At 41.7% G+C, this 121896-nt stretch overlaps 1 protein-coding gene across 1 annotated transcript; it reads left to right on the forward strand.

The window, feature by feature from the left end:
* Nucleotides 1–55265: 55265 nt before the first annotated feature.
* On the forward strand, nt 55266–121328 carry Lifr (LIF receptor subunit alpha). Its single transcript, XM_027401338.2, has 20 exons — nt 55266–55533; nt 79726–79886; nt 82469–82583; nt 84882–85012; nt 90330–90493; nt 93048–93222; nt 95109–95363; nt 97161–97290; nt 97676–97845; nt 99383–99528; nt 101112–101274; nt 101566–101636; nt 102516–102729; nt 105298–105477; nt 108349–108450; nt 108997–109164; nt 111064–111225; nt 112324–112417; nt 114349–114427; nt 114827–121328. Exons 2-20 carry the CDS (start codon nt 79748–79750, stop codon nt 115448–115450), a joined length of 3282 nt encoding a protein of 1093 aa, XP_027257139.1. The 5' UTR covers nt 55266–55533; nt 79726–79747; the 3' UTR covers nt 115451–121328.
* Nucleotides 121329–121896: the final 568 nt, after the last annotated feature.

The following is a 121896-nucleotide window of genomic DNA, read 5'->3' on the forward strand; positions in this document are numbered from 1 at the left end:
TGCACACAACTTTGTATCTTGTATACTTGGCCCTGCTTGTCTTCAGACAGTGCTGTCTCTAATTCTGGCAGTCAATGAACTTTAGGGAAAGTTACTGGTCTTTTCTGGCCATTGTTCCCTCTGTCTGCCAAGGCACTAGAGGAAGTAGGTCACCTGTGAGGCCTCCTGCCAGAGCATTCAACAATCAAAATGAGTCAACTGTATGTGTTAACCCACTGTCCTGCTCCCTTCAAATTCAGGTCTCTATCCTGCTAGAAGTAAGAATATATAGGAATGTTCCCTAGGGTCAGGCAAGAGAACAAGCTGTAAGTGTATGGGGATGGAGTAGGTGATAACAGAAAGAAATTTTTAAAAGCGTGAGTGGAAGTGGGAACTTAGGAAAAATTCTGAGGTCCTTGTTTGTAGTGGCAGTCAGTTCTTCAAACTGATAGGTGATAACACAACAATTGCAGCCACAGACCCCTCCCCCCTGACCTCTGCAGGGCTGCTCCTGAGATGAGGACCCAAGGCATGGGGCATGGGGAAGCCATGGGCTCTGATGGTACAGATTGGGATCCTGATCTGGAAACACGTCACTAGATATTCCCAACATGGTTCCAAAAAGAAAGAAAGAAAGAAAGAAAGAAAGAAAGAAAGAAAGAAAGAAAGAAATGAGCATTTGAATTTAAATGCTTGGGTAAGTGTTAAATAACAAAGGAAGGCAGCCCAAAATACACTGATTGTGGTAAGGAGTGGGAAGAACATATTTACACAGATCATTTCTGGAATATTAGCTAACAGTTTGGGAAGTGGGACTGTGTGTGGAGAGGACAAGGGAGGATAGACACACATTGTTCATTGCAGTTAAAAAGAGAATCGTGTCAATTTCATTTTCTAAGGATTGTCAGCACAAATACTGGCTGGCCTATGAATTGTGGTATGTGTTATATGAACTGCTTTCCAACCAGTAAGTTATGGGGATATCCTTAGAAATTCCTAAGTCACACTTGCCCCATGAAAGAGCATGTCCCTTGATAGGGAGAGGTTGCTTGTGGCAGTGGTATAGACCCAAATCTGGAGCCTGGCTCCATAGCTAAAGCGAAGCTATGTAGCACTGAGCATCTTAGTCTTGGATCCTATTTTTCTCAGCAAAGTGTGCAAATGATACCCACTTTGTGGATTTGTTATAGGATGGGACCAGATGACAGGAGTGACAGCATTTATTGAGATTCCATCTCACTCACTCTGAATGGCTATCATAAAGAAAACAAATAATGACAAATGCTGACCAGAATGTGGGGAAAGTAGAACCCCTCTTCACTGCTGGTGGGAATATAAACTAATGTAGCCACTATGGAAATCACTATGCAGTTCTCTCAGGAAAGCTAAAAATAGAAATACCAGAAGATTCACCTATAACACTTCTAAACATATACTGTTAATCTCAAAGATGGGAGGAGAAAGACCATCAACACAAATCACCCTGGCCAAATTAATTAAATAATTAATTAAAGCAAACTTTCTTATTTGTATACATGGGCTGCCTCCCCTCTACGACAGGGTTCTGGGGTCAGCATCAGGTATGAGGAAAACAAGGATTTTATGGTTCAGGGGTGGGGTATTTCCCTATTCTGGCAGGCAAAATGGGTGGAGTTAAGAGGAGTAGGACATAACAGGTGGTCAAAACAAGGCAGTCAGAACAGATAGTCATTAGGTGATCATACGATATTTTAAAACAAAGATAGGGTTGCAAAATGGTTATAAACAACTTTTTGAAATAAAGACATGATTGCCATTCTTGGAACAGGCAGTGCAAAATCATTTGTAGTTAAGGTTACAGGTAGGGTATAACCCACTCTTGAAAAACAGAAATTTAATCATAAACAGGAATGAATATATATATATATATACATATACATATATACATATACATATACATATACATATATATATATATGATGGCCTTTAAGTCTAAGATGGAGGCAGGCTGGCTCTTCAATACCCAAAAGACTCCAAGTTATACCACAGAGATATGTGCACACATGTATTTGTTGAACTATTCACACTAGCCAGGGAATAGAACTGGCCTACATGTCCATCAGTAGATGAAGGATTATACAGAATGTGGTACATTACAGAATGGAATTTTGTACTACCACGAAGAAAAGTGAAATCTTGACATTTGCAATAAAATGAATGCAACTGAAAACAATTGTGCTAAGCAAAATAAGTCAGACTCAGAAAAATAAATAAAATGTTTTCTCTTATAGGTGGGACCAAGGTCTGAAAGTGTGTGTGTGTGTGTGTGTGTGTGTGTGTGTGTGTGTGTGTGTGTGTGTGTGTGTGATGTATTTGAACTTTAAAAGGTTTGGATAAATGTTCAATAACTAGAAAGGGGTGAGGGCAGAGGAAGAGATTATAAGGGAGGTGAGAAATAAAAACACAATGGAATGGTTTGTATTAAGAAAGCAGAAGTGAGGATTAACTGAAGGAAGAAAGGGAAGTAGCTGGTGGAGACAGGGGAGGGGGGTAATGGGGGAGGGGACAAGTAAGAAGTGTGAAGATGTCAAGATGAAGCCATCGCTTTATGTCCTAACTTTAAAAGTTAGTTAAAAATATAAAAATAAGAATCACAACAGCAATGGCAGCAATTTTAATGGCCTAGGTATACAGATCTACACTACTTACATCATCCAGCCCAACATCCTGGCTCTGCCCCAACACCAAAACTAATAGGGATCCATTGGTAGATTAACTGATTTCACAGACACTTACATATTTTTGCCCTATGCCCAGCACTATTTCAAATCCTACAATAGTGACTTGTTTACACCCATTTTACAAATAAGAGATCTGAAGGACATAGAAGTCAAAGGATTTGCCCAGGTCATAAAGAATTCCAGACCATTAAATGAGGACAGTTACTATTGTATGGAATCCACCTCTGGAAAATTGGAAATACAGCCATCATCTTTCAAACAATTGGCTTTCTGAGGAGGAATGTGTTGAGTGTATACCTCAGAGAGGCTTCTTCCCTCCTGTCCATGGCTCTGAGAAGAAAATAGGAACTAGATCACCCTTTGGTTTCTGGAAAGAGACAGTGAATGATCAGCCCCAGAAGCTACAGAAAAACATCACAGAGTCTCAGCGCACAGGATTGCCACTGGTTATGTTCTGCTGCTTCTTTGCAGCCTCAGATGAAGTAGAAAGACCCCAACTGTGCTTGGTAATCACCGGGTGCACTGAAAGAAAGAGGAGCATCTACTTCTGTTGTCCAGGATGAAGTAAGAGGCAGGGCAAATAGTGACTGCATAGGTAAAAAGATGTGGTTGTAGAGCAGGTCTGTTCAGGAGCTGCCCACGGGTAGTGAAGCCTGGGGTAGAATTTGGAAGCATCAGCAAACAACCTATGCCAAGGGGTCAGAAGGCAAATAGTGAAGAGGGATTTGTGCCAGGCATGTGTTTAAATTGTATGTAGTCATGGGCAATGAAAAGACACTGAGCCATGTAGTAAGATTCTCAACTTCTCCCTTGAGAAAGAAAATTCTAGAATAGCTTGGAAGACCAACTTGGAGGCTGCAACACTAGACATAAGTGACTGAGTAGGAAACCACTGATGTGTCCAGGTGAGAGATGACAAGAGGCAGTAGAGAGATTAAATTACAGGTTGTCATAGGCAAATTGACCTTCTGATAAAGGAAGTGGATGAAGTTAAGAGGGCCCCAAGGTTTGGTTTCTGTTAGAATGACAGAGGGGAAGATGGCATTGTCATCCAGCAGAGAGAGCAGAGCATCAAGACTTGGTGTGAAGAGCTCAGTTTCAGCTGGGTATCTGGGGGGCTTCTATAGATGCACTTTCCTGTATGAAGTAGGGGTGGGGGATGCAGATTTGGGAGTTATCAGTCTGAAAGGACCACCTCAAGCCCAAGGATTGGGTGCGATAATACACGGAAATGCAAAGAATGAGTCAGGTGCAGGACCATCGAGAGCAAACCTCAACCAAACCCAGAGGAAGAAGCCAGAAGGTCCCCTGGAAGGATCTAGCAAAGCCTCATGGAAGACCTGTCTGGAAATCAGCACGTACATATCAAGCCTGACTCCATAAGGAGCACACTGACCCAGGCAATGGCTTTGCATCCATCAGAATCAGGGAGAGAGTTTGTGAGATGCCAGCGAATCTCTCTGCACCTGGCCCCTGGCTTTCCCCAACTGACCCCAGTCCTTCAAGACTGTATCCTGTTTGATTGTTCCTTCATCTTAATGCAGGCTGCTATTTCCAAAAGCCACAAGGGCTAGGAGTAAAGCTCAGTGGTAGCGCTCCTTGCAGGAGGTAGGGGGTTCCTTCATGGTTGCATCCAATTCTAGCAGATAACAAAGCACCCAGTTCATAATGTCACTGCTTAAAGGGGTTTGGTTTCCACACATGAATTGGAGAGAGGAAGAGCACAAGCTGATAACTCATTTTTAGTTCAGTTTCTCCTGCGAGTTCCCATGGTACCTTTCACACCAACTGATGTTTGCATCTTACATCAACCCAAGGCCCTTTGTTACTTTGTCCAAGTGTGGCCTGGCACATGTTCCTTCCCAAGTTCCAAAGGACTGAGCTCCAAAAAAAATTAGGACGGATTTCCTGAGTTGAGTGTTAGATTTGGGGTTATTCGTATAGTGGCCACAATTGAGACCACAGATGAGATGTTCAATGTATAATTTGAAAAAGTGGGAGGTGAGGGATGAAGAAAAAACAGGACAAAAATTTGAGGGAACTCAACAAAGAACACAAGTCAGCAAGGAGTCCAAAAACCATCTTCAAAAAGACTGCAAAATCCAAGAGCTACAGATACCTAGATGGAAACAGAAGATCAAAGTGTAAATTGAAAATGATTTTCAAAGTGCTAGATGCCAAAGAAGTGGCACAATAGGCCCAGTGGATGCAGGATTGTGAAAGTCTCTGGAAGCTTGTTAAATAGATATTGCAGTCACATGATGAGTGTGGCAGTCTTACAGTTAGAAGGCAGTAGGAAATCTCACTCGGTAAAAATGATGATGGCAATCAAGCACTTAGACAGTATTTTCAATAACACATTTGCTTCCATTGCTCTTTGTCCATGGAACATTTGAAAAGTGTGCTCTCCTAGAGTCTCAGTTCCTGGGGGATGACTGCCCACTCCTTCTTGTCTGGCCTTAGTCAAGATGAGCTTGAAGACTCAGAAGAGAGGGAACACAAAAAGATCCTATCCTTCCTCCTCTGGAATCCACACACTTTCTCTTGTGACAGGATCAATAGCTAACCCAGAGGGACTGGATTTGACTGGGACATTCCCTCAGGTTTTTGGCGAATCCTTCACGAGGGTCCAGCATGTACTAAGAGTTGTACTGAGAATAAATGCATGCTCAAGAGTTCTCCAAGAACAACAACAACAACAAAACTGGGATACTTTAGCGGAGTGGCAGCCTGTGTCCTAGGATTAAGTCCTCATGCCCCAGGAGTAAGCCACATGGTACTCCAAACAATCATCCTGGGATAAATGTGTTGAACAAAGACAAGTCCAGATAAGCCGAGGAGAAGCAGCATTGCCTGGTCAGTGTCAGGAGAAGCCTTAGGCTGTGGCTATGTCCGCAATAGATATAGCTACAGTAGACAATCCATTGTTGAGACTATTCCTAAGTAATTCTAGGTTGTGTCAAGTTGATAATTAAAGCTCACCGTCATACTATGTATTTTGGCATAGTTGTAGCTAATACATATATTCTTTATTCTTTTCACCTGAATCCAAGTTCCAATTTTTACCTTCTTGGGAGTTATGACCTGGTAACATCCATTCAGAATGAGGTCCAAGGATTGCTGACCTATTCCCACCCACCTGTTGCTGTGCTAGGTACCCAACTTGTCATGTATCACTTTCTAGCTGGATTCCTTCTTCATCCCTCTAGGAGGTAGGGATGCTGAAGAAATCTGTTGGACAGAGATGTTCTAGGCTATGAAAGAATGTTTCTATTGTATGTCCCTAGACAGCAGCAACTCCCTCCCACTCTGCTAAAACAAAATGTGTCCAGGCTTTGAAGTGGCCCTGATGAAGTGTTTTAAGCCCTGGTCCCCTACTTCTATTGGGTAATAGTTGTAACATCTTTTCATCCAAGGCAGTGGTTCTCAGCCTTCTTACTGCTGCAACCCTTTAGTTCCTTATCTGGTGACCCTCCCCAACCATAAAATTATTTCTTTGCTACTTCATATCTGTCACATCGCTACTGTTATGAACTGTAATGTAATTGTCTGATGTGCAATCCCCAAAGGGGTCATGACCCACAGGTTCAAAATCACTAATCTAAAGAGCAACACAACCCTGGCTGGAAGGAAGTTAGGCAGGAAAATCCTTACCTCTTGCATTGCAATCCTCTCACCCTACAAGCATTTTCTGTGTCTTTTTGTTATAGAACATTGAAGTCTCCATCCCTGGCCTGCTGGTCCTAAGTTGATAATCTCATTAGGACTAATCCTGTTTACAGCCATTCCCTTGGCAGAAAAAAATCATGTCAGGACTGAACCTCTTTCCTTGCCACCCACAGTTCTGGTTGCTCCATTGTTCCTGGGGATCTGGCCTGGCTGTGGGTTAAGCTTTCACTGATAGGGTTTATCCTGTTTACAGGGTGTCTGCAGAAGGACCTCATCAAATACTTCCATCCCTTCCTTGAATAAATGGTTCCCTTTGATCTGTGCAGGGCAAAATAGTGTTTATCAAAGCTTGGCTTCCTCTAACTGATGTGGGGACATCCTGTCCCAGAATGCCTCCCCAAAATAACACTTTCTAAATTTCAGAATATCCACAGGTTCCTCTTTCTTCGTAAGCATTTTTTCCCCTGCACACTATCTTTTAGGGCAAGCAAAGGAAGGGCTGGGTTTTAGTTTTTGAAGCTGGAAGTCACACGACAGTTTGCTGTCACTGCCAAACAAGAGGACAGGGCTGATATAATGTAAACATTTGGAACCAGAACAATATCCACAATTTCATCCTGGCAAGGTGAAATTCCCTCGGGTATTGTCCATTTAAAATGACAAGTTATCTAACAAGGTGAGAGAAAGGTCATGGTTGTTAGTCATCTGAGTAGCAGGGCAGTTGGGAGCCAACTCGATGATGCGTGTGAGCAAGTAGGATGTTATCGTTTAAGATGTTACCTGGAAAAGAGAAGCATTTTAAACCAAGTGTTTCCCAAAGTGTGTTCCTGGGTCAACAGTAAGTCCAGGGAACTCCTCAGAAACATGGGTCCTCAGACCTTACGCTAGGTACTTAGTTGGAAACTCTGGAGTAGAGGACCAGGTTTATTACAACTAAGTAGAGCCAGTCAAGATAGAGTCCCATCTACCATGAACCCATTGTCTCCTCCACAACATACTCAGACAATTTGTAAATCTCTTTCTGAGAGAAAGTTTCCCCTCTGGCTATCCAAGGCTTTAGACTTCCTTTCTCTATACATGAGATTCCTGGGAGGCAAGGGGAGTTGGGTGGGGGAGATTCCAGTTTCTTAGAGTCCATTGTTTCAGTGGTCTGATAATCAAAATGAAGGGAAGGAGTGTCTGTTTACATTATCATTCCTGCCAGGCCAGTTACAATGACATACAGTTACAATGAGATAAGTGTGCTTGACAGAACCCTCTAGGTGATATTGACACTCTTTCCCCACCACTAACAGCATTCCTGCTTCCATGGTCCGCAGACCCCCATAATCCTCAGACCCCCATAGTCCTCAGACCCCCATAGTCCTCAGACTCCCATAGTCCTCAGACTTCCATGGTCCGCAGACTCCCATGGTCCTCGGACTCCCATGCTCCTCAGACCCCCATGGTCCTCATTCAGACCCCATTCTGAAGAAACAGGCTCACTTGGTCTAAGGTGGACTTCAACAATGTGTGTGGGTAACCAGATGCCAAGATGACTCAGAGGCAGGTGGACAGAGACCAAGCTTGAGAAGGCCTGGCCTATTCCGAACATAGTAGAAATTTTCCATCTGACTTGAGTGCCCTTCTGGATTGACTCCCTCGAATGGCTGGGATTGAGTAGATATCCTAATTCACAGCTCCCCTCCCACTTGTTCTGTGAAGCAGGCTGCTAAGGTTACCTATTGTGGCAGGTGATTCTTTTCGGGATTACTAGAAGGCTACGCTGGCCCCAGCCACTCCTCTCACAATGACATCTGAAACACATTGCTAACTCCTAACCTGGGCTGGGTACTAGCTGATGGCCTGGAAGGCAAAGCTCTTTATCCCATGGCTTGTTCCTTGAACCACAATCCAAGACTCAGCTTGGTTTTCCCAGGAGTTTTGTTTTGCATAGCTGATGCATTCCAGTCATTGCTGGGATGTGTTTCCCTTCTCCCCTTTCCCTCCAGCCTCTGGACTGTGACATATATACAGCCTGCCCGTGTAACTTACTCTAGTCCTTCTCCTCTCCCCAACTCTGCCTGGCCTGCAGGATCCTAGCCTTTGCTGCACAGAACCGGACTGGCTGAGAATCCCAGCAACGCCAGACCCCAGCTCAGAGAACTCAGCCTGGCAGATGTGACCTTCTAGGTATGGTATCTTTGCTTCTGTTTTCCTTTGGGCTTCCATCTACACTTCTTGCCAGCTCTAGCATCTCTCAGAGATTGATGGTGGTTCTTCTTTTGTTTTTTTTGACCCACAGAACAGTATTCTTTGTGGGTATAATGTTGTTAGGCAGCCCCTTTCTCTAGTCATTCCTTGGTCTCCTACAGAGAATGTCACCGAGTGACAGCTCTAGGGTAGAGACCTTCAATAGTAATATGGGGGAGTGGGTGGTCTACATACAGTTTTACAGTCTGTGCAGTGCACAGAGAGTTCAGGGGAAGAAGAAAATGGGAATGACATTCCAGTGTTCATTCTGCTCACAAGGGTGAGTGAATGACACGATGGACACCTGCAAGCAAAGCACACTATTTAGTTTTGGTTTTTTCCCCCTCTGACAAATATTTATACAACTGTAAGTAGTAATGTTAGGTTATCAGTCGAAACTGAATTACTGCATCTTGCTGTCATGTTACTGTTTGTGCAAACGTGTAAATTTTAAGTGCCCAAAAGTATTTGATGGAAACAGTTAAGCCATTTGTGATTAATTAGATTACTTAGAGCAGTTTTAGCTTTTTAAAAAAGAGAAAGGGTAGAAAGAGCCATATGTCCTCATCTGCCCTTCCACCCCACCTCAGGAACCTCTAACTATTCATGACTTGAATCAGTGTGATACAGTCATTGCAGCTGACAAGTCAGCATTAGTGAGGTTATTGGAAATAATGACCACAGCACACATTAGGATTCATCTGTAAGGTACGTTCTGTGGGTTTGGATACATGCATGATAGAGTGTATGCACCATTACTGAATCACAGGGAGTAAATCATACCCTAAAGATCCCTTTGTTCCACTTAAGTCATCGTTTCCTTCTTCTTCCTTCTTCACTCCTTCCCAGGTCCTGCAACCACTGATCTTTGTACTGTCTCCATTATTTTGAGAAAGGTACACTTTCTGTTTTTCAAAATGAGTATCTACCATCCCAAATGCCAGGGATGCTTCTGCCTAGAGGGGCATCACTTTTAAAGATTTGCACAAAGACTTAGATAGCCAAGGCCATTATTCCCGGTCCAACCCAATTCAGGATCTTCCTAGGGATCAATCCAGCATAGCCCAAGTCTCTTACTCCCCTTTAACAAGTACAGCCTTTTCTTGCTAAATGTTGCCATCCAAGTCTGAAATGCTTGGTACAACAAAAACATCAGCTTAATGACTTACACAATAACCATAGTTCTGAATCTTGGAGGTTCAAGATCAAGGCACCGGAGAGGTTCGGTGTCTGGTAAGGGACCTGCTTCCAGGTTCATAAATGGTCATCTTCTCCCTCTGTCAAAAAATCATAGAAAACGGAGTGAGGACATTCTCTGAAGTTTCTTTTATGATGGAGCAAATCCTCCATCTCATTTAATCACCTCCCAGAGGTCACCTCCTAATACCATCACATGTTGGCAGTTAGGATTCCAACATGTGATTAGGGAGGCACGGTCACCTTATGCACCCCATCCATGGGCTTCTCCTTCTGTGCCTCTCCTTTTCTCTAATGCCTCTCCTAGGTGACTCCCTTAAAGGCTGAATCTTTTCAACATCTGTACAGTCCAGTGTAGCAGCCACTAACTACATGCAGCTTGTGTGATAAGAAGTGAATTGCTAAGTTCTATGTCATTGTAATGACTTGAATCTAAGTAGTTCATGTAGCATGCAGCTGCTCTATTGGACAATTCAAGCTTTGTATTTTAACTATGCCATATCCCTCATGGTGCTAGAATTCACAAACCTCCCCCAACCTTCATATTTGATCTCCCCCATCTCCCTCGAATCTTCCCTATTTAGAAAATACATGATTGCTCCCGACTATCGTAAAAGTATTCCCCATGTTTTATTTTTATAACAAATGGGCAATGGGCACATATACTACTATCTCACACATGGTAATGTGTCTTATAAGGTTTCTTTAATCTGTGAAGCCAAACTTACTTTTCTACACCTGTCTTATGTTTTCTTCTGTTGAACATTTCTATTCAAAATGCTATATCACTAGTTATATAACTATATTTGTGGGTCATGTTACTTAATCATTGGGGGACTCAGCTTTACCCTTTATAAAATGCAAAGTTCTGGCAATACACATATATTTAGTCAACTTTGGAACTCTCCTGGGGTCAAAGGTGGTGTTGAAAATAATGAGTCAAACAAAACTAGTTAAAACAAACTTTGGTCATACAAAATAGCTCACATAATCCCACCCACGCTCGCCACCCCTTCTGCCTGCCTAGCAGTGTTTGTGAGGAACACAGCAACTTTCCTGAGACTAAAACCAAAACAATATTTTAAGAAGCAGCAACATCCAGTTTGGAGTGAGTCATGGCTTCTGACTCTGGTGGCTACCCTGGCCACAGACATTGGTGAGGAGGCTATAGGGTGCCCTGGAAACATCTGCACAAACCTTTTATTTCCAAAGCTTTGAACAGAAATAAACACAGTTGGTAAGCCAAGCTCTCCATTCCACAGAGCAAATGAGAAGTTAAAGCATAACTCGAGCCCACAGCTCGAGTCCACATGCCTGGCTCTGGCCGGCATGCCTATGTGGGCTGTCAGCTCTCTGCCTTACACAAGGCATAGGAAACCTGTGCACAGGAGAAGTACAAGCTGGGATAAAGGAGACAGCATTCTGCAACTTTTGCTGTGCCACTGACTGCCCCTTCAACTTTTTATCTGAATGATTCACTAAGAGCAGCCAAATGTGACAGCCAAACTGAAATAACTAATTCCTGACTTTGGAGGGTTTGAGCAACTGTCACTGATTGCGTATAAGGCTTCATCTTTCTCTCTCTAAGACTTGAGTCTCCTGCCCCTGTGTAAAATAAGAGCAGTGTTATTATGAAGATAAAATGAATCCAGAACAGGTTCCTTACCCACTCCACATATACAGAGGTGGGGCTGGGGTGGGGGAGCTGTAACCTTCAGCAGCCCTGAAGGTTAAACATTTATTCATCCTCCATCACCTTTTGAGTACTGTCTGTCTTTGATAGAGTGGAGATTCCCACACAAACAGGAATTATCTCAGCATTTTTTCAGCATTGCACCCCTGTCCTCACAGGACCTGGCACATAGTATGAAGCAGCAGAAACCTTTGAATGACACATATCAGACATTTACACTCACTGAGTTTGGCTCTTTCAACAAATAACTTTCCTCCTCATGCCCATCTTTCCTCTTTCCTAAAAAGGTGACATCCAGTTGTTTTTACAATGGCACATGGGTCTCTAGAACACAAGGAGAATTTGTTTTCGTTGTTTTTTAAGTTATTACATCATAAGGGCTTTCTTCATGTCATTTTCCCATAGATTTTGTTCTTATCCGTAGCTCCTCCTCCACCATCCTCCCCTGTTCTCCTGAATCCATTGTGCTGATCACCCTCGTCTCTGCAAGATGCCTCCTATCCACTTTCGTATTTACTAATTGCACATGTAACAACTTTTAATATTTAGAATACATGAAGAACTGCAAAGCTAAAACAAGCAAGTCAATAAAATGGCTTAGCAGACTAAATAGGCAACTGTTAAAAGTAGGAGCACAAATGGCCAAAAATACTTGAGAAGTGTTCAATATCCTAAGCCATTAGGGCAATGCAAATGGAAATTGCCTTGAAATTCTATCTTACTCCAGTAAGAAGAGCTGTCACCAAGAAAAAAATAGCCAACAAATGCTGGTGAGGATGTAGAAAAAGAGGAACTTATTCATTGCAGGTGGGAATGTGCTGCTGTGGATAAAAATGAAATCAATATGGAAGTTCCTCAACTGAAGTCCTTAAAAACACAGAACTGTTATACGATTCACCTGTAACATTCCTGTTTACATACCCAAAGGACTCTAAATCCTATCACAGACACATTGAGCACCCATGTTTACTATTAATAGTCGCTTTAATTAATAATAATATTTGCTGAACTATTCACAATTACACACAAAAAAAGGAACCAGCCTATGTGTCTACCAATAGACGAATGAATAAAGAAAACATGGTACATATACACAATGGAGTTTTATACAACCATAAAGAAAAATAAAATCTGGACATATGCAGGAAAATAGATGCAATCAGAGGCCATTATGTTGGGCAAAATAAGCAAGACTCACAAAGACAAATACTGCATATTTTCTATGAAGATTGAAATGTTTGTGCATGTGTGTGTGTGTGTGTGTGTGTGTGTGTGTGTGTGTGTGTGTGTGTGTGTGTTTAGATTACGAAACTAGAAAGGGGATCTTGACAGGGAAGAAGAGACCTTAAGGGTGGGGTGGGAGAAAGGGTAATGAGATATGTGTGGTATTTCAAGCTGTTTTCGCTTCCTCCTCATCCCTGTGTTAGCTTGTCATACTTCCCCTCTCTCCTGTCTCATCCTTTCCACTCTCTGACCAGTCTTCTCCAAACTTCCACAGTTCATAAGCTCCCTGCAAGATCTGCCACCATACCTCACAGTCAAAGGAGGAAATCTGTTCTTATGTGTATATAATTCACAAATAGAAAACAAATGTCTAAAACCCATCCTTGTATCCTGAGTACAGGAAGGAAAAAAAATCACTCAAAGTCTTTCAGGGTAATTCTGGATCCTGCATGTACAAAGTCACCTCTGGTAAATTAATGGATGAATTGTGTCACCAAAAATCACCAATATCTGAGAAATCATTAGTATGAGTGATACCTTCGGGCTTGTGAGAATTTGATGAGGTAAATATGAAAAGGACCAGTTAAAAGAATTTCTAAACTGTGAAAACTGACAGTCTCTCTGCTCCTACCATGAGAGTTAAACATCATTGTTGACTTAATTTTGAATCACCTAAGATACAGTCTTCTGGGCATATTTTGGAATGTGTTTCCAGAGAAGTATGACAGAGGGAAGGCATCCTGTACCAAGGTAGTACTACTCCAGCTGTATTGCTGGATGGGGGATAGGGGGATGAAGGGAGGGGAGGGGAGAAGAGGAGAGAGGAGGGGAGAGGAGAGAGGAGGGGAGAGAGGAGGGGAGGAGAGGAGGAGGAGGGAGAGGAGAGGAGAGGAGAGAGAGGAGAGGAGAGGAGAGGAGAGGAGAGGAGAGGAGAGGAGAGGAGAGGAGAGGAGAGGAGAGGAGAGGCAGATCAAGGAAGCTGAGCAGCAGTGTCCATCTCTCTCTGCTTCCTGACTGCAGATACGATGTGGTCTTGAACTCCTGCTGCCATGCCTGTCCATGCTCTCAAACCAAGAAGCAAAACACAATCTTCTCTTCTTAGTTTGATAGTGTGGGGCATTTGTCACAGCATCAAGGTAAGGCACCAAAACACTTGTTCTCAAAACTTGGTCCATTCCAGTTTCCAAACTTATCTAAGAGATTTAGCAAGGGACTTTTCCTGTCTCTGCAGACTCCCTTATGAGCTGATGGGTCTGCCTCCCTCTTGGGAACTGCAGAAGAAAGAGGAACTCTCACCCTCTCTCCAGATCTCCTCCCTCCCCTCTCCTGCACTGTCTCTCTTTGCCTCTGACCCTTAGATATGCCTACTCCAACCTGTGAAATAAAATTTATAGAGCTGTGATTCTACTTCAGTATTTGTCATATGCTATTCTTTAATGGAATAAGATTGTGAAATCTTGTGCTTAACCCTGGCCTCACTTTTTAAAAATTTAATAATACCATACTTGAATTTTATAGCATTTTCAGGAACAGATTTTTTTTGGCCTTTTGGAAATGAATAATTTGTCATTTATTTGAGAACTGACTATTGTAAAATTGAATTATCTTTAACATACAGAATTACTTTAACTCATTTAATTGTGTTTTACAGTTAAGAGACAGTCACTATAACCATAGTTCTTTGAAATATAATGAAATGCATTACCGTTTCTTGTTTAAACATGATCTAACAAGATTGAAAGCTAACTTCTAAAAAACGTAAGAGAAAAAGTTAACACTAGAGCCAACATTCCAAAGAACACAATTTTAAAATGGAGATCAAGTTCAGGAGGTCCCTCAATGATAACATCCTATCCTGTGGACAGATCATAAAAATGCATTAGAAACGGTAGTTAGAGGGCTTCAAAAGCAAACAAAGAGCTCAGAGCATTTTTGCAGTGCTTTTTTGGTGGGGGGGGATGGGGGGTTCTTGTGTTTTGAACAGTTTCTCCATGTAGCCCTGGCCATCTTGAACTCAATCTGTAGACCAGGCTGTCCTCGAATTCACAGAGATCTGCCTGACTCTGCCTCCTAAGTGCTGGGGTCAAGGGTGTGCCTTCACCGCCTGGCTTTTGCATTGCTTCTTAAAGCACTGCTTTCTAGTTCTAAAGAAAACTGTCAAGTTCTCATCAGCAGATCTCAGCATGCCTCTTCCCCTGTTGGGAGTGACTCTTTACTGAGTATCAAAAGGACCAGATCCAGACTGGACAGATGGTTCAGCATGTAAAGGCTTTTGCTGACAAGTCTGATAAACAGAATTTGATGTTCTCGATGGTGAAAGAAATGAACCAACTCCCAAAATTGCCCTTCAACTTCCACACATGCACCAAGGCATGACCCCTCAAAACAAACAGACACAATACAAAAAAAAAATGTAATAATTTTTAAAGGACAAGATCTAAGAGCTGCTTTGTTAAAGGATCTAAAGTTACATTAGAATATAGATCTTCTGCTAGAGTTTGTTTTTTACTCTTTTAAATCTGAGTAAAATTAGATATCTTAATAAAAGCTCTAACCAGATGTAGAAAACATAATGGAAAAAAAAAAGTAGAGGAGAGAAATGGGGTTTAGTTGGAACTGAAAAAATGAATTTCCTTTTGCAGACACATTGACTTTTATGGGACTTTTTAATAGTGAGGTAGGTAACCACTCCTGGGAATACACCCAAGGAAATCTGGGTCAGAATGGTAGAGATAGCCCCCACAGCTATGCTCCCTGTGGCCCTGTTAACAGTGGGCAAATCAGAGAATTAGCCCAGATGAAAACATGTGGCATATGTGCACGACACAGCTGTGAAGAAGAATTTGCCATCTACAGGAAAGTGAATGGAACTGGAGATCCTGTTAGCTGAGATAAGCCACATTCAGAAAGACAAATAGTATGTTTTCTCCTATTTACACATCCTAGATTTTATATAAATACATAAAATCATTACAGGCAGTGTGTGTGTGTGTGTGTGCACATGTGACATGGAAACAGACCTGAGACTGAGGCTAGGAAGGGGACTAGTGAAGCAGTGATTACAAAAGGGAGGACATGGGATACATATGGTCAAAACACATATGCCTGGATAAAAATGTCTTCCTGAAAGCCATCTCTGTGTACGATGGGTATATGTCAATTACCAGAAGAGTGTTTAAAGCATAGACAATGACGGTACTATCTCAGATCACCCCAAGAAAAGAGTTTGCTTCGTGTTTAGGGTATTTCCTTCAAGTTCCTTCCATTTCTCAATGTGTTTTCTATTTCCTTTTGCTGGAAGCAGATACTCAATCAGAGGAAACTGCTTAACTGGGAAGCCTTAACAATTTCCCTTTCAGGGAACAGATTCTTGGCCTCTGGCCTAGAACTTTGTACCTGGATAACTTTGGACTAGTGTCTTATTCCTCAGACCCTCAATCTGCTCATCCATACCCAGATGCTGCCCACGGGTTAACACTGTCAGCATTCAACCATCCAATAGGGATTTCTTAGCCAGATAGCTTCCCTTACAGCCCCCACTTGCAAGGAAATGTCACTTTAATACAGTATTTCTTTAGATGAGAAGTAAAATGAGTCTTGGGACATTTGGAATGGGTCAGAAACACAGATTTCCTCAAATAGACAGATAGCTCAGACAGCGACATGCTTGCCATGCAACTATGAGGACCTGAGTTTGGATACTCAACACTCACATAAAAGATGTGCTGTCATGATCCTAGAATCCTAACACTGGGGAGGCAGAAGCAGGAAGATTCTTGGAGCTTTCTGGCTAGCTAGTCTTGCTGAATGGTTGAGTTTGAAGTTCCGTGAAAGATTATAGCAAAAAAGAAAGAAAGGAAGAGAGAGAGAAGGAGGGAGAGAGGGAGGGAGGGAGGGAGGGAGGGAGGGAGGGAGGGGAGGAGGGAGGGAGGAGGGAGGGAGAAAGAAAGGAAGGAAGGAAGGAAGGAAGGAAGGAAGGAAGGAAGGAAGGAAGGAAGGAAGGAAGGAAGGAAAAGAAAGAAGGAAGGAAAGAAAAAAGAAAAAGAAGGAAGGAAGGAATATAGGAAAATGCTCAACATCCATTTCTGGCCCACATAATCACATGTGCACCTGCATGCACACAGACACACACACACACCCACACACACCCACACACACACACACACACACACACACACACACACACACACACACACACGAGGGTACAGATTCCAAGTTTTATAAGGGTCACTACAAAGAAGAGCAGGATTCTTGGAAACCCCACCCCTAGTGTGCATACAGTCACTCTTGCTTCCGGATGGTCCTTCAATGGATATGTTACTAAAAAGGGACCTGGGGGCATGAAGCTGCTCAGACTAGAAGATGGCAGATGTGTGTGGACTAAGAGGAAAATAGTAAGAAGGAATCAAGCCCCGAAGTTAAATTTTCAGTCACTTTAAAATGTTTTCATGTAAAGTTCCTTAATTTCTCAAAATCTGGGTTTAAGTCTGGATATTCTTTTCTCCCCACATACAGCCATCACCAACTTTGATGGCTTTGCTTTGTCTTTAAGATAAAGCCCAAGATCTGGTCCGCACTTACCTCCCTAGTCTTGTCCCCATCTCTTCTCTTAGCTCTTCAGTCCTTCAGAGGCATTACCTGACATCATGACATCTAGTAGCGTCTTGCCCCTCCGCCTATGAGGATTTTTACTATGTACAGTACCCATTTCTCTTTGCCTGACAGTGCTTTGGGTACACGTGTAATGTTTGTAGTGTACACATGTGTTCACATGGGTATGTGTATGTGTGTGGAGGCCTGAGGCTGATGTTAAATGGATTTCTTCCTGGATCATGCTCTATCTTGCTTTCTTTTTTCAGACAGAACTTTTCACAGAATCTGGTGGCCATCTATTCACCAATGGCCAATCTGTCTCTGAACCTATCCCCAGTGCTTGGGTTACAAACACCTGCCTGAAACCACCTGACTTTTTACACATGGATACTGGGAATCCCAATTTACTTCCTTATGCTTGCTTAGCAAGCAAAATATCAGCTGTGTCATCTCCTGAGCTCCTGCCTTTACAACTCTTTATAGCTGGGGTTAACATCTTTTCCTTAGGCCTTTTCTCCCATCCTCATCTAGGTCAGGGTCTCCTACATACACCTAAGTTCCTTTGATTAGCCCTTACTCTATTACAATGGTACCTACTCCATCAGACTTTGGAGGCTTCAATACCTATGATGAGTTGAGACAGGGCTCCCCTAGGGGACATGAAGCCTAGGGTTTTTTGTGACTACGTTCCCAGAGTCTGGCCCCTTGGTGATCCTAGAACTCACTAAATATTTGAAGTTCTTTCATCAGGATCTAACATGAAGGCTAGCAGAGATGGTGTGCACACAGGGTTCAGAAATAACTCAGTGCATTCTGGCTGTTGTCAATAGTACAAAAGCTTATATGATGAATCTGTTCCCTTTCTCTACTGTTTAGTGAGCACGTTTCTAAATAAGAAAGTTAAAGGGAGATGAATACACTGCTTTGCACCCAATTCTTCTGAACTATTTGCATTCTAATGCAGGAGGAGATGAAACAATGTACCCAGTCTAAAATTGGAGCCAGAGCAGAGGATGGCTTTGATGTAATGGGCCCAGTGTAATTGCATGTTTGCAGGAGCCTGGGCCCTGGCTGTGCTCCAGGAGCAAGCATCCATAACCCATCCATCAGTAAGATGTTACCACTTTGGAGAGCTTTTGCTTCTCCATTTTTCACAGAAATAAGGACTATGACTATAGGAACCTGTATACTAGCACTTGGAAAATGATTATGGAAGTTTTATATAAAGCATCATTTGCAAAGAATAATTATAAAATCCACTTGAAAGTCTTGTTCAAATCTTCTACCTGAGTAACCAGAGGCAAGTAGCCTACAGCGAGAATTCTAGGGTAGAGCTTTCATAATGGGAGCCAGGTAATACAAATCTTGGTATAGCAAACTGTATCCTCTTCCATTAATTTGTTTTATAGGAGTGGAATTGAACCTAGGGCCCTATGCATGCTGCTCAGCACTCTATCACTGAGCTATATATCTAGCCCTCTCTTTCTTTTTATTTTGAAACAGGGATTTGTACTTTGCTTAGACTGGCTGTAAAATTTTGTTTATTTTGGTTTTTTTTTTCTTGATACAGGATTTCTCTGTGTAGCCCTAGCTGTCCTAGAACTTGGTCTGTAGACCAGGCTGGCCTAAAACTCACAGAAAATCCACCTGCTTATCTCCCAAATGCTGAGATTAAAGGTGTGAGCCACCAGCACCTGGCTGAACATTCTCTTAAATAATAAACTGAAAATCTAACTGACGTAGGTAGATGGTAAAAATTCTTTTTTTTTTTTTCTTTTTGGTTTTTTTGAGACAGGGTTACTCTGTGGCTTTGGAGGCTATGGTGGAACTAGGATTTGTAGACAAGGCTGGTCTCGAACTCACAGAGGTCCACCTGCCTCTGCCTCCCGAGTTCTGGGATTAAAGGCATGTGCCACCAACGCCCAGCTGATGGTAAAAATTCTTAGTGTTGGAAGAACTTTCATAAGTCAAAAGAACAAAGTCATAATGTTGGTATGTTCTGTGTGAGCACTGATGTCTTGAAATGGAAATTTTGAACTCTATTTTTTGAAGCTCACTCTAAATTGCATGAGAAGTAGGTAATAATGGGGCATTTAAGAAACAAGAAAATGTGAATACCTTCTACCACTCCCAAACTATTACCCCTTCACTGTGGTAGCTGATAATCCTGGCTTTTCTCTGACTGCCCTTGATTTAGCCTCCTTCAACAGATTTGGTGGATGAGGTAGGCATGTGTTTGGATACAAGTAACAGAAGATGCAGACAGCCATGGCTTCAGCAAGCAGGGATTGTGTTTGACACGGTCTGGAAAAGGGAGAGATGGTTGCAACCGTTGTTATAGATCATGCTGAAATCCATCTTTTGGCTGTGCCTTCCATGGTGTCCTATCTTCCATTATGCTTCCAGATATTGGCTCCGGATGATCCTGCCTCATTAAGACAGGAAATCAAAGGCTTATACCAGAACCAGAAGCACAAACCTATATAAGTCAGGATGGCTGAGGAAGGGAACACGTAACTGAACAAGTGTTGAGTGAGAAAATGGGAGGTGCATTGGATGCATAACCAATGGTGATACTGTAGCTGACTTGGTGCTATCACACTCTCCGGGTTGCAGCTGGAAGGTCCAGAAGAGGACTCACTGAACTGGGTGAATAAAACATTCAGTCTTGGTAGGGAGTGAATGAAAAAGAGAACTGACAGGCTCTTTCAGGGGACTTCAAATCCAGTGGATCAGCTAGCAAGAGATCTCATGGGCAATATGTTGCTACAATGAGTAAAGCAGACCAGTAATCAAAGGCCAGGTAGATGCAGGAAGACGAGAGTGGAAAACCAATTTAGTGATTCTCTCTGTGTGACCATGTCCCCGTTCTTTGGAATGACCCAGGCTTTCCTGATGTCTAGGTTGGCACACAACCTTCCTGCCAAGTTGGAACAAGATCTGAAAATCCCTATCCAATTTTTAGGAGCCACCACAACATTTCTTCTTCTGCTGTAATGGGAAGCACATGGAGATCATTGAATGTTGGGAGCCCTTATGTACTTAAATTATGATTTTTTTTAAAGCAAGGGCTATGATAAAAAACAACCTCCAAACATGACCCTGGCAAAAGCCAGTAGCCTTGCTTATTCTGGCCATGTCCCTGATGTGAACCAGGGTTCTGTGAAGGTTTATTTTAACTACAACCTCTTTCACCCTTTCTCTCTCTCTGATACTCATGGTCTCTTACATAACATGTAGTACAGTTACCAAACTGAAATTTTCCTTCTTGAGATAATTAAATAGAGCAATCTGCACTTGGCTTCCTTTCCTTTAGAGGATCTGGTTAGATCAGCATGTGGAATAGTTTTTCTAAGATATATAACTTAAAATTCTTCTTGAGTTTTGGATCTGAGGGATGTGTTTGCTTTTCTGCACCAACAATGAAAAATATTTAAATGTAACTTTTCCTTTGAAATCCAGTATTTGTGACATGTTGCTAATGTTTCTTGTTGTTGTCAGGTTTTGGTTGGCTTTGTCTGTTGAGACACGGTCCCATGCAAATCAGGTAGACTTCTAACTGACTACACGTAGCTGAAGGTGATCTTGAACTCTGAATCCTCTGGCCTTCACCACCGGAGTTCTGGATTACAGACATGCACCATCATGTCTTTCCTGGAAAAAAAAATGTTTCTTTTGAAGGTAGCCATCTCTTCTTTTTAAATAAATTTCATTATTTATATTTGAGGTTTGCAACATGATTATATATATATATATATATATATGTGTGTGTGTGTGTGTGTGTGTGTGTGTGTGTGTGTGTGTGTGTGTTAATATGGTGACTTCAGTGAAACAAAATTAACACATTTATCATCTCACATTGTTGTTTTGCTTGAGAGATGTTAGCAGCTCAAATCTACTTATTTAACAAGATCTATAATATAATCTGATTTACTAACTATTATTATCAAGTATAACATGCTTTATTAACAACAGTTCTCATGCTGTACATTAGCCCTTGACACTTGTTCATCTTATGTCGGTTCCATTGTTTCCTCTGACCTATATTTTCCCAATTCCTCCTACTTCATCCCTTATTCCATTCTAGTGGAATGTTATCTTCTCAGTATGCATGTGATCTTCACATCTCAGATTCTATGTATATGTGAGACCTGATATTTTCTTTCTGGTTTGGTGTGCTTCATTAGCATAATGTCATCCAGGTCCATAGTAAATGACACTTTGTGATATTTTCTTTCTGGTTTGGAGTACTTCACTTAGTATAATATCATCCAGGTCCATCCATGCCATAGTAAATGATAAAATCTCCTCTTTAAAGGGTTAATATTATTTATATATGTCACGGTTTCTTTATCTTTGTCTATGGACACTTTGACTGTTCTTATATCTTGGCTAATATGAACAATGCTGTAATGAACACAGGAATGCAGATCTCTCCATAAGTTCATCACTCTCCACACTTTAGAAGGGGTATTGCTGGGCCATATCAGTCCCATTGTTTATTTCTTTAGGACTCATCTAGTATTTTACATGGCGACTGTACCAATGAGCAGCCCCACCCACTGTTCATCAGCTCTTCTTTTATTCTCATCTTGGCTAACAGTTGACACTAGCCTTCCTAACAGGTGTAAAGCAGTGTCTCAGAGCAGTTTGAATTTGCATTTTTCTAAAGAATAATATAATGTTGATGATGCTGACCACTTCTATAGTTTCTTTGTAGAACTGTCTGCTCAGTTCCTTTGCTTATCTTTTAATTGATTTTCTTTCTGCTTTTGTAAGAGTTCTTTGTAAATGTTGAATATTAACTCTGTATTGGAAATGATATGTGCAAATATTTTCCTAATCCATATGTTGTCTCTTCATGGTGTTAATCCTTTCTTTAGCACTGCATGAGCTTCCTAACTTAATGCAACCTGATTTATTTATTTTTGCTTTTTCAGAATGAACTTTCAGTGTGGACTTTTCCCCCCTCTTAAATATTTTAATAAATCTTTGTGAGAACTGGTTCACTTCCCAAAATTCTTGTATCGAACTTATATTTAACCTTCAGAAGTTCACTTATAGAGTCCACTAGAAAAAAATCCATTCTCCATTGCTCATGGAAAAAGATTGTGTCAGATCAAAATGTGCTTAAAATTGTGCCCTTACAAGCTACAAAATTTACCAACTTCAAGCTTTGCCTTCAGTATAACAGCAGCTTGATGTAAAGTATTAATTGAGTGAGCATGTTACTTCAATGTTGGCTGCTAGCACCAAGTGCATAGAATTAGATGATGAAGTGTCTTGTGTCAATGGACTCTTGTTTCATTAAGAAGAAACAGACACATAGACAAATGCAGGTGATCCCAAGTGCACAATGGGGTTGTGTCCTCCTAAGACCACAATGAGTTGGCAACACATGTAGCTCCCCAACATTGTGCATTGGCCACGTAGTGTGCAGTAGAAACACTGTTGTTGACCTTTGAGATCCACTGGGACTTGGGAATTGTGGTTCACCACCACTGCTCTGCATTGTGATGGTGCCGTGCTGAGCATTTCTATTTGGGGAAACAAGTCAAAATTCAAAATTTTGGGGTGTGATTACTCCTTTTTACATCATCATAATGTAAAAAAAAAATATTCACCAAGCAATCATAAGTCTGGGCTTGTTTGTGGGAAGAGACTGTTGGGGGACCATGACAAAAGGGCCAGAGAGGTAATGCCTGATACAAAGATTTTTGTATATTAAAGGGAGCAGGAGGACATTCAGAGGAAAACCCAGCAGGGGGTTCAGGGACAGTTCCTGGAGGAGTGACAGGGACTGAATGGAGGACCTGCTGGAGATGAATTTGAAGTAGATTGGATGAAAAGCAGAGCACCTCAGCAGTTCCCTGTAGTATTTGCAAGGAAAACAAAAACAACCCAGTTCCCCAAACAAGATACTGGTGACTCATGGAGATAATTTTTATGGTCTTGTCTGTTTCATAAATCCTCTGATTTATAGCCAAGTTTGAATGAACATTGTAAGGCATGATCTGTCTTCATTTGAATAGTGTATACTCCTAGCCCAGGGCTATTTGCATAAACAGAACCTTTCCAAGGTGTTTGCTCTTGGTACATAGCAACAGACTTAAGGGAAAACAAGAAAACGACACTTAACATTTTGTGGTGTGGAGAGAAAGACAGAAACTGCCTTCCTCTGGTCTTCACCTCTCTGCCTGGCCTGAATAAAGATGTGCAGGGTCACAAATATCTGCTGATACAGAAGAGTGTTTCCTGCCTTGTCTGATACAGTAAAAAGCCTAGTTATTCATCCATTCTGTCAACATGTTCTGAGATGCTTGGAACTGGGAAGAGGAAAATCAAGAAGTGATCCTTGCCCACAAGAGAGATGTAAACAGATACTCTTAGTAGAATGTGATAAGCGCTTTATTAGAAGTGGGGCCAGGACCCTGAGCAAATGCAGACAAGTGAGATAACTGTGCCTACTGGCAAGAGTAAAACCTTAGTGTTAGCAGAGGAGGGACATGCAGTGGCGTTTCAAACACAGGGAACTTGGGAAGCTTATTACATTATTGTTCAAAATTATTTCATCCACCTCTCTGTGATAGGTTTAGATTTTCCACCCTGACCAAGGCTGGGGTTGGTCCTGTGACTTGCTTAGGATAAGAAAGCATGAGCTAGAAGAGTTTTGTGTGTTTCCAAGCAAAACATCAAAGTCTACCAACTTTCCAATGTTACTGTTTCCTCTCTGCTATAGAAGTCCATTTCAGAAAGGAGTGGCTCATTATTGCTCCCAGAATAAAGACTCTGAAATAGAGCTAAGGCCAGCCTGCAGATGTGTAGTTAATACAGTAGGAACTAGACCCATATTGTTGAAGACCCATGGGAAGTGAGGATAGTTGTTACAGCAGCATGCCTTAAGAAAGCTGAGTAAATGATAGCTGGGGAACCAGCATAAGATCGAACCAGGCCGCCTGAACGTGGGTGTTATTGGGCGCATGGGGAGTGGGGGCAGTATATGAGTCCTCTAGCAGTGGAAACAGTATTTATCCCTGGTGCACGAATGGGCTTTGGGAGACTCTTCCCTATGGAGGGATACTCTCTGAGCCTAGATACGTGGTGGGGGCACTAGGTTCTGCCCCAAAAGATGCAACCGACTTTGGGATACCCCATGGAAGGCCTCACCATCCCTGAGGAGTGGATGGGGGGGATGGGATGGGGAGGTAGGAGGGCATGAGGGAGAGGGAACTTCGATTGGTATGTAAAGTAAGGTTGTTTTTAATTTAAATAAAAATTAATAAAAAGAAAGCTAACTAAAGCAGATGTGTTATGATAAATCTTTCCACCAAAAGCCGCCTGAGCCCCACCGCCACGTATGTGCTTTACGCCAGCCACCCTCCTGAGTTAGGGCCCAAACGAATACACAGAAACTTGTATTAGGTTCAAAGCTGCCTGGCCAATGACGAGGATTGTCATCTGTTAGCTCAGTCTCAATTATCATAAATCTATATATTTTATAAGACTTATCTTATCGGATGTCTTGTTGCATCCTCCCTTGTTGTTGGCTCACATCCTGCCACTGGAGGAGGAAGGGGCAAAAAGGGACCCTTCCTGTTTCTCCTTCTCTTAAATATGAGTCTCTTGCTATGTCATTTCCTGTCTGGATCATCACTTCTCTACTACATTTCCCAGAATCCTCTTTGACTCCTAGTCCTGCCTAACTTGCTGTTTCATTCGCCAAACAGTATTTTGTTTAACAGTCAATAAGATAAACATACACAGTACATTCCCCATCATCTCCTCTCTTCTGTCTAAATAAAAAGAAGGGTAACTTATCTTTTATAATAACTGAAGAAAACTATAACCATAACTATCTGTCTTCAACTCTATCAAAGACCACAGAAGGAAAATATATAAACTCTAGAATTGACAGGACATCTCGCTACCTGGACCATCACCCAAAGTTCCTCTGTAACGTTGGGGCATCCATCTTCATCCTATAAGCCATGTGTGTCTAGCACACTTCTCCATTTTAACAGGAACCCTTCAGTACTGTCTTGTTTTGTTAGTTTTTACAGCAACAAACAGTCTAGGCAAGAACAGTTTCTTGCTCAAATGGCTAATCTTGCCATGTTGAAAGCAAACTCCATAACGAGTTTCTTCAATGCCCATCCTCCTTTCTGACGTAATTGGTGTGCCAGGAACAGTTGTGTCTCACTGCCAAGAAAAACCCTAAACCATTTAAATGCCATATTTCTGTAGGTCTGTGAAAGGTTTGAAGAATACCTATCCATCTCAAATACATATCTGTAAATCTAGAAAGCCTAACTAACCTAATTATAAGTTCTGACTATTATAGGTAAAAGATCTGTATAAACATAATACCTAAACAAGAGGAGATATATACATATCACAAAATTGACCTTAAAGTTATATCAATAAATGAAAATCTATACCAATGCAAAGTATTCATTCCTATATCATATTCCCCTTTTCTTTCTTTAAAAAGATATTGATTATGCTCATTATCATTTATAACCAACCCCACTTAAATGAAAACAAACACTTATAAACAATATTTGGGAATATGGGCGTCGTTCTTTCTAAACTGCTTCCTGCTGATTAGGGGCGATGTTCATATACCATAGGGATCATGATAAAACATAGAAACCTGACCAAGTCCTTGTTTTTGTAGTCTGTAAGGCTGTATCGTCTCAGCTTCAGGGGGGTCTTGCTTGATCAAACCATATTAGTCTGGAAGGAATCCACAGCTTTTTATTTTCTGTGTAAATACAAGCAAAACCTTTATTTCTAAGTAGCCCGCCCTTAGACTTAAATTTTGAAGTCAAAGCATTTTTAAAATGTATTAGTTGGATTAATTTAGCAGCATTTATAATCAAATGTATTTTAGCAGCAGTAATTCTTTCCTCCGAAATCAAACAATTTAAAGACAACAGTATGGCATTTAGTATCCAGATTCTCTGTGTATTTTTCATCTCTAGGCGGCTTTTTTACTATTCTACTTTTACTTCCTTTTGTTTCTTTTTTTCTGAGACAGGGTTTCTCTGTGGAAATCTACCTGCCTCTGCTTCCTTCAGCAAATCCTACCGGAGTTGGCTACCACAAATGGCTACTCTATTTCCTCCTGTTACTTTTTCTCTCACAAGCCTACATATATTTTTAAATGTAGTGTAAACCTTTAGAGGTTTTTCTTTATCTGGATCTGTCTTTATCATCTCAGAAGTGCCGAGTCTAAACTCCAGAAGCACCAGGATGGCGCCAGCATATGGAAGCTGCTCCGATGCCTCTCAGCGGCCCAACAGGACAGGCTGTGGTGGCAGATTTACCTTTTTCTCTGGGAACCTTGGGGCATGGGGTGATCCCGCTCACTGACACCACAGATGTAATAAATACAAAGGCACAAAGCTAGGGCAGGACAAAGAGTGCCTGAAGACAGTGAGAAATTTGACTGTGGGCCAGGGAATAAGTTTGGTATATAGTAAGTAGGCAGTCAGATATAAATCAGAGGTAGTCTGGAGATAGAATGTTACAAGGCCTTAAAGATCCTGCTGAAGACCTTGCACTTTCTACTTTAAATGGTAGAAAACTAGCAGAAGCCAAGGAATGACATAACAGGGTTTGTGTCTATCGAAGACAATTATAATGGGAGTGAAAATAGACCAGCATGATAGAATAAGCTAAAACATTGTTACAATATTAATAACTACCATATATTACACACATACTATGTAGCCAGGCATTTCATACTTGTTTACCAAAGTAATCCTCTCAACAGCCCCAAGAGGTAGATATTGCAATGTTTCTTTTTCTTTTCAATGTTTTTATTAATTCTTTGAGAATTTAATAGACTATGTTTACATTGCATTTATCCCTCACACTTCCCCCTAACTCCTTTCAAATCCATTCTGCCTCCATACCTACCCCACAACTTCATAACTTCATGGTTTTCTTTTAAATAACCCATCAACTTCATCAACTCTAATTTGTGCTGCACACAAGCCCCTGGGTATAGGGTCACCCACTGGAGCCTGGTCAACCTATTAGGAGCCATACCCTCAAAGGAAATGGACTTCTCCCTCACCAGGAAGTTATCACTTGTCTTGCTGCTCAGGAGTTGGGTGCCATAAAATACTTCCTTCTCTATGCTAAAATATTTCCTTGATCATGTGCTGGCAACCACAGCTGCTATGAGTTCATGAGTACAGTGGTTCTGTCATGTGTATTAGACACTGTTTTGCTCTGGTCTTCTCAGATCTGGCTCATATCATCTGTCTACTGTCTCTTCCTCTGTGGTCCTGAGCCTTGGGAAAGAGGTGTGATGTAGATGTCCCACTTATTGCTGAGCACTCCATTGACACATAGTCTCTGCACTTTAACCAGGTCTAAGTTTCCGCTTTAACCACTATCTGTTATGCAAAGAGACTTCTCTGATGAGGTCTGAGAGTTGCTCTAATCTTTGGATTTAGATTTAGAGGTAAGGTAGATTTAGATTTAAGGTAAGGATTAGAGGGCAGTAGGATACAATGTCCACTTACTACAACAACAGTAGTAGTTTTGCTCCTGGGAACTCAGAGCTCACCAACCATGGGTTCTTGGCCAGATTTGCAGTACTGGGCATGTGTTTCTTCCCATGAAGTGGGCCTTAAATTCAGAGAGCAATTGGTTACATCTATAAGGTTCATGCAACTATTACCTCTGTAGACATATCTTGCCACACCAGTTTTTATTTCAGTACCCAGAGTTCACAGCTGGGTAAGACTACTGATGACTCCCTTCCCCCAACCCCCCTCAATCCCGAAGTCTGTATAGCACCTACTAGTACAGATCCCACTTTACTCTGGGAGCCTGCACAGCACCTTCTAGTACTATGTAAGCTGGCCAGCAGAGGGGAAGGTTTCTGGTCAGTATCAACTTTATTCATGTTCTGTCACCACCACAGGTGCTGTATTGAGCAATAGGGGCTTGTCATCAAGTTCTGATGGACACATGATTTATTCCTTAAGAGATAAGGAAACTGAGGCACAGAGAAATTGACTAATGTTCTTCCTTTCTTATTCCCAAGACAAGACCTCATTCTGTAACCCCAGGCTAACCTCAAACTTGCCTTCTGTCTTAGTCACAGTTCTATTACTGTGAAGAGACACCATGACCACTTCCCTTTCTTATAAAGGAAAGCATTTAATTGGGGCTGGCTGACAGTTTCAGAGGCTCAGTCCATTATCCTTATGGTGGCACACAGGCAGACATGGTAGCTGAGGGTTCTACATCAGCATCCACAGGTAATAGGAAGACTGAGCCTGACTTGGGCTTCTGAAACCCCAAAGCCCACCCCCCAGTGACACATGTCCTCCAACAAGGCCACACCTAATAACACCACTACCTAGTGACCAAGCATTCAAATCTATGAGCCTATGGGGGCCATTCTAATTCAAACCATCACTCCATCCTCCTGCCTAAGCCTGCCTAGTGCTGAGATTAGAGGTGGTTAGTCACCACACCTGGCTAGAAGTTGACTAATGAAGCTAAGCCACACTCTAAGAAGTAGTGAAGAGAGCACTCTGGCTCACAAACATAATGGGTAACAAAGTCTGTCCTTGTAACCATGATACTATATTTAGGACACCATAAAATGGCATCTGTATCTGAACACAAGGGCATGTGGCTCATATTTCCAAGAACACACAGGCTGTTGGGCATACATTGGCACAGGAATGACAGAAGTGGAGGGCCTAGAGATAATGACCAATCTTTTGTTTAAGACGCACAACTGTTAGTAAAACTCTGGTAACAGCAGAAAGAATAACTGTAATTGGGAAACACTGAGGTGAAGTTATGGCATGAGGTGACAATGACCTTGGAATATGGTGCCATAGTTCAGGAGCAACGAGTAGTAGGAGACAGAGCCAACTGAGTAAGATGGCTAGAGAGTGGCTTCCCTCACTATTGCAGAGGCAGAGCATGACATCAGAATATCAGGGACAGACACTGGAGGAACTCATTATTGAAGGATCAGTCAGGGAGGAAAACCCAGGGCAATATTGTCTGAGAGGGTGAAAATTGGTAACAAGACCAAGAAACAGCAGCAGAAATGCTAAGCATCATAGACCTTAGGAAGTAGAGGTGTAAGCAGGTGCTTGAACGGAGGGAAAAGAAAGCAGAAAACTAGCTCCAATGATGTCAGGGGCAGACTTCAGTGTTTCTGTGCCTATTTATAACTACAGAGCTGCTTGTGCATTTTAAAGTCAAGTTTCCCATAAGTGGGGAAACAAAGGTGTGCTGCTTTAATTTACAGGAATTGTCTAATTCCAACCAGAGTAATAAAAAGGATTTAAAAGTAAAATCTTTTCTGGAATTCTCAGTTACCCGGAAGAACCGGCTTTTTAGAGTCACCTCATCTGAGTCTCCATTAACACTATTAAATTTCAACAGCCTGTAGCTAGTTAGCATTATATTAAAGATATTTGCATAGAATTCCCCAGGCTTTTTAGAGGACCTGTTAGAATACTAGATTATTGTTTTTTTTTAAGATGTGACAAACTTAAAGCTACAGTTTGTGATGAGATATCCTATGGGGATTTCTCATATACACACTTATTTGTAGAAGACAGTATTGTGTCTGTAACACAGAGGCTTCCCTGGCTGGGGCAGCTCACCTTGTTGGTGTGTATTAAGATGTTTCTTGGAAGTATCCAGCAGAAACAAACAGGGTACATGGGGTTTAACAAGCTAGTTGTTTTGATTTTTTTTGTTTTGATTTTTCCTTCTTCAATGCAGGACCATGGCCTTTTGTGTTGGTTTACACACTAAAGCTTTAGAGGTTATACAGTGTGTAACTGGTCCCTCACTTACCTACCTGACCATTGATTCCCTCTCTTACTTTAGGAAAAGTCTTGTGATGTCAGTTGTGTGTCCAAAATATTTGTCGCTCCTCCCTGGTGTACCCTTTTCTGTAAATAATGTCATCTATTTTTCCTATTTCACAAGAGTCATCTGACCTAATTTGGCCAGTGTAAGGTGCCACTAGGAAACCTCTGCAATTGCTGAGTAGAAATCTCAAGAACAGTCACTGGCCACCCATCCTTTTTATCTTTTGTTCCAAAACTAGCTGTGTGCAGAAGGAGTTCTGGGTTTTTTGTTTTGTTTGCATCTAGAATTCTGGCACATCCAACAATGGAAATATAAGCATGCCTAAGAAAGAAACATTTGAAGTTGTTGGCCATTCATATTTCGAGTCAGTTGTTATCACAGGTACATTAGCCAAAACTGTCTGTTTTCTAAATGATGAAATATTCTTTCTTTATGTTAGGACAGTGTCCTGACTAGCCTTAACAGTCAACTTGGCATAGCCTAGAGTCATCTGAGGGGAGAACACGCCATTGAGAAATTGCTTACATCAAAGTGACCAATGGGTATGTTTGTTGGGAATTATCTTTGTTCATAATAGATGTAGGAGGTTCCAACCCACTGTGGGCAGCATCATCCCTAAGCAGGTATTCCTGAACTGTATAAGGAGACTAGCTGAGTACATGCTGGCCTGCAAGTCAACCAAGAAATATTATTTTCCATCATTCTTACTGTACCTCTTAGTTGTTAAGTGGAGGTAATGTGATGTAGTATAGCAAGCAGGCCTGATTATAAGCTCTGAATCAGCTCCTGCCCTTGTTTTCCTCAATGATTTGCTCCCTAAGTTGCTTTTGGTTAGTACTCATAGCAACAGAATTAAACGAAATCAGACACTTTTAGGTAAACTTCGAGACAAAGACTAAGCACTTTATATATAAAGAACACACACTTGCACACATACACACATACACACACTGTAATGCTGCTTAAAGTCTTATGTGCCTTGAAGGTACCTGGGATTTTCTCAAAAGGGGACATTCCAAGACCCAGTTTCTAGACATTATGATTCAGTGGTCCTGGAGTGAGTCCAGATAATATGAACATTATTTTATTTAGCTAATTTGAGATAAGATCTCATGTATTTCTGGCTGCTGGTCCCACGCTTGCTAAGTAGCTGAGGATAGCCGTGACCTTGAACTTCTGATCATACTGTTTACATCTCCAGTGTGCTGGAATTATATGTTTGCACTAGCCCCTGTTTATGTGGCACTAGGCATTGAATCTGGGGCTTGGTGTATGATCGGAATGCATTCTACCAGCTGAGTTGCAGTAAGCGCCAAGGAAAGTGAATTTTAAACTAAATATTTTTAACCTGTACAGCTACTACCACTTAAGATTGTTTGTTGAGTACACCTTAGGAGTGTTGTTCTAAAGGCACTCATTTGCTTAATGGCCATAAGATAGCACACATTTGAGAAAGTGTCATTGAATGTAATGAGGCCTCTTCTACACATATAAATGAAATCACTTTAATTGCATTTTAGTTTATATTCAATACATTTTAGTGCAAAATATTTTATCCAGAACATATACCTGTGTTATTTTTTAAAATAGTCCTTAACGCTTTAAAAAAATCAGTCTGCTTTTTAAATTTCTTTTATTTTTAAGATTATAATGTAATTGCATCATTTTCCCCTCTCAAAACCTCCCTTATACCTCTCACTTTCAAATTCATTGCCTCTTCTTTATTATTTGTTGTTACATTCATGTATGTATATACATCTACATTCCTAAATACACCCTGCTCAGTCTGATCAGTGGCTTGTTACAAATGACAAGAACTCAATTCATACTGCCTTAAAAAACAACTATGTGGTGACAAAACTAATCATGCAGTTTCAGGAAAGTGAAGATAGATGGGCAGGGCAAACAGATAAGACCTCCCTTTGAAAGACCTGCCTGAGGGTGGGGGACGCCACCGGTAAGTAAGAAGGCAAGGACGATGTGTAAGTCCTCATATGTGAGAGGCCAGGCAGACATTCATTGCATTACCTGGATGGTCTGAGGATGGGTTAAGATATTATCAAGGTAAGTGATTTGTACTAGAAAGTTCGAGTAAGGTGTGATCAGGGCAAGTCTGGGAAACTGTGCAGGAAGTGACCAGGGCAATGGGGAGCAGGAAGGTAAGGCAGAGTAAAGTCATCAGTAGAAACTAGATCTCCACTTACAGCTGAATCTAAGTAGTCAAAAGATGGCTTTAAGCATCTCCTTCTATCTATTATCCCTGTGTTCTTTCACTAGTGTCATCCCCTTGTAGACTTTCCCATGAGGAGCAAGTGATCCTGAACAAGTCTCACTGTTTTGGCTCAGACCAAAAGCAATCTTGACCAAATCACTAAGGCCAGCAATGCTCTATATATTGACCAGAATTGGGCCAAATGCCAACTACAAACTCAGAAGTGTGGTAATGGGAATAAGAATAACAAAGATAAGGTGTGTTGTGGCATTCTTTTCAGTAGAAAGACTCCTATAGCTTGGATGTAAGTCCCCAAATGTAAATTCACACAGTAGTTTGGGAGGTGATCAGGACAAGCAGAGGCCATGAAGATACATTCCTCATGAGGTACTAGTGACTTTATAAGATGAAGAGAGAACCAAGCTGGCAGTTTGTATCTCATGTGCCTGATGCCTTCTGAGTCCAAGCAGATGCTGATGAGATCATTGTCTTGGATAGTCCAGTCTCCAGAATTATAAGTCAGATAAATTCTTATTCTTCTAGTCTTTCTATTCTTGCTATCAACCAAGCTTAAGCAGTTTGTTATAGCAACAGAAAATGGACTAAGATAGGAGATAAGAGAGAAAAGTAACTGTAGTGTTCTCATTATAGCCTTGATGGTACACCTTCTATCTGGATTAGCGATATGACAGAAAAGCATATGAATGCTATTTTCCAAGAAAGATTCTCCATAAGATGAGTTTTTAAAAGTTATTCCATATTATTTGAAGTAAGAAAATGATCCCACATGCATGCTTGGACTGACCATTTGGTATTGGATATCCAGCTTGTGTGGTCTTTCCCAGAAAGACCATTCCCCTGCTCTCAGCACTCCTTAGTTTATTGTAGATAGAACCCATATATACATTAGGAACATGAGTGTGTGTGTGTGTGTGTGTGTGTGTGTGTGTGTGTGTGTGTGTGTGTGTGCGCGCGCGCGTACGTGCGTGTGCGCGCACGTGCATGTGCATGTAACAGCAATGAATAAAGAAAGAAGCCATGAATTTTGAAAAAAGGAGCATATGAGAGGGTTTAGAGGAAGGAAAAGGGAAGGGAGAAATGATATAATTATATTATAATCTCAAAAATTAAAAAAAGAAAGAAAATGACCTCCCTTTGGGGGAAAGTACCAGAGAAAAATTTAATATTAAAGACTGTAGTTAGAGCTAATTGGAGCCATGTGAAGTTGCATTTTCTGCTTCAGGGTTGCTAATGATTTTTTTTCCCAACAGACACATTGAATGTGTATACATATTAACCTTGTTTTAGATTCATAATGATTTGGTTTGTATGGAAACCAGATTTTCCTCTCAGATGTATAAATGTTAAGGAGCAAAATGCTTGCAACTTCTTCTTGTCCCTTTAAGTCAATTACTAAAGGTCACAATGAGAGCTATTCGCCACCAAGGGTTTTAAAAATACTACCAAGAAAGGCAAACCAGTCTTCATTATGATTTCTATTGACTTCTATGCTTTAGACCAAGACTCTATGTACCAAGTCTCTTTACAGAAAAGCATTTGTAATTTTGCCCAGCCTTTCTGTCTGTAGCCCATGCTTTTCTTACTTGTCACAGTGGAACGAATTTTGGGTAAGGTGAGGACAACTAGAGTCGATAATTAACTAGTGGCTCAGTGCAGGAGCAACTTGCTTTGTATTATTGTGCTTTCACTAAAACTCTGTGGAGTCATCCTTGAGGCAACTTAGGGCTCTGTCAAGATCTATACATTTGAGTTATTTTATCAGCAACTTGGGAAGTTTCATAAAATGAGTTTGTTTGTTTTTAAGGATTTCTTTTCTAAAAAAAATCTTCAAAACTTTAATTGAAACACTGGTAATTCTATATATGTGTATAGCATGTCCTTTTAAAAGGGGGAAATGGGGCTGGAGAGATGGCTCAGAGGTTAAGAGCACTGACTGCTCTTCTAGAGGATCTGGGTTCAATTCCTAGCACCTGCATGGCAGCTCACAACTGGCCATAACTCCTGTTCCAGGGGATCCAATACCCTCATAAAGACATTCATTCATGCAGACAAAACATCAATGTAAATAAAATAAATAATTAAAAATTATAAATAAAAAAATAAAAGGTCTGAATAAACAAAATATACTGCCAAATGTCCAAATACACAAAAATAAAATTTTAACATCACTAATCATCAAAGAACTGTATACTACGGGCCTTAGAGATAGCTCACTGAGCTTGCAACACAAGTCTGACAACTGGAGTTCAAATCCCTGAATCTATGTAAACAGCTGGTTGTGGTAGTTTTCACAAGGATTTCCAGCACTCTTAAAGTGAGATGGGAGGTGAAAATGGGAGAATTGCCCAGAAGCCATGGCCCAGCGATCCTGGAGTATGTGGTATACAAACAAACCAGAAGAAAGAGAGAACTGACTCCTGGAAGTTGTTTTCTGACCTCCAAACCTGTGCTGAGACACACAAGAACACTTACACACACACACACACACACACACACACACACACACACACACAGATGGAGAGAGAGAGAGAGAGAGAGAGAGAGAGAGAGTACACTTTTAAAGGGTAAAAATATCTTTCTATAAACAAACATAAAAGAAATGCAAATTAAATCCACAATGGTATAGCATCTCATCCCAGCATTTGGGAGGTGGAAACAGGAGACTGAGAAGTTCCAGGACAGTCTTGGCTACCGTCTTAGTCATTTTTCTACTGCCATAATCAATTGCCATGACCAAGGCAAACTATAAAAACAAGTTTTATTTAGTGGCTTACAGTTGCAGAGGGTGAGTCCATCATGATTACCACGCTGGGAGGTTGGCAGAAGGTAAGTAGCCATGGCATTGGAGCAGTATCTGAGAACTTACATCTTGCCCCACAAGGATGAAGTAGAGGAAGAGAGCTTACTGGAAGTGGCATGGGCACCTTCTCTAACAAGTCCACACCTCCTAATCCTACTGGAACAGTTCCACTAACCGAGGACCAAGCATTCAAATATATGAACCTATTGGAAGTCATTCTTATTCAAACCACTGCAGCTACATAGTGAGTTTAGTGACCACCAGAGTCACCCAAGACTCCGACAAAGAGGAACTCTTGTACACTGTTGATCAGAATGTAAATTTGTACAGCTCTCTTGGGAAAAAAATGTGATTTCCTCTTTTTAAACCTAAATATAATAGCTGCCTTTGTCAGTGTTCTGAAGATAAAGTGGAACACAAGTGAGGTTTATTTAGTTATTTAAGATGTTAAACTCAGTGGCACACACCTTTAATCCCAGCACTCGGGAGGCAGAGGCAGAGGCAGAGGCAGGCAGATCTCTGTGAGTTTAAGGCCAGCCTGGCCTACAAAGCTACACATAGCAACCCTGTCTCAAAAAAAAAAAAAAAAAAAAAAAAAAAAAAAAAAAAAAAGATGTTAAACTCTCCTTAGTTGTTTAAGTTTCAACGTGAATGTCCAGAAAAATAACTCTAGTGTATACAATCCATACACAATTTGTGTGACCATGCACATCAAAAATTCTTAGACCTTCCCCATTTCTCCCTCTGCAAGGTCACAAACATTCCGCTCATGTCTAAGTCAATGAAGAAAGTATTATGGAATGACTTGGTTAGCGTTTCTACTGCTGCAACAAAACACCATGACCAAAAAGAAAGTTGGGGAGGAAGGGGTTTATTTATTTTAAATTTCTACATTGTAGTCCATCATTGAAGGAAGCCATAATAGGAGCTCAAACAAGGCAGGAACATCGAGGCAGGAGCTGATGCAGAGGCCATGGAGGTGGTGCTGTTTGCTGGCTTGCTCCTCATGGCTTGCTCAGCCTGCTCTCTTATAAAACCCAGGACCACCAGCCTAGGGATAGCACCACCCACAATGGGCTGGAACCCTCCCCCATCAATCACTAATTAAGAAAATGCCCTACAAGTTTGCCTGCAGCCCAATCTTATGGAGGCATTTTCTTAACTGAGGTTCCCTCCTCTCAGATGACTTCAGCTTATGTCAAGTTGACATAAAACTATCCAGCACACAGAAGCAACTAGAAAGCCAGATAATTCTTTTTTTTACCTCCCCCAGCCTACTGGCTCTGTAGAAGTGAGAAAGGGCTACCATCATGCATTAGAAAATGTTCAGAGATACAAGGGGGATCATCAATGGTCCACTCTCTGTAGTTTGTTTGCTGACTTCCTTGCTCTGGCCTGTGAACACATCTTGAAATCAGAATTAGAAGAAAAAAGAGGAAGGTGAGAGAACTGGCTGGATACCATGGCCAGATGTTCAAAAATGAAATCACAATAGTCTTTTCAACTGGTATTTTTGACTGCTTTGGGCTTTTCACAAAACTCCCATAACCTTGAGTATCTGTTTATATCATCAGTGTCAGTTCAAATCATCGATTCCCCTGACAGCCTGACGAATGAGCTTCAATTTTATCTCAGACAAATGCATTGTGGTTCAATCTATTGTTTTGCTTATGGAAGCACTTTGGGACTCTGTCCAGAGATCCATTTCTAGTTAAAAAAAAAAAAAAGTGAGTGTTCAGTGTTCTGCTTTACTATGTTTCACAAGATTGAGCCTTGGGCTACATCTGGATTTTACTTCAAATCTCCCCCCCCCCCCCCCCGCAATAGGCATGCCAGAAAGTATCAGGTAGAAATAGTGGTTACTTGATCTTTTCTTATCACAGACAACTAACTATTGACTATTGTATCCAGATAAGTGTCTGCCGACAGGACAGTACTGTGATACTGCCAACAAAGCTGTCTGATGTCTCATCAATGTGTTAAAAATGATGGCTAACCTGGCTGTCCAGCCTCCTTCACTGGAGACCGTGCTGCATGTTGACTCTTGGCACTTACAGTTGTTTGCTTATTGAATGGTGTCCTGTTTCTATGGCTCCTAGTGCTGGCTCACATTACAGCCAAGTGGAAGCAAGAAAATTCAAGGGAGCCCTGTACGGAAAGATATGCCTGTCGCAGTTTCAGGTTTCTTGGTAGATGAACAGAGCACAGGGCAGTACAAGCTCTCTGCTCATCCCCAGGCTTTGACAGAAAGCTGTGGTGGAGCGAGGAATGTAGGCCCATCATGTTAGAACTGGTGACAATGCTGACCCTTGTCTTTGGGGAAGACGCTGTGTGGAGGCCCTACTGTTAGAAGAGGAGGATGGAGGGTGTTGTACAGACCCAGTGGGAGTGGGGAGAGATAACAGAGGGTAACAATGACTGCAGTCTGGGGCAAGTGAGTGGCGTTGCATACATGGAGTCAGCACCAGGAAGTTTAGATAACTCTGGGCCAATGAATGTCTTGGTAGATAGACTGAAGGTGGCTATGGAGTGGTGGGAAGGAGTAGGGTAGTCAGACTCATGAGAAAATTATGATGGCATGCCTGTACTAAAATGTCATAATGAGGGCTAGTGAGACTGCACAGCAGGGTAAGGTACTTGCTGCCAAGCCAGACACCCTGCATTTGACCCACATGGTGGAAGGAGAAAACTGTTGCAAGCTGTCCTCTGATATCCACATGTTTGGCCCTGGCACACATGTGCTGCCCCCACCCCCCCCAACCCCACACACACACTGGTAAATGAATGTTAAAAAGAAATTGTTCCAATGTCATAATGAAATCCCTTGTTTTGTACTCTAAAAATTTTGTATTTTTTAAAGAGGTGATAGAGTGCAGTAGTAGAGTACTTGTCTAGCTCACAAAAGGCCCTAGGTTCAATTACCGGTAAAGCATGAACATACACAAACACATGCACATACACACACATGTACACACACACTTGGAAGGCAGAGACAGGTGGATCTCAGTGAGTTTGAGGCCAGCCTGGTCTACAGAGCTAGTTCCAGGATAGCCAGGGATGTTACACAGAGAAACCCTGTCTCCAAACAAACAAAACAAAACATAAAAAATCAACAAAGTCATGACATCATCTGATAGGAAGGGAAAGCCTTATCATGGGCCCTGAGCTTAGAAAAAGAACTGTAAAAGCAAAGTACACTGATTAAATACTGAGGCAATCTAGTTACAACTGTGTTTGGGCTAGGGGCAGGAGAAGAAAGGCCCTGTGCTCATCCATGGTCTCCTGCATGGCTATCAGGCCTGAGCTGTCACATGGAACTCATCCATTCATTTGTTCAACAAGTTTTCATTGAGTACCTTAGCCAGGTGGTAACAGAAAGAATAGGTCATAGGTCATGAGAATGTTCAGAGTTGATAGTGGTGGTGACACAGACCAGTTTGCTTTGATATTCACAACCTTAAGCTTGGTATATTATCTCTAAAGTAGAGATGGGGAAGCAGTGGTAGTATAACTGAGAGACCAGGGTTAGGGTATGGGGGGCACCTCCCCCCCTGCATCTCTTCCCCTTTCACATTCCTCTGAACTTCTGTATTCAATGAAGTGACCCCAAGAAACACAGATAAATTCAGGCCAGAGAGATGAAAATGGATTAGCAAGTTCCCCTCCAGTTCTACTCCTCTGACTATTAGGGAGAAAGTGATGACACTGGACCACTCAGGCATCCAAATGCCGTTAAACCGTCTCCCAAGGACAGGATTGGCCTCAGACAAGCTTGTAGTTGGAGGGCTATTGTCTAAGTAGAGATGGCATGTAAGAGGCATGGAGGACAATGCATTTTCTAGCTCAATATACTGACTCATCTCACAGGCCTGAAAAAATTTTGAAATAGTGAAAACATATTGACTTTCTTTGACTATTATTTCTTAAACAATAACATAACAACTATCTTCATAAAATTTACATTGTCTTAAGCATTATAAGCAATCTAGAGATATTAGAGTTCCCAGAAGGAGTGTGTGTGTGTGTGTGTGTGTGTGTGTGTGTGTGTGTGTGTGTGTGTGTGTGTGTGGTAAACTCAAGTTCTATGCCATTTTATAAAAGGATTTAGGGCTCTATAGGAGACATGGGAACCAATTCCTCTCAGGTACCAAGAGATGAAGGTCTACATTTTTCTTGGACATAAATGTCTAAGTCAGAAAGAGCAGAGCTATCTTGATAATATGAAAAATAAATTATTATAGCTAACAATAAAACAATGTGTATAGATACAATAAAAATGAAAGTCAGAATAGGTTCAAGAATGGAAGAAAAATCAAGAGGTCCAGATAGAAAGGTCTACAGCTAATGGTAGAGATGGGTATAGCTGTTTAAGCTAAGGAGAGTGATGGAGGTAGACAAGTATGTTGTAGAAACTACTATGTATGTTGGGGGCATGGTATAAGGCCTAGTAGATAGTATAAGAAGAAGACATGAGTTTGAATCTTACTCTGTCAAATGTGACTATGCACCAAGGGTGTTCATAGCCTGCACTTTATATCACAGAAAGTATAGGCTGTTAAGTAGGTTAAATTTACCCATCCAAGTATAGATTGCATAGCTGCCTCAGTGTAGGGCCCAGGGTAAACAAAAGAGAAAGGCACTTGTCCCCTTGGTTGTTTAGCATGATTTGACTAAAGAAGAATACAGTAAAGAATGATTGTAAAAATGATAAAGGCAGAGGGATTCTAGGAAATGAAACAGCTTGAAGGAATGCTGTGAAGGATGAGGAGTTTAGAATGTACGAGAAAAGAGAGATGTAATAGCCATATGTGGTGACATGCACTTCTAATCCTATAGCTGGGGAGACAAGTGACAGGGAGATTCCTGAGACTGGCTGGCTGGCTGCCATTTTAGCAGGATCAGTGAAATTTGGGTTCAAAGAAAGACCCTGTCTCAAAAATCAGGTGGAAAGCAATTGAGGAAGCCATGTGGCTGAAACTGTGTGAAGGGGGAGACTAGATGCTGGGACAGGCAGAATGTTGAAGTAATGAACTTTGTTTGTATTACTTTATAAGCATTTTAAGTTGAAGACAGGGGGACAGCTGGAGAACGGAGGTGAGTGATGAGAAAACTGGGTAAGCATGAAAATATAGGTTGATTTGTGAATTTGCATTTCCATGTCCATCCATGAATTCATTTGCATGTGCACACAATAGGATGAGGGACTATCAATGAACCCTGGTAATGTTTGAACTTATTTCAGTGTGAATAACTATTGAACGGATGAAGCTATTAACAGGAACCTACAAGATTAATACATCTTGAAAAATCGTGTCTTAAGCTAATTCCCTTTATACTTCTTTTGGTAGATTTCCATTCTAGAAACAATAATTAATATTGACTGCAGGCTTATGGTGCAGTGGACTCTAGTGTAAGCAACTGTCATTTAACTGTGATCACAATGACCCAGAGAGGTAAAGAGTATCATTATCCCCAATTTTCTGATGGGGAATAGACATTAGAAAGTCCATCGGTCTCCTGGCCTGGGATAACCCAGTTAGCAAGCAAAATCAAGATTTATACTTGGGCACAGATTCTAACTCACAAGTTCTCAATGACTACTTTTCCAAAAAGAGGTCACAGACAAGCAACACAAACATCTGGCTAGTTTGAATGAATAAATCAATTGTGTATTACACATTAATCTCTCGTGAGTTGATCTGTATGACTCCATTCTCTAGGGGTCCATTCTCTTCCAGTGAACTAATAAGGCTAGGGTTACAAACAGCAAATTCAGCTGCGAACCAAGGGCTAGACTACAGGAGAATGGTGGGAGTGGAGTCTAATTAGAAAGGAAGCAGAAGCTAAAATATGCAGGTCTTGATAGCAGGCAAATGCATTGAATTGTTTCCTAATGCAGAAGGTAAAGATTTGAGCTCCTTTCAGATCTGCTTAGAAAGTGATGTTGAGGGGTAGCACTTTAATAATGGTTATCAAGTACAGGTAAGAGTTTTATATAGATGGTTTGAATAATTTATTCTCTTTAATAATATAAAAGATAAGGGAGGCTTAAACTATAGCAATAAAATAATGCGTTAGTAGATAAAACAACATGTTGTTTATGAAGGAATATAGACACAGAATTGAACTTGGTCTGTAGTTATCACGGGCAATGCCCTACAAGCACGAGATAAGTGACTTTGACCTTGTCAAATGCTCTGTCTCCCTTTTGAGATGTTAAAATTTCAGAAAAGTACATTAAAAGAAATGCTAATGTTGTGTCACCCCAAGCTTTCCAAAGTTGTTTGATAAACCAACTCTAATTAATACATCATTGTAACATCACATATTCATTAGAAATTTATCATAATGCAATACTGTGCTACAAAATTTGTATTGCCTCATATTTGACCCTGGATTGTGAATAACAACCCCATGGGCAAAGGAGAGAAGGAGACTAGAGCAAACTATTTATTTGTTTCTTGAGAACACTTCTTGTGTCATGGTAACTGGCTATGGATATGGTAAGCAGGCTCTGAACCTGATCATTTATTTTGTGACTAATAATATTTAATGCTCATCATTTGAAGATCAAGTCCCAGCCTGAACCCATGTTCTAAAGGGTCTTGAACTTGAACAACCCAGTAGACAGAGAGTCTACAGATGTGGTCCACTCAAAGAGCACTAAGGCTCATTCATTTAAAAAGTTTCCAATTCTTTGTTTACTGTGTGGCACATAAAAAGACAATTTACTCAAATATCTTTTGAGTAAATTATTAAAGGTATAATTGAATTAATAATTGTGATAATTATCTGTCCTCATGTGAAAAAGTTAATTATGAGACAAAGAAGATGTTATGCCAAATCAGGATAAATTTTAAGTGAAACAATAAGTCTTAGGCACAAACAAAATTCCTTTTTTTGTTCTGACAAGATTTAACAAGTTAGGTCTATTTTTGTCTGAATTATACATACTGAAGGAAATAGCATCTCTTGGCCGAAAAGGATAATGTTATTGAGTAATTTTGTCCTTCAAGAACTTGGATAAGTTAGTCTGGATTAGGCAAGTCACTTAATCTCCTTGTTTTCTTGTCCCCTGGACTAAGAAATCTCCAGGGTTGTTTTCAGCTTGCAAGTGTCTGTGAATCTATTCATTTATAAATATGATGCTTTGTGCTTTTCAAAAAATTCCACATTAGAAAACTGCATAATGTTCATTAGAAAACCAGGTCTCTGTCCAGACGGACAGTGCCCCAGGAAAGCACAGAATTCCAGAGTGTTTTGCAAGAATATCTTCACTCATTAAAGAATGTTCCTGAGAGAAAACAAGAACCCTGCGAACAGATTTCCCCACAGAGCAGCTGTGAAAGGGCCCTTCATTGAGGTCAAGAATCTCAGCAACAAGAGCACTCAGGGTGAGACTGTGGGTGACTCTAGCAGTTGGCAACACAGGCAGCTCCTTTATATAATGAAAGGTTATACCTTTAGCAATCTCTAGGTATAACCATGTTCCAATGCTTGTCTATATGCTGATTAAGAGTAACCACTGCTCTTACTATGAGACTTGGACTAATTTATTTGACCCTGACTGTTATTATTACCATATTCTTAGAGGTGGGCAAAGTGAAACATGTTAAATTTGCTTAGAGTTCTAGACCTACTGAATGATGGAGTCAAATTTTAATATAAATTGTTTGGGTCTAGAATCTTTCCTTACAGTTGCTCCTCAGGGTATCTTCTAGATACTGAACAAAATTGGGATAGCCCAAGACAAGCTGTCATACTGGGAGGCTGCTGTGTGCTATGAGACTAGGGATGAAGGGAGATTAAATAACATGGGCATGTTGCTTCTCTTACCGAACTAACAAGTCACACTGGGTAAAATGCAATAGAGAATCCAACAGAAGCTCAGGCAAAAGAGGAAGACAGTGTTTGAATTGGCCTTAAAGAACAGGACTTGCTAAGTAAAGTGGGAAGAAAGAATCTCAGATTGGACTCTGGAATTTAGGGTGTGCTAATGAGCTTGCCTGTCCAGATTGTAAGACAAGCACTAGGTGGATGTTGTGTGGTCATTAGAAGGTTCTGAGTGCTCTGCTATTATACAGCATGGACTTTTCTGCTATTCTGTGGGCAATAAGGAACCACTTGACTTTGACCACTGGGTGTGACTCTGATGATAGAATATCAGGCTGCAAGCTAAGTGAGAGGAATGAGAAATTAAACCAGGATAGCTTCAGTGACAAATCCAAAAAGTGGCAGTGTGGTAGATATGGGTGCCAAGACTTCCCCTTCAATAATAATGGTCTTACTATTCAAGTCACTGGGAAGGCTGCCAACAAAGATCCCTCAGCTGTCAACTCCCTTCACCCAAGGCCATGCCTTCTTCCTCTGAGGGTTTTGCCAGATGATTGATCACTGTTTGAGGTATGAAGGACTCTGCCTTTCATCATGACCCAGGATAGCTCTAAGGGTCATTCCTGCTGTAAAACTCAAGACTCTGCACATTGCTAATGAACTTTCTCAGCCCAGCCTTGCCCCATTCCCTTCTCCATGACAGACTATACCACACTGGGAATACTTTCTAAGAAACCTCTACACACGCTTCTGTCTCAGAAACTATGTCCTAGGAAATTGCATTTGCCTATGAAGGGTTATAACATGAACTACAGCAACAAAACCCACAGGTGAACAGGCACTAGGCTGGGATGCAGCGAGTGAAGGACGGGATTAATTAATTATGTTGCTCCTCCAAGACACCTACAAAGATGCTCATGAAAACCAACATGATCTCTCCCTCAGACAACTGTGACAGTAACTCATTGGTTTCTCTAATGCACCCTTATAACCCATTCTTCATAGATGGACTAGAGGGATTCATCTTTTGAATACTCCCATTATGCACAGAGAAAATTAAAAATTCTTTTCATGCAAACAATGTTCTACCTAATCTAGTCCCCAGAAATCCCTCAACTTCCCCATGCCTGCTAGAATACAGTTAGCCTCTTCTGACAGGTCTATAACATGCCCACTACATGCTTGCTCATGCTCCAGATAACCCCATGGCTCTTGCTCTCATGTCATTTAACCCTCTCTGCCCCCAACTACCTCATTTGAAACAGCAAGTCCTGCCATTATTCCTTAAATATACTTAATTTCTACTCCAAAAACACTTATTTCAAGTTGACAGTGGCCTGTTGTTCACTTTTGTGTTCATGTGTCTTGTGTTTATTTGTTGTCCATTTCTCTCTAGAACTGGTGATGTACAAACAAGTTGACGAGTGCAAGAACCATGTCACCCCTTCCTTCTTCCATATCCATGGTCAGGTACACACTGACTTCATGAGCCAACAAAAAGCAGAGGCATAGGTGGAGTGTGTTTTCATTGGAAAATGTAATTTCAACTTGGAACCTGCTGAGTCTGAACAGTCTTTACAGCAGGTAGAGCTTTGGGTTACCAGACAGTTACTAGTTCCGGTTGCATGGAAGAGACAGAGTGGGATGTTCCTTAGAGTGAGTAAATTGTGGACTCTGTGGGAGACAATGCACTTTAGCTGCCATTGCTGGCTTGTGCTCTTGAAAAGCTTTTTGAATAAAAAAATGACCATATTCTTTCAATAAAACAAAACCCAATATAGATAGGTTTAATAAAGGAAAAAGTAATGACTTATCAAAAAACAAAACAAAACAAAACAAGCAAACAAAGGAAAATCAAAGACTAAGGGAGGAGGGAGATACGGATCTGAAGGGATTCACTGCTTCATATAACTGCAGTCTGGAGGCTCAGGCTGGATCGCATCCAATGATGACCCCACAGTTTAGCTCTCCACTATTCTGCTCTGAGCTGACTAAGTTATCAGGGAGGCTCTTTCTAGAGGAACCCTATGGCACGTGTATTGCCAGGAAATGCTGGAATTTCTTTAACCAGAAACCTAGTGCTTCTTGCTTTGGGCACTATTGTTTTTGATCAAAGGATGGTTCATCCTCAGATGATAAATGGTCTTTCCAACTTGCCTAGTGATTTCACCTTTGTGGCATGGAGTTAGCCATGACAAGAGTATTTATGCTACAGAAATTGGTCAGTGCTACAAATCAAGGACATTTCCTTTTGGAGAACTTGTCATTGTGTCACATGACTGGTGACACTGGAGAACACATCACTAGTCACATGACTACTACTGAGCCAAAGAAAGAGGGCAGACCTGCCAGAGTTTCAGGAACTAAGAGTCATCCGGAAGGAATGGTCTTTAAAGGACAATGAGCATAAGTTACTTGAAAAATGAAAAAATGGATTTTGGAAAGTGCTCTCCCATGTGCAATATTATGTTACTGTACATTTTATTATTATATAATCTCATGCTATAATCGAAGATCCACTCTAAATTCTGGTATCGAAGAAGCTTTGAATTGTTTTTTGTTTGTGCTCCTCAGTGTTACCTCATCTTCAATAAGAATCTTTTTCTTCATAAAAGTTTGTGTAAGTTCCCAATGCCTTTGTAAAGGAGTGAACCAGGATACAATGATAGAAAAGAAGGAAGAGAGGACAAGTTATTAAAATATACATTTACTGCTGTGTTAGCTTAGTTGGGGGGGGGTTGATTCTGCATGTTTCTTCGAACTTGAATAGCAATTTCAAAATACCAATGATGAGGAAATAGTTGATTTTAAAAATGTTTTTCTATTTTTTTCATTTATTTGCTCTTTCTGGGGATTTGAGTGGTATGCCATGACATACATTTGGTGATCAGAAGACAGCTTGTAGGAGTTAGTTTTCTCGTTCCACCATATAGGTACCCAGGGAATCAAACTCAGCTTTGGTAAGTGGCAACTTTACCAAAGGGTCCATATTTTCAGCACCCAAATACTGAGTTTTAAACCAGCTAATGTGTCTATAAACTTTATTTTAATTTTTAGCCAATGAACAAGGTTTAAAAGCAAAGATACAATAAATTTCCCTTTTAAGAAAAAAGCTAACTATTATCTGTTAATTTCTGATATTTAAATGACCTGTAATTAACCTTGGGTCATTTGTGCAATCAAATGTTCAGGCTTTAGTCATTTAGACCTAAAACTTCATCCATTGCTGACAGGAACAGGAAATAAAAGGACAGTGCTAAAAACAAGTAAATTTAAACTAGGGTCTTCCTCATGCTTATCATGTACTCTACTGACCCTCTATATTTCTTACTTGGACCACATTTTGTTTTTTTGTTCTCATGTAGCCTACACTGACTTCAAACTCACTAAGTAGCTGAGAATGACCTGGATTCTTGACCCTCCTTTATCTATCTCCTGAGTACTTTGGTTACACGTGTGTGCTGCTAACTTGGTCACCATTCTGTGGCTGTGCAGAGACATCATGACCAAGGCAACTTATGAAAGAAAGCATTTGATTGAAAGCTTGCTTGCAATTTCAGAGGGTGAGCTGGCAACCATGATGGTGGGGATCATACAGAAGGCAGGCAGGCAAGCATGGTACTGGAGCAGTGCCTGAGAGCTTATATATGATTCATCAGCAGGAGAGAGAAGGTCTGGGCCTAGAATGGGCTATTGAAACTTCAAATCCTACCCCCAGTGACACTCATACTTCCTCCAACAAGACCACACCTCCTAGTCCTTCCCAAACAGTTCCACCAACTGAGGACCAAACATTCAAATATGTGAGCCTATAGGGACCATTCTCATTTATAAAACATCATAGCCACCATGCCCAGCTGATCATGCCTTAAGAGGCTAGCAATGTAAGAGTGTGGGGGCTTTGTCTGTCTTGTTTACTGTCATATGCAAAGCATTTATAGTATTGAAAACTCAACAAATTTGTTGAATATTGAATTTAGAAGTCTAGTGATGATGCCATGTTTTTATTCTTTGTTCATCCACATGAACATCATCGTTTCTTCCTTGTGTGAGATATGAAACCATTGCCTGTCCATCACAGTTTCTTGGGGTTGGGAACTGACCTTCCCTAGCCTTTCCTCATAGCTGTGTAGCCATTTGGGACTTTTGATTCTTTTAAAGTCCTTCTCCACTCCCTTTCTGTATTTTAAAAAAGAAAAATCAGGGTAGTGTCCATGCTGGCGCATGAGAGGAATCTTCATGGAAGAAGCAGATGTACTGAAAGCTACACTGATCAGGCTTTATTCTTCAACTGAAATTCTTGTTAGTTTCCAAAGGTGAGCAAAAGTGTTGAAAATCCAGTGAGCCATATTCATAATGCCCAATAATCCTGCTGCCAAATTGCTCGGTGTGAAATTAAGATGTAAATACAGAGAATAAACTAGTTCACTACAGGCCAACTTTAGTGGATTTTGAGCATAAAGTATAAAGACACTTTCAAGTTGAAGAAAGGAAGAACTCACCCAAGGTGAATAGCATCCTTAGAGTCCCATGGGGACTCATAGATGGGGAAGGGGGGAAGGTCCTACAGAGAAACAATGCTGAACTCAAAGAAACAGCAGCCCATCTACATTGATGTATAATAATATTTGAACCAGAGCAGGGAGACAATTTAGTCTGTAAAATTCTTGCCAAGCACCTGTGGGGACCTCAGTCAGATTCCTAGCACTCACAATAACAACCCCACTCCCCAAATTACAAAAAAACAGGCATGGTGATGTATAACTTGTAATCTTCCTGCTGAGGGGGCAGAGGCAGGAGGATCCCTGGGGCTCAATAGCCAGCCAGTATAGCCTAATTGACAAGCTCCGATCACAGTGAGAGACCTGGCTTCAAAAAGTAAGGTGGACAGAATGACACCTGGGTTTGACCTCTGTTCTCCACATAATGCACATATACCACACAAACATATAATCACATGTACATACTGAGCTACACACACACACACACACACACACACACACACACACACACACACACACAGCCTGAAAAAGGAATGCACAAAAGAAAGCTGTAGACTATTACCAATAAAGGCCAAGGAAAGGAAGAAAATGGTTTGTGGATGGTTGCCATTGCCAAGTTGACAGAATCTGGAACTGCACTGGAGACATATTCTGGGCATGTCTGTGAGGGAGTCTGCAGATTGATTAACTGGAATGGGAAGGCCTAGAAGACTCACCCTGGATGTAGGCTGTGGTATTCCCTGGGCTTGGGTTTGGGGATTGCATAAAGAGAAGAAAGTGGGGTAGGTAGCAACATTCATCACTCTTCATCCCGACTGTAGATGCAGTGTGATAACTGCCTTGTGCTCCTGCCACCGTAAGTTCCCCACCATTATGGACTGCACCCCCAAACTGTGAGATAAAATAAACCTTTTCTTCCGAGGGCTGCTCTGTCACAACAATTAGACTAGTAACTAACAAGTGAACTACAGAGATGAGCGTATCCTCTGGGGATAGCAAGGGCAGAATCCAACCTTACCTTTATGGGTAGCAGCTTGTGAGAGCCTGGAGAAGCTTGAAAAGCCAGGGAAAGCAAGTGGCCACCCGTAACAGCCATAATTCTACCTCCTGAGATAGAGTCTAGGAGGCCTTGGGAGAGTGAGATTTAGGTCAAATGCAGCAGTTTGGGTGGTTGTTGTTGAATATCTTTACCTTTGTCCCATAAAGCTCAAACAAACAAACAAAACAAAAGAGATGACAACCTTTCTTACAGCTCATTCCAGGGCTAAAGGGTGGGATGAATTGCTACCCAACAGGCCACAAGTGTTGCATAAATGCTCATTATTGTTATTAAATGCTTGTTATTATTATCCAGTGACTAAGGGCCTGAGACCTGCTTTTAGTCAATGTCTTCTAATTTACTGTAGATAATAATGACATTGGAATTTGACTGTTGTGAATAAATCTTTGTCAGTCTATTTCTTTGAGCTCGTGACTATTCATGTAACTATCGCAAAAACTATTCATATATAGGAAAAATGGTAACTATGACAAAAAACTATCGTAGGAAGAGAATACCAGGTTAATAAGCTGTGAACAGTGACCTGTCCCCCTGAGGTCACCCATGCAGCCATTTCTCTTTCCTAAATTAAAGCCAGAGAGGTCAGACTGGTGAGTTGAATGGAGTTCTATGCACAGTCAAGCTTGGTTCACAATTTGAGCAAAAGATTTAGCAATTAAGCAAAATATCTTGGGCATGTCAGAGAAAAGAATTTCTAAAACTACAGATTTTTCCTTTGAGAGCAGTGACCTCAGTTACCTTATGTTCCAGTGGGGAAACCAACAACACAAATGTCCCTGTTTACCAGAGCTGTCATAGTGATGGCCACTTTTGTTTTCCGATAGGGGACCAAGAGGTGTACTGGATTAGGTACCTGAAGAAATCCCGAGGGACATTCCTGCTATTTAAATTAATTATTTAACTCATTCCTATTTTCCAGCTACCCAATGTTTTCAGTGACCTTGAGTCATGCCTGATGGCAAATCTGTAACCATTGCAAAGTCTCCATGGTCAGAAACTGCAAACAAAGCTCATTCTCTCATGGCTGTTTTTGGTTTTACACAGAATAGTGAAGTCTGTGAATTAAGTGTATTAGTTAGAATAATATATCCAGGGATTTAGAGAATTTGGGTCAGGTTTTATACCAGCCCTACTACCTCTCGATGGTCCTCAGCTCAATCCTTTAATCTTCTGGCTTCTTGTTCCATCTGTAAGAGAGATGCCTCTGGCAAGGTACTGAGTGCAGTAGCTGTAGGAATAAATTAAATAATGGACTTAATATCACCACCGAGAATGGAGCAAATTGCTCTTTTGTGGGATCCATTAGCTCAACTGAGAATATTAGCACAGGATTCTGAGTGTATGATTGATGTAAGAAGTAAGATAGCATCCATTTTCATTCTGTGCTTTGCCCCGCTGAAATGACTCTGGGTAACAGATAAAGAATATGAGGGGGAATGGAGGAAGCGAGAACAGAAAAGAGTGCTTGGTAAATGAAAAGGGGGAGGGGAGTGGGGAAAGGAGGGGAGGTATGAGCTAAGAGTGAGACAGGTATAGATGCAGCAGAAAAAAGAAGAAGGAAGAGGAGGAGGAGGAGGAGGGGGAGGAGGAGGAGGGGGAGCAGGAGGAAGAGGAGGAGGAGGATGTAGAGGCAGGCCAGACGTCAAGGTTGCTAAGGAAGAGGAATGCGGAGGATGTGAAATGCAGATTCCAATCAGACCAGGGCTCACTGGAACTGAGAGAAGAGGGGATGGGGACAGATAAGCAGGTTTATTTCCCAAGGTTGTCCCTGTCATCCCGGCAATGGCTTTCTCACCTTTCTCCTTTCCCCCAATGAATCTTAGTCCTAGGCTTCCGGCTCAGAAGGTTGGCTTTCCCAACCCGAGGCTGTCAACTTTCCCCAGGTTAACAAAATACTTGAGAGGGACTGGTTTCTAGTTGCCTCGGGGTGGTAATGAACAGGAGAAGGAAATGTGGGGAGAGAGTGTGCTGTAGGTATTTCACCACACTCACCCAGTCCTCACACACCCTCAAGCTTTGCCTTCTCTGACAAAGGACTGCTCTAACCACTCCATCTATCACCTTTGTGCTCAAACAGGCATATTTATTTAAAATGAAAATAGCGTTGGCATTCATAGCATATATCACTTGCTTTGTGTGGGGCACATATGCCATGTATTTTTACAAAAGAAGTTTGAAGTGGTATACAATAAAGACAATGCATGGTGGGTAGAGAAAAATTCCTGGTCAAGGAAACTATAGCAAAATTGACACAGTAATGTGTGGCTTTATAAAAATTAAGTCACTTGATATTTTTGACAACTTTTTGACATTGTTTCTTTTAGTTACTCTCATTTTAGAAAAGGAAATTGGACAAACTAAGATTTGATCTTATGTCTTTGGTTTGGTTTCAGTGACCAAAGTGTGGGGGTGAGGGTGGGGAGAAAAAAAAAAACTGTAGGAGACTCATTACTGACTTTCAACAATAGCAATTTCAAGCTATTCACCAGAAAGTGTGTGTGTGTGTGTGTGTGTGTGTGTGTGTGTGTGTGTGTGTGTGTGTGTTATACTAATAAAATACAATATTTTATTAGTATATATTTTATACTAATAAAATGCTCAAATGCTGGACTGAGTCCCTCTTAACTTAGACTTTTATGTATTCCTCACATAAAGACCCCCTTTGAAAAGGTTCCTTACAGATTTGGCCCAGGAATAACTTTCTCTTAAATAAGTTTATGATTTCTTCCACTTGACAATGAGAGTTATGGAAAATCTCACTTCCCCTACTTCATTCATGGTTATGGGGAATCTTGAAGTTTAGTTTTGTGTTCATATGCTATTATTTGCCTGAACCAGGTGTTATTATTATTATATTTACACTTCTTAATGTTTGTCTTTCTATGTAAACTGCTTTAAGTCCTTTTTGGAAGAAAGCACAGGATAAATAATAAAAAGGACAAACAAAATGCAATCAAGTCAGGGCCATGCTATAGATGTATAGTGTGCTACGTGACACCCCTGAAATCACCTTATCTGGAAGAGAATACATTACAGAGTTCTGGGAAGATCCTTTCTTTCATGGTGTTTATCACTTTTTTTTTTCATGTCCCTTAAATAGCATTCCAAACCACTTTGGGGAAAGAATATCAAATCTAGAGCACATGAGCTGATTACTCTCATATGTCTTCTTACTGGAATCTAATTAAGGTTTGAATCTTGTCCAAAACTGTGCTTTAAAATAAACCAATTCAAACCTACATTTATCAGTCAGACTTAAAATGGGGATGGTTTCACCCATTTCACCCATTTGCCAGTGAAAAGCTATGCTTTATTTGTAGATTCTTATCTGGTTCCAAAATTTCTTCCAGGAATACAGCATCTCTTATCTTGCTGATTGACAAACACTATACATATTAGGTCATTCATCAAGAGAAGACTTCTGAGGGCCAAGACACTGTGATTCAATAACAACCCTTCCTCCAGCATCTCTATTTTGCTGCTGTTTTCAGCTCTGCAAAGAACAAAGCCTTTCAGGCCCAGAATGCTCATTACGGGGATCATCACACTTTTAAATAAATTCCTATAGAGGAGAGAGGAAGAAGGGGAGGAGGAGGGAGAGGAAAGGAGGAAGAGAAATGAACAAAACAAAAAGGCAAGTAGAATAGACAGCTGCTGGACAGAAGAGTGTAAGTCTTTTTATCGTTATGTATCTTTATGACAAATATATTTTATTTTTGAAATATATCTTGATAAAAGTTAAGGCAAAACATTATAAAAAGTTGTGTCTAAAACATCGATTCCTTTTGAAATGAAGGATACTAAATACACAATGAAGTATAATGTTAAAAAATGAAGAAAATCATACTAATCTGAATTCATCTGAAACACCACACACACACACACACACACACACACACACACACACAAAGAAGAAGAAGAAAATGAGTAACTTGGCTTTACATTTACTCTAAAATGTTAACAATTCTTAAACACAAAGTAATTAAATGAGAAGGAATTCAGGGAGTATTTACACTTCGGCATCTCACTGTCTCATTCCTATTCAATTTCAGCTTGCCATATAACCTACACTTTCACTTCTAAGTAGGTGATTTACCTCTGTTTTATTATTTATTTGACAGACATTTATGGAGATGTACCAGGCTCTTTGTAGTATACAATTTAAGTAGCAAATGAACATCATCAAATTTCATGAAAATGCAAATAGTAGATATTATATGGAGTGGTATTTGGAAAGAAAACTGGTTCCTGAAAAGGTATATAAAAATGGGGTCCATCCATGGCACTTACAATATAAGGTGTAATTCTTTAAGAATTCATACTGGCTAATTTACATCTTTATACAATACATAAAAGGAATTTACTCTGGCCATCACCGATTGCAGAATCTTATCAAATGCTCCCAGATGAGTTATGGATTGGTCATATCCAATATTGCTAGCATATTTTAAAGCAAATATTACCTACTATTTTATATAAATGTAATATAATGTAAGTTAAAACCTGTGATTTCTCACAGAGAAGTGTGCATACTGCAACTCTTCCAAGCATTCCTCAGTGTAATCCAGGTATTATGGTATTCCTAACAAGCTGTGATAAATGCCCAAGTTCTTACCTGTGAAATGGACACACAAGGCAGGTTTTCTATGATGCACAAGCTTGTGGGTAGATTTTCTTGGCCCCTATACAAGAAAACTTTGGCAACATGTTTGTGTGATCATGTGTTTTTGTACACTTTGTAAAAGTAAGATAGTTTAACCACTGTGGGCTGAGACAGAGGTCCCTTTCCAGCTGGATGTCCACTTAGTTCCACCGGGTGCTGAGGGCTGCTGGAGCAGGTTGGACACACTGATTTGTTTTGTTTTGTTTTCTGGTTTAAGAGGACCACCCAAACTGCATAAATTTCAGGCCCCACAAAAACCTGCATCTGCTCCTACATGTGGGAACAGAACCCAGTTCACAGGTGTGCTGTAAGGATTAAATAGTGAATGCATGTGGAGAAAACAAGGCCACAGGGGTCAGCATTTTGTGTGAGGGGAAAATCATGATGCTGTCATGTTGTCTGGGGTTTAAATTTTTCCCATGGAAAAGGATTCCACAGTCTTGGGCAACAAGGATGTGCCATGATTTTCTTAGGCTCTAGATATCTTTTTGAGTCTCTTTAGCTATTACAAATTTAAACATTGTATTTTGTGGACCTTTAAGTACGAAGACAGAAATATTAATGTATATTAGAACACTTAAATCTATTTTCTCTTCTGACTTCAAAACAAATGAAAATACGTTTGTTGGCTCCTAGTTCTGTGAGCCATAGGTGCTGTGTCTAATGGAAAAGACAGGATTTGCCAATAGGAGTAAAAAGTTTCTCAAGCTGTGGAAAAGAAGGAGGATAAAGAAAAAGCAATTATGTTACAGCTTAAATGGGGAGGGGGAAGCACCCAGACTAGAAACAGCCATATGGACAGCAGGAGGCAGTGTTCCAAATAGGCAATTTAATGGAGGTGGCCACTCAGACACGCTTAGTAATCTTTTAAATTTTTTTGGAAGATAATATTGTTTAAGGAACTTATTTTTCACACAGTGTATTTTCAGGTGTTTTGTTGCCCGCTTTAGAGTTAAATTATTAACAGGGAATCTTTTTTAGAAAATAAGTTCATCCTGCCAATTTACAAATTGCTCTAGATTCTAGAGTCTAGAATTTCAGGCAAAGGTCTCTCACAAACTCTTTGGCCTTGGTGCATCAGATAAGTCACAGATCAAAACAAACTCCCTGTGAAAGGTGTGTCTGCAGAGTCTTGTGACTGCGTGCCAGTGGCTCTGTCTGGCACATTTCTGAACTTCGCAAAATTAATTGTGCTAAAGAGAACACCATCAAACGCGTCCGGCACAGAGGGTAAACATCTTCAAACCATGATTCTGCGCTATAAAACACTCTCCTACTAATTTCATTTGGTGCATTACTCTGAAGGAACACCGAGGCCAAGTGAAACTGCGGAAATAGGAACAATGCAGGGAGGAAAAAATCTCACCCCATTAAGGGATCCGTTTCTTCTCTGCACAAATAAGCCCACCACGCCTCGGAGGCACGACTAGATGGCTCCAGGATGTTCTCAGAATGCCCGCGCGGGCCCCTCATGAGCTGAGAGATCCATGCGCCAAGAAGGAAGGGGACCTGAGTGACAGCACCTTGGCCCTCGGGACAGTTTAGGTAACTCACAAAATCGAAAAAAATCTTAGCCAACCGAGGTGCCTTGGGCAGTCATTGGCGTCCGTGTGCATTTTTGGGGTGACCCCGGTTTCCTTCTCCATGCAAGGTTTGCAAAGAACAGTGACAGAGGTATGGGTGCCGGGCTGGTTCCCTCAGGGCCGCCTGGGCTCCGCCGGCCTTTCCTGAGGCTTTGCACCGGCAGGGCCGCCGCGCTCTCTCCGAGGCTCGGTGACCTTGCAAGGCTGGCCGCACGACCCGAGTCTCAGCAGAGGCACCACCCTGGGCGTCGAGCCCGCGCGCGACCGAGCGGCTCCGACTCACGCGCGGCCTCGCGGGCCCGCGCCCCGTGCGCGCGGCAGGGCTGGCGCAGGGAGGGGGTACGGGGAACGCGGGGCGGGGCCTAGGCGGGGCCTAGGGGCTGCGCCCCCCGCCAAGCTTCTTGCTGGCGCCGCCCCCGGGCGCGCAGTCCGCGCCGGAGCGTCTCGGCTGTGGCCGCGGCCGTTATCGTCGCCTGGCGCTGCGGTGGCTCTTGGGGTTGGAGAGGGCAGCGGCGGCCCGTCGTCGGTGGCCGCTGGAGTGGGCCTGCTAGGGGACAGGGACGCCGGAACGGTGGCTGTTGTTGGCCGGCTTCTTCGCGATTGCAGTCCCGGGTTGCAGGGTCCGGGCTGCCCCGGGGCGGTGGCCAGCTGGGATGGCAAGATAGCGGCGCGGGAACGGCGGGTGAGTGCGGGGGCGCGGCGCGGCAGCCTGGAGCGCGTGCGGGGGGCGCGTCCCCGGCTCTGGGGCAGCGCTGCTCGGGCTCGCGCCCTCCCTACCAGCTTAGGGTCAATCCTGGTGCCTGCGTGGGCGCGGACTGCACCGAGCCGAACTTGTGCGGAGCGAAGGGCAGTGAGTTCCAAGGCCAGAGGTTACCAGGGGACGGTAAGGACCTTTAATTCCCCATTTGGAGCTGCGACCTGCCAGATGATTTCTTGCCTCTGAACCTCTGTGCCTCAGCAAAGTAGTTCCTCGTCCTTTCTGTTTTTACGGTGCGTTTGACTGACTGACCTGTCTGTGTTTCTAGTTGCTTGTGTCCGATCGCGCTAAACTTATTAAACCACAAGTTAAAGTGTAGGCGAGCAAAGTTAAGGCTTCCTGATTGGTGGCATTAGTGATGTGTTCTCTAAAAGCACAAAGCTGGGATGGTGAATTCAGACACGTAGAAAACTGCTCAGAATGTGTTGTGAACTTACAGGAGAGCTTGAGTAATGTGATTCTGTCCCCGGTCTTCAGCTGCCAAAACACCAGTCTTTCCTTTACACTTGGGTTATCGTTGTATCCATTTTTGTATGTGTGTTTAAAGCAGTCAGAGATTGATAGGACACGTACACCGTTATTGACTGGCATTTATATGGAAATGTGTTCTTTGCATTTAACTTTGTTTTTCCATAAAGTATATATTGTTTTTATTTTTCAGAAAAACTTTCAGTTTAAACTTTGCCATTCAATTTGTTTTCAGTTGCATATTCAACAAAATTGCTTAGAGTCAAGTTGATGTGATCTATTTAGCCTGGGGTGCAAAAGCGGTGCCCAGGCCGGGCAGTGGCGGTGCATGCCTTTAATCCCAACATTTGGGAGGCAAAGGCAGGTGGAGCTCAGTGAGTTTGAGACCAGCTTGGTCTACAAAGCGAGCTCCAGGTCAGGACTGTTACACAGAAAAACCCTGTCTCAGGAAAAATAAATAAATAAAAAAATGGTGCCCACATATTTAAAGCAACCCCCCACCCCCACCTCAATGAAAAACTAAAGCATTTGTTTATTGCAACTGATGCTCTCCCCCTCTTCCCCTTACGCCATTATTTCTACACGGATCCAAAGTCATACTGAACTAGTCATACTGCATCTAGTCATACTAGAAGCAGAGGCTTCTTCTAGTCTAAGCCTGGTTGAGGAAAGCAGAGTTCAGCGCGGCCTGTGCTCCTTGTTTCTTTCTCGGACTTTTCTGTCTTCCATCGAAGCTCCTTTGGAGGCTTCACTGCAGAATTTTAAGCGCAGTTTAAACAGGAGGCCTGTGCAGCTATTTGCTCTCCCAGAGTTGAACTGAGGTGTATTTGCTTTGTAATAGGTGAGATCACAAGCCGCTCTGCTCTAATTAGTGGAGACTTGGATTCTCTTCTGGGAAATGCGAATCGGGCACTGTGCTGTGGAAACGAATGAAACTTTTCTGACTTTTATAAGCTTTTGCTAATGAAGACTCATCCTTGAGGTCAATGTTAGTAATAGTGTAAACAGTCGTGTGAAGATGTTATCATATTAATTGGGGGATGTGTCTTCACACTGGAAAAGGTTCAGTAGTAACAGGAAAGTTCCCAGTAAAAAACACACCTCTATCCCACCACACCCCCACAGCATCAGTGGGAGCCAGGCTTACAGACTCCTGTCTTTCTCCAAATGTAGCTCAATGCTTTGCAAACATTTTGCTCTTTTGTCTTCTGAATGTCCGGGATACACTGTATGCCCTGTTCTGTGCCAGCTCTGTCGCCTCCCCCTGCAGAGCCCTGAGTCCTGATGGTCACCTTCAGTCCCCAGGAAAGCTGCCTCACTCTCTCACAGCAGCTGAAAGCTCTAGTAAGGACGAACCATGATTTATTTATGTTTCTTTTTCTTGATAGGTATTTACATTCTTCCTGATATCTTGCTGTGAAATTATCATAAAGCACTTTTTTTTTTTTTGAGGCTTTTAAGTGGATTCCCAGGAATCCACTTTTAAGTGGATTCAGTTATTCCCAGGAACCAGAGAGTTGCTTCTTCACATTGCAGGAAGTGGATGCCTGCTCTGCCCAGTGCACATCCTTTGCTTTTATGACTCCTAAGTGACCCATAGGGATTTGTGGCATCTTTGCTGTGAAACGAGAGCTTTGATAGTCAGGACTTAAAATCATCTCCTTAATGACAGCTTGGGCTGAGTTTCAACAACAGAAAGTAACAAATGTGCAATTATAAGAATAATCTACCAAGCCAGGCGCGGTGCCTTAAATCCTAGCACTGAGCAGGCCACAGCAGGTGGATCTCTGTAGTTGTAGTCTAGCCTAGGCTACAGAGTTCCAAGCCAGGGTTACAAAATGAGATCCTATCTTAAAAAAAAAAAAAAAATCCTAAGAGCTTAAATGTTTTCGAGTATGCATTGAAGGCTCATGCCTCTTATTACACTGACAGAACAGTTTTGTGCTTTAGAGAATCTGCTTGCCGTTAGGACACAATCCATGCTTTCTGTGGTAGATCACCACTAACTTCTGCTTCAATGTGAATATATTGCTCTCACACCTTTATAGTTTGGGAAAAGACTATTGCCAACTCTTAGGGGAAGGATGCTTTTAAAAATATTTGTCCTTGGCATCTCTTAGAGTGATTTTTGAAGCAGAATAAATTGTAGTGCTAATGCTAGCATTTGAGCTTTCTGCATTATGTAGCCTGACATGACCATTTGTGGAGGCTGGTTTTTTGTTGTTTGTTTGTTTTGTTTTGTTTTGTTTCTTCCTTAAGCTGGGAGGATCCTTTCAAAAATGTAATTAAAACCCAATGTTGCCTTTTTTCTTTGTTATTCGGGACCTAACATTGAGGTATCAGTACAGAAGTGTTAATTCTGTCCATATTTGTTCTTCATACATAGCTGTTTATCAGTTTTCTGTTACTAGTTCAGGCAATTTTCTGGGAACTGAGAAGCAGTTGTATACAGGATAAAAAGACTAGCTGTCATGAGCTTCCATCTGAATTGTGGAGATGACTAAAAAAAAAAAAAATCAGGGGAACAGTGAAGATGATATCAGGTAGGGGTAATGACCAGGGAAATGATGAAATAGCATGGCTGAGGTAGAGAGGGCTATGGTGAGGATGCTGCCTGAGGGTGGGGTTGAGGTCAAAGAAGCCTCCCTGGGGTAGAAAGGTTGGAGCTGAGCACTGAATTCTTCAGAGAAGCAGCCTTTATATTTTGGTGAATGGGTAAGTGTAGCTCAAGCAGAGGGCACTGTCAGTGCCAATGAGCTAGGTGTGCTGTGTTGATGGAGGAGAAGGGGAGACTGCCAGCATGTGCTGGGATTGGTGTGCTGCCTTTGGTTTAGAGGTGTGGGGCAGATGCAGAGGGTAGAAGATTCTTCCATGGGCTGGAGGGTGACCAGTTCAGGGCTAGGTCTCTGCCTGCTGTGGGCTTTATTTGTTGAATAAATGAGCAAGTTAATAAAGAGTTTAAAAAATAATCTTGCCTGAGTTTTGGTCAAAATTATTATTGGGGAGGGCATGGTTCCAGACAGGGTTTCTCTGTGTAACCAGGCTGGCCTTGAACTTACAGAGATTGGCCTGCCTCTGTCTTCCAGGTGCCAGGATTAAAGGTGTGTACACCACCACCATCCAGCTATTGGTCAAAATTCTTAGTCAGGAGTCTTTATCTGAGATCTCCACCTTGGTTCTGGCCCTTGACCTTACCATGTCTATTACAGTTAACACACTCTCAAATTGTTGTTTTAAGCCAGTTGCACTTCATTCTTCTGTCATGAAATCCAAGTCGGAAATGCTAAAAACAAAACAAAGCAAAGCCCTTTTTAGTAAATCGTAGTGATTTCCGAGAGAGATTTCATCTGAATTTTCATTGTTGATTCCAGTGGACTAGTCATTTGCGTGGGAGTAAAAGTTTCAGACGCCTTCTTGTATATGGATGTTTAGGTTCTTTGGGCATGCGGCTGACTAATGAGCTGTTCAGAAGTGTGTGTTTCTCTCAGGTACTTTATTCTCACAGGAGGAATGTGTGTGTGCCTGCTCTATTTTGGGAAATAGCAGGAACTTGTGGTATTTCCTCTTCCCAACTCCTAATCTGTTTGCCATTCTAAATATATGTTCCTTTATATTAATTGAAAGCTTGGGAAATGGGTTTGATGCCAAGCAATTGTTGTAGCTGTGTAGTAAGAGTCTTGTCTTTCTGCTGATTGACTGTTGGGCTCCTATTCCGGATTAGGAGTTCTGTAATCTTGCAGAATGAGAGTTTGATTTCTTCTTGATTTTTAATTTCCTATTCGGACCGGTTGATACCTGATGATAGCAACATGCTTCCATGTGAGATAATTGTATTTCCCAACTTGGTGTGGTGCAGCGTATGCAGACACTAAGAAAAGAGTGGATCTTAAATGCCTCAGTCATGACCAGAACAGCCCTGGTCATTTTCATGTTTTCACTTCAGGCAAATAGCCGAAGCTGGGGGTGGAGAGATTGTGAAGAGTTTCGAGGCTTAAAAGTTCAAGCACCTTCAAGCATTTGCTTTGCAGTGCTCTTACCAGTTGCAGAAGGACAGAAGTTCCCGTTGTCTTACATTGTCTTGAGTGAGACCACCTATGTTCCTTCCAGTCACCTGTGGCAGTAGTCTCTGGTGAAGGAAGCTGAAGGTGGTGTATACAAGCCTCAGGACTTGGTGTTGGAAGGTGAGGAAAAATGTCTTGTGGATTTGTTTTGTTTTGTTTTCCAGTGCACTTTTGAATGCTGGGAAAATCTTGGCCACTATTTCTTTTATTTTATAAGGCTGAACCAATTGGAATCAGTGTATGTGTGTAGAGTTGAGAAGAGCTTGTTAAGTGGTAGTATCTTGAAGAGCCACCAGGAGGCAATATTACTTCCTGAAGCTGTGTGTGATTGGGTGCTGTGTCTGCTACTCAAAGCAAACTTCAGCAGGGAGACCCTAGATGGGAGAACAGTTGAAATGGTGGTAGCAGGAACATCTGGTGGAAAATAGTAAGTGGTGATAGAAGCAGTGCTTCCCACTTCTAATATTAGAAAATGCTAACGGGCAGTTGAGTTGTGATCATTTTGTAGACAGAATTTTGTTGGTTGGTTGAGGTCCAATAGGAGTAGGATGAAGGTGAGAATCTATTGCCAGGAGTTGCATGCTTTAACCCCTGGGGCCACTTGGAGTGTCACTGTAAACACTGAGGCCTGATGACAAGATGCCAGCTGTTTCCACACAGCAGGCCTGGGGACTCACCACTGCACCATTCTTTATGCCTTTGTGTTTATAGCATAAATGTGAATAAGGTGAGAATCTTGGAGAAACTTCTCCAAAGGAACAGTTAAAAGTTGAGAGCATAAATCACCTCACTGGATCTTTACCCCTGTTTATTCCTTTAAGGTACCTGGGTCACCAGTTTTACTGTCATTTAAGAAAACATGGTTTTAGGTGAGAGCCTAGATCTAGATAGAGATGAAAATGTAAACTCTTAGGAAAATATAAAATTAAGGATTCAAACAATCGACTTGAGAGTCAGAGGGCCCTCAGGTGGTCAGACCAGCTTCTGGAGTTTAATATGTAAAGAAACTAAGCCCTAAGGGTGTCACAGTTTGCCTGGGAACAGTCACTGGCGACTGTCATCCTATCCCACTTGTACTGACTCTTAACTGTAGAACTCTGAGCTCTGCCTAGAATAGCATTTCCCTGAGGGGTTCACCACTGTAGGGTTCCATGTGTCCTCACCACTGGCATAGTGTCTGACCCACAGCAGGCACCCCATATTTGTTGAATAAATATGTAAAAGAAATTTGAGGCTGTCAGATTGGTACATTAACAGTGATAGGGTTTATACAATATGAAAGAATATATAATTTCTTGAGTCTCTTGTTTTAAAAAAAATAGAGTATGCTGCTATTAAAATGCAAACTCCCAACTCTAGCAGTAGCCAGGTTGGCACCTGAAGTCACCTTGTCAGTCTGCTGGCACCTGGTATCTTTAATATTTTATCTCTACTGTTTGAAAACGTACATGCACTTAAGGTCGAGCAGTTGTGCCTTGAATTATTTGCCTTTTTTCTAAATGTATCTTATCAGTGATTTCACTGTTTTGAAACCTTATGTCCTGGGCGGAATTTGGCTGTTTGAAATCAAATCTAGCAAACCCTGCAGTCTCTGGAAATCGTCGATCCTTAGTGCTCCTGGCGGATGTTTAAGTTGTTGTAACTTTCCAGGAGGGCAATTTTGTGTTACTCATCAAAAGCCTCAAAAATGTGCCCTGTCCCTTAGTCAGGCATTTCTACCCCTAGGAATTTAAACCGGGAAGGGGTGAAAAGAGAGAGAGAGAGAGAGAGAGAGAGAGAGAGAGAGAGAGAGAGAGAGAGAGAGAGAGCATGTGTATAGAAACCAGCTACAGCCGTGGTCTGGTCTCCACAGCACCAGTGTGTGGGCGCTCCTGTTGGGAGCCTGGTCTTTCCCACAGGGGTCACCAACTTGATGGGAAGTCCGGTTAGTGGCATGTTTCAGAATCAAGAAGGGGAACCAGGGGGAAAAAAGTTGCCTGCAGATGCTGAGGGCTGCTCCCCCACAATATACATAGTAAAACACCCCTGTAATTTGCCCAGACTATTTTTATCACTTTGTTTATACTAGTTTCATATTGGAAACAGCTTCCATGTCCAGTAATAGGATGGATTGTGGTATTCACATGTAATGGAGGAACAGTAATGTGTGGAGGGTAACCTGGTGATATGGACAGATGCTCAGAATTTATCATTTGATGAATCAGATGACAAGGTGGCATGTATAGAGCAATGTAAGTTTGGGTTGGGAATATGTGTGTGCATGCATATGTGTGTAGTATGTTTCATAACACTTCATGTCAAGATTACACTCCAGACACTAGGTGGGATTATTTCCATGTAAAGCAACTTCAACTGCATTGCTCTTTTAACTTACCTGAATTTCCAGTATCTGAAAGCATATGGACCAGGGCAGGGTAGGAGGAAATCCCATTTCCATTCTCAGTGCGGTGTGAACTTTAGTAAGTTCTGTGTCTGTTTGGGTCCCTGTTGAGTGGGTGATGATGCCATCTCTCGGTGCCTACCAGTAGAGAAGCGACAAAGTGTTCTTAATGCTAGAGAATTTCTAGGTAGAATAGTTTTGTTTTATAAATTACACGAGTCACAAAAAACATTTCAGGGCATCCTGACACAATATTGTTCCTGGCCACTGGGAAATAATTGGAGTTTTTAAGAGAAAATAATTTATTTATCTGTGTGTGAGTATGCATGTGTGATGGTGCAAGCCTGTGTGGTGGAGAGGCCAACTCCCAAGAGACTGTTTTTCCTTTCACCATGGGGGTTCCAGGTATCTAATTCAGGTCGTCAGGCTTGGTGGCACCTGCCCTTACCTGTTGACTTGAAGAAACTCTTTTGCTGCCAGTTTCCTTTTTTTTTTTTTTTTTTTTCAATTGAAGATTTTTTTTTTCCTTGTATAGTTGTCTTGAGCAGTCCCAAGATACATTCTTTAAGGTTAGAGCTGACTCAGTCAGTGGTGGGTGTGTCTGTTTGCCAGGCACTGGATAGGCCCCAGTGCCCCGAACACAGGTGCCCTTGCTCCTTGAATGACACATAGGAGTAACCACTGCGCTGTGGAGCCAAGAGGTCCACACAGTAAATGGTAGTCACTGCAGGAAGGTAGCAAGCAGCAAATCCTGGTCCCCTGTCCTGTACTTTCCAAAGAAAGCATGTGATGTTACTTTTCAGTGAACACAAACACTGCTGTCTGCTTGTTCTACCTGCTGGATGAGCCACCGCTCCATTACGTCACCTTGTTGACATTTACAGAGGACTTATATTAAACTTAGGTGACGATTTCTTAGGCGACTGGTCTGAAAACTGCTACTGTGAAGGGCACATTTCTGCAACTGTGAGGGAGAACTCATGCTTTTGTGAGATTATCCTTTGTAATACATTTCCTGAGAAATCTAGGATGCATGGAATTTACGAGTATTCTGAGTGAGAAATTCCAGCATGTGGTCTTCCCATGAGTCAAGGGTAGCTGTGTCTCTGTTTGACGGTAAGTGAACTGCACTAGTTCTACGAACTGTGTACAGAGTTTTGAATGTTGGTAGCCGTTGTGAACAACATGCAATTTGTGGATATGCAATATGCACATACACAAGTTCTATGATGAAAGTAGGGCCTCAGTAGTCACAAAAGTCATCCGCATGACAAATGCCACCTTACATTTTATTTCCTCATATACTAAATAAAGGAAGATGATTTCATGAATTGTGCACATAGTAGTCCTCATGGGAGGTGATAGACATAGCCAGGAGCCTCCAGCAAGGATCAACATTTTGTCATAGATCATATTTCCATCTATGCCAGCGTTTCCCACAGTCTACTTCACTCCCTGCACCCATCTGGAACCAGTAGAGTTAGCTTGCTTCCCTTGGGGTGGGGTCATTTTCTACAATGCCTCCTAGTGAGATGCAACGAATTTGTGACACACTTTTATTTACGAGGCCTTTTCTCTTTTGAGACATGGCCTCACTCTGTAGCTCAAGCTGGCTTATCCCCACGTGATGGGAAGTGCTGGGAATGCAAGTTTAAGCCACCTCACCCAGCTTTCCATGATTTTCCTAACTCTACAAGAAAGAAAGACAACAGCAGTGCTCTGGGTAGCAAATGGACTCTGAAATGTGATTTGGAGGTTAATGTCCTTCTGTCGTCTGTGTGTTAGGCTTGGTCCTCGGGCATTGGGATCCCACAGTTCCTTCTGATCACATACCTAGAATGACCCAAAGTCCTGTCACCAACTCCCACCTCTCAAAGTTCCTCTCTAATACCACCACCCCCAGAAGCTTGCAAGCAGTCACAGTGGACCCCTGGGAGACATACGCTGTAAAACCACAGCTTCCAGTAACTTTCACATTCTTTCCTGGGTTGGAAATAACGACTTTTGGTATAGCTTGTATCATTTTGTTCCATAATTGAGTAATCAGAAAAATACTGGTTCATTATTATTAGCTGCTATTTCTTTACTGGGAGTTGTTTTTATTCTACATCTGTACATTTCTAGAAGTTGACCTATCTTTAGGGTGTGGTCGACACCATTAATCTCAGTACCTGGGAGGCAGAAGCTGGCAGATCAGTGAGTATATCTCTGTGAGTTTGGTTTGCATAGTGAGTTCCAGGCCAGCCAGGGCTACATAGTGAGACTCTGTCTCAAGAGAAAAAAAAAAAAAGTGGAAATATCTTTTTAAATTACACAGGAAAAATACTTATTTTATAAAAATTGAGAAAGCTTCAAGATGAAGTTTTTTAAAGTTTCAGCCTCTGCCTTCAGAGGTAACTCCATATGATACTATATTATAGATGATAGATTAATTTCTGTGCATACTTAGACATTGGACTGGTTAGTTTTATGTCAACTTGACATAGTTAGAGTCACCAGAGAGGCAGGTGCCTCAATTGAGAAAACACCTCCATAAGATTCAGATGTAATAAATTAGTGACCAATTGGGGAGGGCCCAGCCCATTGTGGGCGGTGCCTCCCTTTGGGCTGGACAGTCCAGGTTTCTATAAGAAAGAAGGCTGAGTAGGTCATGGGGAGCAAGCCTGTAAGCAGCAGCTCTCCATGGCCTCTGCATCAGCTCCTGCCTCCATGTTCCTGCCTTGGGTGAGTTCCTGTCCTGACTGTTTTTGATGATGAACTGTTATATGGAACTGTAAGTGAAATAAACCCTTTCCTCCCCAGGTTGCTTTTGGTCATGGTGTTTCATCACAGCAATAGTAAACCTTATTAAGATAGACATATATTTAATATCCATGCTTCTAAGTATGTTAAGCTGTGGTTGGAATATGTCTTAAAAATGTAACTTAATCATCTTCCATGATACAGAATTATGCATAATGTTCCATTTGTAAAGTGACTTACTTATTCAGCTATTTGACATATTTCCCCCATACCGTTTCTGTGTATTTGGCAGTTTTTATAAATGCTGGGGGCTATGGCATGGAGGTAGTGCATTGGGTCTCACTCTGTGACACGGACCTGCCCCTTGGGGAGCACCAGGCAGTAAACAAGAATCACATGTCTTGATATTGATGAGTGCACTAAGAACAGGATGCTGGGCACAGTGGTGAAAGGTGGGTGACAGGACCTGTGGGAGGTTGCTAGGGCCATCCTCCTGCCACAGTCTCCTAGGTACTGAGATTATAAGCATGGACCACCACTCCTGGCCTATGGATTTTGCAAGTTATTTTTGGAAAGTGTCTCTACCATTTTTCGATAAGGCACAGATCAGGGAAGAATGTATTGGGGACTGTAAATCAAGAATCTTCTTTGGGTGTGAGCTCAAAATGTCTGAGACTGGCAAGAAACAAATTGTGCTTACATCTAGAGGGAGAGCTGCTGGGAGCTACATAGACATCTGGGGGAAAGTCAGAATAATTTAAAAATGGATGCTTGTAGGTTTTACCTATATTAACCTAAGGTCTTAAGAAATTCCTAAGAGTGCTGCAAGAGATGGTCAGAATGCTTACAGAGGTGGGGCCTTGGGTGGGTGTCCAAGTGATGAGCTCTCTGGTCTTCTAGACAGTGCAGACCCATCCAGGGACCATCTTTGCAATCTTGTCCAATATCCCTCACAGAAAAGTTTCTAGAAGTGGCTAGGTCTTATTTTTGTTTGTTTGTTTGTTTGTTTGCTTTTAAACAGTTGTCTGTGTAGTACTGGATATCCCAGAACTCACTATGTAGACAAGAGTGGCCTCAAACTCACAGAAGTTCTCCTGCCTCTGCCTCCGAACTTCAGGGACTGAAGGCATGCACCACCACACCTGGCACTGAACTGAGCAAATAGTGAATGTTCAATAAATGCTTATCATGTTTATCAGATTAATTTGTCTTGTCATCACAACCACCACCGTCAACATCAAGTCAGAGGCTTTCAAGTAAAATTGCATCATAACGTGACTCAGGCCTTGGAATCACAGTCACAAGCCTGGGTTCCATTTCTGGCTTTGCTCTTTACAGGTCATGAGGCTCTAGGCAAGTCACTTAACTCCTTCGTTTCTTCATTGAGTAGCACATGAAAGACAACCCCCCACCCAAGCACTGTATGTACTCATACTGGAGACTTAATATAGTTGGGTTTCAGCTTCTCCACATTGGCCCACTGGTGGCTGTCATCGTTCTCTCTAACCTTGTCTAAACCATCGTAAGACTGCATCTCACGTAACATTCGAGATTTATTGTCCATTAATGCATGCCTCTTAGTGATTGAACTGTGTATTTTTACTTCTGTTGAAAGTAGCCATCTTGCTTTAGTATCTTTTTATGTTTTGCCCATTTCTGTGTTTTTGTATATTAAAACTGTCATATTTGTTACATGACATTTTCCTTAAGGTGGAGGGTGGGGGAGTGGGGTGGGGGTGGGGGGACAACACTGTACCAGTTGCTGAGTAAGACGGTTCTGCAAGCTATTTCTCTCTACTGTAGGAGGTGTATGTGTTAAACTGCAGGAACACAGGAGGGCTGGGTTTGGGGATGTGAGCTGGGATCTGATGGGCAAGTTGGAATTTGTTAAAAAGATAGAAAAAGAGATTTGGGAAGGATGCCTTGGGTAGAACAATGACAGAGGAAGGCAGAGCCATGTGCATTTACTGGATTTGAGCCATGGGCAGTGGAAGAGGTGGTGGAAGAAACGTGGGGTTCAGGGGTGAAGCTGGTAGGAAACGGCAATGAACTTGTGTCATGTTCAGATTGGGACCTCCTCAAGGCCAGGAAGAGCCATGGGAGATTTCGGCATAAAAGTGCTGACATTGGAGGGGCTGGGATCATTACAGTAAGTGAGGGCTGAGAAGGACTCAGCCAGCCTCACTCTGGACATTGGTCTTATTTCCCCAGAACCACTGTGGTAGTGAAGTAGACAGTAATTATGCTGTCCTTAAAAGATGCTTTTTTTTTTTTGCTCATTTTACCATGTCTTCTGTATAAAGCTTCTTGAGACTGGAGCAGTGGGAAAACATCCGGCATGTGATTGGAGATTCTTAGAGCTTACTTACCTACAGTCCTTAGGGTAGGTGGGACCGTACATAGGCAGTAGCTTGCCCCTGTAAAGAGATAGAGTGAGAACATCTTAAGAATAAGGTTTTTGTTGAACTCCACAGGGACAAGCTACTCCCTGTGTCTAGTCGCCCACATTGTAATATGGCTGCCAAAGTAGCAGTATAATAAGTTGGGTAATAATTTTTTGTATTTTATGTCTTACTTTTTTTTTTTAGACTAAAAGTGAATCTTCTAATTTTAACACCCTTAGAGGACAGGATTTCAAACACTATTTACACTGTTTCTTTGGCAGCCCATATTACAGTGTAGGTCTTATTTTTTCCCCTGATTGTTTTCCTCATATTATATTTTTTCTTTCCAACCTGTATCTGTTCATTTCCCATGTGTTAACACAGTTGCCATTTTCATTTGGACCCTGAAGTTACCAGTGTTAAATTCGTTATTAAACGAATTTAATAATAATAAATTAACTTATTGGATTGGTTTGTTAGCATCTTCATTACCACATGGGATGGATTTATTGTTTTGTACATTTTTTTTTCTTTCACAACTTTAATGGTTGGGATTCCTTTATCCAGCACATTAATGAAAAATGTCACACACACACACAAAATTGTTCCAGTTGTCTCTCTCCCTTTTGTCCTGGTCAACATCATTAAATAGCACTCTGAGTAAGCTGGTCAGCTGGTAAAGGAGCCGTTAGCTCTGTCCATTCAGGGTGATTGCTTCTCGAACATCATTGGGACATTAGAGAAGATCTCATTCACCCTAAGACATTTTATGTCTTTTTCTGCCTCTTGTTCGATTAATCCAAGAATTTGTCAGGTCAGTGGTGCAGCTGGCCACGGTGATCCATTCTCTCTTCCAGATCCCTTCTCAATACCCCAGATCAATACTTTCTGCACGTAGTTGGATCCAGGATCAATAGCAGGTCTGTGGATCTCTGGGGTGGAGATCCATGCCATGCCAATGCTTAATCCTGATCCTCAGCTTGGTGGAACTTAAAATCACCTAGAAAGCCAACCTCATGGTGTATGTATGATGGCTGTTTCCAGGGAGGTTTAAATGATGGGGGCAGACCCGCCGTGAGGAGGTGGGGTAGCACCATGCCTTGGGGTTTGTCCAAATTGGAATGAAGTAAACGAGGAGTAGAACAACAGCATTAGCTTTATGCTAATTAGGCATGGAAGCAGTGTGAGCTCCTGGCAATATGTCTTCCCCAACTTGCTGGCCTGACCCTCAAACCAGGAGCCAGAATACACCCATCCTTCCTCCAGTTGCTTCTCATCAGTTCTTTGGTCAAGCACTTAATGCAATCTGCTTCTTGACAAAAATGACCCTCTTTGAAGGATTTCTGCCAAATGCCAATTATTTCAAAATCTTTGGATTTTTTTTTTCTGTTGCACTCTTATGTTGAAGATGGGGTGAGTCCTCCTCCTCCCTTCCCTCCTCTCCTTCCTCCTCCCCCTCCTGTCCTTTCTCTCTGCCCTTCTTCCCTTCCTCCCACCCCTCTTGTTCCTTTGTAGTCTAAACTGATGTCTAAACTGAGGTCTGAGAATAAAGGGGAAAGTTCTTTGGGGATAAAAGTTTTCAGATTCATGACTTTAAAAAAATATTAAAATATCAAGGCAAATTTAGGCCAGTATCTGTGTATTGAAACACAAATATTAAAACAATTATATTTTAAGATGAGGGTTTTTGTTTTTATTTTTCGTTCTTTTTTTTTTTGCCATTTTGTTTTAAGGCAGGCATTTTAGCTGGCTCCCTAAGAAGTGTTTTGGCCTGGAAATGTGTTTTGTTTGGCTCAAATGGTGTTGCGGTATTTTCCCCCTAAACGGCATTTTGAAGTAAGATTTCACTTTTTTTTTTTTTTTTTTTTTTTTTTTTGTAGCAAAACCCTTCTGATTAGGAATGGGGAAAGCCTGGATAGACCCCCAGTGCCCCAAGTTGAAGGTGCCCATGCTGTGGACAGCAGCTCCTCCTGCCTCTTCTGTCTGAGTTTGTGTGAGACAGAATGGCAATTCAGACTTTTGAAAAGCTGGAAGCTCCATAGCTGCAGGACACATTGCCCATCTCTGGTGTGATAAAGGTACAGGCTCATTTATCACTGCACTACCCTTTGCCAATCACAACCACTTTGTCTGGCTGGCCTCTGGGTGTGTTTGAGTTTGCACCTGCTCAGTTAGGAGCTCAACTAATCAAAAGTATACTTAGAGCTGGATGGAAAACACTGAGATGGAAGTAGTTTTCCATTTAGTCTCCTCTGCACAGACTATCGGATCAGGACGTGATTAGCAAGTACTTGCCGAGGCAGGTGGCATTTCCCCTAGTACAGCATTAACCCAACAGGGTTGAACGAAAGCACATTCTACCACTGCTGGGTGCTCTAGGTAACTGACAAGGTGTCCTCAGAGAGGACAACCACTCTTGAATTGCATTTGTTTCATTTGTTTTGTTGACATGTGAAGCAAGGTCAACCTTGAGTCAGTCAGTCCTGTCATTCGAGAGCTCAGACCTAACCTTCCAGCTGTTTGTCTGAGGTCTTGTCCCTGCTGCCACCATTTTAGTGACAGAGTAGGTGCTGGAGCCCTGGACTCCTGGAGTTCTCAGAATCTTCTGTTGTGGGTTTCACAGCTGAGATTTGTAGGCGGAGCTGAGTTCACATTTCCCAGCTCTGCCTCTTAGCTGTGTGACATTCCCTGTGCCTCAGTGTCTTACTGTAAAAAGAGAGAGGGTAGAGGATTGCATAGTTAGCATTTTCCCTCCCAGAATTTCTGCAGGCCTTTATGAGTGGGTTAATCTGTGTATTTAGAAAAGAAACTGACAGCAGTTTGAGCCAAGGTTGTCATTTCATTTCTAAATGTATGTATTTACCTCACTCTCTGGGATGTAAAGGAACAGTGAGGGAACAGTTGAGATATCTAAGTCCTTACTAAGAACTTCGTTTGAATGTTTGGTCCAGTTGTCAAATAAGTCTTGAGTACAAAGTGTGTCTGATGTGTTCTTAGATGCAAAGGGGTCATAAGGCAATGTTCTGTTCAAAGAGTTTAAAAATCAATAGGTAGGAAAGTAGAAGGGGTGAGTATTATCTCCATATTTTGTGATAAACATGAAAAATGAAAATTAAAGTACAGGTGGTGCTTTGCTTGAGATAGAGGGTTAGCCTTACAGCCAAGAAGCATCAGTGGCTCTAGAAAGGCCAGGGTGGAGGAGATTGTGGTGTAGACACTAGATTGTAACTTTGGCTATAGTATCAGTTCTGTGGGTGGGACAACCTCATGCTGTTTACTCTGGGGCTTGAATGAGTGGGATTAGGGGAGAATGGGATGGAGGCGAGAATGGGATGCACATGTGACTTCTGTGTGAAGCCCTGCATCTCAAGAGGAAGCTGAATTGGTGAGGCGCTTGCTAGAGAGGTGAAATGAATTAAGTGATGGGTTAAGATACCTATGCTGGAAGTGACAGGGGCTGTGGCCAAGGAGATGGAGGAATAGAGGGTGGGAAAAATAAGGAGTGTTTGGGAGTAAAATTGATGATCAGGTGGGAGGGACACAGTAGGAGTCAAGAGTGACTGTCTTGAGTAATCATGAATTGGCCCAGGGCCTAAGAGAACATGTCTAGGGGGGAAAGTGAATTTCCTTGTGTTTCCTTTTGGATTTTTGAGAACTCTGAGGCATCCAAGTGCATATGCAGCATCCAAGTATTTTCACATTGTTTTGGGAACCTACTTGAGTGGATTTGTGTAGATAAGCGCTCACTTGTCTGGTAAATGGTTAGTCTGTATCTGGGCAGGAGCCAATTCCGTGAAACAGATTTGGAAGTCATTAGCGTATGAGTGGTGGTTGAAGCCACAAGAGTGGATAATATTCAGTGAGGGAATAAAGGGTGAGAAGAGCCAGAAATCACCAGGCAAGCTGAGGAGGAGCACTGCCTGCTGGTGTCAGGAGCAAGCAAGGGAAGGGATGGATTATTTAATTAACACAGGTGCTTAGGATATGCACAGGTGCTTAGGTAACCAATAGGGCAGCTGAGTCTTTAATTCTTGCCATATACCAATGGTGATTTTATGTGGGTTAAAGCTCCAATTGATGAAAATCTTTTGTTTTTAACTTATTTTATGTACATTGGTGTTTTGCCCGCATGTATGTCTGTGTGTCAGATATTGGAGTTACAAACAGTTGTGAGCTGCTATGTGGGTGCTAGAATTTGAACCCAAGTCCTCTGGAAGTGCAATCAGTGCTCTTAACTGCTGAGCCATCTCTCCAGCCCCTTGATGAAAATCTTAAATGCCCCTGGTAGGAACAGGTGCAGTTTGCATGCATTCTCGGGTCATGGTGCAGACCTGGAAAGTGTTGTAAAGTATATGCACAGGTATTGTGCGTACTATAACTCTCCATCAGAAAGAAGGAAATGGTTAATACCCAACCCACAAAAGACAAACAAAAGCCAGAATGAGTGATTTAAAAGAAAACATTGTAAATTTCCAAAAACCCAGATGAAGAGGTATTTTTATTATACAATGAAGGAATTGCCAACTTTACAACCCAAGCATTAGATAAGGTTTTTAAAAGAGAGAAGCCTTGGTATTGATGGGAGAGCACAAAAACAGCTACAGGTTAACTATCTCCAATCCAAAACGTGGGTGTCAGGAGGTCTGGGCCTCTAGCAGTGGGTCAGTATTTATCCCTAGTATATGAATGGACTTTGGGAGCCCACTCCACATAGAAGGATACTCTCTCAGCCTAGACACACAGGGTAGGGCCTAGGCCCTGCTCCAAATGATATGACAGACTTTGAAGATTCCCCCATGGAAGGCCTCACCCTCCTGAGAAGCAGAAAGGGGATGGGATTGGGGATCAGTGGGGAAGAGGGGAGGGGGAGAGGGAGAGGGAGCTGGGATTGACATAAAACAAGCTTGTTACTAATTTAAATTTTTAAAAAAGCAAAAAATTGCCTTTTGACTGTCCAGTTGATGGTCAGTATGAACAGCAAAGGAACTTGAGGTTTGGCTTTGGGCTTCCTTCCCTGAGATAATTCGTTATACATGCACAAGTACCAAGGTGCAAAGGAAAGAACAGTCCAGACTCTGAAACACTTCTGGTTCTAGGGGGTTGGTTGAGGAAGACTGGACCTGTTGTGAGGAATTGGGCTGCTCTTGGTTGTGTTGAATGTAAGCCTTTATCATGCTTTCTTACATAGCAACAATGGCTTGTAGGAATGTTCTTTGGGTTATTCATTTCCTTATTTCTTTAATTCAGTGTTAATGTGTGCAGATATACATACTTGGGTATACACATGGAGGCAGAGGTCAGCCTCTGGTTTTGTTCCTTGGAGCCGTCCTTCTTGCTTTTTTTTTTTTGAGTTTCAATTATATATATATATATGCTAATTGAGCATATATATATATATATATATGCTCTATATATATATATATATAGAGAGAGAGAGAGAGAGAGAGAGCAATAATGGCAATATGTTATGCATCAATAGCAGCAACAGCTTTTCCAGGTTCTGCAGTCATTTGAACAAAATTGTAGAGACATCCAGCACACTCCATTTTAAAAAAACAAAACAAAACAAAACAAACAAACAACAACAGAAAAGTAAAAAACAAAATCCCAGAAAACAGCACAGTTCTGTTACTCTTGTGGTACCTGGCACCATTTTTTTTTTTAAATTAGTTTCTCAGTCATAATCTGGATGGCCCTCAACCGAAGAATGGATGGAGAAAATGTGGTACATTTACACAATGGAGTACTACTCAGCAGAAAAAAACAATGGAATCTTGAAATTTGTAGGAAAATGGATGGAACTCGAAGAAACCATTCTGAGCGAGGTAACCCAATCACAAAAAGACAAACATGATATGTACTCACTCATATGTGGACCTGCTTTATGATACATGCTGTTTTTAATGATGTTGCTCATCCCAGATGATGACTGAGAAGCTAATTTAAAAAAAAAATGGTGCCAAGTCCTCCTTGCTTTTTAAGACAATGTCTGTGACCTAGGGTTCACTGGTGAGGCTAAGCTGTCTGACCAGACAGAAAGCACCAGGAGTCTTAGTGTATCTGCTCCCCCCACCTCAAGCAATGAGAGCATCAGAATGCCTCACCATGCCCAGCCTTGAAGTGGACGTCGGGAACTGAACTCAAGTCATCCTACTTGTGTGACATACACTTTACTGACTGAGCTGCTGTCTCCTCAGCCCTGGTGATTTAATACTAGAATATCTCACTCCTATAATAAATGAAAATTCATTTGTTTAGTAGTGATTATTAATATTTATTTAGTCACTCCTAGAGCCTTGCTGAGGTAGGTGATGATTGAGCAGACATTACTCTTGACGGGGATATAGCTTCCATCCCTGAAAGGTAGGAAGAATAGGAGATACTGCAAGGGATGCCCTAGGGGACATGGTTGTGGGGAGGCACTGAGACCAATTGGAGTATATCATATTTAGGGAGCTACTGTGGTATGGACAAGGCCCAGAGCCAACCGTCTAGACGGGCCTTGCCCATCACATGAAACCAGCTGTGTATAGAGACCCTGAGCAGCCTTTAAAGAATTTTTGACTGCATTCTTGTTTTGAAGTTCTGGAGTTGACTAAGGGACAGAATTTTGAATTAACGGAAAGGCCCCATGGAATGAAAATTAGCCAACTTGGCATGGAAGATCTTGAAAAATAAAAATCTTGAAGACATGTACCAAAAACTGTTCTTGGGAAACTGAGATAAAGTAAGACAAAAATATTCTATTTAAATCATAGACTAACATGTTCTTTGGGAGCCTGAATATTCTACAGTATTCATTCATGAGGCTGTGTGTTTTTATAAGATGGCAAACGTTAAATTTTAGTGTTGTTGTCCTGTCTGCAGGATGCTGATCAAAGTCTGATACAGTAGATTCCCTAAGCACTCTCATGCCCAGAGTATTTCATTAATGTTTTCACAATGGCCCAGTCAAAGGAGTTACCTAACAATTCAAAATTGCTAGGTCAAAACCAACTTAATAGGTATTTATGACATAGAACTTCAATAACAGGTTGGGAAGTCATGCATGTCAACTCAAAAGGAAAAATAATGTCCCTGTTTTGTTCTCCCAAAGCCACGATTACTGAAGTGGTGTGTGAACCTATTGGGTACTATGCAGTCTCTCAAACTTTGGAAACAGACTCTACACCACCCTCTTTCCATTGGTACACAGATGTTTGGAGGAGATGATCCTTGTGGTTCATCCCACCAGTCAATGAAGATATACTGTTGATGAAGGACATCTAACAAGACCAAATGTGGAAACTGACTAGTATTAGGCCAAAGTTCTTAGAAGCAGTAGGCAGACACTGCTTTTGCAGAAAATCAACAAACCCCATGATAGCCTTGTTAGCTTGCTTTGGTACCTGGGGTGCCTCAGTGCAAGGTGGGGGAACCACACATCTAGCTTCCAGTCCCCCTGTGTAGGCAACACTTGGGACATCACATGGCCTAATGATAAGTGCAATATGTGAACATGTCATATGTACAGCTTTGACAGGGATGTAACAATGAAGACACAGGGGCTACCCTTTTGTAGGGACTTAGCAGTGACAATGAACACATCACTCCTCTTTGTTTTGTCAAAAGCACGAGATGGTTACAGAAATGGGTGCAGAGGGAATCGGCCAAGAAAGAAAACAGGTGGAAGCCGAGAGGCACAATGGCTTGGGTTTTTTAGTTCTGGTGAAGCCTACAGTGAGATCCATGCTGGGCATGGAGTGCAGTTTTGAGACATGTTTTGCTCAGCACCCCCTCCTCCTTGTCTCTACTTCTCCATTTCCCCTCCCTCATTCCCCCTGTCCCACTTTTGTAAACTTTGTTCTTCAGAAGTCTTCAAAGAATGAGTAATGGAAGATGGACCTTTTGCAGTCTTGTAGGTCTGGATGCGTTTTATCTTCTCAGACAATAGTTCAGTCTTTTTAAATGAAGTCTGATAAGAATCATTTATATTTTGAAAAGTGTTCCTTTTAATTTCAAGAAGTTTGATTTTTAAGAAGTTTGGTGTATTGCCCACCAAAGATTCTTATTGAAAACATGCACAAGCATCTCTTGCACGGTGTCCCCTGATGAGATGCTGCTATCAAGTCCCTGAGATACTGGGTTGGGTATGTGCACACACTCAATTGGTGAGCTCCCCAGAGCCATGCCTCTGGACAGAAAACACCCGAGCAGTACAGAAACCTCCCCTTGCTTGGGTGCCTTGTGACCTCTGACCTCTTATACTTCTATTCTGCCATCCAGTGGGTCAGAAGCTCTGTTCTCCGAAGCTTCTAGCCCAATGTAGTTTCTCCTGTGATCATGACAAGGGAGTATCTCACTATGAAGGAGTTAGAAGATGCCCTGGACAGCAGACTCCGTGGCTGGGACTGGGCAGGTGTTCAAATGCTTCCCAAAGTACCAGGGTTAAGGGCCTTCATGCCCAAGGCACACAGGATGCCAGCAAGGTATGGGAATGCACTCTAGTCGAGTTTCCCCTTCTCTTTGTGTAGCTTCCTCTCCCTCCTCCCAGATAAAAGCAGGAGAAACAGAAACCGACTAAACCAAGTCTATTAGGACCATAGCTGCTGGTGTAAGCTTTACTTTTCTCTGCTCTTTTTTTCTGATTAGCCTCAGCAGTGAGTCCAAAACCTCATGAACCTGGAGCCAGAATCCCCCACGCTGAGGGCAGAGCAAGGCAGAGTAGATGCACAGATGCACCATTTCCCTGGGAAGGAGCTTGAAGCTTGGGTCACATTAAAGGTGTACATTAAGGACAAACACAGACTTTCTTCTTTCATGGAGCAGTTGGATAAGTTAATTCTATGTAATAACTTGTCTTAAAAAAGGATGTAAGAACATTTTAAAATCTTTTAAGATAATTCTTAGTAAGTAATCTTGTAAGGTATATAGTCTGAAGGTGTTTGTTTGGTATCTACAATGCTCCAAAAATAGGAATCAGTTGCCAATGTTTAAAATTTTGAATATTTCATAAGAAATCCCAGATTCCTATCCTATCTTGAAAATCTGATGTATTTAGCAAAACATACCTGCTTTCTGCCTCCTTTAAATTCCCCAGGGACTGTGGTTCCCACCTGCCTGCCCAATCGCCCACCAGATATTTGCAATCACCCTGTGGCCACTTCAAGAGGTAGCTCTCCAAACTTTGAAAGTTGACTCCTGAAATACTGTAAAAATTTGTTCTTCTCTTAATGGGAGTAGGGTGGGGTGCCACACAGAGTAAATTCCCATAGTGGTTGGTTCTTCCAGAAGTGAGAGGAGAGAGATGTTTCTTAGCATCATTTTTATTTGGAAAGTGCAGTGGCAGGTTCCAGGCATGTTATAATTCTGATCCTCCAATGAGTTCATTTGAAAGTCTGGGTTGGAAGGGAAGCTGAGTGTGTTGTTAGCATCTTGTGATAGTGTCCACATGACTTGATCCCCATGTTCTAAATAAGCACTAACACAAAGGACATCTTCTTAATTAACCCTCCCATTTTAAGTTTAGCAGGCCTTGTGGATGCCACATTGGTTCCTTTCTGCTGAATCTCCTCATCCTGGTGCATGGGAGTCCACAGTAGGTGGCTTTACCTGTGCTAGGTCTGTGCCAGCCAGCCAGCTACTTAGCCTTCTACCCTGCCTGTTCCTGCTGGCAGGAAAGGAACATTGCAGCTGAGCTTTCAGTGTCTGCTGGGGCCATAAACAGAACTTGCCTCTGGGCTACACTGGGTAAGCTGCAGCCAGAGGGATTAAGTGATTTGCCCTCAGTCACACTGCTAATTAGTAATGGAGCCAAGATTAGAGTCTCTGTCTGGCAGCACCTGGTCCTGAGCCCTTCCTTGGCCACCTCCTCCCAGCCCCTCTCATCCTGTCTTCCTGGCATCGAAATGGAACCTGAGTTTCCCTTCTAGAATAACTATAAGCTGCTAGTGAGGCATTCTTCAGCATATGTTGAGCCATTTGGTGGGTATAGTTTGTGATTATCTGAGCCATTCCGGCACAGCTGTGTAATTCTGTAACCTCAGCAAAGGGTGCTGTGCACATTCCATGAATACATTTTCATGCTAATAAGTGTGCGAGGTAACATTGGCATTGACAAGGAACTTGTTCACTCATCTAGAAAATAGCCAAACAGGTTAGAAGCGTGTGCTTGTACCTCGAGTGTGTTTGGGTTATAATTATGTAAGGTATCTGAGATTCATTTTTGTGTTATTCACAGTATTCAACAATAGCCATGAAGAGAGTGTTCCTTTTTCTGTCAGTGACAAATGTATTATCTCGCAGGCTTTAGTCACAGAGAAGCCGGTTCACTTTTCTTTATCAAGTCTCCATCTCATCCATTTTCTATTTTTTGTCTCACGATTATTCAGTGTTTCAGATTTTTTTTTTTTTAATGCAGGTGGGGAGATGGCTCAGTGGTAAAGAATGCCTGTTGCTCTTGCCAAAGATCTGAGTTCCCATCTCAGCAAACACTATCATGCAACTTAAAACTGCCTGTAACTGTAGGTTCTGAAGGCCTGACACCCTCCCTGGCATCCTCAGGCAGCCATGTGCATGTGGAAACACACACACACACACACACACACACACACACACCAATAATAATAATGATGATGATAATAAATAAATCTTCTAAAATGTAACATCACTCAATACCTTTTTAGAGCTATTTTTGTGTCATTTACTCCATTCATGGCATGCCTTCCTTGTCCCTTTGGCTGTCCCCTTTGTTTACTGGAGATTGTGAAGTTTTTGGCTTTCCTCTTTTATTGACTTTCTAATTAAAAAAAAACAAAAAAACTTGCAAGTAAAATACACCACACACTGAAATTAACCAGCCATGAGGTCTGTAAGTCTCTGTGAATTTCTATATAGTTAGAGAATTCTGTACCCTATTTTAGAGGTATTTGCAACATCATATTGCTCCTTTATCACTATAGCAAAAAATTGGAATCAACCTAATTGTCCATCAGCAGATGCATGGATAACGAAAATTTGGTGTGTGTGTGTGTGTGTGTGTGTGTGTGTAATGGAATACCATTCATTGTAAAGAAAAATGTAATCTTCAGAATTTTGCTGCTTTCCATGTTGGTCTTGTTTCTTCAGGGAGTGATTGTTGTTTTCCTGTTTATCCTAAGTCTCTTTCACATTTTAGACATTGTTTGTATGTTTTGTGGTCCTTGATTTCCCATGCACTGTAAAGCTGGGCACTGTTAGATCTGACCAGATGTCAGTTCAGTACAAGGACTTGTTGGCTGTCAGATGGGGCCGTAGGGATATGGAACGATTGTAGTTATTCTACTGAATCGGTGTTGGAATCAGCTGTGTCTATGCGAGCTGCCCTGGCTCTCCTCGGGCACTGTTCTGTGGTCTGTAGGAAGAGGGGGCTTCTGTTTGGGATGCAGAATGGGAGCATACCAGCGCTTGTCCGGAAACAGATCTTTGAATCCTTTAGTTTATACCTCCTATCTCACCACCTGCTTCTTTGTGCACCCAGGGATGGTTTAAATCGTCCATCAATCCAGTCACCATTTTGTGACCACCAAGACTAGGAGTCACTCTTGTTTCCTCTCCCCCCCTACAATACACTATATACAATACACATATAGGCCTGCATTTGTTTAGTTACTTGCTTCTCATAATAAACTTCATTGGAAAATGCACTTGTATCTCAGCTTTGCAGAGGAGTGCTAGGCACAGATTGGTTAGGGTCCCTTTGAGGATATTTGGGGCCACACAGTAAGTGGGATAGCTAGGGATCAAACCCAATCTATACTAACATCAGTCTGTGCATTGATTAGCTTTCCTCTGTTAGCAGTATTGGGGTAGAGTGTGCGTGCACATGTGTTCAGGCATAATCTTGAATGGGCAGCCTGTTGGACTGTTGACTGTGACACCTGAAAGCAGCATCTGTAAGCAGCTTTTGATGTCTGAAAGCCGGAGTCACCGAGTTTGGCTTCTCCACCAAGGATTGCACAGCATGTTTCAGTGTGTGCCATGACAGCTTCTGGTTTTGTGTACCCAGAAGGAGGTGTATCTTCCGAGCCATTTGGACAGCCACTGTATTCCTCTCTCTTCCTAGGACTGACAACACCGCACAGGCGATGGATGTTTACTCAGGGTGGAAACAGCCATCCTGGATGGTGGACAGTAAAAGAATGAGAATGACTCTGAACTTGCCATGGCTCCTGTCAGCACTCACGCTTCTGCATCTGACAATACAAGCACATAGTCTGAAAAGGGGTAAGTAAGCCTTGCAGCAAGTGAGCAAGCTGGGTCCTGTTTCTCTACTGACTTCAGGGTTTTACTGGCGAATACCCATTTCTCTGCAGTCTTTTTCCTATGTGTTTTTAGTTTCTTTTGAAAAGCCTCTTTATTAAAGGCAAATGGAAATATACTCCTTTACCCTATACAAATAATAAAGCATAATTTTCACACAGTGATATGCATTCCTTTAGGATGTACGTCTCTGAGTCTTGACAATGTGCAGTCGCTAACTCCAGGCACCATCAAGATCTGGCTGTGTTCCCAAGTGCAGAAAATGCCCCCTGTGTCCCGGTAGCCAGCCCTTCCCGCCCCACCCAGCCAGCAGTGCTACTCTCTGTCCCAAATGTTGTCGCTGAAGAAAGTTTTTGAAATGGAATCGAAACTCATTTCATGTGTTTCTCGTGTGTAGTTTAAAAACTTTAGCAATGTTTATGCAGATGCTGCCTGGCTTATTTCTATGAAGGATGTTATCCTGCTGCTCATCAGCTTTATTTTTATGGTATATACATAATTAAAAAGACTACTTCCCTCAAGCTTACTGAGTAAATAACTTGATTGTGATAACTGGTGGTTTCCAATGTGCACATTTCTAAGGTGCTTCTGTTTTTTAATATTAATTTGTAATTTATGGCAGCAGTAAATATCATGCCTGTAATACATAAAGATAATAAGCTTTTTTTCATAGACATTATAGAGAACGAGATAATTTTTATACTCTTTTTTCCTTCCTCATTTCTTTCCTCTTCCCTTTCTCATGTTCCTCTTTCCATCCATCCCTCTCCCCTTCTATCCTGCCCTTTCCTCCTCTTACCCCCTTTCCTTTTTTTTTCCTGCCCTTTCCCATCATCTAGGTTCTTTTTCTTTCAGCTCCATTCCAGGCTGACTTTTCTTCATTGTGTCATTCTAATGCCCATGCCCATATATTCCATCATGCAGTGTCATTGTATGGGTGTGGTTAAAGACTATAGGACTGCAATCTTCTGACTTGTTTCTTTCCCATTGCTTAAGCCACACACACACACACAAGAATAATTTCTATAGGCTGATGTGAGTTCATTGTGTTTGCATGTCATGCCTTTACAACAATGAAAAGATTGATTGCAGGTTCCCATGGAGGGGCACTCTGGTACAAACAATGAAGGAGCCCCAGCTAGGCGGGTTTGTAGTTGTGACGCACACCTAGAGTTTTTCTGGAATAATTCTTTTTCTTGAAAGTCAAGTATTTGCTTGTTGTCTAGCCCCACTACTACTACTCTACCAGTTGGCTTTTATTAGTTACCTTTTAGTTTCAAAAGGAAAACACATGGCCCACTGTCCCACCCCCACACACGATTTCTTAGTTGACTGCAGTTCTTTGTCTAGGGGTGAGGCTTCCTGAGCTATCCTTCTTCCATGTTAGTGTATCTATTGCTATCTTCCTTGTTCAGGTCATGCTTAAGCAGCCATGCTGAGACCTCATAGGTGTAGCTTCTGACATTTCCAGGAAACACAGTCCCACAGCAAACTCCCTGTTGCTCTGTCTTTTACAATCTTTCCACCCCTTCTTCTGCAGTAATCCCTGAGCCTTAGATGCAGTTGTTGTTTTGTAAATGTATCAGTTCACACTGGGTTTCACAGCTCTTCATTTTCATCAGTTGTGGTTTTCCTTAATGGTCTCCACCTGTTGCAAAGAGAAGTCTCCTTGATGAGGGGTAAGAACTAACTGCTTATCTGTGGGCATAAGGACACATATTTAGAGTATAGTTAAGGACTGTGCTGATTTAGTGAAGTACTGATTGTCTGTTGTCCTACATGATCCATGATTTCAGTAGCCCCTGGTAGTTGTCTAGATTTCCAGTGGCGGGCAAGACTTTCCTCCTTTTGAGTGGGTTTTAACTCCAATTAGAGAGCTATTGGTTCCTGCCAATAAATGTGAGAGTGAGAGATAGCTTTACCCAGGGAAGAGTGTACCAGCTGATTAACCAATGGTTAATGGACTGAACAGGTTTCACTTAAGTAGTCAACATACATACATGTGTAGCACACAAATATACCTAACAACAATTAGCAACAATAGAAGAGAGAGGGGCCATAAATTTGAAAGAGAGTAAGACATGGGAAGGTTTAGAAGGGAGTAGGGAGGTAAGTAGTGATGTGGTTGTGTTACAGTCTTAAGAAATTTAAAAATATATTCTTTGATGATGGTGGTGCACGCCTTTAATCTCAGCACTCAGAAGGCAGAAGCAGGTGGATCTCTGTGAGTTCAAAGCCAACCTGCTGTGCAGAATAAGTTCCAGGACCGACTCCAAAGCTACACAAAGAAACCCAGTCTTGAAATATATACATACATACATACATATATACATACATACCAAAAAAAAAAAAAAAAAAAAACAGAGTTAGAAAAGCAGCTATAAAGTAGTATCCTGTGAGTGGGGCCCTTTCTTCATAGAGAGTATGGTCCTATGTAGACCCAGTACTTGTCTCGCCACTGAGACACTGATGCTCAAAGTGCCTCAGAGAGAGTCATGTATGTGTGCTCTGTATCATGTATGTACACGTTGCTTTTCCTTCTTTAGGGGCAGCTCAAGATTTGAAATGTACAACCAAAAACATGCATGTGTGGGACTGCACATGGTCAGCATCCGCTGGGGTCAGCCCTGGAACTGTTAAAGAAGTTTGCATTAAAGACAGGTAATGAAATCCTGGACTTCCTGCAAAGCTGTAATCCAGAGCTTCCTTCCTGGTTATTTCAGAGTGTGGCAGTTGTTCCTGCGTGCTTAAAGGACATTTTCACTCAGTCTTCTATTTCTTAGAAATTCTAAGTCTTATGTTAGTCCACATGGAAACAAAGTCTTCTAGCAAAAAAGTTTGTTTCTTTCATTGTATGCACAATGAAAATGGAGTACCACCCATAGTACTAGTCTGCCCAGGGGGTTTCACCCAGTGTACTGATCTACCCAGGGGACTTTACCCCAGGGGCCATCACAGGTCTACTCCAAGCCAGTGTCTGCCTCTGTCAGAGTGACATCTGTGTCTTACAGAAAATGCTATCAACAGTGACAGCAGCACCACACACAGATGTTAACTCTCAGGGAAATGGTCTGCATGTGTGCAGTCCAGGGCTGGCACAGTCCATGATGAGCCCTTCCTTGTCATCTAGTTCCTTTGTTATCTTTTGCCTGGAACCTCATGGTTCAAGGCACTATGTGAGGAATAGCGCTGTCTTTGAAGAAGAAGCAGGGAAAGGGAGGATGGTTTCCTATTTAAAAGACTCATAACCCCTAGGCTGACACTGGCAAGATCTTGTCAGATGGCTAATAAGTCTGGCTCCTTAAGGGTCTTGGAGATAAGTTCTCTTAGCTGGGTGACAGTGTCCAATAAGCAATGCATCCATGCTATTATAAAGGGGGAGGGTGAAATGGGCCTTGGGAGGAAGAAGGAGGCTCTCAACATCACCTTATAGTTCAAGTAAATCTTGGGTTCTTCCTAGAGCAGGGGCCTATGGTGTCTCTTGCTTTTCTCTAATCCCAGCAGGACAATGAATCACTTAGCAAAGCCCCATGAGTTCCAGCAGGCTTTTCCCCAAGTCCCAGTTTGCTAACAGGTGGTCCTGATATACATGGATATAATGTGTTTAAACACAGTCAGATAGTTCCCTTCAGTGTACATTTTCCAAGTACTATTGTGAGCACTGGGATGATTTATCAGTTAAGAGGAACTGGAGTATGTTGTAGAAACAGTCTTCAAGCCCCCCTACATTTTGCTCATGAAAATGAAGGACTGTTTTCTGCTTATGTTCTGGTGTCAGCTGAGATCTCCACCCCAAGCCTTTTTGTATTAAGAGGTAGTTGGAAGGGAAGAGAAGGGACATAGCCCATGCTGGTCTTTAGAACTTTCTTCCTGAAGTGAGCAACTGTGACTTTGCTTCAGACTTTTCTGACCATATAAAGTCACATGACTGTTCCTTGTTCTCAGAGAGGCAAAGGACAGTCTTATCTTGAGTCCAGGGGAGGAGATCCTGGAACTCTGGGTAATGGTATGAAGGCTGACTGTGGTGCGGCACACTGGGAATGAACTTAGGTCCTGCTCACCAGGAGCTCACAACAAACCACAGCAGTACTGTAGGCAGCTTGCTCTGAAGTGTAACATGACTTAAAAAGGAGCAGAGACCATGGAATGCAGCAGAAGACACAGGCACAGGAAGAAAGCAAGACTTTGTACCCAAGATGAATCGGTGAAATGGTGTGGTTTGGAGAATTCTGATGATTTCACATCCTAAGTTAAAGAAGCGAGCCTAGAGGGTCAAGGCCAAAGTCCTAAGCAAATGATGAGAGAGTGTTGTGCTCAGTGCTGGGTGAGGACTGCGGTGCAAGAGGAAAGTTCTTATCAGTAAAAATAAAAATGGAAACATGGTCCATAGAGAGACAAAGGGCTGTGAGACCAGAGAGGAAAATAATATTTGTCTGCAAGACTCTGTGGTCCAGGGGGGACTGGAAGCCTTTCCAAAAGCCAAATGATGAAGTTTTGTTAGAGAAAACCCTGCGTCCAAGCAGAGCAGTGGCTAAGAAGAGAGGGGATGTGCAGAGAGACCATTGTCCAGTTTTACATCTTCCACCAGTCTCTGCTGAGCCCTGCCTCTAGCATGAGGCACTGGACGACTGTCACCATGTACTGGGCTGAAGGGAGCAGCTTATGGAACTGAGGCTGCTCTAGCAAGGTTGAGATGGGATTTGAACAGTGCTACAACGTCGAGGTTCCAGGAAGAACTACCCATGCTTCCTCTGTACTTTCTGGAAGTCTGGTTACTCCTTCCCCCACCCCCATCCCCATTACCAATAATTCCTTTCTGTTTAGTCTTAGCATATAGTACATACAACCCAGCATTACACAAAGGCACAGGGTATCCAGTGCTTACTATGCTAAGTCAGGTTTTTATGAACATGGCATGGCTTTTATCTGTTATTTAAAGTTCTGTTTCTTTTACCGCAGGCTCAATTCTTGTCATCGGTTAGAGTCAACAAACATTAAAATTGCAGCTCTTTCGCCTGGCGATCATGAAGTAACAATAAATTACCTAAATGGCTTTCAAAATAAATTCACACTGAATGAAAAAGATGTTTGTAAGTATTAAAAGGAAAAAAATTTGTTTTATTCCTTATTATCACTGGCATCTACGTTTCATTTTTGAGACAGGAACTTGTTATGTAGCTCAGGCAGGCCTTGGATTTGTGATTTTCAGCCTCAGCTTCCAAGTATTAGGATTATAGGTGTGCATCCCCATGCCAGCTGAACATTAATTTTAACTGGAGCGGTGTCACTGTTAATATCGTGGTGCTGGGGAACTGGCATGAACCTATGATTCTTTGACTTTCAGTTATGTTGCTACTTTCATTCACTCGGGGGTCCTTGCTGAGGATGGAAGCAAATGTGTCTTCATTCAAAGGAGATGAAGCTGAGGTCCTCCCCCTCAGTCAGTTACTATCCTAGCTCCCTTTGCCTCGATTCCTTTGTATGTCCCAGCATTTCTCGGGTGTGCTTTGTTCTAGGAGTGTAGCCTCTGACTGTCCCAGAGGTGACCCCATCCCACTCTCTACTCACACTTGAGCATGCTATAGTTTCTCTGTGGCAATTTCCCTCAATTGAATTCATCGTCTACTGTGTAGCTAAATGTTTACCGTGCATCCTCTCCACAGGAAATGTGTTCTTTGAGAGAAGGGATGGGGGACTTTGTGTTCTGCCCTGTGCACAGGCATTTGTCCAGGGTCTGCTAAGTGAGCATCGAGGACATTGGCCACCAGTGTGCAGGAAGCACAGAGGCGACTCAGGGAGACATAGATAGAACTCGTCTTTCATGGGGTTTCCCACTTGGCAGCAAAGAGGTTTGTTAGTTTGTGACCAATGACAGGATGGCGACTAAATAACATGATGAACCTGATTTATAGGCCAGGGCAAGAAAATTCATCTGATTCATCAGATGACTCTGATTCATCCAGTTCTGTGGCATGGTTATATCTTGAGGAAGAGCTATGTCAACTTAGGTGTTTGAAAGAATAATAACGACAAGACCTTCCAGACACAGTCTTTCCTGCTTGCTGGCTGAAGGAGGAAAAGCACTTGCCATGCAGACTTGACAATTGGAGTTCAGTCTCCCGAGGTCACTGAAAGGTGAAAGGAGAGAATAGATCCCACAAGCTGTCCTGTGACCTGCGTGCGTGCGTTTGTGTGGCTGCTAGCTCAGCCATTTTGTCAGTTTAAATTCCTTTCTATATGGACAGTTCTGAGTTTCTAGAGAGCAAGTTAAAATTGTCCTCAGATGTCTGTTTTAGTTCAAAAGACAGGAGATTGCAGTTCATGGGGCCCCGGGGCAGCTTGCTTTGCTATTATGAGACAAGGGAAGGAAGAGTGGGTTTTTGTCTTTTAAATCCTTTCATTTGTAATCATGGCCTTCACTGTCTTACAGTGGAAATAAGGATGGTGACCTGTGTTTTGCAGTCACCCAGCTGCTAAAGAGTAAATTACATGGATTTCTCAGGAAAGAAAGGATCTTTTCTTTCTCTCTCCTTCCTTCCTTCCTTCCTTCCTTCCTTCCTCCCTTCCTTTCTTCTTTCTTCTTTTTGCTTTGCATATTTAAATGTTTATGTGAAAATGCTTTTTATACAGTATACGTTGATCATCTTTCCCCTCCCCCAAGTCCTTCCAGATCCCCTACTCACCCAAATTCACATTTGTTCTCTCTGTCTCTGTCTCTGTCTGTCTGACTCTGTCTCTCTCTGTCTGTCTATCTCTCCTTTCTCTCAAACAAAAATCAAACAAACAAAAGAAAATCAAGAGAAAACCAAACACCCCCACCCCTCCAAAGCTCATGAAAGACATGGAGTCTATTCTGTTTTGGACAACTATTTCTTGACCTGGAGCCTGCTCTGGGGTGTGGTTGATGTAAGCAGTGACACTCCACTGGAGAACACTGGTTTCCCATTCCCCATCTAGTATCACTTGCAAATAGCTTCTTGGTTAGGGGTGGGACTATGTGTCTACTTCCCCTTCTCAGTGCTGGGATTCTGTCTGGTCTGAACCTGTACAGGTCTCATGCATGCTGCCTCAGTCTCTGTGAGTTCATACATGCTTCAATCCTGTTATATATGGAAGACAGTGTTCTTTCTGCCTCTTTTACATAGATCCCTGATCCTTGTGGGGAGGGGTTTGGTAAAGACATCCCATTTAAGACTGAGTGCTCCAATACTTCTCACTCTCTGAACATTGTCCAGTTGTGGGTCTATAGGGAGAAACCACGCTTGGGTGTGATCAGAGTAACTTAACAAAGGTTTAAGTAGGAGGGAGGCATGAACATGGCCCCTTTTCTTTCTTTTGCCTGGCTGAGCTGACTAGGAAGCATCTTGTGGGTCCCTCCTGCTCAGGTGTAAACCTGGTCACTGGCTCCCTTGCATGAGTACTATAACTTAATAAATTACTTGTTATCAATCTGTTTCTCCACTTTGTAAACCTCATTAGTGGGTCTCTGTGCTAATTGCTATCTACTGCAAGAAGCTTCTCCGATGAGCATTAAACAATGCTCTGATCTGTGGGTATAACATTAAGTCATGTTATTACTATGATCCATAGTAGAATAACAGTAGTAGTTTTTCCCTAGGGCCCATGAACCTAGTCTTAGGTTCATTGCCACTTTAGAATGCCAGGTAATGGTTCCATCTCATGGAGTGGGCCTTCAAATTCCAATAAAAAATGTGGTTGGTTATTCCCATAATATTTGTGCCACTATTACACCAGCCTATCTTGCAGGTAGTTTGCTGTTGTATATCACGGGTCCTGTATTTGGAAATGTATGATTACTTTTCTCCTCCAGTAGTGTGCAAAAGTATCTTCCTGTACCATAAATACTAGTCAGTTGGGGTGATGCTTCTAGTTGGGTCCAGCTCAATTTCCCCTTGTTCAGTGTCATAAGGAAGTTGTGTCTTCAGCAATAGGGCATTACCATCTGGTTATAGAGAGTAACCAATAGAGTTGGCAATAGTCTGTGATGTTTGGGGTGGTGGCATGGGACATCTTTGGCCAATGGCTCAGTAATATACAACCCGTTTCTAGCATTGGATATTTTACTTGTTAGCACAATATGTCTAGTTGGAGCACTGTCTCCACCATTATATGGTGATTCCATTTAAATTCTTTTCATATGTGTATGCATTTTAGGAAGTTTCTACAATAGTAGGTTTCTATATAGCTCACCATCAAATGCCTTTGGTGTTAGTTGTAGGAAGGAAGCATCCTTCATGGGTTAGCATTGCTGCAGTTCAGGAAGCTTGTTTCTTCATGTTTAAGTTACCACACTGATTATTTTGAGTCACTCTTGGATGCCGCTAGCTCTGTCCTGGTTGTGCTGGCACCTGAACCAGCCCTCTCTCTACACCAGATCCACTTTGTACTTCTCACTTACTCATGCATTTGCTTTCTCATGCAGCTTCCACTCAGGGTTCTCTGTGAAGCATGCTCTGTGCCCCAGGAGAGCTGACATGCAACCGTCTTTGTTACAGAGCTCAGACTTTAAATCCACACGCTCCAGATCACATGAAGCTCTAAATATTAAGTCTGGTGTAAAACACTGTGTTCAGCACATCTTAGTAAAATCAAATTTTACAGACTTATTTAGGTTCCAAGACTGACAAATGAATAATGATTTATTTTGCCATTTTCTTGTATTTGACAGCCAGCCAACCTACCCCGAACATTTACTCCTGCAGTTTCTCACTCACCATGACTTTCTTCAGTAGCCCTTGAATTTCATAAAAAAAGGACTAAAAGTGAGAAAAGGAAGAGCATGTTTCCAGACTTCCACCCACTTATCCTCACATGCCTAACATTTGAGGGAAAATCTTGCAAAAACATCTGTAGCTCTATCTCTGCCACTAGCGAACTCATTCATATTCCATACGTGATATAACATGCATACCTGTTCCCCACAGATCTGAGACTTTTGGTCATGGTCTGTGGGCAGGGAGTTTTGAAGACATAAGCTTTGCTTTGCCTGCTACCTCATCTCAGTATACAGCTTCCCTCTACACATGCCCAAGTTCTTGAGCAGGTTTTATCTTTTACATTCTATAATTCAGTCTCAGAGCCCCAGCATTCCCAAAACTGCTACTGTAAGCCCCGATGAGCCCTTTCTTCTGTGGGATGCCTCCACCATGGTGTTTTAACACAGCAATGGAAAAGCAATTAATAAAAAAGGAGCATCCTCTCACCTCTGGCTGTGTACCCTCCTTCCTTCTCCTGAACTCTATGGTATTTGGACTATTTGACACCTGCTGCTTCTCAGCTCTGTGGTTTGTGTTTTGTCTTTTTTTTTTTTTTTTTTTTTTCCGTCTTTTACTTTGAGCTCTTTCCATCTCTGGATTCTTGCTGGTGTGACCAGCTCCAGTCGTTTGTTGCAGCCTTTATATCTGTGTGCACATTCCTTCTTTCAGTCCCACACCGTAAGCTCCTCTGGGTTCCACACATTGGTTCAGCTGGTTGTTCTCACAGAGCAGGCTGCAGAATGCTCTGCCCACCTCTCTCCTTCCTAGCACGGCCATGCACAGCCAGCAGCTGGAATCTTCCCATGGCTTCTCCTGCTGTTTCCTTTCTGCGGAGCTTCCTGGGAGCTCTCGGGATCCTTGGGAGAAATCATTATTTCTTTCTCCTCGTGGTGAATCCTTCATTCTCCTCATCACTGCAGTAATTCTTTCTTCAAAGCAGATTTTGGTCTTTTCCATTGTTTGACATTATAACCCAGAGCCTCTTGCTCTAGCCAAGATTTCTGCAGCACTGCTCCAGCTGATCGGCTTGTGTCTATCTCAGGCCCATGCAGACTTAGCTGAACACTGCTAAGCCAGCCATTCTTGCCTCCTCTACTGCCCTTCTTCACAGTTAGCCTTTGGCTTCTGTGATCAATGCCAAAATCATTGGAACAGTCACTTGGAGCAGCTCTTTGGATTCTGTAAGTGGGTGGTGTCCCCTCATATGAGGGACTCAGCTGCTGGGAGATAAGTGAGAAGCTGCAAGATCACATAGGTCCTTTCCCCTACCCCCTGCAGTCTGCTGACATCCAAAACAAACTTCTTTCACTGCTTCCTTGCAGGTCCCCAGCCAAGTGACAGTAGTACATTGTGGGAACTCTGCTGCTATCTGCTGTAGGAAATGTGTTGTGTCTTTGAAACAGCCAGCTGACAGTTTTCTCAAGTTTGTCCCATTAATCACTGGGAGCTACCTGTACAACTAAAAACCTGTGTGTGCGCCCACACACACACCTGTGACTTGTTCATGGGTTTGTTTTTATGCCCTGTTATTTATTTATGGAGTTTAGAAGTCACTAATAAGTTCAAGTACAGTGTAAAAACTATATTACTTATTTGACTAAAAGCTTTTGCTTTTCTTTCCTATTTTAAGCTTTAATTCCAGATACTCCTGAGAGTTTGAATTTGTCTGCTGACTTCTCGACCTCCACATTACACCTGAGGTGGAATGACAGAGGTTCTGCTTTCCCATACCCCTCCAATGCCACCTGGGAAATCAAGGTTCTACAGAATCCAAGCATGGAACCTGTGAAATTAGTAAGTTGTGGCAAAAATACATTTCCCTATGGTACTAAAGAAACTGCATAGCTTATAAAGCCTTCAAAGGGTCATCCATGAATTTGGGGGTTATTGAAGAACTAGATCCTGTATGCGTTAGGGTTTTTTCAAAAATCACCAATGGGATAGCAGGATGACGCAGGGTAAAAACATGAGCCGTGCGAGCCCAAATGCCCGGGTCTGATCCCTGGAACCTATGGTGGGAGGAAGGAACCGAATTCTGGATGTTGTCCTCTGACCTCTACATGTACACTGTGGCAAGTGCTTGCCCACGCTCACATATACATACAAACAATAACAAAAAAAAAACAATAAAAATAATTTTTAAAAAAATCACTTGTGTAATAGAAAGTTTAAGAAATTAAGGTAGAACCATTTCCTGATTCTGCTGCTGGGATACAGTAAATGACCAGCCTTTTAAATGTGCATGCCCTTGCATAAATGAAATAAAAGCTGACTTTCAGTTTATTTTATTCAATGTGTTATTTTATCTTTGTTATTATACATAAAATATCTAAAACATTTAACCAAGATAATACTTGAGGAATCAGTAAGCTCTAACTTCCGAGTCTGAAACATGGTTATATGCAGTACTTCTAGCTCCAAACCCCAACTCAGTGTTTCAGTGGTTTCCTATGACTTCCACTTTAACTTTATTCTTATTCTAAGACATGAGGAACAGGTAAGAAAAGTCAGACGGGTGGTATGTGGACAAGAGGAATGCTAGGCAGTAGCATTTCATTTAAGGCACATACCATACACAGCCACAGAAAATGTCCCACACACCTGAAGATGGGTAGAGGGAGGCCCTGAGCTATCCAGAACTGCCCGCCCATCCCCCACTCGTCTCTCCTTGGGAATGAGCTTGTATTTGTATAGAGACAGGGCCTTGCAGTAATTACAGGACTCTTGCCTTAACCTTCCTAGTGCTAGATTACAACTATGTCTAACTCCACTAGCCAATTCTTTCCATTAATTATCTCCATTTCCCCAAATAACATGCTTACATTGCTATTTCTTTATAGTTTTCAGGAGTGTTTTATTAAGTGCCCCAGTGAAAGATGAGAGTCCTTTCTTTCTTCCACTAACTCATCATATCTCTGGTTCCCTGCTCCCTCCCTCTCTCCATTCCCATCCCACTTTCCCAACTTCTTCAAATATAGTTGAACTATTACAGGTACAGTAATATTCTTAGTATTATAGTTACATATTTTTGGTTGTGATCCTAGCCTTTAACAGCTGTGCCATCTCTCCAGCCCAGTATTATAGATAATATAAACACTAGTTTCAACCTTACCTTTTTATGGAACTTCTTATATCTTATTAAGTTTTATTTTTCCACTTAATTAATTCAATACTAATTTCTCAGTGGGTTGTATGAATGTCCTTAAAATGTTCCAATACGGTAGATAGTTTTTCTGTTTATCTTTGTATGTAAGTCTATCTGTGGCCCTCTTCCATAGACATGGATGGCATTTGTATAGCAGAGCGTAAATTGTGAAGGCAGTAATTTTAACTTCAGTTATTAGAAGATTAACAAGTATTATAATGCAGATGGTGACAATTGGAAGTTTCATCTGTTGCTTTGGGAAGTGTGAAAGGCTAGCAAGGGAAACACAGGCACAGCATGCCTTGTGTAGGGTTGCTAGTTTAACTGGATGTAGTTTACAGGCTGGGGAGTTGTAGCAAGGTTTTGGAGGTAATGTTCCCTTACTTACTCTGTGGATATAGCTCCATCTACATTGCTGAGCATCGAGGGGCTCACTGCAGTTTAATCTGTTAACCTAGGAACTTGGCTTATTTCTTTGGTTTCTCATTCTATTGTTTTTTTTCTTTCTTTATTCTTTTTTCTTGGAACCTGTCTTCTTGAGAAAATGGACCTTCAGACTGGTTTTCTGGTTGTCTTGTTTCCTATCTGCCTTTTGCTCTATTTTCCTTTTGTGTGGTCCCTCTCTTTGGCTTTATTTCTTCAAGATACAGTTTTTCCTCTATGAGAATATGGAAATCGTTTCTATAGCCATATATTTTCTTAGTTGTTTTACTGGATGTTTTGATGTGTGTCAACATCTGTCTGGTATTTCAGTAGGACCTAATGTTAACAAGGGAACATAATTGAATAATATTTTTGTTATTCTAACTCTCTTGTTATACTCTATAATAGCAGTTCCCAACCTGTGGGTCTCAACTCCTTTGCTATCTCAGGGATTACATACCAGATATCCTGCATATGAAATATTTACATTATGTTTCATAACAGTAGCAAATTACAATCATAAAGTAGCAATGAAAGTAATTTTATGGCAGGGGGGTCACCACAACATGAGGAACTTCATTAAAGGGTCACAGCATTTGGAAGGTTGAGAACCACTGCTTTATAGAAAACAGGCCAATGTACAAATAAAGGCAGACCATTTACCATTATAAGATTACTCTGGCTGATTGCACATAGTCTGTGAGGTCATTTTTTTTTTTTTTCCTGGAGAAAGACAGAATGTACCACTGTTTAGAAGCACAATTTTGTGCTTATTTTTAGGTATCATTCAACACAACCCTGAGCGGTCAAGATATAGTTCACCACTGGAATTGGACCTCAGACCTGCCCTTGCAGTGTGCTCCTCACTCTGTGGGGATTAGATGGTACATCGACCATCATCGTTTCTCTGGTTATAAAGTGTGGAGTGACTGGAGCCTACTGAAGAACATTTCTTGTAAGTTTACCTTACATACCCTTGTTCCTCATGAGTTAGATTGCTGAAGAGTAACGGTTAGTCTATGATCTTTCTTTTCTAAATCCCAGTAGCTATCTTCTAAAGTGGCTACTCCAGAACCGTGGGTTAAAGTCTAAGACTGGCTCCAGAAGGCTATGATAAAACCATTTGTCTAGTAAATAGAACTCTCCTACCAGGTGTTTGCAAAATGCTGTCAGAGCAAGTGGGGGCTGGGGTCGTCTGTGCCAATCAAATGAGGTCTAGAAAATGTTTGGTGTTCATTGCAGGTGGACACTCTGGAGCAACATCAGATAAGGAAGGACCGGAAGCAGCTGGATAAATAGGGAGAATCTGTGGCAGTTGAGCAAGACACTGTAAATATAACTCAGGACAGCTGAGTTTAGAAATAAGAGGGATGCTATGTTAGAGGCAGAGTCAGATTTGAGAGTAGATGCTTATGGAGAGAGAGAAGCTGAACCATTAGTATCTGTTATTTTGGGTGGCTGGGGAGACTGTTCACAGAGAAGCCAAATATAGGAACCAGTTGGGCAGGAAAGTGAAGTTTCATCTTTAATACACTGAGCCTGAAACAGTGAGGTTAGAAATATCAATTGGGCATCCAGAGACATGAGCATAGCTGGAAATGCCCCTTTGGGAAGCACAAATATGTATATGATTTGAAGTACTTAAATTCTGAAGGCCAGTTTCTCTTTGGAAAGGGGAATTGGAAGCTTGGAGGCTTCCTGTTAGAAGCTTTCCTGTCTACAGAAATACTGAAGGAAGGCCAATAGCCTGAGGACTAAAAGTGGCCCAGAGAGGTCAGTGTGGAGGAACCCACAAGAGGGGTAAATCAGAAGGGGGCCTTGGACCAAACATGGGGCCACTGATCCACTTCAGTAGATTCGTGGAGGTAGAAGCCAGGTGGCAGGGAAGAGCGAAGGGTAGAAAGGTGACCAGAGGTCATTATTTAAAGATCAGCTGTTGGTCATGGAGGTGGAGTTGGTGACCTTAACCTTCGGAGTTGTGATTAAAGAACCAGCTGCTCGTTAGGATGTGGAGTTCTTCCCACTTGTTGGCTGATGAGAAGTAAATCCACTCCAAAAACACAGGATAGTTTCAAAGAAATAAATTTACATATCGAGTGATAGTTTCATGTGCAAACATTAACCTGTGACCATCAGCATTGACCTGTGATCTGTTTCTGTCCCTGGCTAAGTAAATAAGGCCATAGTTTCCTTTCTTGTCTGTGTCTCACTCCTTTGAAACCTGAGAGACCTGTGTTATTTCCCATCTACAGTATGTTTTGTGGATACTGAACTAGTTTAAGCTCATTTTAGGAGTCAAGTGCAGTGGCTTATGCCTATAATCCCAGCATTCAGAAGAGATGGGATTGCTGCAAGCTTCAGGCCAGCCTTGGCTCCACAGTGAATTCCAAGCCAACCTGGGCTACCGAATACTTTGTTTCAAAATAATAAAAAATAAGGGGCTCTGTTGGTAAAGTGCCTGCCGCTCAAGCAGTTCTGTGACCACAAGTTTGGATCCCCAGCACCTGCCTTAAAGCTGGCATGGTAACATTTGCAACCCTGGCTCTCTAATCACTGGAGCTTTTTCTTCAGTCTAGATTAGTCGATGAGGTCCAGGTTCAGTGGGAGCCCCTATCTCAAAAAATAAAGTGGAAAAACAGAGAAAGACTCCCCACGTCGACTTTTGGTCTCCACACATGCACACTCCTTCATGAATACATGCATACTTCACACACCTACAAAAATAGATAAAAATAAGTAAATGAAAATAAAAATCTTCCTAGAAGGCAAAAAAGATGTTCTAAGGAGACGGTTTTGTGTAAAAGATGTCTGAAATGTTTGCAATCTCTCATTTCTTTCTAGGGACTCCTAATTCTGAGACCAATGTTTTCCCTCAAGACAAAGTGATTCTTGCAGGCTCAGACATAACATTTTGTTGTGTAAGTCAAACAAAAGTGCTGTCAGGACAGATTGGCAGGACATTTTGTCCTCTTATCCATCTTTATGGGGAAAACGTTGCAATCCGTATCCAGAATATTTCCGTTTCTGAAAACAGTGGAACAAACGTGGTTTTCACAACAGAAGATAATGTGTATGGAACGGTTGTCTTTGCAGGCTGTAAGTATATCATGTCAAATAGTTCTTCTTAGCCTGTGTTGGTCCCCATCTAACCTTAATTTCTTTTCTGCTAGCTGATTCTGTTTCTTATTTCCTTTTCATTAGTACAAATACAAAGGCTCTAGAACGCTTGTGTAGGAGCCTGGAACTTATTTCCTACATACCTATTCCTATTTAGTTCTAAGTTTATAATAAGGTTGAGACATCTAGCAACTGAGGTTTAGTTTAAATTCCTAACTTCATAGTTGATTCAAAGTCCTTAGTATGTGTAATATTTCTTAAATGGACATAGTTTAGGAGTAGTTTCACTCACATTAGTTTCCCGTTTAACTAATTTAAACTCTTAAGTACTATGTTTAAATACTATGGTGATTTTGGTAGCATACTGTGTCTTTAGCAACATTTAAAGTAGCTTGCTTGAGGACAGCAGGACAACGAAGGGCAAGAAGCCTTATTCTTCATGTAGTCTGCCTGTGACGTGGGTGCCCTTGCTCAGGGAGACCTTTGTTAAGGTGATTGACCGCTCCTGCAGCCTACAGTATATCTTGATATTGTGGTGGTGGGTTGCTCTGCCCATTCAGTTTGTCTTCCAATAATTCTGAACTTAGGACTTTTAGTTTTGGCCTTTAACTTTCTACCTCCTCCAATATGGTGCCGTCTGGGGCAATAATGACCTTGTCTCTGGTACTGTGAATGTATTAAGTTCTGGATTTTGTTTCTGGGTCTCATGATTAAAGGTGTGTGAGACCGTTGAGTGGATTTTGTTATACTTCTTTACTCTGTTCTAGCAATTTCTTGTTTATCACTTAGTGAACTATTGTAGCAACACAGGGTCTTGGCTATCTTTGGTTGAATTTATTCCTAGCTACTTGGTGTTTTCTTGTGTTACTTTAGTTTTGGTTTTGGTTTTGGAGACATGGTCTCATTATGTATCCCTAGTTGGCCTGGAATTCTAGGTCATCCAGGCTGGCCTTGAACTTCACAGAGATCAGCATGCATCTGCTATAGGGTAGGTTAAAGGTGCTTGCCACCGTGGCCCACTGAATAGCTTTTTGAAAAATCGTATTTTATGTTTGCTGGTATATTAAAAATGGGGGATTTGTATCTAGATTTATCTAACTTTAATTTAATTCTTTGATAAATTCATTTGTTTGGTAACAAAATCAGTACATTTCAAATGTTGTCCTCTCGTTTTTTTTTTTTCTCTGTCACACTCCTGCTTCTTTTTAATTTAGTCTTATTATTTGGCCTTTAAGTAGATTACTTTAATGTGCATACTCCACATCCTAAAATAAACATCACTGTAAATGTATTCCAGATGTTTAGCATGTAATTTTAATAAAGTGGTGGGTAATTTTGCCTTAGGTTTAAGATGACTTTCAAGACAAGCATACCAATGTTTATTTAATTGTATAATTGTAAAACTGTCTGTAAAACATTCACTAATCATCCTCAGTATTAGCTAAAATGTCATTGGAGGAGCCCATGAAATCTCAGCAAGTAAGGACACTTGCCACACAATCCTGTGACTTGACTATGATCCCTTGGGAATTTACACAGGAGCTGAGTCGAGAGTCACCCTCTGGAGTGTTTCAATCCACTATTTCTAATGCAATACAAACTGCAACAACACATCTTGCAGAAACAGTGATAATTGCTGCTCCTTTCCAAGGAGGAAATGTATGAGCAGCAAATTATTTTAAGGGAGTTATGCAAAACCTCATTTACCACACTATAAAACTGCAGTTTTGGGGGGAGAATAAATGTAACCACTTTGCTTTCCTTTTATTCTTTTAGACCCACCGGATGTTCCTCAGAAACTGAACTGTGAGACACACGATTTCAAAGAGATCATATGTAGTTGGAATCCAGGAAGGCCAACAGGACTGGTGGGCCCACGGAATACAGACTACACTTTATCTGAAAGGTAATGGTAACCAGGAAAGAGTGTTGGGTGGCGAGAATCTTGGGAACGCCCGTTGGGTGACACAGGGGAGTCCGGCACACTGCTGCCATGCAGTGTGCACATGCTGTGTTGGCATCATATGTACTGTGACAACAGCAGTTGACGCTCGAGCAAGTGCAGTTCCTCCTCTGCCTGAAGCCCAACAGAAAGGGCCCCAGATAAAGTCTGTCTAGGTGGTGGCTTATGCCTGCTTATTTTCTATATTACACACCGTTTCCTTGAGTTTGTGACCAGTCTATAATTAGGAACAAAGTTTTTACAAGGATTAGTAGAAATTTGCCCATGTTTTTCCCTTCAAAATATCTATGTCTTACCATCCGAAATTAATTTTCTTTGTAACTGACAGCATTTCAGGAAAATCCGTCGCATTTAAAAGGTTTGAAACTCTGACAAATGAAAGCTACCGTTTAGCCTTCCAAATGCTTCCAGGCCAAGAAATCCATAACTTCACCCTAACTGGTCGCAATCCACTGGGACACGCAGAATCAGCAATTTTCATCAACATAACTGAACGAGGTGAGCCGCTGTTGCCAGCCAGAGTCTATAAATAACCACAATAAAAATAACACGTGACATGCCTTGGGACTCATGAAAAGTGACTATAGGGATTAGTGTTTGTTGGTTATTTTCTCTGGAGTTTTTTTTTCAATTTTATAATTAATTAATAAATTTTATAATTTTTATTTTAAAGCATTAAAATAAATAACTTCAAATTTGATCGTTATTTTGAGTTGAAAAAACTTGAGTCATTTTGATGGCAACTATACATACATGGCTTTGTCTACTCATTCTTAATTTCTGAACATTTTTTGAGCAGTTCTTGAGAATATTTACTTTGAAATTTTTTTTGACTCAGAAGTTATTGCAAATATTAAAAAAAAATGAATTACAACTTTAATGCTTCTATCTTTCCCAAGTGATGACATAAAAACAGTAAGGTGACTAGTGCATATCATTCTCTAAGCTACTAACCAAGATGATTCTTTTTGCTCGGTTTTATGTGTATTCACTAGAGGTGTGTTCAAATGTGCTGAAAGGGCAACATAGGGGAGTTCCTTTGTATTGTCTGGGCAGTGTGTATCTCAATGTAACATGTGTCTTTACACAGACACACCCTCTTGCTCTGTCTGTCTCTGTTTTTGCATCTCTGTCAAATTGCACCAGCTTCATCACCATTTTGTCATTTTGAGTATATTATAAACAGAACTGCACAGTGTGTAATCATTTGAGACTGGCATTTCTTACGATAATATCTCTGAGAGACATTCATTTTGTTTGTGATTAGTTATTAACTTCTTTCTATACCAGTGATTTCTGATTTTTTTGCCAATAATAATAATACACAGCTCATAATAGAAATAAGATACGTGTAGTCTTTTATTGGTTGTCCCATCAGCTCAAATATACTAACTTCATGCCAGACCCACCCACATCCTCAGACCTCAGAGAGACTAGAGGAAGAAAGGGTAAAAACACGTGCTTTATCAATTATTTCCTGTTTCATCCTAGAATCAAAAAGCTACATTTTGTAGCTGAAGGTATTGCTTGCATTTGTCTGCCTTTGGTTTTTCACTGCCTTCCCTGTGTATGGTTCTTCCTTTGTACCTCAGAGTTAACAGCCGCTGTAAGCCTCTCACTCCCCCACCCCCACCCCCCTGCCCCGTCCTGAGCCACACTGCAGTCCTGTAGCAGTCAGCATCAATGCCACACACATACCTGGGGCAGATGGCTGTCAGTCACTCTTTGTATTTGTCATTCTCTGTGTACACTACGAGTCTCTTAAACTTTGATCTTCCTGCCACCTGGCATTCCCAGCACCAGATGAACAACCTTGAGCACAGCTGGTTCTTTGAGAGCATTGGTATGGTATCAACAGTAAAAGTAAGGTTCATGGGTTCCACACAGATGGTATTGATTTTTGGCATTCATAATACCTAGTTACTCTTCTTCCCCCACCACATACCCACATACTTTGGTTCTGGTTTGTCTTACTAGTGGAAACCTTTTCACCCTAAACATTTGAAGGCCCTAATCTTTGTAATTCTGTTTACAGTCGTTCCTCATGTGCCTGTTTCATTGAGAGTGAAGGACATCAATTCAACAGTTGTTGCACTTTCCTGGCATTTGCCAGGAAATTTTGCAAAGATTAATCTCTTATGTCAAGTACAAATTTGTAAAGCTAGTTCCGAACAAGAAGTGGTAAGTAAAATTCTCCTATAAACTTTCCTTTCGGTTATTAGAAACAAAATACCCAGTTTCAAAAAATAATTAAGCAAACTGATATGTATAAACTCTCAAAATATGTATAACAGAGATTTACTAAACCAAGAAAGACCTTACATACAAATGTAATGGCAGCGTTGTAATTTGCATTTGAAACAATTAAAAAACTGGACAGTAAAGAAGATAACTTCAACTTGTGCTGTTCAGAATGCTCTCAGGCTTAGTGTATAATACCTGCATGTAGCTGGTACATGGTAAGTTTTGTGATTAAGAATTAGCTTTGACTGTAGCCTTTGACTAACTGGCACAAGAGAATAGAAGGGGATTTTAAATTATTAAGCGCATCAGTGGAAGCAAGTTGTAATTGGTAATTATAAGTCAAAACAGGACTTTTTAATACATTTAAAATAATTAGGTTCACTTATACTGTACCCTTTTATAATTTGTGGTTGACTCTGAAAGAAATGGTACTGTATTTGAACATTAATTTGGAAATTCACTGGTTTCTGTAAAAGCATTCAAAAGTGCACAATGTGACCTGCAAAACCACTTTGTAACAAGCAGCTGAGAGTTCAGAGATTTTCCTGGCACATTCATCTTCAAATTTGTGTAAAAATGCTTCATTTTATGTTATTTATTTTTCATTGAATTTTTTGGTCATTTTGCTATATGCTCAGTACTGTACTAGAGGCCCTAGGTGACATAGACACACACATAAACCATACCATTTGCCTCCGGGATGACTTCCCGGTATCCAGTATTAATTGATTATCAAAATAATATCTGTATAATTTAACTGACCTTTATTATTTAGATTTAATAATTAGATTAAAATGCATCCATATATTTTATTGACTATTATGTGTTAGGTCCCAAGAAATTTCTTTTCTCAAAGACTGTCAGTTTAGACAAGAGCCAGCATTCTCTTGGGAACTTAAGAAGCTAGTTCCAACTTAGAAATGTATGGCATTAGCCTATGCCTGTGGTGCCTGTTAGCATATCAAGATCTGTGCTAGCCTCTAGTCTTCACTCAGGCCCTACTCACAAGTATCTGTTACAGAGTCATCCTGGCTAGCGTACCCCACCCCCTCCCCTAAGCCTCTCTAACCCCTGAGCTTCCCTTCCCTTCCCCCAGCGTCTCTTATTTCTATGTAACCCAGCCCTTTTGCCTGCATGGTCTCTGGGCTTCCATGTGCTCTCTGTGTTCCCTCTCTCATCTCTTCCTCTCTTCCCCAATGCCCATGGCCGGTCTCTTCAGTCTGGCTGTGTTCCCCTCGTACCTACAGTAAAAACCTTCTCTTCAATCATCCCTAGGAGAGGTCATATCCTCATTTTTATTCACCATGGATAATTCTATTGACATAGTACTTCATAAGAATTAAAACACTATAAACTTCACTAATTGAACGCTAATTGCAAACTGGTGTGACATTTGGTTGGTTTATGTTATAAGTGTAGACTGGTTTTATACCAAAAAGTGTGTGGGGGCATGTTATGTATTGATACACACATGGCATATGCACACGAGCACCCATATGTATTTACTGGTTTTCAAATAGCGGAATGCCACAATCAAAGGAGCCGAGGGGTCAAGTTATCTTGTTGCTGTGGACAAACTAAACCCATATACTCTGTATACTTTTCGGGTTCGTTGTTCTACTGAGACTTTCTGGAAATGGAGCAAGTGGAGCAATGAAAAGAGACATTTAACCATGGAAGCCAGTAAGTTACGTGATGCTGTGGCTAATTACTAATGGGGAATGGGAGGATACAAGATACCCAGGGACAGTCACATGACCTCGAGGGTGATTTTAACCCATTTTCTGGACCATTGTGTTCTGTAGAAGTTGAGAGAGTAGCTTCATTTAGCTCTTCTCTTTGGCTTCACTTTATAAACGGAAGCCACATTTTATGGATAACTCAAGATGCCCTAGAGTGAAGTTCCAAGCATCCCCATCAGTCCATGGCCTTGCAGTTTGTGTCTTCAAATTCTGAGTTGTAAATCTCTCCTAGTTCCTTCACGGGGACCAGATACTTGGAGAGAGTGGAGCTCTGATGGGAAAAACTTAATCATCTATTGGAAGGTAAATATCTCTTGTTGCCTTGGATGCTTATTTTTTTTTTCTCAAATGCTTAATGTACAAATGGTAACTTGGATTTTGTGAATACTTTAAATTTTACTTGCACATGTAATATTCACATAATAAATGGTTCATGAAATACATTTAAAGCATTGAAATGCATACAAGGAGCCAAGGCTTGCCAGACTGGCTAAGTTTGCCATCTCCCAACACGTGTTTCTCATCACTCCTGATTCCCCAGGCACTGAGAGAGGGTCTTGCCTCAGTGTTGAGTACCCTGCTTGAGCCTGTGAGGCCTGTAACCTCATGTATGTGAAGAATTCCGAAGAAAACTTGTGGGAACTGTTTCTTCTACCTTGTGGGTGCCAGGGATTAAACTTAGGTCTTCAGGCTTGGTGGCAAGCACCCTTACCTGCTGAGCCATCTTGCCAGCCCTTCTTTCAGTTTTTGTGCATTTCCTGGTGTTTTTGTAGCAGTCATGTAGTATGTAAAAGGAGAAAAGAATACATGTTCGAGAACACCATGCCACATTGCTTTGTTTCCTCAAGTAAATCAGTCTTACATTTCTGCTTCTGGAAACTATAAAACAGTTTTCTATTAACTTCACGTTTGAATTTCTGTGGACTTCCAATACTTAACAACAAGTATGGTTCTTAGTATTTCATGGCTTTGGTTTTGTTTGTTTGTTTGTTTGTTTGTTTTTCCCTATGGTCTCAGTGGATTTTAAAATTTGAGTTCCATACTACTAATAGCTTCATATTTTATTGTCACTTTTATTGAGAACTTAGCCACGGTTCAGGCCTGATGACCTTGATGACCTTGCCCAGGCCTTGTAACTTTGGAAAATTTTAACGACAGAACTTGTTTTTCTGTTTTTCGTAGCCTTTACCCATTAATGAAGCTAATGGAAAAATACTTTCCTATAATGTATCATGTTCATCAAATGAGGAGACACAGTCCCTTTCTGAGATCCTCGATCCTCAACACAAAGCAGAGATACAGCTTGAAAAAAATGACTACATCATCAGTGTGGTGGCAAAAAATTCTGCTGGCTCATCACCACCTTCTAAAATAGCTAGTATGGAAATCCCAAATGGTGAGTGCCTGGGAGAATTTACAGGAGCAATGGAAATGGAAACCCTTGGTTTTGCTTGGTCTTACATGGTGCTAGCTTTCCTCATGTAACCTGCTCCTCCCACACTATTTGCATACAATACATATGGAGGACCAATGCATGACATGCATGTCTGCAGCTCATTGAGAGATGTAGTCAGCAGTATTTTTTGCTATGTGGTTCAGGCTAGCCTCAAACACACTAGATAAGCAGGCTGAACTTGAACAAGGCAGTTCCTGCCCCAGTCTCTTACCTCAGGACACCCTCCTGGGTGTCCTGAGGTAAGTATTGACTTGAAGCCTATAAAGGCGTGAAAGATAATAATTACTGTATCTAATTACTTTGTCATAGAGCATGAAAAGTTCTGGTTACAGATAGTAATTTTGAGAAGAAATGCTTTAACTGTTTGGTCAAAGATCGTTTAAAAATATCTTTCTAAGACTAAGAGTTTCTCTTGCCAGCCATTTTTGCAGCCTGTTGGGAAGGGGGAAAGACACTTGTTTTGATTGGCAGCTTTGTGATAAAATGGTAATTTTTTCCCTTGTGTGTGTGTGGGTTTTTTTTGTTGTTGTTGTCATTGTTTATAATTTTCTTTATAAGTTAGGTCTTGTATAGTCCAGGCTGGCCTGGAACTTGCTATCTAGCTAAGGATGACCTTGAACTCCGGATTCGCCAGCCTCCAAACCCAGCATAGAAATTCTTCATATTGATAAGAAACATTCTAAAGGCTAAATTAGATCATTAATAAGGGTTTTGAAAACAAAAAATCTACATGATGTAACTTTAAAATTTCAGCATTTTCCTCTAAATTGTACCCAGATTGCCAGTGACTTGCCACCAGACTTACTATAGTATATACTAAGTGCACAAAGTAGTACGTTTAAACTTAATGTTTTTACACATACATACATAACACACTTGGATCATCTTTACCCTTTGGTGACCTTTGCTATGTCCCCCTCCCCCAGCCTTCCTCTTCCCTCAAAGCTGGGCAGCTTTCAGTTCCTTCCTATGCTCTTTTGCTGTCCTTCCCCCATATAGGGACAGCTTTTTATGAGGCCACTCTGGCAGAAAGAAAAACAGTCTGATTAGGTTCCCCAAGTGTCCCTAAGCGCTTGGTCAAGGTGGTTTCTTGATGCTGACCTGGTTTGTTGATTTGTCCTAGGCAGTGACCACAGGGAATTATGAAGCAGGAATGTATAGCAGGGTTGTTTCACAGACTCAACCACTCCTAGACCGCAGCACAGCACTAAACCTAGGCAATGGATGGCATGGCATGTGCAGGGAAACAGGGGTCAGAGCAAGGCGTCCAGTGACCCCTCATTTGGACCCGATCCCTTTACAGACTGCAGTTGTGCTGTGTGTCTTTAGTTACTTCGCTGTCTCTAGCTGGAGCATTCTGATCTTACCTATTTGCATGTCCTTGAGAAGGTGGTTTGTGGATCTAACTGTGATCACAGCTCACACAATTCCATCCAGCGGCCCACAACTCTTGCTCCCAGGGTCAGAGGCTACACAGCCTCAGCTCACATTTACTTTGCGGGTCTGTCAGCTCATGGAGCCAGAAAGCTGTCTTACATCCAGACCCTTCTGTATTCTAAACCAGGTGCTCGTCTAGTGTTCAGGAGTAGCTTACTTTATGAGCACACATTTATTTGGAAATACTTCCTGTATATGGCTTTAAAACAAACAAACAAAAAAGAAAACAAAAAAACCAAACCCTTAAATACAGATGAGTTGGAGAGGTCATTCTTTTTCCTTGTTTCCATGGGACAACCCCACTTTCTTGGCCATACTGTGCTGCCCTCCACCCTGGTCCCTCATACCTCTCCTCTGTCCTCACTTTTCCCTTAGGCCCAGGTCTAGCAGGAAAAAAAGTAAACTTGCCACAGCCATAGTGCCTGCCCTCACTCCCCAGTGTGTGCACACATACCCCACTCCCCCAGTATCTCATGGTGTCTGGAAGGTGTCTCTGCCCACAGTGGTCATAACATCTCGTGGCTTTGCTTCATTAGCTATTCTCCACTCTCTGCACTGCCTCTTGATGGTCCCCTCAGCTCAGTGTTTGGGTTGGGATGCCATATATGAGTCCTGGAAAGCAGATGATCAGCTTTTTCTGGGTACTCCGTCCATCCTGTGCTCTGTGTGTCTCCTTTTCCCATGGAGCTGTGCTCACCATGGATGGTGAGAACCATAGTTGATTACTTCCTGGCCCTTCCCCAGCCTCCTGTCTCCTCTCATTCAACACAACCATACTGTGGTGCTCATCCCAGTGCTAGCCTAGCCCCCACTATGTGTCTACCTGGTTCTAGAAGATTCTCTATTCTCTCCTCAGCTTCTATGCAGTTTAGTTTCTGGATAAAGGTATAGGCCATTCCGATAAGGTTAATACTGCAACACTACTTTGCTAAGCATTGATACCTAGTTCAACCACTATTTTAGAATTCATCTACAGTGAAATAATTTTTGTAACTACTGTCCATTTTCTTGAGACTTGCCTTCTGGTATTTCTCTGACTGCTGATAAAATATCCTTCTTTTCTTGCTGAAGATGACATCCTAGTAGAGCAAGCCGTTGGAATGGGAAAGAGGATCTTCCTCTCCTGGCATCCCGACCCCAACATGACCTGCGACTACGTAATTAAGTGGTGCAACTCCTCTCGTTCTGAGCCCTGCCTCATGGACTGGATAAAGGTTCCTTCAAACAGCACCGAGACCATAATAGAATCTGGTAAGAGGAATTCATGGCTCTCCAAGGCCTTCCAGGGTGGACTTTGAAAAGCCACACAGATGTGACTAGATGCCGTGGGCAGGCATGACCTGTTTTTGCTTAATTCAGTGTAGCTTGTGGCATGTATAGTTGGGTTTTCCTTGTCCAGGAATTGACTCTGCTAGATCATCAAAGAGCAGCATACAGTTAGTTGCATTTGGGTAAATTGTGGTTTTTGTTTCTTGAGGTAGGACCTCAAACTCAGAGGTCACCTGCTGTTTCTGCTGAAATTAAAAGTGTGTTCTACCACACCAAGCTCTGAAAGTGCTCTTGAAAAGTGTTGTTTGTAATCTGAAAATTATAGACTAATAACCGATACTGAAATCAGTGGTGGTATGTTGATAAAATAGACTTCAGTCGGAATAACAGCTATGTCAAATATGAAACAACACAAGAAAATATTTTCAAACAAAGAGGACAACATAGTCAGTGCCCCTTTTACTTAGTTTGTCCAGGACCCAGGTTGTTGAGGCCTTGCTGCCACCATCACTTCCCTAATACTGGGACAGAGGGCAGCTATGTGGAAGCGGGCATGGAGTAGGTTCAGCTTCCTCGTTGAGCATCTCACTGCGGGTGAGCCTGTGAGGCTGGTGATGTGAGCCACACTTGATAGGTGCAGCCTGAGAAGTGTGGCACCCAGGGAGGTGTGGATCCCACAGACCAACCCTACTTCTTTGGAAGCAGAGGCCTCCCTCCCTGCTTTGCTGTCATGCCTTCTGCTGAGCCAGTGTGTGCCTGCCCCTGTAGGGTTTTCTTGGGCCAGCAGTAGGTCTGTAGGTCATGATAGTTCTTGAGACATCAGCTCCTGGTCCTTCTTCAAGTGTTGGTGAAGGAAACTATAGAGTAAGGGCCCCTAGTTGCTTCTGTCCCTAAGACAGGTTCTGCTTGTTTACTGTTTGCAAACACTTTCAAAGGGTGAAGGATTCCCCTGACTGATTAGCCACATATGAGTTCAAATATTTTCCCTTCGCTCGGGCACTTCTGCAGTTGACTAAAGTTGTGAGTTACTTCCTTTTTCCTCCTCTGGCCACCCTCCGCCCTCCATCCTTCTTGACTCTGCACCTGTCTTAGATTCCTCTCCTGTGGGACTGACTTGACCAAACCTCACACTGAGCCTCTGGTTGCTCCTTTCCCTCCTGGGATTTCAGAAAAAGTGGGTGCACTGGCACCAGGCAATGTGGGCAGTGTTCCTGGGACAACAAATTGTGACTGAGATCCCTCAGGACAGGGAGAAGCCTCTATAATAACTGCCACTGTGTATGAACAGGGTCTGTGCAGTGGCTGAGAAGACAAAGGCACAGGGTACTTGGGCAGATGCTCTGGGTCACACTGGTAGTTTGCAGTGGTGCCAGAATTCAATGCAGTACTACTCAGAGCTTCAAAAGGTTGAGACTCATGGCTTTTATTTCCTGCTGAGCTTCTGGGCTGACCCCTTCTGTCATTCTCCTCTGATGCTGCTTCCCTCTCTTTCAGTTCTCAACTCTCTTTTACGATATTCTGCATCACCCACCAGTCCCTTTTAAGTGGCATATCGACAATAAAGAATTTTAAAATAAGATGGGGTATGGGTTTACATGCAGTAGTACAAAACCATAACCTCAAGTACACCTTTCCCGCAATGAAGAAAGGCACAAATTGGAATGCACTTAACGGAGTTGAACTTTCCATCAATATTTACTTAGTACTTGAAAGCACATAGCAAACATTTTAGAAAAAATAGTGTCAGGGAAAAAAGTTAAATAGAGACAAAACTTCAGTTCCCCTTTAGAGCATGCAGTTTTGAGGTCGATGATCTCACTGTGACCTGTGGAGTTTAGGTGTTTTTTGGGCATGCAGCTTAAGGAACCATTGAATTGACCACACAGGAATGGTTGTTCCACATGGGAACTGATACCTCCTGCATTGTTTGGACGTTATTAAGGCATTATCTTCTCCAAGGCGAGAGAGCCTCTTGACCGCTTTCCACCATCCTCTTCAAAGCTCACTTTGAGTGGCTTGTTTCAATCTTCGTGGACTTGATTAGTATTTCCCTTACAGTCCCACACATGAGAAGCATGATTACTCTTGTGCTTATGTCTTCCCAGCCTCTCCATGTTAAGAATGTGACTCTGTGCATTTCCGAGTTTCTCACATCTCACATGTTTTGTTGAGGGGTGTGATTGATGAGACATTAAAGGGCACTTCATGAGCTGAAGAAAGAGAATCAACCAGAAGAGGGTAGGGTGCACACAGGGAAGGTGGAGCAAGAGACCCAAGCGTAAGGATGAACGAGTGAAGATACCACGATGACTTACTTCATGTGCTAACCTACAAATACCATTTTTAAGCAAAGTAAAGATACTTCCTAGTGTCTCGCGCAGTGAATGTTAGGAAGAGAAACAGGCTCCAAGGCCTGGTTTCTTTGTCCCCGAATCTTTGCACTAGAGTGTTTTTCTGTGCTCTGGGACTAGGGGAGAGATGTCATTTCTTACACATAGAAAGCAAAAGCATTTGTTAACACACTGTGACCATGCAGTAGCACAGTGAATGGACCGGATGGCCTCTGGGAGGCAGGGGCAAGATGTCAGCCTCAGTCATCTTTTTTCTATTCAATGTCGTCCCATGATCAAGAAGCTTTTCATTATTATAGAAGTGAAGGTGTTCAAGTTTTGCTTAACACTCCTAAATTTTTACAACTTTATTCTTAAAAGTACCAGTGTGTTTTTTATAATAAATCTGTTTGCAGGTGGATTTGGAATTTTAGCATGTTATACATCTTAATTCTTCTAAAATAAATATTCTTGCTTACATGTATATACTTATGAAGGTCCACTGATTTTGTTCATTCTACAGATCAATTTCAGCCAGGAGTAAGATATAATTTTTACCTTTACGGGTGCACTAATCAGGGATACCAATTGTTGCGTTCTATAATTGGATATATAGAAGAATTAGGTAAGTTAAATGGGTGAGTTATTTAAAGTTTGGCTAACAGGAGAAATTATAAATAGGCAATTAGCAAGAGTTAGTCTCCTGACTATATTGAATTTAGTTGTTTAGATCAAGGTAGATAAAATAGTTTCTATCACAAAATTTAATTTTTTTAATCACTTATTCTCCCCCTACTTGTTTATTTCATAGTTTCAGTGTTGACACTGAGAAGGTTAAGTCCTGGCTGTCAAAATGCTTGGTTTGTGTTTACAGAAGCTTAAACTTGGAAGTGTATCCAGGACTAAACAGAGAGGGGAAGACATGTGAAGTCCGTTTGAGTGGTCACTTAAAGAGGTGGCGCAGGTTATGCCCTGGATGTATGTCGTGTGAAGTCTGTGATTCCTTCCTGAGCTCTGCTGGTCATTAGTGTAGAAGTGTCGTTCCATTGCCTGTGGAGTTCACGACTGAGCAGAAATACAGGTTAATGCCAACGTTAGGTGTTTCTGAAGCCAGGCATCTCAGAAGCTGTTGCTGCCCCACCTTTCAGCGAGGGATTTCTTGTTTTGACAGCTCCAATTGTTGCACCAAATTTCACTGTGGAAGATACATCTGCAGATTCGATCTTAGTGAAATGGGAAGACATCCCTGTGGAAGAGCTCCGTGGCTTTTTAAGAGGGTATTTATTTTACTTTCAGAAAGGAGAGAGAGATACACCTAAGACGAGAACTTTCGAGACAGGTGAGTTAAATGCTGCTTTGGTTATGTGCATAGATACTTTTACTAGCTATAAAGAAAAGGCCAATGCATAGCTAAATAACAGTTTCCATAACTGTCTGAAAAGGTGTACAATAAATACCACGTAGTTTGTAGTTTGAATCCTTTCAATATAAGTCCCACAAAGCCGTGACCATTTCTTGCTAGTGTTGCATGTTCCATACCTTAGCATAGTATTCATTTTTTTTAAATGTGGATTTGTATTTAATTACAAAAGAGGTAGAATAAAACACACATGCGCGCGCACACACACACACACGCACGCACGCACGCACGCACGCACGCACGCACGCACGCACGCACACACACACAAATACAGAGAATGGGTTCCAAGCCCCAGTCATAATCAGGAATCAGAATGGTGGCAGACTTCCCTGTCAACAGATACAGAAGAAACCATGGAAATGTCTTCAAAATACTGAATGGCAGATATTTTCGTCCTAAAATTCTGCACTTGGCCTCTCCGCCGGTCAGTAGCAGAACACAATGAAGATTTTCTAGGCATGCAAGGCCACAAGTGTTTCATTCGCCTGTACTGCCTGCCTCTTTCTGGGATCTGCTAGAAGGAGGAATGCTTAAAGAGTACGCCTGGAAACTTTACCGATCACTGGGAGCCAACCCTTGCAGAGTCAGAGAAGTGATGTGGAAAGAAGTGAGGGACTTCCAGAAAGGATCTGGGGGGGTGGGATAGGTAGGATGAGAGGGCAGCTAGAAAAGCAGCACCCATTGGGAGGAAGCAGGAGACAGTGGGGGCTGTGGGGCTGTTGCTTCCGCACATGGAAAATGTACTGAGAGTTCACAGAAGCATATGGGAAGAACTGAGAAATTAGTACTTTTTTTTTTTTTTTTTTTTATGAATGACCAGTCTTTATGTGTGAGCACTGAATTCCCCACCCAGAGCGGTGATGCTGCTCTGTGAATGTGGTGGGGGAGGGGTGAGGATAGTATGAAGGAGTTAACTCCTCATTCTTCCTTTCTGAACACAAATCGCCCAAAAACTGGCTACCTAGACTTGCTGTTGTGAAATCCAGGTAAACTCTTAAATAACGGACACCTGATTTTGAAATGGTTGTAGAGGCGAGGGAGGAGCCAGAAGGAAACCACTTCGGTTTTTGTTTTTTACTTTGAATTCCTTCCTTCCTTCCTTCCTTCCTTCCTTGTTAATTTTTGACAGTTATATCACTGGATCTGTTGGGGGACTGGGGCTGGCAGTTGCACCAGGACCACATGAACTAGCTTTTTGGAGCTATTTCCCTATGGTGGGATACCTTGCTTAGCCTTGATACAGGGGGGAGGGGCTTGTGTGTCACTCACTGTTTATTACTGCTTGACTCTTTCAACTCTCATCTTGCATTATTTTGGTTGAGACTTCATGAATAACCCTTGCCTTTGAAATGACCCAAAGGCATCCTCACAGTGTCTTATTGTTGAGAATTCCCACCACATGGGTCTTTTCCTAAGGACTGAGGTCATGTCTACTGCTCTTCACCTTTGCCCCATCCAGCCTCTGCTGCTGCTTCCGAAGGGTCTGTGTTGAGTGCCTTTTAGTTTCAGGGCTTTCCCTTAGTCACAGATAGGGAAGTGACTATTATGGCTTGCTCATGTATGCCAGGCATTGTTCTAAAGAGTACGCCTGGAACTTTACTGGTCACTGTGAGTCAAGCCATGCTATGCCCTTGCAAAGTCAGAGAAGCCCAAGTTTAGGGTGGTTTAGATGGTGTGACTGTCAGGAATAGAACCAAATGTGGTCCCAGATCCTTGGCTGGGTGTAACCAGCAGCCCGACTTGTTTTCTAGACATCTTGGCTGGATGTCAGAGTGTTTAAAGTGACCTTAGAATGAGTTAGGATATTGTTCGTTTCAGGTCATTCTGACATCAAGCTAAAGAATATCACTGACATATCCCAGAAGACTCTGAGGATTGCTGATCTTCAGGGGAAAACCAGTTACCACCTGGTCCTGCGAGCCTATACGCATGGTGGCCTGGGTCCCGAGAAGAGCATGTTTGTGGTGACCAAGGAAAACTGTAAGTTTAACACTGCCCTAGAAACACCTTTGCCACTGAAGTGATAATGTCTCTAGCATATGGGGACTGCCCAGGCATCTTTGTTCCAAGCTCTAAGGCAATGGTACTCAACCTGCCTAATGCTGTGACCCTTTAATACAGTTCTTCCTGTTGTGGTGACCCCCAGCCATAAAATTACTTTCATTGCTACTTCATAACTCTAATGTTGCTACTGTTATGACTCACAATGAAAATACTTTTTTGGAGGTAGAAGTTTGTCAAAAGGGTTGTGACCCACAGGTTGAGAACCACTGCTCTAAAGGTTTTAAATTTTATTGTGTTTTTATGTCAGAAAGAGGAGAGTGTTAAAAGTCTCTGAGAGGAGATTTCTTTTGTTTTTCTTATCCATTATTTCAAATTACTTCCTGATGAGTATGTAAGAAATTAATTAATTTAGGGATGCACTCAAAATCTAGAATCCTAAATGCATAGTGGATTTTTTAAATCCAGTTTAAATATTTTCCCAAGCTAGTTTGCTTTTAATGTGTCTAGGGAAATGTGTAAGAAACATTCTTTAAACATTAGTAAAACACCACACTTGTAAATCTGAGATGGCAGTAGACAAGGGACAAGCCCTTCCTGGCCCTCACCATGAGAGAACTTCGGTTCAGCTTTAGTCTTCCCTCTACCAAGAGGGAGTCCATGTCCCGTTCTGCAGTACCAAGCCGTGAGGCTGTGACATGCACTAAAGTGGTGTTTCAGTGGGAGGAGATGTTGCCACCCCCTCCTCCCCAAAACAACCTGCCAACTGTCTGCTGATTTTTTTGACTGTCGTAACTGGGGTGCTACTGGCACCGCATGGTTAGAGACCAGGATGTGGCTAAGCCTCCCACAGCGCCCAGGACAGCAGCCCTTCCCACCCCTCCTCACACCAGAAACATCTGGCCTCTGTGTCACCAGTGGCAGGATTGAGCAATTCTGCTCTGTTTTTTGGTGTCCTTGGATCAGATAGGTTTTTTGTCTCTTTGAATAATAAATTTGAGTGTATTCTAATTTAAGTTTATTCTGTACTCAGTACTCCAGTGGTGATTTTTAATATTTCTAACTGTTTCCTTTCAGCCGTGGGATTAATTATTGCCATCCTCATCCCAGTGGCCGTGGCTGTCATTGTTGGAGTGGTGACAAGCATCCTTTGCTATCGGAAGCGAGAATGGTAATGGTACCTGTGTATTCACCTGTTGGTTTGTTTGTTTGTTTACCAGCTTCACTATTCAGTCATGTTGTGCAGATGAGTCAAATATGCTCTTTTTACTCAGAAGGTCGACTTCAATGTCAAGTAAGAATATGACATCTTATTGAAAATATTTAAGAACTCTTTAGGTACATTCCTCCTGCTGTCCTTACTAATAATTTATAGTAATGGCTGATTTGCCACAAAGATATTTTCTCACACAAATTGACAATGGCTATCTGCAGGATTGATAGAACTTCATGATTGAGATTGCACAGGTCCTGATCACACACTAGAATCCCTTCCTTCATTGATTTACTTATCATGTATGAATGTCCCTTCCATGAGAAAGGGCTTATGGTTGTGAAGAAAGCAAGCCTGACCTTCAGAGTTCTACAGCACAGTGAGAGAAAGGGCCAGGAAAAGCATGGATGTCTGTAAATGCTTGCTTCCAGACTGTGAGTGGACCCCCCACCACCACCATGAATGAGGAACAGGGAGCCAGGAATGGGGAAGGACGAGGTGAGCAGGAAGGCTGCCTTGTGAGGATCCCTGAAGAATACTAAGAGGCATAAGAACATTCCAGAGAGAATGGTTTCAGTGAGGCTCTGAACTGGGGGGCACAGTATAAGTGGGTGAAGGGGGAGAGAGGTGCAGGTGTGAGGCTGAACCAGATCAGCTCAGGGAAGAGCCCTGAGCACTGGGTTGACAGCCAGGAGCTGTCCGCACCAGGAGGGGACAGAAGACTAGAGTCAGCACAGAAGGACTTCACTTTCTTTAAAAATGCTATTGTTTATGACAGAGAGAATATGTCCTGACAATCCTGGCTTCTAAATGGAAACAGTAATACTTGCAAATAGAGTAGCCTATTTTGGAAACTCATTCCAACTTTAAAACAAGAATTTCAGTTTAAAAAAACAGATGCCTGGAGGCTGGAACATTCAAACTCATGTCAACATAGTCACTGTTCTTCAGGAATTCCAAATAATGGAGTCCTTGGTAGTTCTAAGTCTAAAAATGCAGGGTGTTGAGCAACCTCATTTTCCCTGATGCTGAATTTTTACCTGAGATTTGTAGCTTTTTTATTCTCTTTAGCTAAGCTGGCAGTGTCTTCACCATCCATGACTGTCACCTTTAATACTTTCTGTTATTCTTTTTAACCTGGTATGGTGACTCATGGCAGCAATCCCAGAACTAGGGGGGTGGGGGCAGGGAGAGTGCCAAAAGTTCAAGGCCAGCCTGAGACTCTACCTCCAAAAACAAATGAATAAAAACAAAAACAAAAAATGAAAATAGAAGCCAGGCAGTGGTGACATACTCCTTTAATCCCAGCACTCAGGAGGCAGTGGCAGGTGGACCTCTGTGAATTCAAGACCAGCCTGGTCTACAAGAGCTAGTTCCAGGACAAGCTCCAAAGCCACAGAGAAACCCTGTCTCAAAAAACTTAAGAAAGAAAGAAAATAGAATTAATTTTTAAAAATGTAAATGCTCACTGTACTTACCCACCTTAGTTGAGCGCTTCCCTGCCAGTCCAGATCCTGCGACAAGCAGAGGACTGCTCATGTAGACAGGTCCCTTGAGTAACCAACCATGCTTAACCCGGTTTGCAATGAAAATTTGGCAGTATTTCATGTGAGACATGGTTGCAGCCATCACTGTCAATTATTTACTTTCATTTCCTTGAGCCAAATAAGGCCTTGTAGCTCAAGCACAGAGCGGTGGTTCATGCACAGCCTGCCCACTGGAGCCCTGTGCCACAATCCTTAGTGAATGGCCCCATGGTCGGGGTCTCAGATGCTCACTGACATTGTCATAGAAAAGTCTCCAGCCACGTCAAAGTCGAATGACTTATTCATTTTGTTACATGATCCATGAGCAACAGTTACTAAATCTGATTCATTCTTTATTTGAAGGATTAAGGAAACGTTCTACCCTGATATCCCCAATCCAGAAAACTGTAAAGCCTTACAGTTTCAGAAGAGCATCTGTGAGGTAACCTTTCCTTCCACATGTTTGTCTTTGAGGACAAAGGGGCCCCTTCCTTCTGTCTTTTGTGAGAAGCTTGAATTGTGTGTCAGCCTGAGAAAAAAGTGCAAAGAAGGCAGCATGCTTTAGCATCTGTCAAATGTCCAGAGTTCCTCATCTTCAGTGTTTATGCCATGCTTTTTTTTTTTTTTCTGCTATGAATAGTAAGGAAAATATTGACGTAGAGGGAAAAAAAAAAAAAAAAAGCCGTAGCTTTGCTCTGGATGTGGACTCTAGAGCTGCAAAGGCCAATGTTTATAAACAGATTCTAAGGGGGAAGAAAAGTAAAATGTGAGTCTTCCTGTAAGAAGAGCCCCACTGAAGCATGCCTCGTTGTCTTAACCACTGTTCCAAATTTATTTCCAGGGAAGCAGTGCGCTGAAGACATTGGAAATGAATCCCTGTACCCCAAATAATGTTGAAGTTCTGGAATCTCGATCAATAGTTCCTAAAATAGAAGATACAGAAATAATCTCCCCAGTGGCTGAGCGGCCTGGGGAATGCTCTGAGGCAGACCCCGAGAACCATGTGGTTGTGTCTTACTGTCCCCCCATCATCGAGGAGGAAATCTCCAACCCTGCAGCAGATGAAGCGGGAGGGACTTCCCAGGTCGTGTACATTGATGTTCAATCCATGTATCAGCCTCAAGCCAAACCAGAGGAAGAACAGGGCATTGACCCCGGGGTGGTGGCAGGCTATAAGCCACAGATGCGCCTCCCCATTAACTCTGCTGTGGAAGACACAACAGCGGAAGATGAAGCAGATAAAACTGCAGGTTACAGACCCCAGGCCAATGTGAATACCTGGAATTTGGTCTCTCCAGATTCCCCAAGATCCACAGACAGCAACAGTGAAATTGTCTCTTTTGGTAGTCCGTGCTCCATCAATTCCAGGCAATTTTTGATTCCTCCTAAAGATGAAGACTCTCCTAAATCTAATGGAGGAGGGTGGTCATTTACAAACTTCTTCCAGAACAAACCAAATGACTAAACAGTCACCCTTTGCCACTTCAGTCTGCCATCTCAACAAGCTCTCACTGCTGGTGTCCCGGCAGAAGCCGGGTCATTCCTGGAGGGACCCTGCAAATGCTGAGAGTCAGGGACCTTCACTCTGGGCAAGTGTTAATTTGCTTTTAATGTATCCTAAAAGCCAAAATACAGTGACTCAGAAACCTCAGCCACAGAAACTCAAGATCTGAAGCTGGTTTGGATTGAGCCAAAGAATCCTCCACAAGGATTTCACGACTAACTCTGCGTAGTGCATATATGCAAAAGAAATCTCACAACTGTCTGTTGTTAGTGGTTTTCTCATCTTTGTGTGCTATGGAATTCCAAGTGCATTTACAGGCAAGGAAGAAAAATGTCCAAGTCAAAATAATGTTGATTTGCCTGACATTTACTGCAGTCCAGAGGAAAACCAAGCACAGATATTTTAAAACTTTCATGATGTCTCTATCCACAGCATTTACAAAAGAGAATCTAGTTTTTAATGTAGCAGCAGCTATCTGGTGTTCTGTTTGGTAGAGTGTGCTGATGTCTGTGCCTATCTGGTATTCCAGTTGATGGGGTGTGCTGATTTCTCTGCCTACTGTATCATGGTAATCAAACAGTTGTCTCAGGGGTACAAACTTAGAAAAACAAGTGTGACACTGACCAGCCCGAATCTGAATCACATTGTCCTGCTTTGAGTGGGGCATGAAAGCATTTCTCCTATCATGTAGCTTGCACGCTAGCTTCCATTGTGGGACCCGTTGTCCTCATGTTGGAAATTTCTAGAACTGTCTCCAAATTTTCTCTGTGTTTTTGTTTTGTGTTACAGTGTCTGCTTTGTAAGAGCAAATTCAACTTTATTCACAAGTATACAATTGTAATGAGTTATTATGTAAGATGACTACTAAGAAATAGCTACTGGTGTTTGGCGACCCCATCGCTCTGATAAGGCCCAGTTCTGTTAAGCCTGACCAATAGCTGGTGATGATCTTTGGGGCCTCTCAGTAGCTTCCTCTTCTGCTCATGAGTCACAGCCCCTCCTCCTTCAGGCAATTGGTGGTCCAGACTCTTCAGACCCAATCTTAAAATCCATAAGCTTAAACCTAAAGGTAGATTATTTCTCCCTGGAGCATCAAGTAAAGGGTAATTTTAATAAAAGGCATAAAGCTAATGGAATTGGAGGATAGTAGCCAGTGGTTGTTCTGTAAGCCCTGAAGAGCTGGGTCCTGAATCCACCCTGCTTTCTCATCAGCAATGTGTACAGGGAATGCGGTTCTTGGGAAAACAGAGTAAAAACCTAACATGTACTTTGTGTATTTGTTCCGCTTTTGTCAAAGTACATGACAGTTTGAGACACCGGAGTAGAAAACCTTGGTTTTGTGTAATCTGAAGTCCCTCAAATTTTGCAAGTAATGGATTGGTGTTTTGTTTGTTTGTTTTTTTAGTTCCTATTTAATCTTTTTATTTTTACTTTTTTATTTATTTTATATTTTTGTTTTTTGAGACAGGGTCTCATTATGCAGCTTGGCTGTCCGAGAACTCACTGTGAAGACCAGGCTGGCCTCAAACCCACAGAGCTCCACCTGCCTCTGCTTCCTGAGCGCTGGGATTAAAGGCCTGCACCACCATGCCTGGCCTCATATTTTATCCTTTTAAAAAAGTCATGTGGGAAAAAAATGTAGGATACAAGGGACAAAATCTATAGTCAGTGCATGATCCTGTTTTTAACCCTAGGATTCAGCTATATTTTGGAGCTTCATGATATGATAGTATGTGGAATGAAATAGAATTAGTTATGCATTTATATAGTATATAAAAGGCAGATAATAACCCTCGGAAATTTTCAGTAATGAAACACACTACAAACAGTTTAATTTGTCTTCCATGTGCCCTCTCTGGCTCTCTGGCTCCTTTCTCAACTCTTCACCCAGCAGCTCTGAGCCCTGGCTGCCCCCCCCCCCCAATCTTGTTATTGCTGTGCTCTGCTTGCCCTCAGCTCATGCCTCTTTCCCCATTATCGGTTTTATATTCCATCCAATGAGGATGAGCATCTGGGAAGGTAGCAGCTTCTCGTTCCGAACTCCATTAATCTGAGAACACAAGGAAAGGGCAGAGGAAATAGACTCATCCTGTCATCAAATCATGTCTCTTGCACGTGGGTGTCTAGAGTGACGGGCATTTAAAATGCTGTTCATCTCACACTGCCTCTGAATTCCATTCTCAAGCACCACTGGGCTGCTGAGAAGAGAGGTTGCCCATGGATTGTTTTAGGAAAATGTGTTTTGGGACTGAGGCTAAGGCATACTGCCTGGTCTTTTCCCATTGGATTGAAGACAGCTGCATCCCTGAGCAGTGTTACTACTTCTGCAGTTCCTCCTGAGTTGTGCATATAGATGGAGCCTAAACAAGGATCTGAGAACAGGGGAGAAAGGGACATACAGGACATGTTGACATCCCCTTGTAAACCTGTTTCACTCAGATTCCCTTGTGAGCAATGGAGACTGGGGGTATTGTCATATTTGTGAGTGGCCATTTTCAATACTATTTAATTTAAAGATATCCTTAAACACTTAATCAGGCTTTTGGCATGAGAGCTGTGAGTTGTGTACTGCAGTAATTATATATACCTACCTTCCGAATCCTGCCGGCTGTTGAGCCAGTGGTGTCCTGGGTTTGTGATGGTTGTCCTGAGAATCTAGAAAGCTGTGTTTCTATGCTGTGTGATAGAGGTGCTTTTGTTCCTGCTGCTGGCAACAGAAGCAGCCATTCATTGGGAAGCTTGAGGGAGGAAGTATCAGCCTCATTTTCCATGTTAGCATTGCTCTCATGGTTCATGGAACTTGAAGGATTGCATTCAGAACATCCAGTACTATCGCACTCAGAAACGGTAGAAAGTCATATTCTTAGACCTTCTTGCAAACTGCAGTCGCATTGGAAATTTCTCCTGACCTGGTAATACTGTCTGTACTTATCCAATAATTAAATGTAATTTAGAGGAAGGCTAGAGAATTTTCCTTCCCGATGGGAATTCAAAATCAACATCGTGGTATTTTTCAGTTAAAGTATCCTTAATATGTCAATATGTAGAAAGTGTTATCTCAAAGTTTCTTACTGCTTAGACACTTAATCTGGTGAAACTTGTTTGTTTGCAGTAAAGGTAATTTTTTGCTGTTTCCTGTTTCAAACTGTGTTAGAATTAGTGAAATGCCTTTTTAAAGGATTCTGGAAGTGAGTACTTTGTTTTCCAAGTGAAGTATGGGGGAGGGGTTGTTGGCTGCTAACCCCAGGCACACAATGAAAGCCCAGTGACTGTATTGATAAAGTCCCTTTCTAGTGTTACAAATTCAGCAGAACTGTCCGGAAGGATGATAAAAATTGAGATGTAGCTCCCATATATCTGAAAGATTTGAATATACTGTGGGAGCGGCCCCATATTTTGAGGAAAAAAACAAGAAGACTCATCAGACATTTCATGAGACACTGTCAGCATACTTTTAAATGTGTGGAGTTTGCTTATCTAACGAGTTCAAAATTTGGAGAAGCGTTTGTACCAATCTAGCATATGTTATGGAGAGCAATGTGTGTGAGCTTAATTGATTAATGGAAGAACTCATTCTCTTTGTAAGATATTTCAAGACATTTCCTTTGAACAGATACTTCCTGCTGAAACAGTTTCATCCTGTATTATCTGTCATCCCTCTTGTATCCAGAACAAAAAAAAAATTGCAGAAGGGAGGGGAAAAATGTGGCCAAATTTATGGGACATTAATCTTTTAGATATAACCCTAGAATATCCTTCAAATTCATTTAGTTTGAATCATGATTCCGTCCCCATGGTATTTATACATGTTAAGCCTCTCAGTTTACTAGGGTTGTTGGAATTTTTTTTTAACTCCTTTTCAATTACTGCTTTTATCTTGCATGATCGTGTTCATGATGATTATAATACAGATGAATTATTTCCAAATGCAGACATAAAAGATAGAAAATGACATTCAGCTGAGCAATATCAAGTTTTGTTTCATCTTGTTAGCGCTGCTGTGGTTACAGTTTGGTCTAGAATATCCACATGTTTCTAATTATGATATTAGGTTATGACTGGATCCCATTATTTTTAACCAGAGTAGTACCTGTTCTCCCTGCATTATGAATGATAATTTTGTCCAAGGTGTAAATAGAATTTGCTTAAGTTAAATTTTAACTGTGGTATACTTTTATTATAAATAGACCATAACTGATTACACATTAACTGACTATAAATCCATAATAATTTGTATTACTTTTTGGTTTCTGGAACTGAATACTTTAAGGATGAAAAATGCTTAGAAAAAATGATAAGGAAATGAATATTACATCCATATGTGTCTTCAAGATCACATATGATTTGTATTGGTCAATCAGAACTTTAAAAGAAATCAAGTTATTATAGGCTTTTCGCTATACTTGTGCCTAAAATATTGGGTATGTGTAATTGGCTAGCTACTTAAATTTATTCTGTTTCCTTATATGCATTTTTATTTTTAATTGTTCCATTTTAAATGGGCAGTTGCAACTTCTGCACTTACTTCCAGGTGTTCCAGTCGCATATCTTCAAATATCTAAATATTTTTAGGTGATAATCCAGTCTTCCTAAAGTCACAGGCAATTTAGTACTTCAGCAGGAGGTCATAGAACAGAATGCCAATTAATAGTTTTCAGATGATAGTCTAACCATTTGATTCAAATGCTGTCACCCATCCTCTCCTAGTAGGTCGATTATTAGCCCCTAGTTCCTTCAGTTTAATTGTCCTTCCAGCGTATTATTTAAGAAAGTATGAAGTACCATGGTGAAGCATTGGGGAATGAACCCTGTTGTACTCCTTGCAGTGGGGTAGGTATTATGGGATACCCTGGGATAGAGCAAGTGCTGAAATACATCCCATTCAGGGTTGCTATGAAAAGATGGTTCTAAACAAATATCCTGAGTCTGAGATGGTTCCAACCTACAGGCGTGTTCAAAGGTAAAATAAGCCATCTAAAAATACTCAGTGTTCCTAGTAAGATTTTTTACAAATTTATTTTTATCAAATCTCTCATAATTGGTCATAAGCCATCATCCCAGTAACACTAAGCAATTGCCATTTTTTTCCTTTCAGATTTGCATTACAGTGCGTTACTGTTTACAAAATATACATACTGTGAACAGATAAAAGTTTTTGTCTTTTATAAGGTTTGTGGAATGAATGTTTTTTTAAAAGGTGGTGTTATGTTAAATATTTTTAGGTTTTTATAAATAGTAACTGTTTACTAACTTTTGTTTGGTCAGATGTGTGTATGTGTAGCTGAGAGAAGACAGACATTACAGTTTCCCTTTTTCATTTCTTGTAAAGTTACCACTACAGACATTTTTGTGTTAATACAAATGACCGGTTATGATGTGCAATACCTAAAATCATGTTTAATCCTATAAGGAACTTTTAAAATATGCATATACAGGAAGTAAACCAGATTGATATGTGTCTCTGTGATTCACTGCGACTCACAGAATTCTAAGTTGAGTGTGGAATAAAGCAACACTCACAGAGATATCAAATACTGAGGTATTTCCAGCCTTGTGAAATTTTGGATATTATATTGCTGTTAGAATGGGGAATTCAAACATTTTATATCATAATTTCAGAATTTAACTTCCATGTCTTTTGGGAAACATGATTATCACAAGAATATAGAATATGTAAATAACCTATTATTAAGACACTACAAATATAAAACTAGTATCGCTTGGCTGTTAATTCTATAAAGATGTTATCTATGTCTGTTTTTAAAACATGCATGTATTTAACAATTTTATCATAGTATTGTCATGGAAAGAAATAAATATATTTTCTTACATCTTACCCTGGTGAATTTGGACATTATTGGTTTGGGGGTCTTTCCCCTCATGTCTCAAACATATAGGAAAAGTGCCTTTCACTTTTTTTATGTTTTGTTTTTGTTTTTCCTCTATCCCATAAAGTCACAGAAACTTTAGCTTTGGTATTTGATGGCATTGCTATGCTATTGATAGCAGCTTTTATTTGCTCTATTAAATTGGTGTTATGTGTATAGAGAAAAAACAATGCTTTATTAAGTGAGAAGTTTATACTTTAATAAATAAAATTAATTTTTAGAAAGTGGGAACCCAGCATTAGCAAATAATAAGATCATTGTCAGGAATGGTGGTACACACCTTTAGTCTCAGACAGAACTAGGGAGGCAGAGGCAGAGGGATCTCTGAATTCAAGGCCAGCCTGGTCTACATAGTTGCAGGCCAGCCAGGGCTACATACTATCTCAAAAAGAGAAGGGAGAAAGAGAAGGAGGGGAGGGGATGGATGGAGGCTTGGAGGAAGGAAGGGAAGAAGGGAGGGAGGGAAAGAAAAGAGTTGATCCTTAAAGCAAGGGTTTTAATTTATTGTCTCCCAAGACA

Source organism: Cricetulus griseus, chromosome 2, assembly GCF_003668045.3.
Source record: "Cricetulus griseus strain 17A/GY chromosome 2, alternate assembly CriGri-PICRH-1.0, whole genome shotgun sequence".
NCBI lineage: Eukaryota > Metazoa > Chordata > Mammalia > Rodentia > Cricetidae > Cricetulus > Cricetulus griseus.

Bases quoted from the DNA above. Each gene is read 5' to 3' on its own strand.
- Lifr (XM_027401338.2), top strand. From the start codon at position 79,748: ATGGATGTTTACTCAGGGTGGAAACAGCCATCCTGGATGGTGGACAGT. The intron at 90,494-93,047 runs GTAAGTTGTGGC...GCTTATTTTTAG, and splicing joins GCATGGAACCTGTGAAATTA to GTATCATTCAACACAACCCT. The intron at 97,291-97,675 runs GTAATGGTAACC...TGTAACTGACAG, and splicing joins GACTACACTTTATCTGAAAG to CATTTCAGGAAAATCCGTCG.